This window comes from Amphibalanus amphitrite, unplaced genomic scaffold, assembly GCF_019059575.1.
Source record: "Amphibalanus amphitrite isolate SeventyFive unplaced genomic scaffold, NRLGWU_Aamphi_draft 000145F_arrow, whole genome shotgun sequence".
NCBI classification, from domain to species: domain Eukaryota; kingdom Metazoa; phylum Arthropoda; class Thecostraca; order Balanomorpha; family Balanidae; genus Amphibalanus; species Amphibalanus amphitrite.
Window position 1 is genome coordinate 272764 of NW_024881640.1, and position 134374 is coordinate 407137.

Below are 134374 nucleotides of genomic sequence, written 5' to 3' on the forward strand. Positions count from 1 at the left end.
AATTGGGCTTATTTAATACTCGAAATTCAACAATTCATATTTTGAAGTATTTTTATCCTGCCCTTCAATTCCCTCTTTAAGCGACAAATAGGGGAGGATTTGGTAGCGTAGCGCCTTTCCAAAAGCTGCTACGCTACCATATCCAGTGGTTCTCAAACTACCAAATCACAAAAGCGGCGTGCTGATTGGCCGGCAGTTCCGAATCGTCCGACTGGTGGTCCCCGACTCGACAAGCGCACGTGCGCCGACTGAGGATTTTTAAGTGGCATTAACAGCAGAACAGCAGAATAGGGCCTTGAACAGCAGAAAGTCAAGGCAGAAATTCGACAGGTGCGGTGGTCTGATATTGCCGTGGATGTGATTACACCTACTTGAATAATAGCTCAGCCGTTTAAAGTATGTTATATGCCAGATAGTTTTCTGATTTTTCTTGCTTTGAGCTTTCATGTGCTATCACTTTTACCTCAGTGTCTAGTCTGGAAGCTATTTGGGAGAGCCCTAAAGGTAAGTAAAAATTGCAAACTGCTTCTAGAATGACTTAGTTGCGCCATATTTGTAGTGAAGCGAGGTAAAGGAGACAGAGGTTTCCTTTATAAGGGACATTTAAGAGACAAATAGGGGAAGATTAAGGGAACCCTATGTAAACACGGTTTATGTAGCCTGCAGCTGCTTATATGCGGCTCCGGCTATATTGTATCTCGACATTCGATCTCCCACGCTTACACCAGCTGTGAATGTTTTAAACACTTCTCTCATTGACTTCGTGTACCCACACCTCGCTTGTCAGGTGTCTTTAATGCAAAAAGACACTTCAGCTAGTGCCTGAACTACTCGAGCTCAGCTTCTTTACTACCGGCTAGTGTGGTGCTCTGCCCTATGATCACGGAATCGACTAGCTATATGACATTGTTTGGTGTTTATTTAGGCGTACGGCTCTCGCGAGATTAAGCGTTAGGTTTTGCACTTTTATATTTCCGGTTATGTCCCAGAAACTAATAGATCTACGATGAAGCCATTTTACACGATCATGGCCAGCTTGTGAACCAACAAGGCGATCGCATCTTCAACACTTAAAAGTTTAAGACGACGAAGATATAGCCTGAAGTACACTAAGTTTTCTAGGTGCAAAACCTACCGCTAAAACCCGCAAGACCCGCACGTAATGGACAATGTTCTGTTCATTCTGATTCGTCCGTGTTCCTACCTACACTGAAAACTTTTTTACTCTCCCCTGGAGAGTAAATCCGCTGGGAGGGAGTACGAGGCACGCAGACGTTTTTTACCACGTACCGCGGGGTAAACTCTTCTAATTTATTCTCTTCCAGAGGATAAATCCGTTATTTTACTCTTGACTTAAGGGTAACACATTGGTATTACCCACCACCACGGAGTAAATATATTCCTTCCCGGGGAGTTTACCCCCCAGGAAAGAGCAAGGTGTCCAGAGACGTTTTTTACCACTCTCCAGAGGGTAAAAACTTTGTATTTACTCCTTCCCAGGTGGTAAATCCGTTGTTTTACTCTTGGCTGAAGGGTAACACTTTGATTTTACCCACCACCATGGAGTAAATATACTCATTCCTGGGGAGTTTACCCTCCAGGAAAGAGTAAGACGTCCACAGACGTTTTTTACCACTCTCGAGAGGGTAAAAACTTTGTATTTACTCCTTCCCAGGTGGTAACTTCTTCAATATACTCTCGTCCCGAGAATAACACGTCCCCTAAAATATCGTCAGTAGGGTAAAATAATTGTACTCCTTGGGTGTTTACCCCGACGAGAATAGTAAAAAATCCAACTGACCCTTCACATCGGAGTAAATTTTACACTCTTGCAAGGAGTCATTGCAAGGGTAATGGTTTACGCTACCATACAGAGTAAACTCGTATCGTGTTCTCCGTGGAGGCACCTTATTTGACATGAAAATTTAAAAATTAGGCGGAAAAGTGGATTTGTATCCCCACTAATTTTTTAAATTATCAATGAAAAATATAAGGTGAGCGCAACATTACACATCAATGACACGGATACCAGACACTAACACCTATTCTCTACGCAGTCCTATAATACAACCAACCAACATTCACTGTCTTCATAAGTATGCTCTGTATTGTCGAAACAACAACGCAAGTACACTGCAACACTAATGTGATACCTCACAGCCGATCACTTGAAAGGTGAGACAACTCAGCCTAGCTCAGGCTAGCTCGAAACACTATAAAACTTTAAACGTCAAAAGTACGGTATGCGTCACAACGCGGTCTCGACGGATAGCTTGACACACAGACGTTTTTTACCACCTTCCAGATGGTAAATTTTACTCTTTCATGGAGAGTAAACTCGTCAGGGAGGGGTAACGTGACACACAGACGTTTTTTACCATCTTCTGTATGGTAAACTCTTTTGATTTACTCTCGTCTAGAGGGCAACATTTTCTAAGTTACACGCTGTGGAAGGGTAACTTTTTAACGTGACCCTCCTCTAAAGAGTAGCATGCCATCTACTCTGTGATTTACCACCTTACAGAGAGCATATTCTTCTGGCTTACCCTTAGTGACATGGTAATGTTTACGCTTTCCTTTAGTGTAAACCCCCCCCCCCCAGAGGATGGTAACGGACCCACAGACGCTCTTCAGAAGCTTCGCGAAGCTTCTGTTAACTGGAGCTCATCAACTAAAAACATGCTTCAAGAGCAACAATACATATTTGGCATTCCGTACAAACAATACGAGGGGTTCACTGCAGCCATGGACATTGTGAGACTCCACTTATTCATACGCGTTCAGCGATGCACACGCGGTAAACAAACATCACGATACAACTTGAATGCAACTTGAATACGAATATACTCAAAATGAATGCTGGAATATGAATAAGAATTCAGCTCCCTCAAATTGGATAAGGCACAGCCCACAACATTTGAAGTGAACGGCAGCGTTCCTGGGTGGTCGCCCGTCTACGTGGGATAATAAAACTGCATCACTACAGTATATATCTTTTTCTAAGTCACCAACAAAATGCATCACAACAAAGTTTATGTACCTACTCACAACACTCTGCCACGTGGCCGTGCGCGGGATCTGTAAGCCAGATCAAACTAGCACCACTCAACAGCACGTAATGCTCCATCACATCGGTACTTACAATAAAATGTCCGCAGAGGATCTATAGGCGATGAACAGCACACAAGCACAATCACCAACGGCCACCTCGCGCCACACCGACACTGCGCACACCCTCTCTCGGAGACTAACGGCGGAAAACTGACAGATGCGCGCGGCCTTCAACCTTCAAACGGCCGATCTCGTTTTTGATTGGCTGATTGATACTCTTTCAAATATTATATTCACGAGGGTAAACAAGATCCACGCATGGAACGACCACCTGCACACGAGTCACAATACCTAGGAGGAAAGAGTTTTCGTCCTGTTCAGGATTGCGAGAGTAATATTGATATTTACATGGTAATAATACTCTTTGCTGGCGAATAACTTCAATTTACCCACGTACCGTTACCATGCACATAATGGTAGCAGCGAGATACCCTTTAAATATACTCTTGTCTTGCGGGTTCGGTAAAAATGAATCCTCCAGGAGGTGGTAAAAAAGTTTTCAGTGTACCTATCTGAAATGTGCCTCTGCCTAACCGCTGATCTGTCTCCATCTTTTATCAATCAATCGCCTTTCCCCCTCTAGCTGCGATTCCTCTGTCTCATTCTATTCCACCCACTTTGTCCCCTTCTTTCTTTCTCTCTCTCTCTCTCTCTCTCTCTCTCTCTCTCTCTCTCTCTCTCTCTCTCTCTCTCTCTCTCTCTCTCTCTCTCTCTCTCTCTCTCTCTCTCTCTCTCTCTCTCTCTCTCTCTCTCTCTCTTTCTCTCTCTCTCTCTCTCTCTCTCTCTCTCTCTCTCTCTCTCTCTCTCTCTCTCTCTCTCTCTCTCTCCCGCTCGTTCGCTCTCTCTCTCTCTCTCTCTCTCTCTCTCTCTCTCTCTCTCTCTCTCTCTCTCTCACACTCTCTATCTCTCTATCTCCCTCTCTCCCCCTCTCTCTCTCCCACCATCTCCCTCTACTCTCCTCTCGGCTCTCTCCCTCCGCCTCATTAGCCTCACCGCAGCCCCGGATATTGCTCCGGGCGCCAAATGAGTGAGAAAGTGCCCAGTTCATTACGGCCGACAGTATCACTGGCCCAGCTCTAATTAGTGCTGGCTCTCGCTGAAACCATTGCGGCGATAACGGCGCGCAAACGAGCCGAGCGTGGCGCACTGCCGCCAAGCCGCGCCACAGCTACTGGGTCTGCTCATTATCTGTCCGCGCTCAGCGCTAACTTATGGCGTTAATTGCTGCTGAAACGGCCTCAAAATGGGCCGCTGTGATTCTGTGAAGTTATGGTGATGAAGCCAGGCGTATATTTTGCGGGCGAAGATGGCAGGGAGGTAAGTATTCAAGAGGCTGGATTGGAGATAGGATGGGTCTGAAATGACCGGAGAAAGCGAGGATCCGTTAGCAAATCCAGGAGTGCAAGCACGGCGTGTCTGGCAACGTCTTAGATCAGCGATGTTGGCCAGTATCATTCTGCACTTGAAACGTAAAATTGAACACATTTTTACTATAGAGAAAAATTTCAGACAGGCGTAGGAAATCAAAAACCATGTAGATTAGGACTTTCCCGCTTTTCATCAAAATATTTTTCGAAACTCATGAACTCTATTGATAAAAATAAGTTCGAAAATATTAAGTTAAAGAGGCGTACAAAACTGAAAAGATATTTGTTCAAAGACAGTTCTGCTCCTTACACAGTGACATAAATGCTTTGCCGGGTTTCTTACTTTGAAGATTATATTGGAGTAAGACAGCGTAAGTTACATTCTATCCTACTCACAGACAGCAGGATAGGTGAAAGTGACACATGCGAATGTCGGAAACTTTATCGAGAACATACATACTACAACACCTTTCTCAGTAAAGGAAGAACAACTCTTTCTTTCTTCTAAACTCTAAAGTTTGCTTTTTGTACATAGCTACCTACATTTTCATGTTGTAAAAAACTTACCTTTATCTTTACAAGAGAGTATATCAGGGATGCGCCCTCCGCACTTTGCGCGTACCACCAGCTCCGTTCCAGGGAGTTTTCCGCCAGCCCATGCGGCGGCCGCGATTTGCATCAATTACTTGTTATTGCATTCAGAGTATGATGATAAACTTGACGTTTTCGGAAGCTCATTTGCAAATGAATGGCTGTGCCTTCATGCCGAGGAGATGGACTACCGTGCAGGGGTATGGTGGCTGAGGGGAGCGCGCGCGGTCGCGTCTCTGTCTCTCCACCCTGCACCGCCACTAAGCCGGAGTAGGGAGGAATGCCATACCAAACGGGATACGTGTCATCCCTGGTGTAGTCGGTTTCTGGGATTATATTCTGGTCAGGGGACGCGCAGCGTTTCTGATTATTTGCGAATGTGCTAACATCTCTTCATTAGTGGTGGCGTGCTTTTAATTTACCCCAAAATTGTTTACCTCTAGTCATTTTCATGGCTAAAACCACATACCTACCTCGATGCACTTCCATGGCAGTTTTTCGTAGAATCTATGAGCTTGGTTGCCGTTTGAAATGCCGACAGTCGACACTGAAAATGGTCGATAAATAGACATTATTCAGCTGTTGCAATGCATCTGTGCTACACTCCATGCCACCAGTTCACGCTTCAGAAGCCCAGGTTTATGACGTGTGAGGTGATTCTCTTTGATGGACTGCAGTCCTCTACATACCTACTGTGCGACACTCCACCACAGCTATATAGTTTGGGGGATCAACTGCATTGGAACGCTGTCCAGAGACTATTATGGCTTTCGAATGAAACACCTCCGTGACAACATTGTTTTCTTTTTCATTGTTTCAACATTTTCTATCACAGCTCCTTTCATGTGACAAAGAAGTTCCATCGACGTCATTGGACTATACCCATTGACAGTGTGATAAGCGACGTCATTGACGCCGATGCACGTCAAAGAGGGGCGATCCTGCTACACCGCCGGCTCGAGTATGCTCTATTACACTGAAATCATGATACTTTGCCGGCCGAAATCGATTCCTGGGCTCGGCTGCAGCGTGGCCGTATAGGTCGTATGGGCGTCTGCCTCCCATTCCTGCCGGGTGATTACGCCAACCGGTCACACAGGCGGGTTCCGGACAAAAAGTCAAATGATAAAAGGTAAAAGGATGATAAGTCAACAGACATTACGTCAAAAGCAAGAAGTCAAAAATCTTAAAAGTCAACAGGTAAAAGGTCAACAAAGAGGAAAGTCAAAAGGCAAAAAGTCAAAAAGGATAAAACGTCAAAAGATAAAAAGTGAAATTGCCAAAAAGTCAGTGAACAAAAAGTCAACTAGCATAGAAGTCAACAGACAAAAAGTCAAATGGACATAAGGTCAAAAGACAAAAAGTAAAAACGGCAAAAAGTCAAATTGCCAAAAAGTAAAAAGGACAAAAGTCGAAAGACAAAAGGTAAACAGGACATAAAGTCAAAATCCAAAAAACCAAAAGGACAAAAAGTCAAAAAACAACAAGTCAATCGGGCATGAAGTCAAAATAAAAAGTCAAAAGGTCAAAAAGTCAAAAAGACATATAGTCAAAGTCCAAAAAGTCAAAAGGACAAAAAATCAAAGGGACAAAAAGTCAAAAGGACAAAAAGTGAAGAGGACAAAAGGTCAAAAGACGAAAAGTCAACAGGACATAAAGTCAAATTACGAAAAATCCAAAGGAAAAAATCCAAAATCCAAAAACTGAAAAGGACAAGTCAAAGAGACAAAGTCAATGACCCCTGGATCATCAGTCATTACATACATGAGATAACATTTACAAACAGCTGTACACAATTAAGCAGGATGCTGCACAATGTATAACCTGCATCATTGGACATTGAAGCGAGACTGCCCCCATTGCGCGACTGATGGGGATTCCCATGGCCCGCAACCGCGACTCAGCTGGTCACACGGGCATGCTTGGCTGAAATCTGACACACAACCGTTGACACTTACGTGCTAGGTGGGAGCTCGCTCGCATGGTAAGGTTGTCATGAGGCGGCGTTACATGATCCTTCGAGACAACTGGCTGTCCCAGGCGCAGTTTACTGGAATTATTTCAACAAATATAGTAACCCGGAATGTAATCGATACGAAAAGTTCGCTTGTTCAAATTTCCTATATTGTGTAGGGGGACGTTTCTCATCAATTGATTTCGTCACGGGCTCTATAAGCGATTTCACACTTTTATTATAGTTCAAGCGTATTGTATGGTACAATTGGTACAATAGTAAAGCGCGTCGTTTCTTTAAGATAGGTGGAAGTTGGAACGAGAGGCAATTGTGTGATTGTTGGATTGTTCTGCCTTGAAAGGAACGCTCATATCAGTATCAACATACAACAACCTGTTAATATTCACGGACTGCATACAATTAAGGTGACCAATTTTCATCGAAAGTTACTGACTTTCGAGGTGGGAGCCCAATTTTCATCGAAATGTATAGGTCAATTAAGTTATCGAGATGCGATTGCTAAAAACACAATTTTTTTAGGACCTCGGAGCTGTGACGTCCAAAGAGAGGTGACAAGTATAGCGCATTGTGGCCACCAGTTACTGTCCCTCTCCTTCATCTTCGCCTCCGCCCTACGTCTCCTTATCGGAACTGCCCCCCCCCCCCCCGCCACCAGCAGGCACAGTACGCTAACTTTATATAGATAAGTTCACATTCCCAATATACTTTTTAAAGCAAAGTAAAAATAGGTAGGAGCGTTCTTATCGGTAGTGTCGGGGCACGCACGGGGACGCGCCGAGACGCGCTATGCGGTGCAGCCGGCGCCCAGCGGGCGGCGGCCGGGGATCAGGTGGCCCGGCGCGGGTCAGTCGCCGACCGGAGACGCGGGCTGCGGCGTACTTGTACCGACTTAGTTAACGACTGCTGTTAAAGACTACTTTTTGCTGTTGACTACATTTTGCGCATCAACTTTTCGCCCACCTATGAACTATTTGCTTGAACTTGACTTTTTGTGTGTTAACTTTTAGCGTGTTGACTTTTAAGCATGTTGACTTTTAGCCTGTTGACTTTTAGCATGTTGACCTTTCGCGTGTTGACTTTTAGCGTCTTGACTTTTTGCGTGTTGACTTTTTGCGCGTTGACATTTTGCGTGTTGACTTTATGCGTGTTGACTTTTAGCGTGTTGACTTTTAGCGCGTTGACTTTTTGACATGTCGGCTTTTTGTCTCTTCGACATTATGTCTTTTGACTTCTTGCGTGTTGACTTTTAGCTTGTTGACTTCTGGCGTGTTGACTTTTTGGCAGGTTGACTTTTTGTTCATTTGACATTTTGTCCTTTGACTTCTTGCGATGTTGACTTTCTGTCTGTTGACTTTATGTCCTTTGACTTTTTATCCGTTTACTTTTAACGTTTTGACTTTTCATCCGGGAATCCACACAGGCAGCGGTAGTGACGACCTCGCTCGGCACATCAGCTTCACCAGTTGATCGGGCATACCAGCACGATCGGTCATTCGCTGGAGACAGTGAGAAAGCTGTAAATGTAATGGCATTTTCCAACAGCGCTTAAACTCTCATTTTTTAATATCCTGTAGTGTGAGAGTTGGGTTTTGGAGGCTGTCGCCTCGGCGCCGCGGGGAGCGTCGGCCGGCCGCCGTCTGCCCCGTCCCCTCTGGTGTGGACGGAGGGGCACATCTGGCGTCGGAGCGGTCCCGGCGGCCGTTCGTCCTAGTTTCGGGGCCATGCCGGCGCGTCGGACGGGACAGAGGGAGAGTCGTGTCCGAGCCATGGGACCGCACGGTGGTGTGTGAGGGTGAGCGAGAAATACAAAGAAATTTGGCAAAGACTACCTTTTACATATCCACAAAAATGTAGACTGGGACCTGATATTTATCTTTTTTACATCAGCCATCGCTAAATGCAAACTACTTTTTATTGATGCTCACGCGGTAAATTTCTTCTGGATGCATTGCATTCATGCTTCCTTGCCGATTTATTTACCTACTGCTCTGCCGCTGTTAAAATATTCACTGAGTAGGTTCTTTTACAGGACACGGTGATATTGCTCGTTTTTGAAACCACCTGGCCGTATATAAAGGAGCTGTTTGTGTGACCCACTGCCTTCCTCGGCTGATGCAGGTGCTGAGGGCTTCTCGGCAGGTGGTCTGTGCACATCGATCAGTTCGGCCCAGAGTCCTCGTTAGACTAGCTGGGTCACACGCGGGGCGGGACGCACTGGGTAATAGCGACACTGTCCTGTGCGCCTTCTCACGGCATGTTTTGTTAGAAAGCGAATTAAGTTCGCTTAGATTTTCTTAAAGGCAGCTAACAACATTGAACATATCCAGTATTTATCCACTATTGAATGTTGACTGTGTTCCCTAGACTGTGTTTTAGCGCCATTCAGCAATGCTGTTTCTCCATCGCTGTCGTAATCGAAAAATTGACTCTCAGCAACGACTGATTTAATTCTTAATAGCTACATTTACTCTTGGTTTTCAACATTTGTTGTGCGTTTCTACACAATCGAAAGATCTAAATGGCTATTTGATATGAGGGACGCTCGTTTTGAGGGCGAAACAAACCGGTGTAAGATATGTCACACCAATAAATGTTTCAGCAAGCTTTTATCGTCGCAGCACGCTCACAGTCACCAACTTGAAGCCCGGCCTAGTTATCATGTAGCATGAACTCCCGACCATTTCGCGGAACGTCGGTCCGGGTGCCAGTTCAGCCATTCGATACCGTGTCCAACACCTATAACTCGCGGCCGCCGCGGTACTACAAGTGGATCGGTGCCGGCGGGGGCGGGGGCGGGGGCGGGGGCGGATGGTCACGGTTCGCCGGTTCAGTGTCGCCGCCGGCGCGTCCGGGTCTGGTTCTGTTCTGTTCTGTTCTGTCCGGGTCTGGTTCTGTTCTGTCCTGTTCTGTCGGGGTCTGGTTCTGTTCTGTGTTGTTTTGAGACGGTCAGAGATGTTCTGTGGCAGCCTGGCCGGACCGGCGTATTTCAGCGCGGCGCTGGTGAGTGGACGGTCGGCTTCGGGCGCCGCGGCGGTACGAATCTCGCCCGTGTGTGAGTCGGTGTGTGCGTGACTCGAGTCATTTACAGGGGCGGTGTGAGGGTGGAGAGGGGAGACGGGGGAACAGTTGAACGACAAGAGATGGGTGAAACTGGTGGCTGGAAAATCCGAATATGCATGGCCTCTATGAAGAAATGCGAGCTTCTTCTTTCGGCAAAGGGTTGAACAACAAACGAGTAAAATGTCAAAGCTCAGTATTTCTTTTGCATCCTATTTGTTTGAAACCCCAATGTGGTTTGATAATCTAGCTGGGTAGCGAATGCTCATTTGTCAACTGTGTGTTGTGACTTGTGCATTATCCTAACGCTTGCATTCAACTCCATTGATTTTGCAACATTTTGTTTAATATTTATACCTGCGTGCAACAGGCTTACTTCCCCTTAGCACACTGCACATTGGTAGTAAATCTTTTATTTGGCGATGAAAAGAAATGGATAAGCGGGTTGCATGCCACTGCAACTGGTCCCTGTAAGACGCCGATGGTACCGAGTATAGAGTATCTCTTGACCGGTCAGGACTAGTGCTTTAGTTCATCTTTCTGCCTTGTTAGAGTTCGAACAAGTGTAGCCGACCTTACTCAGGCTCGGGTCGGCTGACACTGCTACGTTCCTACCCTTCCTTGGTCACATGTGGAACTCATAGGAACCTCCCTGTCTGGGTGTGTCGTCCCTCTCCCTTGCCGAAATGGTCATCCCTATGTTGTCCCCCAGTCTTCGGGATCTCCCTGCCCTCCCGCCGTCCCCCTCGGGACCGAGAGACAAGATGACCCTCCCCAGCCACCCCTGCCGTCTCTCTTCGCCCCTGCCCTCTCGCCGTCCCTCTCGGAGCCGAACTGACCCTCCCTCTGCCCTCTCTATCCTCCCGCCGTCCCTCTCCGAGCCGAGATGGCCATCCCCCTGCCACCCCTGCCGTCCCTCTCCGAGCCGAGATGGCCATCCCTCTGGCGGCAATGATCCGTGCCTCTGGCCGCCGGCCGCCGGCGCGTCAATATGGCCCGGCGCAGGCGGCCGGCCGACGTCGCCCATTGGCTGGCGCGCGCGTCGGGGGCCGCCCCCGGCCTAATTACGGCCTCATTAGCCGGCGATTGGTGGAGCGGCGCGCCGAAGCCACGCCCCCCGGCTCGGCCTGGGTTTGCGCCGGCTATCTCCCACTTCCGCGACCATTTCCTCCGCGTAATGAAAGAAGTGGACTTAAGCACACAAGTTGGACGTCAGGAATTTATGTTATTCAATTATTGGTTTCGGACCTCGGCCGGCGGCTATTTGGTTTGAAATACGATCGGCCATTGCGTCGGTGGCAGTGCCGCGTAACGGCGGGGAGCGTCCAGAAACGACCGGAGACCCGACCTGCCCGCAGCCTCAGCGACGGAGGTGAGTCGCGCGCGGCCGCCGCCCTGCCACTGCAGGTGCGGCGAGCCACCCCGCACCGCACCTTCCCCTCACGGGGCCACCCTTCCGGCTCCGGACCGGGCCGGACTCCATGGAAAAACTCATTTCCGCGCCTGTATCCTGGCCGGGGGGCGGCGGCGGCGGCTGTAAACCCTCCGGCTCCGGGCCGGGGCGGCGACCTTCCGGACCGGTCGGCCGCTTCCGGGCCGCTTCCTCGACTGCGGAAGCTAGCAAAGAAGCGCACGTGACGGCCTGTGACAGTCGTCTGCCCCTCGGCCGCCACCCTCCGCCAGTCCGGCCGTGCGTGTGGTCACCTGCCGATAATGTGCGTGAGTCGGTGTGGTTACCTGACCATTACCGGGAGGAAGGTCACTGCCCCGAGGTCACGCAGTCATGTGTGATGTTATGGTTAGGTGAGGGAGAGGCAAAGGTCATCTTATTGTACCTATACGCTGAAGCTGCTCCCTTGCACAGCCTCAGTATGGTTTGAACAAAGATCACCCGTAGATTGGTTAGTGTAGTTGCCATTTCAAGTATCAAAATGTGGTATGATAAAATGATAACTTGATGCTGAAATACTTCATTTATACTTAACACAAGCAATAATAATGCATATCGTTCAATGATTATTAACTTCCATATTTTGACTTTAACTTGCTTTTTCAATAAAAATTTTTTGCCCTTCCCAAAAATCGTCATTTATATCACTGTACTTGATAAATATTATTTGGAAAGCCCTCTATTACCCATATGTTTAGAAGACGCAAATTGGTTTATATCTGCCCAGGCTGCTCAACGTGATAAGCATGCGTGGAGACCTAACCGCCTAACCTTGTGGGTAAGAGTGAGGCTACCGGCATTCCCGTGCTATCTTGAGAATGGCATGCCTGGATAAAATAATATACTTGTGTGGTAAATGTTATTTTTAAGTGTTTCATCACGCCAACATCAAATTATTTCTTCTGATGAACGATGGTAAAGTTGTTCTTGCTTATTATTTTTTTAGAAGCACGGTTACATATTCAGAATATAATATAATTGGTAATTCCTAGTCCCCAGAACAGAACAGGGCCACCGAGCTAACTGTTTTTGGTAACACCGATTCCGACGTGGTAAAGATCGACTGTAAGTTCCTCAAAGTCCGATTCCGGGCACTCTTCTGAAAATATGCGTCATGGCTAAATAGCTTATGTGTGCTTACGACTTCAGAGTCTTGAGCCTTGTTCAGGATTCTGCGACTCTAACTCCGAATGACTCCGAAGAGAACATACATGACTCCGCACTCACAGACATTCAACAGGAGGCCTTTTCCAGTCTACATATGTCGGCTGCCTAATACGCATGTAGGAGTATATAATGTAGGAAGTAGCTATAGGAATATTATTTTTTATTTACCACAGCCTGGCCTCATGAGCAGGGGCATTTAACAATGATAATTATCTCAACCCATGGCATGCTGGTGGTCAGAATTTTCCGTATCGTACGTTACACGACCCCCCCCCCCCCACACACACACACGCCTGTCAAACTCGGCTCCTGGGCCACGTAGTGGCACGAGGTAAGCGGTTTTCGAAAGAACGTCAAAAATAATGAAGAAAACATTGGTCAGTTTTTTAGGTTAGGTCAAAGGTCAGGTCACCGAAGGCCATCAAAGTTCAAAGTTTTCCAATTTTAACCCACGAGCCGCTGGGGGGGGCATAAAGTTGCCCCCCTTGCGTTTTTGAAATATATCCGAAATCTGATGAGCTACGAACGTGAAACTTGGCATAGCTTCAAATGAATACCTAGGCAATGTTTGAGGAAAGTTTGGTGGTTGTAGCACCTAAGATGACGTCACAGTGACGTCATAAAGTTTTGTCGTTTTCCGATATGGGCCGTTTCTGATGACACTGAGCATGAAACTCAACTGTAAATGAACTAGACAGCACCTGCTGTCATCCTAAAACATCTAACTACACTTCCATCTAGTTTCTGACCAATAATCGACTCTTTATATTCGGTCCCATAAATCTGGTGTATCGTGAGGAATATGAGAGTCGCAAATCTATAATTTCACTTATGACGGCACTGTGACGTCATTTCAAATGGGATCGACACCAAATTTGGACACAACCTCGGCTAGGTATTCAGGAAGATGTGCGCAAAGTTTCGCTTCTCTATCTCTTCGCGTTGCGACGATATCGTTGCAGAAGTAAAGGGGGGCAACTATATGCCCCCCCCCCCCCCCAGCGGCCGGCGGGTGGCGCGGAGGCCCAGCGGCCGCCGGGTTAACAATTCTTGATAAATCAGCGCATAACTCGGGAGTCAATAAAGCTATGCTATGCGTCGGGGAGAGGCGCATTCGATAGCTCTTCTACCGCTCTTTCTGAAATGTTACCTCAAATTTGACCTAAGGTCAACTCCAGAGGGCAGTAACTGTAAAAATATACATTTTTACTAGAAATGATTTTTTTCTGCAATAACCTTTGACATAAGAGAGTCGCGACATTACTTAACATCGTGTTCCTCTCGTCGAGGCGCGTTGAGTGAACTATAGTTTGACCTTAAAAGGTTATTTTGAAAATTTGACGTCAGGTCAGGGTCGTGACCTGACCGGACAAGCTCATGTTGCTTATATCAGTCGATTCGCATCCTAGAGCTTAATACAGCTGAGTTGTTTTCATCGCTCTAGTATTTCTCTATCAAAAGTTATTGTAAAAAAATGCTGGGACCTGAGGTGACCTTAGGGACACAAAGAGGGGTCACGGGTGGGTGCAAGTTTCCGATTCAGTACGTCATGCTTACCTGTAAACCAATGTTTGAGAATGTTTAGAACGACGTTCGTCCGAAAGAGGTGCATTTCAATTTTCTCCCAATGGAGAGGTCACAACATTGACCTTACCTTAGGTCACAGATATCGAATTTCCGAGACATTCACATTACGCATACTGGTACTCTTATCAATCGCAGTTTCAGTTTCATGGAGGGATCGTTCAATCGGTGTAGCTATAGCGAGCATTGGAACCTTTTCTGAGGTAAGGTTAGTTGACGTGACCTTATGACCTGACCTTCAAGGACCCGAGTCTGAAATGTTCACAACATGTGGAGAAACGATGCATTATAAGGTGTGTCAAACATGGTGGCACTGCACGCCGCGTTTTTTTTTTTTTTAGATATTTGCGAAAACCTGAAGGGGGCTCAAAAACGCCCCCCCCCCCCCAGCACGGTGCATGTTAATAACTTCAATGTTCAGTACATCACTTCGCCAAATCTAGCTTGGTCACAAACTTGGCCGAACGTCAACAGCCTTCATGGAACAATAGTTTTGTATATTTTGTAAAGATCGATTAAATATACAAGCATGTAGAAATCTAAGGTTCACCCAAGCATGCACAAGCGGTACACGCTCTTCAATAAAGTATAATCTCGAACGTATTGACTTGCTCTATTTGATGCCAAGGGTGCCCTAACCGATAAGGGCTGGAATGAATGTAAATTTATTAGAAAAACGAGACCCCATGTGTAGCTGGCATGTTTATGATGAACGTCTGACATATTATTTTGAACGTCTGGTAAATTTTTCAAGTGCACCATAAGATCTAGTTTACCCTGCATTTTGTCTAAACCACCACAGTGTTGCCTATTCCAGTTCCTTCGGATACAAATTCGAGCATAAATCGTCTCTTGCTCTATTGTTTACAAGACAATTTACATTACATACCCAAAGCGTCGCGTTAGGTGCTCCTATTACAAGTGTATACAGGTTGTCCTAGAGCATAACGATAGGCGTTATCACAAGTGTATTCGCGGCCATTGGGGCGACGTAAGAAAAGAAGAAAACAACTGGCCCCAAGAACCTTAAATTATCAGTTAGCATGCACCTTTTCCTTGATGTGTAGAGAAATTACCATCAATTGTTAGAGAAAAGTGCATTTAAAATCTTCCATTTATGCTTTTTTCTTCGTTTGCACAATATGTTCTTTTACTAAGCAAGAAACACTTATTAGAAATAGTTCCCGCATCATCGTCAAGAACAATAAGGAAGGCTTGAAGTAAATACAATAATCTAAACAGTTTTGTAATCTATGTGAAGACACTTCTAAAATTGCCTGTAGAAATATTGAAGGCAAAAGTTCAACTTTTTCACAAGACGGATGTCTAAAAACCTATTTAACGTGTTACAACTCAGCCGGTATTTCGTCGCCTACAGCCCAGCTTTCCCTAGTGACCGATAGAGGCGCTGCTATCGATGTCCGCCCGTGCCGCCTAACGATGCATGGTCTAATGTGGTTTCTGTATACACTAATGATGGTTTATTGTTCCTCCGCTAAGTTTATGCAAAGGTTACAAGTTCTGGAACATTTTAATCACCCATTATGTAAACACGAGGGTTGGTTGTCACGCAGCGAGACACAAAAGTGAACCGCAGGATTTTCAGAAACATAGGTATATGCACATTGTGCATTGAGAAGAGTATTGTTAAGGTACTTGTTAAACGCATATGCTTTTTTCGACGGACGGATTGATTATTATCTCTGCCTTTGCAGCGGTAGAGAAAACGTGATGTCTCTCACTCAACGGACATCACAAGTCTGTAGATGAATATTTGCTTCATTTTGGCTTGCAATTTATATTTTTGCTATCAGTCTGCGTTTCTATCTATTTTTGAATGTGTAGTTGTATCAACAATTTTGGGACATGGATCTTCAATGTTCAGGGATTGTGAGTTTGGTTTAGCATATTTGTTGGATCTTATCTCCAAATTGCAACACTATAAATGCATTATATGTGCCCATATCAAACACAATGTTGCTGAAACAAGTTGCTCACACGTGCATCACACATGACATATGACTTGCTATGTTTAGGTATCATGCTTATGAACGGACCAGCAACCTCAGACCTCTGTTCTCCTCCCGCCAGGCAATGTACGAGGGTGGCAGCTGCTCGGACCTGGGGACGGCCGGCCCGCTGGACCTGAAGCGCGGCCAGCTCATGTCCGGCCGGCTCAGCTCCTCCTCCTCCCACAACATCAAGGAGGAGCTGACCTCCTCCGGCGCCGTAGAGTGGCCGGCCGGCTGCGGCTACCGGCTGCCCAGCTGGGGCGCCGCCGCCGCGCCCTTCGACCCCATCAAGGGCGGCGTGGAGAGGGTCAAGGTGCCGGCGGCGGAGCTGGGCCGGGACAGGGCGGCGGCCTACTTCAGTCCGGGACTGTACCTGAGCCGGGACCCCCTCCAGCCGAGCGGCCCGCCGCAGAGGGACGCCGCCGACCAGGACAAGCGGATCTCAGGTGAGTACCGGCCGCCCCCACCTCGGCCCCGGGCGCACAAAGGACTTCGAGGGAGCATAAAGTGGGCTTTCAGCCAAGGCCTTTGAGACGAGCTGATTGCCGTCTTAATGGCTAGACGCCATTTGGATCGGCCGCCGCTAATTGCACTCATCGGGTCCTAGAACCTGTGAAAGTGGCGGAATTCAGTCGAACCGGCGGCGTGTTAATGCCGGCTCCGCGCCCGGCGCCTGAGTCTATTGAAAAGTGCAGTAATTTATAGTTCACGCTAATAGTACAGCGGTGACCTTATGCAAATCCGGTCTGTACATGCCCCAATTAGCAATCATAGATCACTACCGTTATGTGCCTGGGGTATATTTGTTGGCACCGTACATCATCCAGGGAGAACCATTTCCTGCGGGTGCGCCGAGCCGCCCTGCGTGAGTCGAGAGAGTTGGGTCAATGTGGCCACATAAAGGAGCAGAAATGTCTGCCAGTCCGGTTAGCGCGGTTGTGCACACTTCCTGAGTGCTGGCTTAAAATCGCGAGTGGAGTGAAACGTTATTCCAGCGAGGCTAAGGCCTTGTCGTTTTCTTTGGTCCCCGTTTGTTTTAAGAAGTATTTGGAAATGGCGACTTTAATTTCTGGTATGAGAACATGATTGACAAGCTTTGTCTCTCCTGAAAATTCAATTTAAGTATGCATTTTAAGTTTCGACAGCTATTCATAGAAACGATATATTTTCAAAAATTAAATATGTAGATTTCTTCTACATATTTACATACCTACATATTACATCTTCTACACATTTCTCTGGAAAAAATAGCTATTTTCAAAAATAGCGTAATGAGAAAGCATAAAATCAATAGTCCATATCACCAGAGTACTCATACCGTCTTTCCACGCTGGCGATTAGTCTCTTCCACGTGATCAGGTCATTACCGGCGCCAATAGATTAAAAACGGCCGCCGTTTTACGATGACCGACGACCGGAACCCGTCGTCGTTAGCGCAGCTGATTTACACCGATTGTAGCGCATCGAAGACGTGCTGCGCCGCAGCGCCGGAACTCGCGGCAAAGTCGGCGTAGTGTTGATTTGAGGTTTGCCGATCACTTGGCTGACCTCAACGATCGGATCGGCTCGTTAAAAGGAATGGTGGCCCTTTCTTGAATGATGGACAGCCATGTAGATTGTAGAGGCGATAAGGAACGTCTCGTGTCACATTTTCTTTTATTTTATTTGTTCACGATCCATGATATTTTGCACCACTCAGCTTATCCTTGAATTTTTCTTGTGCGCTTTATTTACGTCACATCATCAGGCAGTAATTCCAATTGCTGAAACAAAAACAATGTGAAGGTAATGCCTTTCGTCGCTGATCATGTACATTATTTTATTTGGATTTCAGAAGAGTCCTTAACCCGCGCACCGACGGGGGGGCGGATATCCGCCCCCCCTGAGGTTTTTCGCGAATAGCGGGAAAACCGCGGCGCTACGCGCCGCGAAATTTGGTACGACTATTCCCTCATCAATTTTACACATGGTGTGCAAGTTTGAACCTCCTACATTTTAATGTCGGGTCACAGGTCACTTTGAATGACCCAACCTCAAGTCACTTTTTTGCAACTTTGTCACCGTGCCAGAGCTACAGTAGATGTCGGAGACCTTTGAAAGTCGCAGGATGTTATTAGGTCATTAGTAGCTACAATTTGTATATCTCGGAATTTTGGTATCGGTGACCTAAGGTCAGGTCAATTTCGCGACCTCCCCATTATCAGTCAATGGGGAAAAAATCAACTCCCTATTTTTACCACTAAAACGGGTCGGAATGGCCCCATATACCATACATGACTTTATATACGATCAACCTTCACTACCTTGAGGTCTGTTTTGCTGTTGGGCAGCTGTGAGGTCATGTGACGTCATCAAAGGTCACCAAAGGTTTTTGACCAATAACTCCGTACAGGAACAAGATACAGCCGCGTGGATGGTCTCATTGTGTTCAGCTCGTCAAGACGCATCGAATGATATATATGATGACCTCGAGGTCACGTGACCTGAGGTCAACCTTTGACCTTGACCTTTCGAGGTCAACATATATATCATTCGATGCGGATTGACGAGAGGATCACGATGATGCCCTTAGTTTGTTCCTATCTTGATTAATTCGAAAGTTATTCGAGAAAAACTATCTTAATATCTAGCGCCGCCATTTTGACTTTTTCGACCCCTGTGACGTCATCTTTGACCTGACCTGAAAATGACCTTCGTAAAAATTGTAGATCTTGACCGTGCGTATCCGATGCCGTTTACCGCTTGTCGCTATCTTGCTTCGTTCTCGAGATCTCAGGGGGGGGCGGTCATCCGCCCCCCCCCGTCGGTGCGAAGTTGGCGCAGACCCCCGTCGGTGCGCGGGTTAACTCGCCCATATATGTAGCATACGCGTGACCGCAATAGGATGATTGCCGCAAATTGCACCAACTGGCTGCAACACGCCTACATCAGCATATCGTTTTTCTTCCTTCAATACGAAAAATGTCATCGTGTCTTCCAATCCCAGTGTGCATTCAGTTCCTCCCTGCGTCGCGCTGCCGATTTTCCCGATAGCATTCTCCCTTCCCCCGTTCCCCGACCCGGCCCCACTGAGCGGTCGGCGGGTCGGCGGGCTCGGGCGGCCATTTGGCACCGCTCTGTCCCGTATATTAGCGCCCAGTGGCGGGCTGACAGTCGCCCACGTCCGCCCTCGGCCGCCACGACGCGCCGCTTTGTCTCAATCCGACAAGTTGGCGCGCCATGTTCGCGCCATAATTCACACCCGGCGGCAACAGTTTGGCGGGAGGCGTGACGGCGCCGACAGCGATACCGGCCGTTACGAGTCGACGCGGCGACTCGGGCAGAGTGGGGAGTCTGCTGCAGAGGCAGAGAGGAAAGAGAGAGAGAGAGAGAGAGAGAGAGAGAGAGAGAGAGAGAGAGAGAGAGAGAGAGAGAGAGAGAGAGAGAGAGAGAGAGAGGGAGGGAGAAGGACAAACAAGGGCTTAGCGTGTTCAGTGTTTATGCAATTGGGGGTACTGGGTAGAATGTCATAAAACACGTGAACGTTGATTTGTTGCAGAAGAAGCGTGAACGTGCCAATTGTTGGTAGCAGCCAATGCGACGTTTTATATGCGGTGCTTTTGTTGCACAGCATGGTGCTTACACTTGCTGGTTTTGAACAGCATGAGTGCGATTATGGCCTGTGAATACGTCCATTGCACGATATCCGAGGCCAATGTGTCAAAGGTAATGGCTTTTGTACTTATTTTATGGCAGTGATCTTTCTTTTACTTCATGGTATGGCTGCTGTAAAAATTGAACGGTTTCCTCGCCTTCACATTTCAAGGCTGGATGCAGAACGCAATCGCTGGCAGTGGGGGTAGACTTTGGCTGCAAGACAACCTGCTATTCAGAGGCATTAATTTCGAAGAACGGAATGCGTTTCGCGATCGCGATGAAACTAATTTACTCATCCTCTCCGATCATCGGTGCACAGTGTCTCCTTTTACTTCCGGCATCCCCATTTATGCAGTTATCTAGTTGGTGCCGTAAAGCAGGCTTCGTGCTTGTGCACACCACTGCAGTATATTGTATTGTTTTTTTTCTGTCCAGTTCTCCTCCCGACCGCTCAATGCACATAAAAACCTCAGTCGTTAACAGTCAGGTTTACATGATGAGTTGAGTACCGTATTGAGTCAACATAGACACATGCGTATATATCGATAGATATTCTACACATCGCCATCGATAAACTCGCATGAAGCATATATCTAGATGCGAAAAACGGGTGAATCATACATTTTGGCATGTATAACAGGTTTGTTTCAGAAGCACGTTTTACCTGGCATTTTCTGGTGATTCGGATGCCTGCTGTGACGCCCATAACTGGCAGCAATTACGCGATCAATGTCGGGCACTTGAGCTCGGTAAATACCACCGTTTGTCCCCTCTCGGCCTGCTGTCAGTCCAGCCCGCCCCGCTGAGTGACGGTCTACGGCGCCGCGCCGTCCTCGTGCACCGCCGCCGCTCCTCCGACCCCCTAATAGCGGCGGCACGTGCCCAGAGCGGCCCCTCCGGTCCTCCGCTCCCCTCCCCGCCGAGCTGACTGCGCTTTTACCCCCGGGTGATGCGGCGGGCAGGTGGGCCGGGCGGGTGGCGTGCCGTCGCCTGTGCGGCTGCCACTGGAGTCGCACGCGCCACACGCGGCGCCCCGGGCCGCCGAGACACGCATGGCTGCTCAGCTGATTCAGTGAGCAGTGACGGTGCCGTCCCATTGACCCGATAGGCACGCCGACCTGTCAGAAGCGGTGGGCTCGTGGCAGCTCGAGCAGTCAGGCGCTGGATTGTTGGGCTCTTGGGGTGACCCGTGCGGTTTGGGGATGCCCTGGTAGTGGTGCTTGTTGGTTTACTGCGGGCCACATTCCGATGTTACTCCTATTGCAATGTGAGGAATCGCGAAAGGCTCCGTTTTGTTTTGGTTTTTACATCTGAGGTCCCAGGAGTCAGCATTCAGCAAGTTTGTGACTTGCATCAGAGCCAGCAGTCATATCTTGCACACAAATTATCTCATTGTTATCTTTCTGGCTTTACACATTAACCCTCGCCCGTATTGGTGTTTTTCCAGCCGCGAACGTATAAGGGGGGGGGGTCCGTTGGACCCCCCCCCTTGCCGTTTCGCCCCTGATCGAGCTAGAGCTTCGCGGAAAAAACGAGCGTGTTGCCCGTGACGAGAGGAAGCCGATGATACCCAATTTTAAGGTCCTAGGTCATTGGTTGACCTTGCAGGTCAGGTCAATGACCCCAAAGGCGGGAAAATCGGGACCTGTTAGAACGTCGTGAAGTGTGGCTGCTAAGGGTTTTTTCGGGGTGCTGATCACTAATATCATGTTAGTTTTGATCACAGATGATGTCTTTATGTATTTAGGCCAGGTCGGATCAGGTCAGGTCAGGTCAACCAGTAAGGGTATTCGTAGTAGGTGGCAACTGCCTCTGACAGCTTCGTAACATGTTACGAAGGCACCAAAACTACTTCGTAAATGTTCATATGGTTGCTAAATTCGAATTCAGCTCCAAAAACTGGCCTAGAAACATGTAAAACTCGAAAAAGTGAACCGAGGTCATCAAAGGTCAATGACCTGACCTGACCTTCAGGTGACCTTGACACCCGCCCTAATGCATGGGGCAACATCGTATCACATGTTTGAACGCTTGAAACCACGAAAAGACTGCAAACGCGCGGCTAATGCGAGCCGACATACGCCGAATCGCGATTCCAGCCAAACATGGTCTCGAAAAGTAGGTCACACATCAAAGGTCATTTGGGTCAGGGTCATGAAATTTTCAGGGTAGGTGTGAAATTGATGAATGCGAGGGTACTGAAAGTTTCGTCGCGATCGGCCGCTTTTTACGCGAGTTATTTGCGAAAAACCATGGGGGGGGGTCCGTTCGACCCCCCCCCCCCTATACGGGCGAGGGTTAACTATGCATGAGCAAAGCATGTTGCTCCTCTCATCCAACACTCCAACGGTGGCATTCAGGACCTCTGCCGTCACAAAGTCCGCTCTCGAACCAGCCATAGACCCCACAACAATGCCACTCAGGGGGCGCCGGGCCGGACCGCATACCACAGTCCCGACGCTACCGTCCCGTGGGACCCCCGCAGAGCTCCATCCACCGCGTCCCGCTCCCTGCGTGACCGATGGCATCACACGCGTGACGTCATGATGAACTCACCAGTCACGTGACGGTCGCGTCATTACCGTGCACGTGCAAAGGGAGTCGCCAGCCGGCTCGAATCGAGAATAAAACAAACGACGACGCAGCGACGGCCGGTGGCGGAGGGCGGCACTCCCGGCCCGACTGGCTTTTGTTGTAGCCGCGGCGGCGGGACGCTCTAGGGCACGTGTCGGGTCGGACGACAGACGCGCAACAATCACGCACGCACGCGGCGGAGGCGCTCACTTCGGGCCGGAAACAGCTCCATTCCGGCGCGGCTAGACCGCTAGGGGCTGCCTGGGGTCGGCTGGTGGCTGCCTGGGGGTCGACTGGTGGCTGTTTTGGGGTCGGCTTGGGGGCTGCCTGGGTCGGCTGGGTACTGCTGGGGGGCTGCCGACGGGTCTGACGGGGTGTGTCGGGGCTGCGTATCTTACTGTCGTCAAATTAGGAGAACACTGCGCTGAATTACCATGATCGCTAAGGCCACATTTCTTCAAAAGAAAAGAAAAGATAAAGCTCTATATTCATGGTTGTAGTTGGATAATCAATATAGCCGAATCGAAATAACTGGCAACTTCTCCGGTCGTATCTCATTTTCACGTTAATCGCCAAATATGTCATTACTGCATGCATCTTTCATGACGCATTCCATAAATTGTGTGCACTGTCGAAAGTAACCATCGTCCAAAAATGGGAAACCCCTTAGTGTCCTCTAGGAACACACTGAACACAGCGAAAAGCGACCAGCATTGGTGTTGAGCACGACATCCTCTCCGCCGCCTAACGTGCTGCCGCCTGGAAGGCAGACTGTACCGGCGGCGAGCGTGCTAGGCGGCACAGCATACCCAGCCAGGCGCTCCCGCCGTGGCTGCTCTCGCCTTTCGGAACGCCGCGGCCCGCGCTGGTTGTGCGGCGTGCGCAGCTGCATAATGCAAAAGCGTGTCGTCAAAGTATTTAGGATTTAGTATATAGAAATACGAGAAGTTCATGAATTTATCATGGAGTATGACTTTATAATATAGATCTTGTTTAGTAACTCTATGGCTCGCAACTCTGGTAAAGTTCAGCAAAAAAAAAAAAAAAATGTTGTTCTGTTATAAGCCGATTCTCCTTCGAGCAGCTCTGCGAGTGACTTTTTTTTTTTGCTCTGGTGTATTTGACATGATCCAGTCAAATTTCTGAAGGAATTAGTTTCAACGAGTCATTCTTCGTTATCGATTGTGATCTTCGTATGAAGCGTCTATGAGCGGATGGCGTTTACCGCAAACTCGCAGTGTTTTCTTATAAGCAAAACTCTTTTTTTGCATTTTCCTAGTACCATTTGTGATCAGTCATCTATGAATTAATTATATTTCGAAACTCATGTATCCAAATCTCCACTACCCCAGTATTTCTGCCACGTCCGAGACATTCACGCTCTGGAAACATCCCCGCCGTATCCGACCATTGTCTCTGCGTCCCGCCCCGGCCGTCTTGGCACCCTCCCCCCTGCCCAGCGGGGTGGGGCGTGGGCGGCGGAGCGGGACTACCCAGGACAATGGCTGCCGACGCCTGGGGCGCTGCATCACCCCCCCCCCCTCTCCTCCCCCTCGAGCCTTCGCACCGTCTCCAGGCTGTGTATCGCCCCGAAGCGTTCCCCGCACCGCCGCCGGGCAGGCCGCCCGGCACAATGGCGGCCCACAGCGGGTGTCCAGGGGCCGTCAGACCAGCGCCGCCGCCTGATTTATGCCCCCGGGCGCTCATTGTGTCGGCGAGAATTCAATTTTTTGCGCGATATGATATGGTGGGGATGAGTGAACATTTATCATCGGGAAGGGAGAGCGCCGGAGCAACAGGACGGTCGCCGGCGGGCACTGGAATGCCCCGAGGGCACTGGTGGGGTCGAGAGGGAATGAGGAATGTATGACGCCAGATGTGCAGTAGGGAATGCGCAAATGGGTCCCGTGGGTTTGGGAGCATGTGTCTAAACGGAAACATGGAATGCAGAGAATGCAGTTCGTTAGGGTAATTGTTATCGAAATGCTTATTGATATTTGTAAGTTAGCATTTTTGTCAAACGAGCTGTTTAAAAGCAAATGATTTGGGATGCAAATTTTATTCTGACGCAATATATTCCTGTCTGTTCCAGAGAAAACTCCATTGCAGAATTTGACACAAGCGGCAACACAGTTAGCAGGTACGTGACTTTTTACTTTACTGTATGACAAAGCGACGACATTACAACACGATTTGGCGCTGCTTACTTCCAAGGTACACTATTCCAATACCATACACTGAGAAAACAGTTTCTCCATTTTCGGTCTCAGAGACCAGTTTTCGGGCTAATGTCCCCTATTCAAAACAGACCACACATTTTGAGAATACTTTTTGAGCAACGCCATTGATCGCAGAAACAGATCTCAGTCAGTACCCATTATCGGTGTCAAGCTTTTAACATTAGTCTCACTATGAAACCAGTTTTCAGCCCGATCCCCAATTTCGGTCTCACTTGAATCCAGTATTCGGGCTAGAAGTACTCGGGACACCGTTCCGTGCTTCTATCCTCAGGATACGGAAATCCTTCTCCTCCACGCCGCAACCCCCCTCCGGGCCGGACAGGCAACTTTATCTCATGCGGGCTGCTCCCTTGGAGCGGCACCGCTGCTCCCGAGGGAGCGCACCCCGTAGCCGGGTGCAGTGAGTACCTTGGGGCTGGTCGGCCTGTCCTTCGGGATGGGCTCAGCCCCGGTGACACACTAGGGTGCCTGCCCAGACCAATGTTTCCCCCTAATTCCTATCATCCTTCCGGCTCTGAAATGGTCTAATCGGACCGAAAGGGCCTAACCCAACAAAACAAGCTAAAAGTACATGAGCCCTAAAAGGAAGCCTTACTGAAACCGTTTTTAAAATCAGGCACATTTGAGGCTTGTTTCAGTACTCAATTGAGTCCTTATTCAAAAATGTTCTCAACGTGTTTTCTGAGTGTAAATTGACTGCGGTATTATGAATCCAATTTTATGAATTGACTCTTTGACTGCGTTTTGGATTGCCTTTCGGCTTTTTTCTGTCTATCTTTTTCCCGACATCCCATCCCTCCCTCTCATTTGCCTGCCCTAATAAGCCGCTCCCGTGCCGGCCAAAATACCGATAATGCCGCGATGCCGTTTTAATTGCTGCGCCGCGCACCCCTCCTCGCCGTTCAATGATTGTCGCTGGCGACGCAGTCGACGCACCGTTATCGCGTCGGCTCCGATGGACGTCGGCAGGTGGGCGGCTGATGCCCCCCCCCCCCCCCCGAGGGCCGTGCGTGACACTGGTGGCGCTGGCGCTACATTAGTGGCGAGCTGAGGTCACCCTAACGCGGAAAGCAGGCGCCTTCCGCCGGCGTCGCGGTTGGCACGGATGCGAGAAGGAGTGAACATCTTCCGGGCGCAGTAATGGTCGGGATGCGCGCGGAAGGACGGTATGGGACGGATTGCTTTTAGCTGAGGTGTGGTATGTACTTCGTAGGGCTGAGAGGAAGAGGGGTAACGATTGAAGCTCATGTTTTTCGCAGTCGAATTTTATTCGTGAAGATGTAATATTGCGAAATCGGGAATACACTGGTGTGCCTTACGCTCCAATGCTGGTGGACAAATTCCTTCTAAAAAAAATAGATTGCAGCGCTAATGTCTAAGAGTACCATGAAATGCTGTACTATTTTCTTGTGGCATACCAACCTAGATATTGTCATGACTAATGCTTTTTGATTATTAACCTTCCAGGTGGTGGGGGGGGGGGCATTTTTTGCCCCCCCCCTTTAGTTTTTTCGATATATCTCGAGAACCGCTGCGCCGATCGTCACCAAACTTTCAGTACCCTCCCGTGAATAGCTATTGCGCATTGCGACCAAAAAATTTCAAAAGGCTATGATAGGTTGGACGCTAATGACGTCAGAGTGACGTCATTTCTGCCATTTTCGACCCAAAAAAGGTTTCGCGAGAAGAGCTGTCAGGCCTACAGCTTTAGAGATAAAAAAAAAATGTTTCAGACATTAAAGGTGTAGAATTTAAAGGGCTACAAAACTGCTATCTCGGATTTTTGAAATTTTTGGATTTTGACCCCCAAAAATGTGAAAATAGATTTTTTTGAATATAATAGCCGAAAAATCCAAAAAGTTTTTTGAATTAAAAAAAAAAACGGAATATATGTGATAGACCCTACCGCCTTCTATCTACATGCCAAATTTAAGATCGATATGTTTTTTTGGCCAAGCTATAGCGAAAGAACTGTTCAAAATTGATGTCAAATTTTCAAACTCAATTTTTAGCAATTCTAGACCTCGTAGCGCAAAACAAAGACCACCATTAGACTCCCCGTGACGAGCTGCATCGAATCATCACCCATTTTATGCAAAAATATCAACTTTGAAATTTGACCTTTTTTGACATGACCTTGACCTGACCTCCACCAGAAAGTGACCTCAACCGTACCTGATGGTCTTATAACCAACATCATTGAGTTGGAAATGAAAAACTGACCATAAAACATGCATCGCACAACCTTAGTAAAGTTGGGTTCATGTGGTGACCCTTGGTGACCTTTGGTGACCTGACCTGTGACCTGACCTGGTATGACCAGTGACCTATAATAGCAGCATATGTACTAGACAACTGACGCCCTATCGCTGATTTTCATCAAAATTCGTTTTACTCGGTGTTATAGCGCTTTCCCTAGAAGCCCCGTGAACGGTGAAGCATTTTATCTTTGACCTGACTTGTGACGTCATCGGTGACCCCGAGGTCAATGAAATTTGGTTTCCCTCGACAAATTTGACAGGGCTATCGAACGCCTTTTGAATTGTCCGGATCCGTCCAGAGTAGTTTCGGAGATACGGGGGGGATGCCCCCCCCCCAACCGCGCGGAAGGTGGCCGGGAGGCCCACCACCTGCAGAGTTATCGAACGATGTTCTTCCTATATTAGGAATGATTTTCATTCCATTTTCCGATATTCCAACCAGACAGTATTAAAATTCATAGCATGTTTGTAGCATACATGTATGTATATGTTGATACATCGCTCGATTAAAATACATCGTGGCCCGTGCCAATTTATCGGACAAATGCTGAGATGTCATGCTATGAGACTGAAAAAGAAACATTGTTTGACATTATAAACAAGTTCTCTAAAAGCACGTTTTGCTTAAGCTTCCAATTTTCACCGTTTTAGTATGCATTATTCATGTTGTATGTTTATATAACGCGTTCCGGTAATGTCAGGACATTTACATGCGACGTTGAAATTAGCACATTGGCAGAAACAACACTATGTTAGTTCCTGCCGTGCCTACTCCGTAATTAAAGGAAATGAGAATGCCTCGTTTTATACTCTGAAATTGGTCAATTTGCATACAACTTTTGGTTGCACGATACTAAGACCACTTTTGTTTGGCAGAGCCTCTGGGAGTCAAATGCTACTCAAATTTTACATCAGATATTGCATGTGGAAACGCATCATCTCGAATGTCGAAAAGCTCTGGTAAGTACTATGATGTTGCAAAATAAAGACATGGTACAAGCATGCAGTTAGCCAGGGAATAGGCATGGTAAGTGGCTCACTTTTAGTGGTCAACTTATCCATTCGATCAAAAGATGCATTGAATGAAATGTAGATTTTATTCCATAGGTATATCCTCCAGTAAAAAAACAAAGTTTACGATATTTACCTAGTTAACCCGCGCCCCACTGGGGGGGGGCTATTTATAGCCCCCCTCCCGTTTTTCTGCAATAACTTCCAAACCGCTTGACGGATCGACGCCAAACTTTCAGTACCTTCGGCTGCATCAATTTGACACCTTGTGTCAAAATTTGAACTTCGTGGCTACCATAGGTCGGCCGGAAATGACGTCAGAGTGACGTCATGTTCGTCCGATTTCGACGCAAAACATTGAACCACGGCAATCGCTCCCAAGAGCTCAGTTTTTAAGCTAGATCCAATTTATTTGCATGAAAGGACTCAGAATTGACCGCGCTATCAAACTGCTATCTCGGATTTTCAAAATTTTGAAAATTTTGAAAATTTTATATAATAATATTCAAAATTTATATTTTTATATTTTTTTCAAAAAGTTTTTGACTTTTCGAAAAAACCGGAATATATGTGACAGGACGCATGATTATGACTAACTCTAGCAACTTTTAGCTAAATCTTCAAAAATGGCCAAGGTATACGCATTATTGCAAATAATTCACAATTTTTACTTTTTAAAATCAATTTTTCAGTACGTATTTGACATCGTACACCAATATAAATGGCATCATCGTGTTCCTGAGCTCAAACTGCATCCAATAGACACCTTTTTTGTTGAAAAATCCTAACTTCAAAATTTGACCTTTTTTGACCTGAAAGTGACCTGACCTAAGCTAAATTCGACTCAAAATGACCTCGAATGACACAGACGACATCAAATTCGAAATATGTGACCTAAATGGACCATAAAACATGTGTCACGTGACCGACGCATGATATAATATTTTCGTGACCTGTGATGACCTGACCTTGACCTGAAAATCAAAGTACAAGTTTGGTACCCTCAAGGTATCTAGAGCATCTGTTCACGAGTGTGGAAACCAAAAATGAACCTGATCTGACTTGTAAGACGGCGGCCAGAGCCCAAAATGTGAACAAGCCAAAATGCTAATAATTTTTACTTTGACCTGACCTGTGACGTCATCGGTGACCTCGAGGTCAATGAAATTAGGTTTCGCTCGACAGTTTTTCCGGGGCTATCAGACGCCGTTTGAATTTTGATGATCGGCCCAGTAGTTTCGGAGTTAGGAGGGGGGGCTATGAATAGCCCCCCCCCCGTCCCCCAGTAGGGCGTGTTATACACAGACCCCAGTGGGGCGCGGGTTAATTGGAGAGGTGACATGATTTTTGGCATAATATGCATCATATCTTTTTAATCTATTCATTTAGTAATACGAATTAAGTTTGCTTGCGCTGCTTGATTAGAAAAAAGTCCTTTATCAAACAAATAGTGTCGGCTATACCCGCTTAGTTTTCAAACAAGGGTGTTTCTTAACTCATATGCAATCGATGAGTTCTCTTTAGAAGGAACGCACTTCTATGTTCTGCAGAGTGGCAACGGAGCAATGTGATAACCTGTCGAAACTTTAACCCTAGAACGCCTAGGGGGGGGGGTTGTATCAACCCCCCCCCCTGAGGTTTTTTCGAAGTGCACGCTAAACGGCTTGTCGTAGCGGGCTGAAATTTTCCATACCCTCTGGGGCAACCTTTGCGCATCTTTTGCCGAAAAAAATTGATCGGGTCATGTCAGGTCACGGAGTTATGACGTCATAAGAGGTACAGCCTCCGGCCGGATTTTCACAAACTGAGTGCCAACGCCCGAGGTTTCCTGCCGGTGGTACGGACATCGGTTGATGGATCGTGATGAAACTTCCCATGCATGTTGGGGCAAGTATTGGCTATCATATGGTATAAGAAATTTGGCCGGGTCAGGTCAGGTCACGGAGCTATGACGTCACAAGAGGAACAGCGTCCGGTACTATTTTTGAAAAGCGCCCGAACCACTATTTTGCTAATTCTTGTCACCTCAATGGGAATATGCAGCAATATTAGCTTCTATAGGGAGCAAATGGACCTCCCAAATCCAAAAATACAATCAGATTTCAAAAATTTAAATTTTGATTTTTCGAATTTCTGCCGCCGACTGTGACCTTGCCGACTTCCGGCGCTCCCAACGCGCCATTTTTAGAGCTAGGGAAACGAAATACATACCAAACGATAGAGAATTGATCAAGGAACACGATAGTGAAGGTTTCAAGTCGATATTTCCCACCGTTTTGCCGCAATCGTCGCTGAAAGTTGAAAAAAGTCTATTTTTCCGAAAATTTGACCTTTGACCGGTCAAAAGTAGGTCAAATGTTGACCTAGGACCAAAAAATATACCACCAATCGCGAGATCTCGTTGAGAGCAATCCGTTGGTTTTTTCCGCTAAGCTCTACGACCTTCCGTTTCGAAACGCCAAGGGGGGGGTCGTAACAACCCCCCCCCCCCTGGTCGTTCGTGTTATGAGAAATGGCCTGGTCGTGCGAGGGTTAAGAGGAATGCAAATTATGAGCAATAATATTTTTTCTGAGCCCTTTTACCTCGCATAGTTATTCGACAGGATTGATGATCCCACTGCTGTTGATTAGGCTTGGTTGATTCGTGTTCATTTTATCTTATCATACCTAATTAATTGGCCTGACCTAGCTCCAAAAAATAGGTAGGTACGTTTGTTGTCGAAAATCGGCAAGTTATTTGCGAACATTGGTAGGTAGGTACATTGGCACCCTTTTGGGCTTGAGTAGCAGTTTCCAACTTCAGTTATTGCCCAAACTTGAGAGTTGTCTGATTTTTATCAACGTGTCCATATTCGATACCATTTACCAGCTAAGAGAAGTTAGAGAACTGAGAACTGAGAAGCCAGCTCATGGGCAGATGATGCCTGCACTGCCACGAGCGGTCTTTAAGAAAGCAGTAGTTACCCGCCTGGTTCATAGATGGCGGGGCCATCTCGTTTGGCGCACTCGGGATATCGATATCTCTCCCCGCCGACGGACTGCTCCCCGTTCCGCCTTTGTTGTCCGCATCGCGCCGCCATTCTGACGCGCGGGATGCTCGCCCGCGCGGCGGTGGAGGCAATCTGTAGGGTGAAGAGTGCCCGAACAAATACCAGTAGTAAAAGACAATGTCTAATTTTAACCCGCGCACCGACGGGGGTCTGCGCCAACTTCGCACCGACGGGGGGGGGGGGCGGATGACCGCCCCCCCCCCTGAGATCTCGAGAACGAAGCAAGATAGCGACAAGCGGTAAACGGCATCGGATACGCACGGCCAGGATCTACAATTTTTACTAAGGTCATTTTCAGGTCAGGGCAAAGATGACGTCACAGGGGTCGAAAAAGTCAAAATGGCGGCGCTAGATATGGAGAGAGTTTTTCTCGAATAACTTTCGAATTAGTCAAGATAGGAACAAACTAAGGGCATCATCGTGATCCTCTCGTCAATCCGCATCGAATGATGTATATGTTGACCTCGAAAGGTCAAGGTCAAAGGTTGACCTCAGGTCACGCGACCTCGAGGTCATCATGTATATCATTCGATGCGTCTTGACGAGCTGAACACAATGAGACCATCCACGCGTCTGTATCTTGTTCCTGTACGGAGTTATTGGCCAAAAACCTTTGGTGACCTTTGATGACGTCACATGACCTCACAGCTGCCCAACAGCAAAACAGACCTCAAGGTAGTGAAGGTTGATCGTATATGAAGTCATGTTTGGTATATGGGGCCATTCCGACCCGTTTTAGTGGTAAAAACAGGGAGTTGATTTTTCCCCCATTGACTTATAATGGGGAGGTCGCGAAATTGACCTGACCTTAGGTCACCGATATCAAAATTCCGAGATATACAAATTATAGCTACTAATGACCTAATAATATCCTGCGACTTTCAAAGGCCTCCGACATCTACTGTAGCTCTGGCACGGTGACAAAGTTGCAAAAAAGTGACTTGAGGTTGGGTCATTCAAAGTGACCTGGTGACCTGACCTTAAAAGGTAGGAGGTTCAAACTTGCACACCATGTGTAAAATTGATGAGGTTATAGTCATACCAAATTTCGCGGCGCTACGCGCCGCGGTTTTCCCGCTATTTGCGAAAAACCTCAGGGGGGCGGATATCCGCCCCCCCGTCGGTGCGCGGGTTAAAATAAGGTGAACTGACGATGGAACAAAATTGTAGGCATAAGAAACAACTATTACATGTCTTGGAAATGTGCAAGCATCTATCTACATGTTTTGTGCACGATTCTACATGCGTAACTAATCCAGTCGAATAATACGCCTCCCAGCGAAAGCCTGTTTTTTACAGTGTGAAGTGTGTAGGGAGTAGAGATGTCAATCGGATACCAACTTTTTGGTATACCGATACCAAACCGATACCAACTTGGTATTTGGTATTTCAATCGTAATGTGTTTGGTATTTTGTTGGTATCATAAATCCTCACTAATGTATAAGAGGCTAAGAAATCGGTAAAAAGTTGGCATTTCCCTCATTTTCCCAAGTTGGTTTGGTTTCGGTATTTTCCCGTGGTTTTGGTTGGTATTTGGTTTGGTATCGGTATTCTGGAGTTTTCCGTAATTGACATCACTAGTAGGGAATAATATTGCAACCTTTAAGTCTAAAATATTTCAATTCAGGCTCCTTAACCAGCATATTTTATTATTACAGTTAATTCTCGCTCCTCAACTTTTGACTAAACGCCGCACTCCCTCGTTCCCAGTTCTTTATTGCTATGCGGCACAGCATCATATCAGGCGTCTACTACTGGCGACATCTGTGGACAGTGCGACAAGCTCTCCTCCACATCGCTCATAGATGTCGCTAGGGATAAGCGCCTGATGTGATGCTGTACCGCATAGCGCGTGCGAAGCCGGTAGCAAGTAAAGTTCAATAGATTGAGGCATTTGCATTAAGTTGAAGTGTATTTGGACTTTTAATGTAATGAATGTGCTGGAGGGAGACTGAACTAAAGAAATATTTGAATTTCGATTTGCAGATACCAGATAGGTACTTGACAATGTCAGTTGCTATACTCCGCGAGGTGAAAAAGAAAATGAGAACCGACACCTGAAAACCATCGCACCAACCTTGTCAGGCTATTGGCTACTTGTTGCAATAGTTGGAGCTTTTTCTGCTGGTTAAGATTATCGGTTTGTTTCACATAAGAACATAAACCTATTGGCCATGGTCTGTGTATTTTGCGAAGCTATGGCTGCTGTTAAATTAATTCAATCGCAAATAGCGTTGCTAAATAACTAAAAATGTATTTTCAATCACTTTGTGTTAAAAGGAAGAGTGTGTTTAAGTGTTTCCTCAACTTGCAATTTTTCCAATATGTTTTGGACACGCTTCAGTGCATGGATTATGAGGTCCACATTTTACAAGATACCAATTGCTCGATTTGTGAAGCTCGATTTGTGAAACTCGAAAAGTGAAGCTCGATTTGTGCGTAGGTAAAGCCTTCACAGCTCTTTGCCGTCAATGGGAATCGTCGATCACTTCTCGTCTTTCTTTTCCCACTGTATTGAGTCAATTCCCCTCAAAGAACACGATGTCACACCGCCTCTAAGCCTGCTCCCCGCCGGCTCATCCCGTGCCCCGATCCTCGGTCACGGTTTCAGTGAACAGCGCTCCGGTCTGCGCGCGGCGGTCTTTGATCAGTGGCGCCCTTTGGCGCCCCCCGGGCGTGTCCAAGCGGCCCTCGTCGGCGCCCTCTCGCGGTATGCTGCGTTCACGCCGATTCTCCACCCCGCCGCCCGATATTAAAAGCCAATAGTGTCGGCGGGCGCTGGCTGCCGGGCGTCCCCTCTCCCCGCCCCGCCCCTCCACTCCCCCCCTCCCTCGTCACGCTCCATAAACGGACGGGGCGGCGGGATGAGTTACATGGCGCCCGCTTCCAAATGAATTGATGGCACGCCGTTCGCTGCGGGGAACGTCAATTGCTCGTTAACGGTTAATGATAGCGTGTTTGCATTCGTTGTGTGCCTGCCCAACCAGGAATGCCGAGCGGCAGAAAGCAGATGCTGGCGGACGCCAATTGCGTCATTGATCTGCGCTCTGGGGACGGAGGAGGGGCGGCGAGCGGAGACCGAATCGCCGCCGGAGGAGCCCCTGGGGAGGGAGGGAGGAGGGAAGGAGGGTCGGGATGAGACCCGAGGGAGTGACCTGTCGTCAGTCATGTCCACACCCACAGACGGTATTACAGGAGGGGAGAGCGGTGCTATTGGCGCTACCACAATTTAGATGTCATTTCTTGTGTTCAAGTGCATATTTCTTGTAGCAGAAGATGAGTCTTACTTTCATATAGTTTGGATCATTTTTTCTGTCTAATTTAGATAGTTCAGACCTGCTTTTATAATAAGACAGACGCATAAGACAGACGCAGCATGTCTGCTTTTATAATTCTATGGCTGCAGACAGCAGAACACCTTTCACCGCGCATCCAATAGCCTCCAAATGTCACAACCCCCTTTCATCGTTATAATGCTTCGCAGGGTATCACTGATCGCCCCTGTCGCGTTCCGCGAACGTCAAAATCAATATACACGATTATAACGCTGCTCCAATAGTCACTTTACTTTCCCACGGCTGACTCCCCCCAATTGATGACTGACAAAACATAGCGATGTTCCGGCGCCGGCGCGTGCCTTTTAAACCACGTGACGTCAAGTGGAGGGCGTCCGCCACCTCTCATCCGCGCATGACTGCTCCCACTGTCCTCTGCGACCCCCTACTGTTCTGTCCAGTGTCCCCCCGTGCGCGTTCCACGTGTCGTGAACTGCCCCCCGCCGCCCCACACGCGTCGGGGTGCCTCCTACTGAGCATCGCCGCATTCCAGGCGCATCTGCCGGGCGGCAGAGCGGCACGGCAGCTGCCCCCGGCTCCCTCCCCTCTCTCCCCTGGGCGGGCGGCCGCAGGTGCGCGCTGTGACGTCACTGGGAGGCACGTGCCGGCACAGGCCGGGGCACCCCTGACCAGGGGACGCTGCCGCTCCTCCCCACAGGGTAATCACTAACGCAAACACAGATCATCCGCCAATAACCGGCGAACAAATATAATACCCGAACGCGTCAATAACGGGTCACTGGGGAGCGGCCCGGGCGGAAGGGGCGAGAAAGATGCAGGGGTCATGAGACTTCTGCCGCAGACGGGAACCTGCTACTGAAGTTCGGCTGCTGCCTAGAAACGACTAACCATTTTCAGTCCGGTGCCGTGAAAGAATGAAGGTGCTGCTCAGGTGTCTTTCCGCTTTAGTTCAGAAAATCTTACTAGAAATTAAGCATTTTTTATCCATGCGATGATCCTGTTCGCTGCGTAAGGTTCCATGTTGCGATCACTGCGTATAGCGGGAGAGACTACCTTCCAGGCGTATGCTGTTCCGCACGGCTTCGGTGTACGGCGGGCTAGCCTACCCTTGCAGACGCCAGCTGCAACGCCTGACGCAGCTGCAGCACAGAACACCTGACAAGAACCAGTGTTTATCGCGCATGCGAGAGGTCTAATCTTCATCATAGCTCTACTGTGCTGTGCTTACGAATTACTTAATTCTAAAAATTATTTTTTCCTTTTCGTTATGTTTTCAATCGTCTCCCTCCTGTTTGATCCAAGTTGATGATATCCTGCCAAATGGTTTCCCAAATAATGGCTTGCTTTTTGCGCCTATTCGTCTTTATGGATCCGATATGTCATTCGTTTTGCACATGACTTTAGCAAATGGCTGATGGTCTCTGTTTGATGCGACTTCCGTACAATGCGACGAGCGCAATTTGAAAACCTGAAATCGCTCGTCAATAGAAGACTTACGAGATAAAAAGCTTCCACTCCGGGCCGCATCAAGTTTTATTTCCAGCATTCGAACATCCTACGCTTCTGTTACTTCAAGTTCTGTAGCGCCCTTCAGCGAAGCGTAAAACAGTTGTGTCGCCGGTCTCCAACAAAGCCCACTCACAGCGCTCGGGTTAGACCCGGGGTAATCGCTCAATCCCATCGACTCTCATTGAGCGGATCAGAGAGCGAGAGACGCCGTGCCGGCCCGTGTGTCTCTCGCTCGGCTCAGCGCGCTCGTCACTGTCAATTGTTCGGCCCCAGATCGGCGGCATTGTGTTGCGTTCGTGTCTGGCCAATTATCCAGATCATTATCCACTGGAGCATCTGTGTCGATCGTCGTCTCACGGCCGACAGACGGTCGAGCGGCGCGGGATCATCGCTGTCGATGGAAGCCGTCGTTTTCGACGTGCCGTTGTCGTTGTCGACGCAGAATCTGTCTGTTCGTAGGCTGAGCTGACTGGCGGAGAGAGAATGAGATGGTTGACGGGCGAATGACATCGACAAACGGCTGGACAGCTTGGTTTGGACAGAGCTGCGACAGCTTTGATGGATGAGATGAGCTGCTGTTTCACGCAGGCAGATGTTTGTACCCGAGGAAGGGATGGAGAACAGAGCTTCATCCAGATGAGTTCGTAGAGTCCACGGAAGTCGAAGGCCAGCTAAAACATTGGCTGGAATGTTTTGGCGACAGGAGTTCAATGGGTCCAATAAGATGCTGAACGAAAATGGGTTTGTATTTTTCTCTTAGCACTCTCGAAGTACTGCTACTTTGTTTGAGTGATGCAGCATTTGTAACTGTTACTGTCTAACTCATACTTCTTTTTTAATATGTAAAGCTTTAGAGCATGTTGAACTCGCATAGAGCATGTCCTAATATGCAAAAAGGCAAAGGATCTTCAAGCATTTCAGTAGCACGCCACGAACTGTCTCAGTGCATCCACCGTCATCGATTTACGCCTGTCCATGTTCAGACTTGGTTCAGACCACCTCTCCAACAGACACCCCCCCCCCTCCCCCGGCAGCGGCTGTTGGCGTACCGCGACCACCGACAACCCTCGTCCCTACTCGTCTGATTGCTCAAAGGACGCGCCGGCCAAGAGAGGATGACAACACAGATTCGGATGTTGTTGCGGCGCCACAATCGATCTTGGTTGCCATGGCGACCGCTGCGTCACCGGGGGCGGAGACGTAGAGCAAGGGGTAGCGTGCTGGGCGTGCTACGTGGCGACACCTCGCTTAGAACTCGCATGGTTAATGGTTGGCGTGAGTTATTTTTAACGCCATCGCTTGATAGCCGATGCTTAGCATGTGCTTCGCATACTTTGTCGATTCGATCAGGCATGTCATCGCCTATATTTATGTTCCCCAGAAACATCAGTGCAGCGACCATTTGCCGCCTCCGCTATATTTTTTAGCCGTCCCCTTCCCCGTCTCCGCCCCGCCTTTGACGCACTATGCCTGCTCACCTAAGCCTGTGGCAAGGACCTCAGCCAGCATTATTTGTGGGAGCGAATTAATCGGGAAATATTCCTCCCATTTCCGATGCCGAGCTGCTCTCTGAGACGGTCAAATCACCGGGTCCAGTTTCGGAGGCTGTTCCGCCGCTAATAGCTGCAATTATGGCCCTGAAGGAGCGCCAACCACGGTGGCCGGAAGGGCCGACCCGTCTCCATGTAATGTGGCGTGGCGCTAGTGGTGACAGAGAGGATGTTAGCTGGCCGGGAGATGACGGTAATTACCACAAATTACGTAGAAGTGTGAGGAAGATGTAGAAGACGACACACGAATTTCACGATGGCGGTAGAGATTCCGTGAAATGTGAATGCTTTTGAGTTGGCTTAAGTAATTCTTTTGTTTACAACATGTTTTGCTTTTAACCTTCCTTATCTTCTGTTACAAAATGTTTCACTATTAGATTTATTTTTCTTGTCGCAAGCATCCATCTGCATTACCTGTATTGGGAAATAACGGGGGGGGGGTGTAAGCGACACTTAAATATTGATTAGGAGCATTCACGATCCAGATTTATTTTCAGTCTTAGCCCATAAAACTATAAACGGGCCTGTGTATTCACCAGCCGTGAAATGCAGTGCCTGCCTCACCCACCACTTTCCAATGCAAACAGGCACGCCTGACTGCAGGCGAGTGGCAGTCAGACTGTCGGATAACACCCGATAAAAACACGCATCCACTGAGCCAATAGCGGCGGCGCACAAAGAACTTCATTAAATCGGCTTTGAAAGGTGGTGTCACTCTCACTGGTCGGTTTTAATTGGCCGAACGTTGTCCCACGTGTCGGCACGTGCCGATGCCACGTGCCCGCTGGCTGGCTCAATGGCACGCGCGATGATAAACACGGGGTGGCGACGGGTGAGCCTCGTCGATGACGGCGCGGCGGCTTTAAAAAGGCGCGCGGCGGACCGGGCGACGTGGCTCTCCCCGGGAGGTGACGCCGCGCCGCCGGCGACGCGCACAGATAATGGCGACGAATTGTCGGGGCGCTGTCGGCGAATTGTTGTCAAAGTGAACGGACCTGGCGGCGCGCCGGTTCCGACACACCGGTTCTGACGACTCGACGGCTCGCGGAAAGGCTGCTGGGAGAGGGTGCGACACCGGCAGGGGTGAAATCTTGAAAGCGGATGACTGGGTGGGAAGTTCTAGCACGGAAAAAACTGATAACTGGTTTCACTGCCAATGGGTTTATATTTCAATTTGTATTGCGTTGGATAACGTTCCTCCACTGCCTTCTTCAAATATTCTTCTTCTATACCTACTTAGTTTAGTTGATATGAAACATTTTGCCTTCAACAATTGCATCCTATTTTACAGCTATTTGCTGTGGTCGATGGCGTGGCCAGCTGAACTTTCTAGCACTTTCTCGCCTTACGGCGAATGCTCGACCCTTTACGCCGACCTGGCTGGCTCCGGACGTGATTTACCACCTGACCATCGACACGCACCTCGGCCCGACGGGTGACCTGCGCGGATCGGTCGGCCGTCGGCGCGCCCCCACGCTCCGTTTCGGGTCCGGCTGGGTCGTGACACGGCTGAGTGCCCCACTGCCGAACAATTGCCGGGCGGACGCCCGGGGCCGTTTTAGACCATTCGACACCGCCGGCCGCGACGCCCGGCTCGGATGACGACCTCGTTTGGATTCCTTCCGTCCGACGGGTATCGTGACCTCAGCGGAATGTCAATGCGTTTCAGACACGTCTGGTGGTGTTGGACCGACACGACCTGACCCGAGTCGGGTGGCCGTTAAATGGAGGGCGGGACGGACGAGTAGTTTTGACGGAGCGGCAGTCGGCGCCGACCGGGGTTACTTGAACTGGCAGTGGGGTAATAAGTGTCACAGCTGAGCTGATCTACTCGAATAAGTCACGAATGGTGTGCGGACTCGGTGTGAAATTTCAGCTGATGTTGGTAATTTATTCCGTTTTTATTTTCCACCTACCTTCAGACTAAGCGGCATGCAATCAAAATTATACCAATGTTTCACTTGAATCTGGAGTTTTAGAGGTTTATGTGCGTACTTTGTAGTTTAACTATGTTCCAAGACCTGTAAAGTCAATCCTTTTCCTGGAACACTACAAATATCCGCACCTACAAGCAAAGCATGCCCGCGGTTCACGATTGCCACCTCCCTCACTATCGAAGCAACACATACCACACAACTGCTGAATTTTATTTCACCATTTCGTCCTATACATTTTATCAATATCATTGTTGCATATATCGACACCATAATAAAACAATCGAATGAAAAGCTGGTCGGTCTGGCAGCAACAGTTGCAGCGGCGCCGGCGAGTGCGGACGCTGGTCGTTGCCGCGCTCCCGCCGGAAGTCGAGCGCCGGCCGCGCGCTTCCTGCGGCCATTTCCCGCGCTTTCCAGGGGCTATAGCGCGCCGCGGCCGGCCGGAAAGACGTTCACGATTATATCGATTGTTGGCCTAACGGGCCGCCATGGGGCGACGCCGACAGACATTGGCTATTGATTCAGACGTGGGTTGGCACGTTTACAGCACGGGTTAATACTGTTATAAACGGTGCTTGGATTGGCTGGTGGAATATATAGTTCATCGTAAAGGCTGTGCAGAAAGTTTTAATCAATATTTGAAATAGCACCGCCGTTTATTACAGTTTTTAAGGGGTAATACTTTTGCCATATTTTGTTATGGAGGAGGCTTATTTCGTCATACAAAAAAGGCGTTATCTGTAGTGAATAACATCTATGTATTGTCTATGTCTATGTTTTTTAACACATGTTTTTATGTTATGTTTTTTAACACATATGTTTTTTTTTAACTGTCGACATGGACATGAAGCTGTTTTCCATCAATTTTGAAGAAGATTTCTTCTCGGCTGGTGAAGGCGGTTATTTAGATTGATCGGTTCTACATATATGCATCCTCGCATTTCTCGTAGCCTGCAGGCTTCTTGACCGTGACCGATTCTGGTGTAGCCGAAAATCGCACGCCGTATCCATCAAACCAACTGCTTCGAGGTGCATTCATCCACGGCCGTAGAGCCATCATTCGTCCTCGGTTTGGCGGTGGATGAGGCGACTGGTAAACGGCAGTGAGGCGGAGGTCCGGACAACTGCTGTTCAGACTCACTCCCAGCCTTCCATCACATAAACAACCGAGTTCGCCGAGCGGCGGCGCTGCTGAACCACCGCAAACGAGGAAAAACTCGGCGGCGTCGCTGGCGAGATTCATCATCGGCAAATTGTGTGTCATATTTTCCACCGCCATTACTTAAAGAAAAGTCGTTCTTGTCGGTATCCGGTCGGCTTTCCGGAGTGCTGTCAGCCAACCGGAATTCGTGATTTCCTCTCTGGCGGCGGTGCCGGCCGCTGATTGGCCGGCGCGACCAGGCCCCGCCCCGCTGATCGATGCCGACGATGAGTGATGCGGCCGACGCGTCGGTGCCGACGGCCGCGGCGGCGGCGGCTCGCCAGTGGCACCCTAGGCGAGCGGACGGGTTTGAGCCAGCGCGCCGTTCCGGATCAGGGTTGGAGCAGGCGAGAATAGCCGCTGAGGCGCTGGGGACTGGCGAGCGAGGACTGCGGAACGTGAAGAGCTCAAGAGGAAGCCGAGTCACTGTGACGAGCAGCCATGCTGGATCTGAAGAGCCCGCCGACTCCGCTGGCCGGAGATTACCTGCCGCGCGGCACTCCGCTCACCAACCTGTCCATGCTGTTCTCAGGTCAGTGGTGTGTGCCGGGGTAACCAGAGGTCATCACACAATGGTCCGTCAGGGTGTCGACCGTCGGAAGGGGTTGTGCTTAGCCAGTGGTGTCGCAGAGTTGGTTGAATTTTAATTTTGTCTAGTTGATAGGCTAACAGGCAATTGCTTTGCTGGTTCGCTGGTTCGCTGTTGATGTTCGTAACACGGCACTTCGCATTTTCTGGTTGTACAGACGACTGGAGGACTGAGCAGATATTTTCTTCTCTCTCTCTGCATCAGTTACAAGCGTTATAGCCTCGATGCATAATTTTCAGTGTCTTGTGATATTTCAGTGCAAATTAATCCACCCTCAAAGGGCTCTAAGCTCTGTGTTTGTTCTCTAACACATTCACAAATATACAGCTACAGAATGATAATTCTTATCCATCTGGAATGTCCCTTTTGACTGAGGTTATTCGCTTAGCCTTAAGACCGTCGTGTGTAAAGCAACAAGCCAACGTATCAACATTCATCGCCATTTCTAGCTACGTGCAAAACTCACTGTTTTATTAACATTTCGTCCAACATCTGTTTACCGGGGCAGAGATCACAAACCTAGTTTTTTTTATTTGAGGTTTTGCAATGCAGCCTGAGCCGACGTCCGACGGGCGTCTTACGAAAATTTATGGCGTGTGTTCTAGAGCCATAAGGCGTCACTGCGAATGACACGCAATGTTTGAACTCGCTCAATCGTTTCACTGCAAATGTCCAGCGAGCATTGATATGCATACGTGCAAAGAATAATTGTGGGTGCTACTGTTTCTGTCATGCTCTGCTTGTGATGCTAGCGAACGCCATACGAGCTGCTTAGCTCATACACTACTAACACTACTGATTGTGGGATGCCTTACCTCACCTTCTTGATTGATTAAATTCATGTCACCTGTTGTATGTGTGTGTGTAATTCCTAAACTTGTCTCAACTCTCATTGAATCAAAGTAAATCACCTTTGTTCAAAGGAAACCTATATTAATACATAGTAGGTCATGATGTTGCATGCACATTGCAGACCCATTGTGAGGCTGCCTGATGCATGGCATTTCTTCGTAGTTGCCAAATTTTATTAACTATGGTCCATTGTAGACTTTTACTGCTTTAAATAGCCTTGTGCTCTCAATTCTTTTTTACCATTTTTTATGGTCATCATCAGTAATCTTCAGCTGGTGAGTTCAGCAGGAACAAGACTCGTTTTCAACATCATGCTTGTCAACCTTATCAACTTATAGCTCCCGTCCTTATGAAGGCAGACGAAACGTGCGCAATGTGCAGTGTAGACCATGCAGGATCTGCAGTTGTTTATGGTTAGCTTTGGTATGACATGACACTCAGATGCCGTATTTCATGTTAACTCAAACATGCTGCGTATTATAAGTTGATAATTGAAATTACAATCGTGTTTGAAACAGAATATAAAGCGAGCTGCTAAGACCCCCGAGCTTATAACGCTGCCGCTAGAGGTCTCTAGTAGGAACGCCTGCGATGATGCTGTGCCGCATGGCTTTAAGCCCGACTGCAGGCGTCCTATACCGAATCAAGGCGCAAGACATGACCATTTGTCATCCGGAGCGAATTTACAAATGCTGTTGCCAAGTCTTGAGGCTTACTTATGAAGTTAACATTAATTGTTTTTCCTTTATTTTAGTTTTCCATTTATCAATGCGGTGAAATACCTAAAATAAGTGACTTGCTATAAGTATCTATAGTAAGGACGACAATTATATGTAACGTAGCGTCATATCGATTCGCGCTCGAAGCTAAGCTTAAAAAAGGATGCATTTCTGAGATTTATAGGTTTTGTTTACTTATAACTTTTCGACAAGAACAAATGAATTACAGTCACTCGTCGTTATTGTAATTCGAAAATTAACCTTCCTCCACCCGTCCTTCTTGCGTTAAAATTTTCGTGAACCATCCTAAATATATGAAATATATCATACCATCATGTTTCTAGCTTCTAAAAGCCCGACTGCTACAGTCAAAGCTCATAAATGTAGGACTTGTTTTACAACCACATACTGCCTGGCCCTAGCCTCTGGAACTCCCAACATTTGACAAACTGCCATCGGCTCCGGCCATTCGACAGTCCAGCGGTCGCGCTAGGCCGGCGGTGGCATAAAATCACAGCCAGTGATGTGTAGCGCCCTTCCTCCCCTGGCTCAACGAGGTCCAACGGAGCGAACCCTGTCAGAGTCGAGAGTCACGCTCATTTGTTGCTGGACCACTGTTTTTTCAAGGATGGTCGACGCTAAAACCCGAACACAAACCCTTCTGAAATTTACATATGAAAACGTTCGTTATGGTTTAATGCTTGAATGTCATTAGTCTAAGATGTCGAAGAGAGGAGTAAAAACTACGATGAACACATGAATACGAGTTACGACTGTGATATTTAAACTGCACTCTGGTAATAATAATTACTGTTTGCATTCAATGTCATAACGTTTTTCGTACCTATGCTTCGTAAAAAGTTTCCAGTTCTTCTTTAGTAAGTCTTTTCATACTCTTTATAAACCCTTTACAATCAATGCCCTCCGTATAGTTAACTATTCTGCGAGTCAAAAGATGTTGTCATGCAAGTACTTGTGCATCGTGCACCGCATATTTCCGAATCGAGGAATATGGACGTTGGTATGGTGATACGTTTAGTGCAAATTTCACTCACATCACTACCAATTTTGTGTTTCTTTCATTTCAGATCCTGCTTACAAGGCGGCATGGGGAGCTCACACTTCTCAAGCACAAGGTGAGTGGCTCCCTTCTCAGTTCGCTTCGCGCGACCATCACGCATGCACTCGTCTTGTTTCTCACGCGGAAAACTTTATTGAACTTCCGCCTATGTTGTTCGATGAATTTAAGCACCGTCATTAATAGGTATTTCATCGGATTGACGTCCGATCGAGTGTTACACCTCACCAACTGACAAAGTTGTGAAGCACCCTCGGCCGGCCCTCGGCGAGTCTCCGTCTGGAGGCGGTGCAATCACGCCGTGTCCGAGTTAACCTCATCTCCCCAACACCGTTCGGCAATCAGCGACCGCTCTGCCGCCGCGCGCCGGAACCGGCCGCAAAAATCAATAGCGCCGCCGCCGGCTCTCTGACCAAACACGGCTCTGCGGCTCTGCCGGGAGGCGCCACTCCGCGACCCGTCACCTCCCCGGGTGTCTCTGCGAGCCCGCTGCCGCTACTGTCCCTCTAGTGTCCCCGCTACTGCCGTGACAGCTCTGACTCCGCTCACCATCGAACCGACTCGAGTGCCGTTGAATTTCATCAATGGATGTATCGGGAGCGTCGATTTCAATATCTCTCCATCGGCCGACAGCCGGTTGGCGTCGCGACGCGCTGGGCCGTGCGCGACTCCTGTTTGCCCGAGCAGCGGGCCGCGAAATCCGACAAGAAAAGTCTTTCGCGGTGCGCCGGCGCGAACGGTGAACAAACGTCGGCCGCCGATGCCGGCAGAGCGATTGACTGGTGACGGGCAGAGCGAGGAGGAGGTAGAGGGGCGGAGGAGCCGCCGGCGTGACACTGTTGAGCTGTCAAAGCGGCGAGAAGGGTGAGGGCGTGTTGAAAACGACGCCAAGACGAGAAGAAACATAAAGTTTTTTTTTCTGTGTCAGCTAAACCTTTTGCGTTAGTTTTTACAGTAATAATTACGACTAAATATAAAAACACATTTGATGAAAATTGTTAAAAGTATTGAAGCTGAATAAAACGTAATCATAAATGACTAGGTGATGAGTATCAATGCCGTTTTCTTGTGCAGGGTTGTGACAAAGCAGTGCCTCTCCGCCATTTTCTTCTGTTCATTTTCAAGCCATGGCGACATTACGACAAAAAATCTCCGCTCCCCGCATCTATCAGCCTACCGCAACATCTCCGCAACACGCCCGCGACTGTTACAGCCCTGGCGCGGGGATGATGCTCCCGGGTCGACATTCATTAGCATCAGACGGGCCATTTGTAGCCGAGGAACCGCTGACGACCTGGGCGGGACCGCTGTCTGTGGGGGGCGGCTGCCTGACATGGGCACAGACGGGGGTGAGGGACTGATGGGGACTGACCGAGTGGGGGATCCACTGCCACTGCCGTTATTCAGGGCTGGGGGTATAAAGTCAAACTCATTGTCCATGAAAGAGATGGGTGCTGAATTTATGGGTTTTCTTTTTATGATGATACGTTTTATTTGAGCTTTCAGCAGACGTATCTGTTGAATAAGAGAATAGCGACGTAAAATCCTAAGCTGGGCTGCTGAGTACTGTGAAAATTCTAACATCTGGCAATAACTTCCACAATCCAAACCTTTCTGCGCGTTTTAGCTGTTGAAGTTAAATGGTGTAACTCATATTTTGAGCCCGATGTCGCTCCGACATAAACTTTGCGTACATCTTTGACTCGAAGCAGTTAACCACTGAAACCTCCACCGAAACTACCACTCGACTGTCGAAAGATGGACTCGACTGCCAAAAGACTCCGTCATTCCTCTTGCTCTCTGTTTCTATGCCTCCCTGAGAGCTGCGGCCGGCGGCTGTCCTGATTGCCTAGATGCCGGTAATGCTGTTGATGTTGCTCGTTACCAATCCTACCACCACTGCCGTCATGGCTCTCCGCCGCCGCCGCCGCCGCCGCCGCCACTCTGACGCGCCTCGGTAGCATCGTTAGCGCACATTATCGGCGCTGAATGGGATCGCCGCCAGTTACTTTCAATTCTTCCTCTCTGCTCGCCTCCCCCGGCGGCTCTTGTTAGTCGTAATTCATGTGTGAATCGCTTTGATGGCTACATATACCCAATTTACGGTGGATGAGCATTGTTGGCGGACGGGAAGGGTCCGCCGCCGCCGCCGCCGCCGCCGCCGCCCCCGGCCAGATTAAACAAATTGAATCTGGGCATAACGAGTCGATTCATTTGGCCACTGTCAGCGTTCAAAGGCTCGCCGACAGAGACTGACCCGGATAGTATTGTGTGGCCTGATCCAGTTATCTTGCAAACAGCCAACTACAGACGTTTGGTCCCCCAGCTTGCGACAAGTGATATGAAGAAGGCTATTCATGCGATGAAAATGGTCAAAGTGGATGTGTGCTGGCGTTTTCACGGTTCGTTATGATATTAGGTCTTTTGGCGTTGCTAAAAAGATGTTTGAAATTCACCAAACGACAAGCTAAGGCGATTGTTTTTTTTTTTTACAAAAAAAAATGTCGGTAAAAAGCAAAAATTGAAGAGATTTTTTTCAGTCATTTCAAAGCTCTATAAGACACAAAAATGGCAATTGATAGCACTTCATCGTGTTCCAGACAGTGTGTCGAGACGATTTCAGCAACAGCTGACGTGCTTTATCTACTCTTGTCCATTTATCTCGCTAATTCCCTCCAGTATAGACTAACCGACAGGAGACCACCCCCTCAGTTCAGAGGTGGAATGCAGCTCTGGCCAGCTATCATTTCCCGGGTCACGCTGAGCTTTCTGCTGTCGGCAGCTCACTCTGACGCCGCCACCCCGCTCAGACAGAATGGATGACGGTGAATCACGACAGCATACAGACCAACAAAGACGGAACGCCCCGCCAAACGAGGCCCCAACACGGGACATGGTGTCTGGTTCACCATACGACCTCACCGTCCATACGGGAAATTCTTGTGAAAACGGTTACCTAAAATCCGACCCTGTAATTGGGGAGACTGAAACATATTTGTCATCATTTTCTTCTGCAAAAAAGTCTGCTCAGCAACTTAAATTGGATGTTCTATAGCCTTTCTGCAGCACATCTATCAAACTTACCTCTACCTTTAGTTGCGTGCAATGCAAAAGTTTGCTGAGGATTGCGGATGACAACGTTTGTTTTGCAACCAGCTATTGAGAGTGAGGAAAAGTCAATGTTTATTTTTTTATATGTTCAATTTTTAGTTTGTTTTTTTTGAAACAATAACATGTAGTATGTGCACCTTTATCTAATTTGTTAAACACCTGTGATTTAAAAATGAAGAACAGTGCTTCACTATATTTTTTTATACCTGAAAGTCTAAAAACTTTCTACGTCAAATTGTTTGAGATATACCTAGCTTGCCCGTTCGTTTGGCGATTCCTTCAAAGTGGTTTCTGCTGCGAATGCAGTGCTCGCCTGGCCATCGTGGCCCCTGATTCGTCGATCGATTTGGCGCGAAGCCCCGGCCATGAACACCCCGTGCAAGCTGCATGACTGATTTATAAACCGGTGTGGTTACCTTGCTTAAAGCGACGAAAGCCCAATACCGGACTGCCCATTGGATCCGTGCAGCGTACGTCGCTGTAAAATGGCCGATAAGGACAGACGTTTGGCTTTGTATATCTACCCTAATGGCTGACCTAGGGCTATGTTGGAACGTTCCTGGCAGCGATATGAACCCGCATGGCGATTTGTGCTGAAATGGCACGGTTACGGCTGGATTTATTTCGGGTTATAGCGGATACTTTCTGTCGTTATTATTCGTAAACCGCACAATTTCGATGGTCAGCATGGACTACATGCAGATATTTACGTTGAGGGTAAACGTTGTCAATGGTGTATGTACGCTGTACTTTCGACGTCATTTGAGATCGCTTTCTTGGCGTACTACGGCGGTAATGAGGCGCTCATTTCGCTGTTATCGCATGAAATCGTAGCATCAATGTGACGATTTTCAGCAACAGCGTGCGTTAGAGTCCGTACCCGATGGGGCACTGAACATACAATTACACACCTTTGGAATGGTCAGTGTTTGATAACGTGTTGCATACCACATTAAGGACAAAGGGAAGAATGTTGTGCCGCATTCCGCATAGAAATACTTTTAGTTTTGGTCTGATATGGGTCATGGGATTTCTTGACGCCGTGCTTTCAAAATCTGAAAAGCAATAGTGGGGATTGCTTGACCTACCAGCCTCCTAACGAAATAAATTCAAGCCCAAATACCACCGTATTTTTGCCCTCCAACTTCGTTTGATGTTCCGCCCTCACATTAATTGATTTGTTGTTCTGTTTCAGCGTATTCACACAACAGTCTCTCGAGCGTGGCCAAGTCGTCATTGGAGGCGGGCCATGCACATCTCAGGCAACCAGGTGAGGAAACAATAAAACTGACGGGAGCTCGCGATGAGAAAGGAGGGAGGGGGGATAAAATGCAGTTCTTGCAGTGTTATTAACGTTCTTAGTGTGTCGATCCGAACCAGACTCCTGTAACCTTCGCTATTTTAGGCATGGGGAGGATGCAGAGAACAACATTATCTTACTTGATAACCGTTCTTCGTGTAACCTTACCAATCACATGACTGAGCCTTCTGGCCAGTCTCCAACACCGACCAGCCTCCCTAACCAGCCCCCCCCCCTTCATCCCCCCGCACCTCTCTTTCCGCCGCGCTGCGCTGCGATCTCGGCTCGGCTCCTGATTGGTGTCCAGTGCCGCCCTCCATCCACCCCCGTAATCAGCGGTGGCCGATCGGTCCCACCGCCACAGAGTAGGAGGTAATGGACGCCCACTATGGCGCTCCGCTCGGCTGAAAGGCCGACATGCCACGCCGGAGGAGCGGCTCACTCCCGTTAGACGATCGGCACTCCCTGCCTTAGTTGGAAAGGGAATATGTCATCAGCTTGTTGGATACTTTGAGTGGGAGATTGAAAAGGCAAAATTGTTAAAATGTATGAAATAAGAAACCGATACCAATCACTAAAAGCAGGATGTGCGCTCTGGTGGAATCTGGATCAATGCTGGATACTTAAGTCTCAAAGAAATAGAGGCTCCGTCAACTAACTATGGAAGACGCCGTTAATTAGGTAACCAGCTGACCTGACCGTCAGTCGTCCCAGCAGGGGCTCGCGGTCGGCTGGCGGGCCCAATCGATGGTTCGTGCCGCCGTCCTCTCCGTGACTGGGTCGGTCCCCATAACGATCCCGGGCAGTCCGGCCGGTCACTCGATAGGCCGCTAACAGTCGCCAAAAATGGCCACCCGGCGCCACGTATATGAGCTAGGGGCGTGGGGTGGACTGGGAAAAGGCTGGGTTATCGCGAGCGGTTATGTGCGTAGGGGTGTGGTATGAAAGGCAAGGCAGCAAAAGGTATTGGCGAAGATGTAAGAGGTGATTCATTCATGATTTATTTGCGCACGACTGAAAATACTTTGTTGCATTTTTAATCGTCTCGTAGGCATTTCTTATTTGGAAAGGAAGTAACGGTGCGATCAAAATGTGACAATTTTAATAGTGACAGACGGGGTAGTCAAATCTTCTAAGCTGTTCAAAATTAAAAGTAGGTACCTATCGCATGTTGTTCCTGTCATATACGCTGATGCAACATCAAAGTCGAGGACTCGAGGCGTCGCTCGGAGCCGGACCCCGTCCGTCGCCAGCCCCTCTCCCTCACTCTCTCCCCTCTCTCTGTGGCTCTCCTCTCTCCCGGCTAATGGAGCCAAACAGAGACCGACTGCCTTTCAGGCCGGCGGTGGCGGCGGAATGGTGTTGAGCGGGGTATTAGCCACGCGTCAGCGCGCCGCCCTTACTGCCGCCCCCGCCCCCGCCCCCGCCCTCGCTGCCGTCTGTGGCCATTACTGGGCTAGACGAGTGACGAATAGAGTAGACGGTAGTCGACGGCAGACGGAGACGACTGGAGAGGGATAGACGGTTAACGATGGATGGGGATATACGGTTGACTATCGGCCTGCTGAGATAGGGAATGGTGGCTAATGAACTAAGTCCACGCCAGCGTATGGGCACAGTGATTAGCAACGTAAGATTAATTCGGGGAATATTTGTTTCTGGTCCCTAAAAAGCTGTTTCTGGCACCTAATTGCTGATCAGCCCCAAAATGCTTATTCGACCCTAATATCTGAATCTGGCACCTACTTGCTTCCACACAGCCTTAAGTTGCCAGATCGTCTAGTTGAACTCCGTATTTGCTGTTTGCTGATTCAGCACCAAAACCAAAACATCCAGCACCTATTTTATTCCACGTTTGCCTACCTAATTCGCGTAATCTTCCTGATTTTATGTATCCTAACAACATGAACGTTGCATTCGGTGATGTCAAGTGCCATTTTCGCCAGTGGAGATAATGATTAATGCCATTTCTAGCCAAAAGAGAATCACTAGCCAGCTATGGTGCAGCATAGCAAGACGCTCCTATACCAGCCCGCTATGTAGAGACTAGAGATTACTGCACCCTCAGCCATTTTAACGTGAAAAGTTTGGATCCGTCACTTCCAGCCAGGCTCTCAGGTCATAAACTGGAGTAAAGCAAAATGTCAACTCTGAACAGACATGCCACGCAACCGGCCCTCTTTTCAATATTATTAGCTTTCTGCAATCATCGTCTGACTCCAGCTCGATCAAACGCAGCATCCGGTTTCTACAGTGGCGTTTGACTGACCGGCCAAACAATAACCAAAAACAAAATCAAAGCTTCATGCACACATATGACATAAGTAAGAAACGGATGAAAAAGGGACAACCACTGCACAACTCTGCGCGGCCAACAACGGACAATGTCCCACGCAAGATCCCGCGTTTCTTCAGCGGCCTTGAACGGAATGAAAACATTACATTTCTTATTTGGAGCTATTTGATGACGTCAAAAAATACAATACCCGTTTTAATGGTCAAAATCGAGACAATTACTCACAAAAATGTTTCCCTTTAAGCATTACAAATAAATACTTTTAAATATTTAAATGACATTGTTTTTTTCAAACAAATCAATATTATTTGCTTACTTAAACGCCATATACAATGCTGAGATCACTACGGGGCTGTCTTAGAGTGTAGCTGCACTGGCAACCTTTAGGCTAGACTCCAGGAGTCATTATACCAGAACAACATGATTCTACCAGCCAGTAGTTCATTTTTCTACTAGATTGGTGCTACGCTCAGCATTTAGGTGCCAGATTCAGAAAAAAGAGTAAGGCGTACCGATGAATAGGTGCCAGAAACAGCTAATTAAGGTCATTTTCCATGATTGGTGCTGGTATCCACCAAATAGGTGCTGAGGACCAATTTTGGGGCGAGTCAGCTTTTAGGTGCCAGTAATAGCTTTTCTGGGACGCAATTAAATGGCGTCCGATTAATTCTTATAGGTACGAACGAACTGACGGCTAACGATCAGCAGAGGAATTGACGTTAGCAGACTTTCAGAATTTAGAACTAAATGGGGCAAGACAAACGCTAACGACATATTTGAAAGGAAAAACACTATTGGTTCTTTCCATGCCGCTCGTTTCGTCTATTCATCAGATCTGAGCGTGATGCACTAACCTCGCTGGCGTCCATCTGGAAAAAAAAACGTACAACGCTAACCCCGCTCGCTCCGTCCACCCCTCAGACCCGTACCAGATGTTCGGGGCGACCAGCAGTCGGCTGGCCAGCTCGGGTACCGGTCAGATCCAGCTGTGGCAGTTCCTGCTGGAGCTGCTGTCAGACAGCGCCAACGCCGGTATCATCACCTGGGAAGGCACCAACGGCGAGTTCAAGCTCTCCGATCCTGACGAAGTGGCCAGGAAGTGGGGAGAGCGGAAGAGCAAGCCGAATATGAACTACGACAAGCTCAGCCGCGCGCTCAGGTGAGGAATGGATGTGGATCGTGGAATGTACCTATGAATGTATGCTTACCGAGGTGGGCCAAGGGACCAAGGGACTGACACGATGTTCTGCTAATGGGGTTCGGTAGGAATCTTTGAAGGATGATCTCTGGAAAATGTAGTCTGTTTTGTATTGAGAAAATGCGCCTTGGAATGTAACCAAATTTACTGAAATGTGTATCGCCAGTCAGTCATTGAATCACCGTCGTCCTATGACGGTAATATTTTCCAAGATACCTATAAGAAACAGGTAGGTCCGATGTTTTGAGTAAAGCCCAGTAAAGCCCTGGTGACGTCACTGACATTTCTTATATGGAGAATTTCGCCCATAAGGAAAATATTTTACATACGGAAATTTGTATTTCATTAGGAAAAAATACATTCTTTCAATTTCATCATGAAACTTATATAATTTAATTAAAAAACTTGAAATCCTTTGAGTGCTTGTCCCAACCCCTGCTATACCTTTGGTCACGTGACTTCCATGATAAACTTTGCGTTTTGCAATGTTATGACTTAAACAGAAGCAATAAATGTTACAAGCGTATTATTTATGATGTTTTAGGCAGCAATTGTGTAATAACATCCTTGAATTATATACATTCTGCTTAAAAGAGGTCACGTGATATTACCAGATTGTGCTCGGACAGCATCTTCTTGAACTTCGATTTTGAGTACTTTTTACCTTCATTGAGTCCTAACAACGGATGTTTTTAGTTATAAAATGAAGCAATGAATCTATTGAGGGCAAAATTTAATCATTTTTGCACTTTCAAGCCGGGCTATCCTGGCATGAACTTCGGCCGGTTTGTGTGTGAAGCCTATGGTGAAGGGAAAACTTCACGCCCGGCTGACGTCACAGACCTCGGCTACCAAATCGTGTCCGGTGGGGGTCGATATTTTCTATGCAAAATCGTCAAGGACGTAGAAACACTCGTTCGATTTTAGCTCAGTTCACGCCGTTTTCACCGTTTATAATATTCGCTAAAGCTACAGCGATAAATCTATACGCTCAATCAAAAACGAAGCACAGCTCTGACCAAAATATCCCTCCTCGAACGTCACAGGTACTACTACGACAAGAACATCATGACCAAGGTGCATGGCAAGCGGTACGCCTACAAGTTCGACTTCCACGGACTGGCGGCAGCCACCCAGCCGGCCGCCGATCCTGCCGCCTACAAGTACCAGGGCGACTTCTTCATGGGCTACCACAGCTCCTCAAAGCTGAACTTCATGACTCCCCACACGCCGATGCCGAGCAGCACGGGTAAGGACGGCTTGGGAGCTTAGTTTGGGGCATTGTGAATTTGGTTTGATAGTTAAGTTTTTGTGCCGGTTGTTGGGTCAAACGGGCAGTGTATAAAAATTGGAATAACGACATTATTGCGTAGCATAACTTGAGCGTCGTTTTGATTCGCTTTGCAATAAATAGTGCAGGATCTATGTAAAAGCAACACTGATTCGTTTTGTTGCAAACCTGAATTTATTTCGAAGTCGCTATGCAGTCAGACAAAGACATTGTAAAAGCTCGACACTGACAATTTCTGCCTCTCATTTCCAGGGAGCATATTCCCGTCGCCGTCGTCTTACTGGCCCAACCCGAGCGCCAACCTGTACTCCAACATCGCCGCCGCCTCGGGCCACATGACGTCACACCACCCCAGCCACATGACGTCACACATCTCGTCGTACCCGCACTATGCGTGACAGACCCCCACCAAGTGGTGGATATGGAGCCCGCCTGACGAGCATGGCGCGAGCGAGAATTTCTGACGAGGGTGCTCCGACTGTTCCGAACAGCCAGAAATGGCAGTGGTTTGATTATGTTTAGTTTAGTCAATGTGTTATTTATTCTTTGTGTTCATATGTGAGTGTTGCAATGCTTTGTTGCTATTTAATCATTCAAGACTGTGCTGATTTTACATCATTTTACATAATGCTCGAATACTCCCGTTGGGAATCATTGTTTGATCTCAAGATATCCGTCAGTTTATTCCAGCAACCATGTACAAGTGTATAGTCGATATATTTAAACAGGTCAGAAATGGTACTGTGATAATGCCTGAATACTCGTAATATGCATAGCTAGTTTGGCGCTAGGGCCGAGCGAATGTTCACATCTGTAGCAAATGTCGTTGAGCTCCGTGGTTTTGACAAATTTCCGACTCGTGAACTTGTCGAAGTTGATGTCAGTGAACAGGATGGTTTAGTTGCAGCGTTGATCCTTCGAAACCTATGTGTAGGCGTTTATTTTCATCCCTCCTCATGTTTAACCCGCGCACCGACGGGGGTCTGCGCCAACTTAGTACCGACGGGGGGGGGGGGGGGGGGGCGGATGACCGCCCCCCCCTGAGATCTCGAGAACGAAGCAAGATAGCGACAAGCGGTAAACGGCATCGGATACGCACGGACAAGGTCTACAATTTTTACTAAGGTCATTTTCAGGTCAGGTCAAAGATGACGTCACAGGGGTCGAAAAAGTCAAAATGGCGGCGCTAGATATGGAGAGGGTTTTTTCTCGAATAACTTTCGAATTAGTCAAGATAGGAACAAACTAAGGGCATCATCGTGATCCTCTCGTCAATCCGCATCGAATAATATATATGTTGACCTCGAAAGGTCAAGGTCAAAGGTTGACCTCAGGTCACGTGACCTCGAGGTCATCATGTATATCATTCGATGCGTCTTGACGAGCTGAACACAATGAGACCATCCGCGCGGCTGTATCTTGTTCCTGTAAGGAGTTATTGGCAAAAAACCTTTGGTGACCTTTGATGACGTCACATGACCTTACAGCTGCCCAACAGCAAAACAGACCTCAAGGTAGTGAAGGTTGATCGTATGTGAAGTCATGTATGGTATATGGGGCCATTCCGACCCGTTTTAGTGGTAAAAACAGGGAGTTGATTTTTCCCCCATTGACTTATAATGGGGAGGTCGCGAAATTGACCTGACCTTAGGTCACCGACATCAAAATTCCGAGATATACAAATTGTAGCTACTAATGACCTTATAACATCCTGCGACTTTCAAAGGCCTCCGACATCTACTGTAGCTCTGGCACGGTGACAAAGTTGCAAAAAAGTGACTTGAGGTTGGGTCATTCAAAGTGACCTGGTGACCTGACCTTAAAAGTTAGGAGGTTCAAACTTGCACACCATGTGTAAAATTGATGAGAGAATAGTCATACCAAATTTCGCGGCGCTACGCGCCGCGGTTTTCCCGCTATCCGCGAAAAACCTCAGGGGGGGGCGGATATCCGCCCCCCCCGTCGGTGCGCGGGTTAATGTGCGTTTAATTAACAGTTCCTTGTCATTCTAGTCAGTCTTGTGATTGTGCAATATTGTGGCTGATGCTCCATGCCAGAGTTTATTATTTTGATAAGTATTTAAGGTACATTCTGGAGGATATTATGCATGCATGTTATTATATTTATTTACGAGTATGTTTCATAATCATATCGTCATTTATTATTTATTAATGTGTGCTGTAACATATTTGTTAGTCATCTCTTGGGCATCGTTTGGCGTATGTGTCCTTCTTAGAACGTTCTTTTGATGCCATCAAGGTGACGTTTATGCCAACTGGTGTTGTCCACGTATTGGTATTATTTTTGGGCACTTTATCTACATAGAGGTGATAATTTCAGTGTTTGACAGAATATTCAATACGACCCAATGGGCTTGTAATTGAGTACCGAAACCGACCCGATCGGGCAACAAGCATACATCTCGATTTTGTAAATATAGAGAGAGCGCATTGTTAAGTCATGTGTACAAAGATGTCATGGGTGCCGCCGTCTAAATTGAGAGAAATAAAACTGGTTTGAGATGAAGTGATTGTCTCGTATTTCTACCTGCATGTTACCGATATTATTTGAGTATGCCATGCATAGCAAGCGAAGGCGAATTTCAAAGTCAACGAAACTGAAAACTTTGTATCTGGAAATATTCATTTCTTAGGCTCGAGAGCCTGCGCTCGCACGTGCTATCCTCTGGAGTCCCCCTCCCCCATCGCCCCCCCCCCCGTCCCCGTGCTGTCGGCTGGAGGCGGACAATCTGCCGCGACGGGCCGCCTCTGGCTGTCACCGCTGTCAGGACCGAAAGTTCCGCTCAGCAGAGCGAGGAATCACACACTTTTCTGAAGTGACGCGCTGAACGCAATCCGTCTCAGTCTGTCGCCGAGCGACATATCTGCGCTAATCATTTCACAGATGTGCTGGAGTTCAGTTGGTTAGAGCGATGACCCGTGACTGATGCCAGTGATTATTTATTTGATGAAATGAACCGGACTGATGGGACCGTCGCTAAGGTGTTAGGAGCCGGCGGGATATTTATTTATTTATTGTTTATGTCTGATATTCCAAAGACGACTTGAAGTCCAGCAAGCCCACCTGCCGTTTATTTTCAACTGCATGTTTCGACATCCTTACACCACAGTCCACAAATCACCGCAAATGGGACGATTACCCTCAATTCCCTCTCCTCTCCGGCTGATTCAGCCCGCCCTCTACCTACATATGTGGCTGAGTGGCTTGGCCGTGTCCTCACCAGTCTGTTCTGACGAGGACTGGTCGAGTCTATAGTCTGGTCTGGTGAGGAATGATCGGGTCTGTACTTGTATAGCCTGGTCTGGGTTAGGATCAGTCGGGTCTATGTAAGTACATATAGTCGGGTTTTGGGTGAGTACCGATCGAGCCTGTAGACGGGTTTGGCTAGCACTGTTAGGGTCTGGCCGGATCGATCGAGTCTGTTGTCTGGTCGGGTGAGGAGTGATCGGGTCTGTAGCCAGGTCTGGGTGGAGATCAGCCGGGTCTGGACTGATTCAGGGTCTCTACGTGGGTCTGGCTCGCATCAGCAGGATCTTTATTCGGGTTTAGCCAGGACGGGTCGTTCTGAATAAGTCCCGTCTAGCCAGGACCGGTCGCTGTCCCAGTAGCGCCTGGCACCGAACTTCAATGGACCGGTCAGGTCGTCAACTGACCCAGAATCGAGCCACTCCCATATCGATTCCGACACTGACTCCAACTCCAACGAGCAGTATTATTCTGTGACTATCACGTAATCTTACCAAGACTCTGGCACTGAGTCAAACTCCAGCTCAGGCTCTGCCTTGATATCCGCTGATTCATTGGTCGCAGCGTCTTGACTCGCATTGCCGTTCAACGGCAGTGTCTGGGCCTTGTCTGACAGACTGGGGACGGTAAAAACCGTACGTTGACTTGTGACAGGTCACAGCCGGTTGGCTGAGCCAGACACGTAATTGCTCACTGCTGCTGTACTACCGGATTGTCGTGCAAGAGTTGACAACCGGACTAATTATAATAGACTGGGACTGGATGGAAGCATTTCATCGAACGCTGCCGGAGTTGAAATAAAGGCCGGCACAACTTCTGAGATCTATTTGTGCGACAAAATAGCGTCATTCTGTTACTTGCTACACATGGGCTGGTTATAAATAGCAGCAAAGCTATAAACGATCTGCAAGAAAAATACTGCAGATAATTATCTGGCATAATGAGGCGCCACTCTTCTTTTCAATGCGCATTCTGAGACTACCAAAAGTTGAATATTTTGCTCCCAACACGTCCCTGCACCCAGTTTACCCAAAACCTGCTGCCGATGCAGAGGATACCCGCATCCTCCGCGTCACCGCCCGAGCATTAGAAAGCGGCCGTTAACGGTATCTCAGCCCACTGGTTTCTTGAGCCGGTTATCTGCGATTTGAGCTGACCTCTGCGGCACCTCACTGACCTCTGATCCCGACTGACCGCGGCCGACCGCCCCAAGAACCGGCCCAGCTCCCGGGCGGTGGGCAGGGTCCGGTTTAGCGCGTCATCAGCCGCTGTGTGTCCGCAAATTGGGTCGGAAGGTCGGCGCGGATGTATCCGCAAATGCGAAGCTCCGAGCTTCCGCCTGGTGGCTGTCGAGGTCGAACTGAATCTAAGTGTGTCATTGTTCTCCTGAGTAAATGCGCAGGTAAGTTTGCAGAGTTTCATCGGGACAACCGACCCGCGTTATATACCTGTCTGCATTTTAATGCCACCTAGTCATTTGGCGACCGAAAAAAACCGTTTAGGATATTATTTCTTTTATTGGTAGAAAAATGTTAATCGCACTTTCAATAAATAGACATGCATATGTTACGGGCCATATGCTAACTCGGGCAGTATGCAAACTACCCGGGCAGTATGCAAACTACCCAACAGCCCGGGCAGTATGCATACCGCCCGGGAAGTATGCATACTACCCGACCCCTTGGGCAGTATGCATACCGCCCGGGTAGTTGGCATACTGCCCGGGTAGTATGCATACTACCCACCTTTTATCTCACGGGCAGGATGTTTACTCGGGCAGTATGCTGACCGTGGCTCGTGAGGCTAGTTAATGCAATAGCTCGCACGCTATGTCAATGAAAAACACTTTAACCCGCGCGGGGCCGCGCTCGGCCCGTGCCAGTTTTCTTTTTTTTTGGGGGGGGGGGGGGCGGTTGAACACCATTAACTCGACTCCTGTGCCACTTGGCGGCACAGGAGTAAGCTGCATGTAAGATGCGGTAAGCGGCATTCAAAATAACATAAAAAATCATGAAAAACTCCAGTCATGTTTTAAGTCAGGCCAAAGATCAGGTCACCAAAGGTCATCAAAGGTCAATTTTCACCTTTTTAACTTCTTTACAAATCGGCCCACAAGCTCGGAAGCTAATAGAGCTAAAGCGCCGCAGAAATACGCATTCAGTAGCTCTTTTAACGCTTTCTGGAATAAGCCCTCAAAGTTGACCTAAGTTTAACGGTGTAGCCTCTAAATGGCAACAACGCTTATATTAGCTGTTCTGACGATTTATTTTACGGCAAAATTAATTTACCTTAGATAGTCAGACATTGCACCTTTGCCGGCATCGTGTTCCTCTCGTCGAGACGCGTTGAGTTAACTATAATTTGGCTTTTGAGACCACTTTAAAATTTGACCTAAGGTCAAGGTCATGACCTGACATGAAAAGGTCATGTTGGTTATCAGGCGATCCTTGTCATCGACGTAAGCACATCTTAGGTTGTTTCCATCGCTCGAATACCTCTCCATAAAAAATAATCGTCAAAAAAAAACTTCTGCAGAATTGTTATGACCTGACATGACCTCATGGTCATAAAGAAGGGTCACCACAACTCACAAGTGCAATTTTCCGATTCGGTGTGTTGTGTTTACATGGAACCCGATGTTTGAGAGCGTTTAGAAGGATTTTTATCCAAAAAGGAGTCTTTCAACTCTCTCCTGTCAACTTCTAAGAGACTGTGTAAAATTGGCCTGACCTTAGGTCATCAGCTGGACATTAAAGTTCCAATGCATTTAATTTATACATACTTTTATTGTTATTGATCGCTGAAAGTTTCAAAGCGATCGTTCAGTCGGGGTAGCTTGTTCGCCATATATGGCGAACAAGTTCTAACTTTTCTGAGGTAAGGTCACTTGATCTGCACTGCAGTTATCTGACCTTGTTACGCCTTACATGTAAATGGTCTCATGCAGCATTAGCTATTGAAACTGTTCTTACGCCCTCTACAGGTCCAGATGCCAAACCAAAGCCAGCGAGTGATGGAACTATAAACTGTCTTCATTTCAGATGAAAATGACTTGTTGGCCGCTGGCTAATAAACAATTAACCTCTGGGGAAAAATTATATCTTTATATTCCAATTCTTATTCCATCCTAAGATCCTTCAATCGGTAAATCGCGTTTGACGGCAAAACAAACTAAGCTACGTTACTCAGAGAGCCATTTTTATTTTTAAAATGGACATGGAATGCACAACTTCAAGACGAGAAGCGGGCAGTATGCAAACTGCCCAAGCTTTTGGGCGGTATGCATACTGCCCAAGGGGTCGGGTAGTATGCATACTACCCGGGCGGTATGCATACTGCCCGGGCTGACGGGTAGTTTGCATACTGCCCGGGCAGTCTGCTTACTGCCCAAGTTAGCATATGACCCGTAACACATATACACAATGAATAAATAACAACTGTACAAAACAGCACATCAGTAGGAATCGCCCGTGTTACAAAAGCGACACATTTGGCACACGTAAAACCACATTATACCTGCTCATAAAATATGCCCATTATACCTCAGGTTGACACTACTAACGCACAAATGCCAAATGCCAGATTGCAAATGCCTCCACGTACCCACATTGGACCCATTTAGCCCTGTTCATCAAAACTAGCAACGACGTTCGAATAGCGCCGAACGCGCAACAATAAAGCCCCGAAGAGTTTGAGCGCTAGTTTTACACTGGCGGTGATAGCGTTGAGCGTGACAGCGTCATAACGTCTGTCTTCACACGGACGGATTATAGTCTACCCCTGGCGCCTCAGTAAACAGTGACTGCCGAGGGAATTGTCTTTGTCACCTGCTGCTGCCTTCTGTAGTACCGCAGCAACTGAGGTTTCACTACACTGTCATATGAACACCACTTTAGCGAGTGGAGTCACCCGTTAGATAAGCGCTCCCGCCGTCAAGCTAGCCAGCAGAAGCATCACCGGGAACCCGAGCACCGCCTTGGCCGGCATGCCCTGTAGCGTCTTCAGCTTCTGCGCCAGTAGGCTGGAGATGCTGGTGCCGCCGCCGTCCTCCTGCTGTTGCTGTTGTTGGAGTGTCAGCAGCGTAGCCACCTGCTGCGGGGTGTACTGCTGCACGTGGACGGCTTCGACCGTGGCGTATGGAGCGCTATGCTCTGTTGAGGCTAGCACGTGTGGCACCACTTCAACATACTCCTCTGCTTGGACTGGCTGAACATGATGTACCTGCTGGACGTGCTGAGCCTCCTGCGGGACGGCCACCACCGTCTGCACCTTCTCCGGGGCGTAATGCTGCTGGTAACCTGCCAGAGCAGCCTGCTGTAGGGCGGCCGTCTCCGCGTGGTGCGGACGCGCAACACTGACATGGACCTCCGACGCCGGCTGTGCCTCGTCCAGGGTGACCTGGAGAGCCTGAGCCACCCCCTGGGCGTGCACGGGCTTCACGACGTGCTGAACTGTGGGAACGACTTGCGCCTGGACTTGGTGAACTGGGACCTCGTGTTGAACTACCTGTACTTGCTGCACAGGGACTTCCTGTTGTACAACCTGCGCGTACTGGGGCTGCTCGTGTTCAACAACCTGAACGTACTGAGGTTCCACCTCCTGTTGTACAACCTGAACGTGCTCTACGGGCACCTCTTGCTGCACAACCTGAGCATACTGAGGCTGTACTTCTTGCTGCACAAGCTGTGCATACTGAGGCTTGTGCGGTACAACCTGATCATAGTACGGCTGTGCTTCATGTTCCACCTGCTTTTCAACCAGCCGTACAACTTGTACATCACCCGACTGCTCGGGCGCCACTGCATGCTGATAAGCCGTCAGCGCGTGCTCCTGATACTCGGCCAACTCTGACGGCTCCGCACTTCCCACAGCCAGATGAACTTGCTGATGTCCCGGAGAGTACGCCACCGATTGGTGAGGCGCGCCCAGTTGTACGTACTGGGCGGCAGGTGCGTAGGCGGGCTGGACGTACTCTACTCCCGGAGCTGCGGAGGAGAGCTGCGCGTGAGCTTGCTGATATTGGGGTACTGAAACGTATGGCACAGAAGTCTGCTGTACTGATGGGTGAGGCACTGATGCTTGCTGCACTGTAGCATACGGTACTGATGTCTGCTGTACTGAACCGTACGGTACTGATGCCTGCTGTACTGAACCATACGGTACTGAAGGGCGAGGTAGTGATGTTTGCTGTACTGAAGCGTGTGGCACTGAAGGACGGGGTACCGACGGACGGGGTACCGAAGGGCGAGGTACAGACGTCTGAGGTACTGACGGCCGAGACACAGAAGGATGTGGTACAGAAGTCTGCGGTACCACCTCAGCACCCGGCGCAGCCGATCCAAAGTGTACCGAGTTTACCTGGGAGGCGGAGGCCGGATCGGGCGCTGTTCCAGTAGCTCCGTACTGCTGCTGAAGGGCGAACAGCTCCTGTAGCTTGGTCAGCTCGTCGGCCGGAGGTTCGGCCGGGTCTGCCGGACGGACCACCGGCCGGCGCTGGACGGTCACCGCCGGTCGAGAGGGCACAGTCTGGGCTCCACTGTTGACCGGAGCAGTGGCTGCTGTAGAGCCTGCCCTCACGGGAGCTACACTCTCGTCAGCCTGGGCGTACTGCTGCTGCAGCAGGGCCAGCCTCTCGATGTCCGTAAGCTCCGCCGCCGGGGTTTGACTCTGGGTAGCAGTCGACTGTGCCACGCCGACCGGGCGGGTCTGAGCTATCTCCGCCGCGGGCGCCAGCGAACCGGCCCTAACCGGGGCGACACTAGCCACCCCACCCGCCGGAGCGTACTCCTGCTGAAGCAGCGCCAGTTGATCCAGATCACTCGGCGTCGCAGCCGCCACAACCGCCGGCGCGGCCTGCTGGTACTGCTGCTGCAGCTCCGTCAGCTGCTGTAGCAACTCCTGAGGATCGGTAGGACCCTCGGCGGCATCCGCATCCTCGGCCACTGCCAGGATGTCGCTCAGGTATTGCTGTTTGAGCGCCTCTAGACGATCCTCCTCAGTAAGAAGCTGAGCAGGCCGCTGGGCCGGGGCTGCTCCCTGCGGCGCGTCGGCCGATGTGTCCACTCGAGTTGGAGCCGGTGTGCCGGCGAAAATGATACGGTCGTCGGTCGGCGGGGAGACGAACCGGTTCGCCTCGACGTACGGCACCAGGACGTCGTCGGTGAGGCTCAGAGCTGTGGAGGGAGAGGTTAGATACGACAAGGGGGAAGGAAACCATGCCTATGACGATCATAGAATAAATAATTTGGGATCAATGCGGTACAAGAACACAGCTTGAATGGCAATGATAAAGATATAAAAAGAACACAGCTTGAATGGCAATGATAAAGATATAAAAGTTTCCGTAGCATTTTACAGCTATTCCTACTCGAAATAACGTCGAACAATACGTCATTCGTGTTTCGTAGTTACTCGACTGAAACAAACAAGCAAATAAAATAACTCTGGCATAAGTGTTAAACACAGTGCTATCATCAAATACTCCATCCTACTCGCTACCATACCACTCCCACGTGCGTTCACAATCACAACCCTCCCTTTTCTACTACCATCTACATTCTACATACAGTCTATACCCTCATCCCGTCTACTTACTCAGCGGCCGGACATCGGCGAAGACGGTCGACTCAAACAGCCGGTTATCGGCACCGGTCAGGAAGGCCAACACGTACGGCTTGGCTGTGTTGATGGGCTGGTAGGGCGTGGGGCCGCAGCCCTCGCACAGCACAGAGACGCTGATGTCCATCTGCGGGCTGACCGTGAGACGGACACCTGCAGGGGGAGGGAGGGGTAGGTTAGAAATGGGGTACGGAGAGGGATGACGTGTGTGAGTGTCCTTATAGTTCGGGGTTATTATCTGGATCGAATTGGCTCGCTCAGACAATGCAAGACGATATTCTTTGCGTAATATATTCCATTTACACTTCACAGATACGATCAAACGTTACGATTACGACCAGCAAGGCACTGCTCTCTGTAATGCCGACAAAATTTACTATAAATTAAAATACAAACATTTGTCTAAATTAAAATCAAGCACATGACACCATGCGCGGGACTTTACATGTGTGTACAGTGTACACTTACCCGACATATGGAAGAACAACGGGCTTCCCTCCAGGACACGAATGAAGTCCTCAAAGCGCGATCCCTCGATAGTCACAATCGAGATCCTGGGATTGTTCCTCACGACGGCGATTATGTCCGACCTCCGGATTTCACCTGGAAAGAGGCGATAGGTTAGATGCATGTCCAGACGATAGCTCTCACATCGAATAAAAAAAAAAAAACATCAAAGAAAAGACGGTATAAAAACTAATTTTCATTGAGTGGAGTCATTCAGTATGTCGTGGAAATAGCCATTACATGCACAATACTGGCTAAATGCATTTCATTAATTTGTACCTTGCCAGGAGCCTCGGAAGACATCGCTGGCCACAAACGTTCCTTCGACTTCGGCTCTCAGCTGTGAAAGAGCGAACATCAGTCAGACAGCGATAGGGGACGAGTTAAAATAAGTTCATCAAATAAGACGGGCTACGAGCTATTCAGAGCCATTTATATATCGTAACATACGCAGAGCGAAAGCATGAAAAATGATTCGTAAGCATCGTATCTCACCTAATAACATCTCGAAAAACAGCTATCCCCCAAAAGGGAAACACTCTCCAAAACTTTTTTGCCCTACCACACTCGACCCCACCTGGTCACGGTCCCAACTCACCCTCCAGCGAAGGGCGTCTGCGATGATCTTTCCCATGGCGCACTCTGTTCCGAGGCAGTCGGTCAGCTCCCCGGCGATCTGCCCTGCCGTAACCCCAAGCACGGGATCATCCCGTGTCGGAGTCTGCACTCCCTGTGTGGCGGGCACGGACTGGATGGGTGGAGACGGCGCACCGCTTGCCGGGACAGGGGAAGGAACGGACTGTGGAGATGGGGCGATGGGGGTAGCGACGGCGCTGGGTGATGGAGAAGATGGGGTGAGGTCTTCCCTGACCGGCGGAGTTCCAGGAGCGGCGACGGGGACGGGAGCAGGGGCGGAGACAGGGATGATGACAGGGGCGGAGACAGAAACTGAGGCGGGAGAAAGAGGAGAGGTGGGGATCACGGGGACTGAGCCGGTCGACACTCCCTGCCCAGTCGGCAGCTGCGGGTAGGCAGAGGGCGGCACGACTCCCGCGTCCACCGCTCCCGGGCTGCGGACGGGTACGAACGCCTCCTGTCCGGACACCGGCACCAGACCGGCGGGGAGAGACCCGGTCAGCAGCGCCAGCAGCTGACTCTGCGACAAGCCGAGGGAGGAGAGGTCCTCCTGACTGATAATCGCCATCAGCTCGTCCTCGGTAACGTGGGATGGTATAGACGGGAGGAACGGCCGCTGGCCCGGCGTCGGACCCGAGACAGGGACGGCCGGCTGGGCAGGGACGGCCGGTTGAGCAGGAACGCTGCCCGGCTGGATAGGAACGCTGCCTGTCTGAGGAGCGACAGCCGGCTGCACAGGAACGCCAGCCGGCTGCCTCAGCGGTGTCTCCGAGTCCACCGGCTGAGGCAGATACTGAGGACCATCTGCAGGCTGCTCTAGAGGAGCCTCAGGCTCGGCTATCTCGTTAGGCGACAGTTCTTCAGGTTCGGCTAGTTCAGGCTCTAGCATATCCTCAGGCTCAGCAAGCTCTAGGGGGTCTTCAGGCTGGGCAATCTCATTTTGCGATAGATCTTCGGGTGCGACAAACTCAGTGCCTAGTACGCCTTCAGCTTCTCCAGACCCAGCCTCAGTCGGTATTCCAGCCTCTCCATTCTGAACTTCAGTTGGTATTCCAGCCTCTTCATTCTGATCCTCAGTTGGTAGTTCAGCCTCTCCATTCTGAACTTCAATTGGTACACCTGTCTCTCCAGTCTGAGCTTCAGTTGGTATTCCAGCCTCTCCATTCTGAATTTCAGTTGGTATTCCAGCCTCTCCATTCTGAGCTTCAGACGGTACTTCAGCCTCTCCAGTCTGAGCTTCAGTCGGTACGTCATTCTCTCCAGTCTCCATCTTAGTCGGTACCTCAGTCTCCACATCAGTCGGTACTTCAGTCTCAACTCCAGTCGGTACTTCAGTCTCCTCAGTCTTAACATTCATCGGATCTTCAGGCTCAGCAGTCTGAGGCTCATCAGCCACCACCGGCGCGTCTCCGCCGGCCTCCTCGTGGGCAGCACTCTCATCCTTCACTATACCGTGAATGGCACTGATAACCCCCGACACATCACCCGCTCCTCCAGGCAGACTGGCCGCATCGCTCGCCGGCAGCGCAGGACTGTCAGAGCTGGGGAGCTGCTCTTGCTGTTCGGTGACGATACCTTGGATGGTGTTGATCACGTCCGTAGCACTTTGTGCTGGAGCACCAGACTGGCCATACAGGGGTTGAGAGGGGAAGTTCTGAGGTGATGTGATCTGACTGAGGGGCGGAATCTGGGGCTGGGATGGAACTGGTTCGATAGGTTGCACTGGAGAGGGTTCTTGTTGCGGGACTTGTACAGGTTCTTGAGGCTGGAGTGGAGAGGGCTCTTCAGTCTGCACTGGTGACTGTACTTCAGTCTGCATGGGCGATGGCTCCTCAGTCTGAGCTGGTGAGGGTGATTGCGGCTGAACTGGAGACGAGTTGTCAGACTGAACTGAGGATTGTCCTTCAGTCTGAACTGGAGAAGTCTCCTTTGGCTGATCCATGGATTGTTCTTCAGACTGAACTGAAGCCGGTTCTACTGGCTGAGTTTGAGAAGAATCTTCGGACTGAGCTGGCATAGGTTCTTTAGACTGAACTGGAGAAGGCTCTCCAGCCTGAACTGAAGAAGCCTCTTCGGTCTCTGAGACAGGGACTTCGGTCTGAACTGGGGAGACAGTGTCCACTTTTTCTTCTGCTAGAGGGGTCTCCGCTCCCGGAGGAATGACCTCAGCATCTTCAGCGTCCGGTACAGGAGCCACAGAGTCAGAGGTAATTTCAGCCTCTGGGTTCACGGCAGTCGCTGAGCTATCCGCGGTAACTGAGCTTACTCCATCATCTGGGCTCGCCGCTGCATCAGCGGTTACTCCGGCCTCTGGGCTAGGGTCAGTCTCGGAACCCTCAGCGGTCACAGGTCCCTCTGCAGTTGCTGAGCTTGCGTCGGCTTCTGAGCTCATATCCATCGCCGAGCTCATAGCGCTCTCTGAGCTAGCATCAGCGGTCTGACCCTCCGGTGCCTGCTCAGGACTCTCGGCCGGTTCCCCGATCATCACTCCCTCCGGCATGTTATCCTTGATCGTCTGTAGGATGCTCTCCTTATCGACCTCCACCGCTTCAGCCTCTGCTGAGGGAAGGTACCCCTGCTGCTCGGGAGTGTCGGGTCTCCTCGATGGAACGAAACCTGACTGAGATATGGCCGTCAGAGGGACGAGAGAGTCTAGTGGTGCGGTCTCCTGGGGGTTCTGTTTGTTCGGATACCAGAAGAGTCCGTTCGCAGGGAGGACGGCATTGGTAAGGGAAGTTTCGATGTCCTCAGCGACAAGGTCGGTTTCATCATTGTCAGAAGTGGGCACAGGCTCAGCGGTATTAGCATCAGAACTAACCGCGGCTGAATCAGAGCTCAGTTCAGTGGGCTCAGGATCGGAACTCACTATAGGAGTCTGAGAATCGGAGCTCACTTCGGCAGTATCAGAACTAACCTCCGCAGAAACAGGGCTCACTTCAGCAGTCTGAGAATCAGTGTCAGCGTCTGCACTTACGGTTTCAGTATCAGCATTCACTTCGGGAGTATCAGAATCAGAACTCAATTCAGTGGGCTCAGCATCGGCACTCACTTGAGCAGTATCAGCGCCTGATCTCATGGGCTCAGAATCAGAGTTCACCTGAGCAGGCTCGGCATCAGAAGAGCTTACTTCAGCAGTTTCAGAGACTTTGCTCATCTCGTCAGACTCAGCATCTGAGTTCACTTCAGGAGCCTCAGAGTCTGAGCTCACTTCAGCAGTTTCAGAGACTGGGCTCACGTCGGCAATCTCAGCAGCAGAGCTCACGTCAGCAGGCTCATCGCCAGCGCTCACGTCAGCAGGTACAGAATCAGAGCTTACTTCGGCGGACTCAACATCCGGGCTAACTTCGACAGCATCGGAATCTGAACTCATGTCAGCAGTCTCAGATCCTGGGCTCACTTCAGCAGTCTCAGAACCAGAGCTAACTTCATCAGCATCAGTGTCGGAGCTCACTTCAGCAGTCGCAGTATCTGAGTTCGCTTCAGGAGTCTTAGTGTCTGGGTTTACTGCCTCAGGCTCAGCATTGGAACTCATTTCAGCATTCTGGACATCAGAGATCACCTCAGGAGTCTCAGGGTCGGACATCGTTTCCGTAGCTCCCGAGTCTGAGTTTATCTCAGCAGCTCCAGAATCAGAACTTACCTCAGCAGGCGACATATCAGAACTATCTTCCGCAGCCTGGTTATCAGAGATTAATCCAGTCATGTCAGAGGCTGGGCTCATTCCAGCAGTCTCAGCATCAGAGCTCATTTCAGCGGGCTCAGAATCAGAGCTGACCTCAGCTTTCTCGGTGTCAGAGCTTACTTCAGCGGGATTAGTATCTGAGCTCGCCTCAGACGTATCAGCATCGGAGTTCACTTCAGCAGTTTCAGAATCCGAGCTCATCCCAGCATCGGAGCTTACTTCAGCAGGCTCAGAGTCTGGGCTGGAGTCAGGAGTCTCAGAGGTGGAGCTTGCATCAGCTGTGACTGGAATTGGGCTATCTGTATTCACCTCCGAACCGGGAATAACTGCGGCGCCATCAGAATCGGAGATGGGATTGGCAGCGTCAGCATCCGAGTTCACCTCAGAAGTATCTGAAGCCGAGTTTATTTCATCCTCGGAGTTAGGGCTCACTTCCCCGGCATCAGCAGCAGCAGGGGCTACAGCAGCCCCGGAACCTGGGGTAGCTTCAACAGGCTCAGATCCTGGGATCACTTCAGTAGTCTCAGTAACCGAGCTCGCCTCAGCAGGCTGAGCATCAGAACTCATCTCAGCAGTCTCGGAGTCTGAGATCACCGCAGCAGTCTCAGATCCTGGGATCACTTCAACAGTTTCAGAATCAGAACTCATCTCAGTGGTTTTAGAGTCAGAGCTCATCTCAGTAGTTTTAGAGTCAGAGCTCATTGCGGCTGTCTCGGTATCTGAGCTCACCTGAACAGTCTCCGTATTCGGGCTTACTGCCGCGGACTCGAAATCAGAGCTATCGTTCGCAGGCTCAGCATCGGAGCTAATTTCAGCAGGCTCTGAGTTTGAGCTCACTTCAGCAGTCTCGGTATCGGGTCTGACCTCAGGAGTATCAGTATCAGAGCTCACTTCCGCTGACTGAGCATCCGAGCTCACTCCGGCGGTCTCGATGTCAGAATTCGTTTCAACAGACTCTGGAACAAAGCCTTCGGTAGTATCGAAGCTATCGTCAGTAGACTCGGAATCAGAGCTGACTTCAGCGGGCTGAGTATCGGAGCTGATTTCAGCGGGCTCTGTGTCAGAGCTCATTGGCACAGACTCATCAGCAGAGCTCATATCAGCTGGTTCAGCATCGGAGCTTACTGCCACAGGCTCAGCATCGGAGTTAACTTCAACAGTCTCAGAAGCTGGGCTGAGGCCAGCAGTGGCAGAGGTAGAGCTGACTTCAGCGGCTTCAGCATCAGAGATCACTTCAGCAGCCTGAGAGTCTGGGTTCACTGCAACAGTCTCTGCGTCGGTGTTTCCGACAGCGGGCTGAACATCGGAGATTACTTCAGCAGACTCAGTGTCTGAGGTCATTCCAGCATCGGAGATCACTTCAGCAAGCTCAGTATCCGAGTTCACTTCGACTGTCTCTGCATCAAAACTCACTCCAGAAGTCTCTGCATCGGGGCTCGCTTCAACAGGCATAGTATCTGGGCTATCCTCAGCAGCTTCGGAAACTGGGTTCACTTCAGCAGGTTCAGACTCTGAGCCTGCATCAGCGGTCTCAGCGTTGTTGGTCGCAACAGCAGGACCAGAATCAGGGCTCACCTCGATGCCTGGACTAGTTCCGACGGGTCCAGGTTCCTTGCTGTCCTGAGATTCCTGGAGGCTGGTTACTGATTCGTCATCCTCAGGCAGTTGCTCAGCTTCTGCAGTGTTGCTGACCAAGCCTTCCTCGCCCTCATCCGCAGCTGACGATTCCTTGTTATCGTCTGCCTGGCTTCCTGATGTGCTGTCGAGAGTTTCACCATTAGTGTACTGAGCTTGGAGCTGTGCCAGTTTTTCTTCATCAGACATTACCGGAGCTGGCTCTCCCATATCTTCAGTCTCCTTCTCCGCTAGTCCTGAAAGATACTCTTCCTTCAACTCGGACAACTTGTCGGCATTCAGTTGCTGAGACCCGGTACCGGTTGTTTCAGGGACCTGCTCTTCGGTACTGGAAATTGCAGTGGCGGGTTCGCCTTCCACACCGGCCTGAAGGTTCAAGTCTCCCACAGCAGCACCAGTATCTTGGGTTGACGCAACAGGCTCACTAGCATCGTCCATTTGAGGTTCCTTCTGCGCCTCTTCGACGGTGGAGACGTCAGTTGGCTCGCTATCTGTGTTCGCAGCGTCGGCGGTGACATCAAAGACATTAGGAATAGCTGGCTGAGCGTCATCGGGTGAGGTCTCTTCGTCAATCTTCGACTCCGAAATCGCATTGGTCGGGCCACTGTCCATCGTCTCTCCAACAATCGCTTGAATGGCATCCAGGACGCCAGCCACAGATCCGATACGAGATGGCTCTGGTGCATTGAAAAGCGATGCATCGATGAACTGGAGGTTCTGTCCAGCGTCTTCCTCGTCATAAGCCTGAACCGGGTACTCAATGCCGACTTCTGTGCCAGGGGTGAGATCCGTGGATTGCTGAAGTTCGTTTTCACCATCGGTTGCTGATGTCTGATCCTGCACGGGGCTTGCAATCGACTCCTGAGAAGTATTCTGGATTTCGGGCGACGTTACTGGCGCTTGGTCTTGGACAACGGCCTGAGATTCTTCGTTGATAAGTTGTTCCTGAGGAACATCGACAGGGGTGGTCGCTTCACCAGGAGGAACAGGAGAAGGGTCTTGTTCAGCGTCTGACGGAGCAACAATAGTGTTGGGAGACTCGTTGACGGTCTGCTCAATCGCATCCTGAGCATTCGGAGTGTCACTAGAAATTCCATCCTCTTGGGAAGTGATTCCGATACCAGCAGCTTCCTCAGACGTGCCAAGGATCTGATCATCATCAACAGCAGCAGCCACATCGGCAGCTTCACTCGGAGAAACGTTGGCATCACTCGGCATCTTATCAGAAGTCTCGCCCTGAACCTCGACCATACTGCCTTCGATACTTGGAGCCTGGATAATAGGATCCTGGGCAATATCTGCGGTCTGCACAGCTTCGCTAGCCTCCGAGTTCTGGGCAGAATCGTCAGAAATCTCCGAAGAGACACTGGCAGCGTCAGAGTCCGAAACAGTGTCCACAGCTTCGACGCTTGCTTCATCCTGGACGCTGTCAGCAGTCTCGGAAGTTGCCATGGTCTCAGACACTGGCGGAACGGGCTCGGCCGTATTACTGCTAGAAGCGACGTCGTTCATCGGAAGGGCGCCCTCGGTGTCTGCAACTTCCGGGATGCCGTCGGCCGATACGTTGTCTTCGGATTGGATAGGAGCCGGTTCTTCAGATGCAATAACTGTTTCTGATGGCGTTTCAACTGCCTCAGGCTGAATATTGTTGGGGTCATTGACCTCGCTTCCTGTCACCGAGACCTCCTCACTGTTTGCTTCAACCTCGTCCTGGTTACCAGAGCCTTCGACTTCTGCATCACTTTCTTCAATGGTTGTCTCATCAAGCGCAGGAGTGGAAGAGTCGCTAGCCATGCCCGAGTCAGGCGTATCCTTCTCCATCAATTCCATAGCTTGATCTGCATCCGACTCACCAGTCTCATTGGTTTCCTTCTCGGAATCAGCCGTTTGCGGAGCATCGCCAAGCTGGACACTCACAGCAACCGTTTGCGCCGGCGGCATTCCAGATTCGGCATTCTTGTCCTTCATGACGAGCATGGTTGTTGCATCATTGTTCTCGCTCACTTCCGGCGCAAGAGGAGTTGAAACGTCATCCGATGCATTGGACGTCTCAGCGCTCTCACCAACTACAGGAGCTTCCGCTTCCTTTTCACTAGTCTCGTCACTTGTCTCTTGTCCAGTTGCCGTTCCGCTCGAGCTCTGCGTCATGCCCATGCTGTTTTTATCGACAAGCACGGCTGAGCCTGGCTGGTTCTCTTCCTCGTTTACAACAACAAACCTATCCTTGAGGGCTTCCACCTGAGCGGCTGTAAGGGGACCAAGGTTGCTCTTGAGGTCTTGAATTTCGTCGGCAGTCAACGACTCGGTATTCTGATCAGGAGAGACTTCAGTCGCGGCAGGAGCAGCTGCCGCTTGGTTCTCATTAGCTGTCGCGTCTTTCACATCATCATTAGCATCAACAGTCGCTTCAGTGTCACTGGTCGAAGCCTCTTCTTTCACCTGTTCTTCTGACTTCTCTCCCTCTCCCGCCTGCTCAACGAGTTGTTCCTTCAGCACCAACGCTTCTTGCGCTGACAGGGGCCCCTTCTCCGTTCCCCTCACAACATCGTCACCTTCAGTCGCTGCCGCGGTGAACGGTGGAACAAACGGCTGGTTCTCCGGAATGAACACCTCATCTGCACCGTTTCCTTCGTCGGCGGACTCGACATTGGTGGCAGTCACGACGTCAGCCACAGAGGGCGGCGGGACGTCACCGGCGGCCGCCTGTTCCTCAGAGTACTGACTGGCTGCCACACCAAGGGCTTCAAGTGCCTCGGCGGGTCCCTGACCGGAGCCTTCCACAGTGTCCATCTCAAGGAGGGCCAGCTGCTTCTGCTCCACGGCATCTGCGGAAGACGAGGGTACCGCCACATCAGATAAACTGACACTTAACGGTTGTGGGTCGCATTGTACGCAGACGAGGCTGGATTAAGTGTTAACAGGTTTGTTATTTATATACACTATGGGCAAGAGGCCGAAACAAGCACATCTTCCCAAGATGACTTCGTAGCCTGACTCACTCAACGATCATGATAATATAAGGTCATTCATACCAAACTTCGCACAAGTATTTTGATCCCCGTAATAGCCCAACAGCCACCTCACCTCTGTTGGTGCCGTCGGCGACGGTGAACATGCCGACTCCCTTGGTGACCTGGTTGGTATCGTCGAACAGCAGGCGAGTGATGCCGATCAGGTGGTCGGTGGCCAGGGGGATCTCCAGCAGGGGCACCACAGTGCCCCACGGCTGCTCAATCTGCGTATGGAATAATAAGGGAACGTCAGGACGCGTTTAACACTCGTTTGCGGGTAATGTGGGAACTGGGAAGACGGTTCAGCTTAAGTAACGACAATCAAAACAATGCTTCACGGATAACAAATGAATGATACAAAGCAAGCATGTCGATGGTGACACCAAATTATCTCATAATAGCTGCATCTCGGTAGAAAAGGTAGAGAATCGTGTTCCTCCCGCTTCAAGTCATGTCTCCAAAGTGTCGTTGCATAAATCAATACCAACACATTTCCACCCTGCCATCACGTACCGCCTGCGGGAAGGACTCTGTCGCGGCGGCGCGGGTCTCCACCGGTCCGGTCACCACGGCGTCCAGACCGCGAACTTCGCGGGCGATCTCGGCGTTCCTGCGGTGTCCTGCGCTGCCCAGCGCGATGACGATGTCAACTCCCCGCTCCTTCAACCGCCGCACCTCGCGCTGTACGGCGGGCACCTCGGCCACGATCGGCATACTGCCGGCGTCCAGCAGCTTTTGCTGCGGGGACAGAAAGGATGGTGAGGTAGGGCTGATTGGACGTGATACTGCTGAGAAAAACTTAATTTCATAATATAATACATATATTGCATAATATCATAATGCCTTGCATAAGAATATATTACTGCATTATGCGATTTATTCCTACTTGAGGTTTGATTTCGGACAGATTTAGTAACCAAGAACTTTTTGTTCTGCAAATGCGACGGTAAAATTCGAACGATAAAGGTCTTTTTACTCGGAATAACTATTGCTGGGCAACGCACAGTTCCTAAACAGGGGTAAAGGCTATGCTACCCGAATGAACCAACGTGACAAGCAGCAAGGCGTATCACCCGGTATGCCCGACCCTGAATCCAACTCACGTTCAAATAGCGCGACACAAATCCGACGACTCCGACAGTCTTTCCGCCGATGTCGACGACCGTCGAGTCGGCGACGAAGCGGCGCAGCAGCGAGGACCTGATGTTGGACACGACGAACATCTCCGGGGAGCCCACAACGCGCGCCATCAGCGAGCTGATGCCGCCGTTAAAGTCCTCCTTCGAGAAGGCCTGTAAGGCGATGGGGAGGGATGTGAAGGTAATGCGCGGGGTAAGCACGGCCGGATGCCTGGTATTAGGTACCGATTACGTGAACGTCATTAGCACTCGAAACACAATATGAATTGCTAGGAACATTGCTAGATAAAAGGCAAATCTTGATAAAAATTGTCAATACTTAACACAATACCAACAGCATTGTTGTAACATTCATAAAGTGCAGGTGCAGCAACAAAATAGAAACATAGCGAAGGTTGATTCAACTGTCTCACAAAATTCACCAGCGTATCCATTTCTCCTCTCACTTTTCCATCGTTCCACCATCCCAACACAGTCCCATTCTCCCACCACCCTCCTCGAATCCCACCTTCCCACACAGTCCCATCACCCCACCGTCCTCCCGTTTCTCACCGTGGCCGCCGGGCTGACATCGGGCACCCGCAACTGTCTCCGCATTGCCCGTCTCGTTCCGCCGGTGTTTAGTACCAGCACATTACCCTGACCGTGACTGCGGGCTAGTCGAATGGCATCGGCTACCTGTTGTGTGTATACGTCCTGTGAATAAACGCGGGGAGGTTAGATGAATAGTGATTGAGATGGCCTGATAGGGAAGGGTGCGTTCGACCTGTTTGTGAAACTAATAAGTGATAACAATTGATATCTTCTGATGCTGTTATGCATTGCGCATTTTGTTGGTATGTTGGCATTTGTATCGTAACGGGATGATTCGGAAACTGATTATGATTCACGGAGCTATTTATACGGCAGTCTCATCTGACATCTCACCGTAACAAAGAAATGCAACGTATTGTTCCAAGCAATTTTATGAGCAAATGTCATCCGTATCATCTCCAAGACCTGAATCCTAGCGATAGCTCCAAAACATCGGCGTCCACGTTTAGCGGCGGACAGCGCACCGTTCCGCAGCACGATATAGGTCACGTCACGCCGCGGTCACCGGGTTGACATCGGCCGTCGCTGGCCGCAGTAAGCCCCTGTTCACCTACATCACTGCAAACCGGGTGGAACAGAGAACCGGTCCGACTTGTGGCTATGACAAGCCGCCAGACAACGGCACGTTAGGAAAAATTGGAGGACGGCACGGAACCGCTGCATCTTTTACATTGTTGATGAGGTAAAAAGTGATTGATGTCGCATGCACTTTTAGCATATTTTGGCTATGACAAGTTTGGGTATTTGGCTTTGCATTCTTTGGACGTTTGACGTAAATTGCAATCATCGAGCATATTTGCAGCTCCTTTATCGCAATGGGTTCAAGGGTGACCCATTTCAGCCATCATAGGCCACAGCAAAAAGGGTGTCTGGCACCGATAATGTAAAAATAAAGGAATTGTTTTACGCATCCTAACCTACAACAGCTACGTAGCTACAGGGGTTTTCTAGGACCCTTTTCTCCAATGTATCAGAGTGCCCCAATGCACCCCTCCCTTGTCATCCTGTCCACCTCACTGACCTGTTTATCGGTGACCGGGTGCTGGTACTGAATGACAGTCAGTTCAAACTGACCGCCCTGGCCGCGTGTCGCAGCAGGCAGCAGAGCCGCCAGCGCTGTCCACCACAGCAGCCGACACATGGCTGGGACGCGTCCGACCCGGCCGGGCCGCGCCGCCTCGGCTGCTCTGAGAGCTCCTCTGGACAGGGGAGAGAGGTGCTGGGGCTGGTGCTGAAGTGCTGGTGCTGGGCGGCAGATTCGCACCACGCAGCTCGAGGGTTGTTGAGCTGCTCCTCTTCCTCTGTGGAGAAAAAATCGGGATGTGATAACTGAGAGAGATGCCGTAAATCAACCGTAATGCATTGCTTATGTAGTGAATCTGGTCGGTGCTACATGAGGTTACTTTGGTAATGTGCCATATTGTCTGGTGGCTAAGATATGACTTGACGAAAATATGGGGCTTCACCTACATCGATCAAAGACAAATGACATACTGTCTCATTTCAGCAGGCACTTCTACGATGCAAAAGAATGAATTAGCACACAGATATATCACGGACGAATTATAATCATATACACAAGACTCTAGCAGAGTGCAGACCAAGATTCTGAGTGCAGACAAGGCTCACATCAGTTGTAACACTTGCAGAGTGGCCTTGGGTGCGGATAATACCTCCTAATACGGTACTGTAATGTTATGCGATAGATGGGACAGCGCATGTCATTCGCTACAGTATGCAAGACGGTGTGAATTGACCCTGACATTCCGGTGGCGTATGGTCTTTGATGTATGTCCATGCATGAACAGAGGCGGATTCAGAAGTGCCAGGACGGTTACGTTGCTCTTTACGTTGCTCTTTTACTGGGATTATGGCTTTGCGAATAGCGGAAACCCAACACCGTCTCAGGTGTTGGTTTGCTGATCGTTTAGGACAACGGTATGAATTGCAGCTACGATTACATAACTGTCAATGTCGCTCTTTATTTGCATGGTTTGATGCTCCCAGAAGTGTTATTCACCGAAGTTATCGGTGCGATGGGAAGTGGGTAAACCACTTAGCACATCAGGATAATAAAAAACCATTCGATGAACATTCAGCACCGTATAGATGGCCAACAGCAACAACAACTGCACCTTACTCTGGACCAACACTGGGCCAGCCACCAGCCAACGCTAAGGAGGACCACCCATGTCTCCCCGTCTCACCCCACATGCCTCATATGTCTCACCTTCGAGTATCTCCAGCCAGCGGAGCGCCGACGCTCCGAGATGCACCGCCAGTGACAGACTGACCCCCGCTCTCAGGAGGTGCACCTGGTGCATTCTGCCAGAGCAGTTTCCGGCCGACTCCGGGTCGGGCGGCGTCTCCGGAGCACAGAGCTGGGGGCAGTGACCCAGCCCGGATGGACCGGCTGGACGGGCGGCGGCGCGCGCGCTCGGCTGGTTCCGGCCGGTTCCGGAGCTCACTGACGGGTCACTGGGACGGGCCGGTGTGGGACGAGCCGCCGCCGCCGCCGCCGCCGCCGCTGCTGCTGCCGCTGCTGGGGTCCAAACTGGTCCCGGCAGACCCGTCAGCGGTCGGGCAGCACACCTGAGCTCCGCGCTGACGCGTGCCGGGACCGTGCAGCCTTGGTCAGCGTCTGGTGTGCGTACTGATCCGGCGCGGCGGCTGCCCAGTGCCTGTTCGGCGGTGGTGGTGGTGGCGTAACCCGCCGGTCTAAGAAGGTGCGATAGCTGATAGGAAAGATGACGTCAACGGGGTGCGCTAGCGTCTGAGGGTCACTAGAAGGTCAGGGTCGGCGCACGTGACGAGAAAAATGCGCGTGCGGCAGACACACGTGAACGGCAAAGGTGACTCCGGCTCAGATTTATAATCTGATAACAGCCGCTACAAAGGAACACAGTGAAGAATACGACTAGGAAGTACAGGGTGGAAAATTATTACGCGAACATACTTTTTCGTCTTATAGCAATGGAAAAAGCGGCGGTGACATGAAAATTTTATCCTTTCATATATTCCTATTTATGTGCGATACACTGACAAAGGCGTTCAGGCATAATTGACATGAGCATGTCAAGCACTGTTGGCCAAAGCTTAGTCCACGCCTCCTGGAGCTGTCTGGTGAGGCAATCGATGTTGATGGCTAATAGCAGCTCTTAGACGCTCTCCTGAAGAGTCGCCTGGATATTTTTGATCAAATTGAGGTCTGGGCTATTCCGAGATTGACCATTATATGCCCAGAAGAAGAACAGGTTCTCAAAGCACCAGTCTTGCGTCTTTTTGGCCGTGAGAGGAAGGACTTTATCAATCATGAAGAAGAGTTTCTTTGCGTCGGGCACAAAAGTGCGCTCAATCATTTTGCCCCTTTTGGTGCATTGGTGGATTAGATAAAGAGACTCGTCGGAAGGATGTTCCACTAGTTGTATACTTTATTTTTGGTTGCCTTTTTGGTCACTACATGCAATTCTGACACCATCCGGGCGCTCATAACACGCTGATGTGTGTTCCTTTGCCGGATGTTTGAAGGTTGGGACGGGCGGGACGTCGGACGCATCAGCAGCCCCCAACGCGTTGTTCTGCAGGTTTGACGGATGAAATAGCTTCGAAGATGTCTCACCCAACCACAAAGCCAGCTGCCTGTCCTCCTCTGTTCAGGTTTGCCGGTCTTTAGAAAACTTAAATTGACAATCCTGCTGTTAATTCATGAATTTTGGCCATCTCGATTGTTTGTACGGCTTGATTTTCGAATTTTCACGGATTTATGTATGAATCGTAATATCTTAGATCGGGTACCCGGTCATAGTAAACCATTTCGCCTGTTTTCGGATCGACTGTTGTCGTTTGGTCGCGGAAATGGTGACCACCCATTCGGCGCTTGAATTCGCCGAGGTGTTACTGCCGCCAACGGCTTTGCTTTTTAAGTCCTCTTAAGTTTTATTATGCTTCAACCAAACGTGTAATTGAGTAATGCTGGTGCCGAGACCGTTCCGAGTCCCTTCCGCACCAATCCAGTCAAAATAATCACAAACGCTTTCCCTGGCAACACCAAATTGCGATCTTTGCACATTGTGGTCTTGTGCAGCGTATGGCGTCTGCACCATTCGAAGTCGAGACGTGTTGTAGACCTTCCAAGTCATTTTTTCAAAGTAAGGTCACTTTTGGTAGATGATGCGACAACACACATGACCAATCATGTTCCATGACAGACCGCGCTCATACAAAATCTCCACTGACGGGCGAAATTGTAAGAAAATACATGTTCGCGTAATTACTTTCCACCCTGTACCTACAGACTGGTCATCCAAACCTTGGAATAAGTTAAAAGTAGCGTGAGCAGGCTCTCAACTTATTGACGAGGCCAAAATTGAGACTTCACTGTATCATTTAGTGCCTACCGTGTATAAGGTTAGAAACAAGCGAAAGGGTATCAAACGGAGGCTCGGCATCGACTCTCCACATGAGACGAGACCAACGAGCCACGACTCACTTGTTGCTTTATGTTATAGAAAAGTCATAAATAAAATAGGTAGAAGGCTCATATGACCAAAGCATGCATAATTGCATAGGAGATCGATCACTAATCGCGAGTGACGTAATGAAGTATGCAGCATCATCTGCATCAAATCCCTTCATAACACAGTGTTCTTTTACACGAATGGCAATGTTTTGTTGAATGGAACACGCAAAATATGTTTGTCAGCGTATGTCCAGAAACACGTCATCACCCGTACATACACCTTTTCCGTTAATGAATGGTAGGTAAATAGGTCGTTCTCTTACTGTGCCGCTGGTTTTCCCATGTTCAGCGGGAGATAAGAAGCTCAGAGTCTAATCTCCGGTCCAAGCCTCTTGCGGCCGTAATTCTAAGTGGAGCAAGAATAGGCGCATTAGCCACTCCGAGCACCAGTGACGCGATTATCTTTCTAGTTAGTTCAGCACAGACGGGGAAGATCATGGACTGATTTATATAACGTTCCCGTCTTTACGGTCCCAATTTACCGGGGCGTTACAGGAGGAGGGACTTGATTCTTTGGCCTCTTGTTGAGGTGCAACTGAGCGGCTTCGTGGGGATCTGAAGGCGGGGTCCATGGCAACCGCGAGGTCAACACTCTGCACCTCCTCCAGGGCAGGGTAGCGCAAGCACTGGGAGTGTCAGCTTCCTCTCGGCAAACGGGCAGAGTACGGACTCTATACTGCCGGTCGCCTCACTGCCCAACTCCATCGGCCGGGAGAGCGCCAGCCTGACCCCATGGCGACACCGAGTGAAGTTGTGCCCTACTCGTTATCCCCGTTATCCAGCAGTCGAGAATGATCCAGCCACCCCTTCCCCATCCTCCTATGACATGTGGGGACGGAAGATGAGCACAACCACCACTTCGGTCATCTCAACCCATCAACACCGTTCACCTCCTCACCACAAAACGGCGCCCCACCGCAAACCCTACCGCACACCATGTTATTCAGCCAGTTCCTGGAAAAAGTTTCACTTGTCATGACGTTCGCCCGTATCAGTCGTGGCAGAGGACGCTCCGTTTCGCTGAAGCGCGGTCACCGCCTTCCCACGGCATTCCTAGGTCGGAAACCGGCTGCCCCCAGCCTCCCCTCCCCCGTCTGACCGCCCATGGCATCCGCCCGGGCCGGCGCGGTGCTCCGCTCACCCAGTTTCGCGGTCCGGGCGGTGACGGCTCCGTCTGGGATGGAAGGCTCGGCGCTCGGCAGATGTGATGAGTGACAGGAGGTTGGAAGACCGGTGGAGAGTCGGACATCGGCCTCTGGGGAACGGTGGGATGGATGGTGAGTCATGGGACAGATGAGAGTAGGGCACACGGAACTGGAAGACATGATTGAGTCATTGAAAATGCACATGTTTCGTTGCATGGCTTTTGGGGTCGGTTTGGGATCGGATTACAGCTTCAGTGATTATAGATCCGGATGACCTCATTCATTGAATGGAAATAACCTATGGAAATTGCGACAGGCACAATTAGTTCAATTGCAGTCATTGCTGAGACAACACTAGAACTAAAGCGTTTCTACAGAGTATTGAGTATCTATCCCGCGAAAATCAGGCGTTTTATTTCCAAACTATTTATTCATGCAAGCGTCCCGCTGACATACATGGTTTGGTCTCAGTTTGATCAATATCATCCAACCATGAGTGAACGATATACATACACGGAACACATTTGTCCCGTTTATCTATCGATAAACAAAACGCCACAAAGCGATCAGCTACTACAACTTTAAACAGCTCACTCGCTTTCATCCGACACCCATCGAAACTACATCAATCAGTAGCAGTTTCGACCACAATCGCGAAACCGGTCTTTCACAGCTCCTCGTTCCCAAACATCCAATCGGTGCGCGTTACATAACACACAAAACATGCACGAATAACTGTGATATTCGAACACATAAAACGAACACATGCAGCACCACACGGAGCAACCGCTCTGTTGGCCACATAAAACTATCACATATGCCCGGTGGAAACAATATCATACTATACGTGAGACTAATCCTCGTGACGTGGCACGGAAAACTACTGCGAACTGACAGTAAGTTATCGCTAGCGTAGCCATCCCATCAAGCTCTCAGAGCTAGCCACACCGTCGCTACAGATCTGAATGCTAGCCAGCCTAGTTTGTGATCATCCAAAATACGCTAACGGCGATACGCCAGTTTATCGGAGCGTTGATATATCGTTCCCCAAGTCGGGGGATATATGGGGGGAGGGGTGCACAGCAAGCGCAACGCGACAGGTACTGAATGCTTTATCACCGGGGTGTACTGAGAGTAGACAAAGCACGGGATACCACAGCAGTGTGTACCATAAACGGTGAGCATGCTACTGTAGTCAGCTGCTTGATGCGATAGTTACCACAAAAGCTGTAGCGGCACCATGGTGGTACCTTGCAGTTACCGATACACTAGCGGTACAGTTGTAATCAACAGCGATAAAATAGCACCACAGCGGTGCAATTTTATCCCAGCAAGGCGGTAGTGTAGTGTTCCAACGGTAAAGCGACGCGATCTACATACGCGTGAATAGCGGCACAACCGCTCGGGTTTGTGAACACACCTGAAAGGGGCTGGCGAGATAACATCCCTGGGATGGAAGGCTGTCACATCAGACTTCGTAACAGCTTAGAAGCGAAAAACAGGAACGGGTGATCTATAAGAAAGATGAGAATACGAAATGCGTGGATGGGATTGGTTAAATATATCTTTGGATAACTAACTGGCAGCGTGAAAAGAGAACTGGCAGAAGTGGTGGATATAATACCCTGTTCAAATACCCTACCGGGACGAATCTTGATGGTAAGAGTTTGCATAAATTAAACATGTGGGATGGTGCAATGTAAGCAATATACAAATGGCCCAGGCATGTTTTGATTGAGTCTGAATGCACAGCCGGAAGACGAGAACTTGAAGCAAGCCAGACAACTTCGCCGATAATAACTTATGAATTTCCGCAAAAGCAGAATCGAAAGCACCAATAGCTTCGATGAATATCTGTGAGCCCCAGGTACTGTGCAGCTTTTAAACGTTAGCCTATTTACCTAAATCCTGACAACCGGCCCGGGGGAACAGCGATGAACCAAATACGACGACATCGGCAAAAGTATGCGATCTGCGATCTGAATTTACATCTGTGAATTCATGACAGGCTGACGACTGGGATCGTCCGGACCGCCGCACCGGCCCCCGCCTCGGGCCAGGACGGACTCTTACGTACTTCACAGTGAGGTATGTGTAACGCGCCGCGTTAAAGCCCTTCAGTGACTCCGCAGCCACCGCCGGTACCGCTGCGTCCCGTCACGACGGAGTCCAGAGTTCTACCACCCACCGTAGCAGCGCGCTTGCCGACGGAGTTCGCCAGCGACATCTGCTGACAACTTCTGCACCGAAACTAGCGCCAGCTACGGATGGCCGTCGCACTGCCGAGCCAGCGACCGACTTGTCCATTCGTTGTGATCGCACGTCCTATCACTTCACAATACGTACCGCGTGACGGCCGCCCCGCAGTCACATTACGTTACGCATCGCAACCGTCACGTCACGTCGCATCATCCTCAGAGCCTCAGAGCCCTAGAGCGTCGGCGTGCGCCCGGGTCATAGTGTGTTTCCGTTCTGGTGAATCGGCACACCGGCCACCACAACAGCCGGCGGCGGGGACTGTCTCTGCGCCGCTCCGTCCTCCGCTTCGGAACGCTCCTCGCCCTCCGCCGGCTGCTGGATACTACACGTGGGCGTCTCCCCGCGACTGCGGTTACCGGCCCACTCTTCTAATCTCGCTCCGTACTTTTGGGCGAGAGTAGCATCACGGCACACCTGTCCAGTGACACAGATGCCCGAGGGTTCCTCTCGGCCGCGGCTCGGGTGAAGCCGACAGTAGTAGGCCAGCATACACGACACGGCTAGAGCAAAGAGTATCACCTGAGCCGCCAATCCGGGGTGATACCACCAGAGTGTACGGTTTGCGTTCAGATACCACAGAGTGATCATCGCCGTGTTCTCGGCAAAACACAGCAGGTAGTAGAGCGTATACTTGAGCCGCGTCGTCTGGTCCTTGACGTTGAAGAAGGTGAAGATGTAGACGGCGCCCAGGACGAGAACAAACAGCATCTCCTCGCACTTAGTGTAGCACGCCTGGGTCTTTTGGCAGATGAGCCAGATGGTCATGAGCACCCAGTGGGTGACCAGTCCGATGGCCACGTACACGGGGAAGAGCGAGGCGCACAGACTGATGGCCAAAACTCGTGAGCCTGGAACGAAGGCAGGGAGGTGTCAAACAGGGGCGTGAGTGGAGGTGGGGTAGCATAGAATCGCTGACAAGGTTATGTACAGCGTATACTGAATTTTTTTATGAACCACTGGTAGTTTGCCGTGGATATATTATGCATAATCGCCGGCACTATATTTTGCATAACACCACGATACTTATAACAAGAAGTAGGACAACAGATTTAACTACATACATAGCGATTCCAGATCCTGTAATTCCATGTATTTCCACATACAAGCAAAGATACGAGCAACTGCGGAGTGCATCTGTTATCGCAAAATGTAAGCGCCGGCTGACAAAGAATCCAGCTCATCTGCCTATCAAGGCGACCTCTATATCTTTTACTAGTCACTCGGCGGCGGGGTACCCATTCATAAAGAGCAGCCCTATTCGCAATAACTCGGGGGACTCCCACACTGAGCCCTGCCGGGGACGGGGGGGGGGGGGGGGGGCAGGACGCGCCTTCCAAACTGAGCGACAACAGGGCTGTGCAGGGGGAGGGCGGCCGGTTCCGCTCACCGATGCTGCAGAAGTGCCAGAAGAAGAGCACCACGGTGGCCGGCGTGGAGAGGTTGTTCTTGGCCGGAAGGCTGTAGCGCAGCGAGCGCTGGTAGCTGCACAGAGACCAGGCCAGGGAGAACAGGCTGGTACCCACCGCCGCTACCTGTAGGGTGACTGGGGAGACGGGGTAATTAGTGAGGATTAACGAGGGTTCACGGGGTAATTACGGGGGATATACGGGCAACCAGGGTACAAAGGTGTAACGAAGGGACACAGAAGAAACATAAGGACACAGGGTAATGAGTAAACGGGTAACGAGGGGCAGAGTAACGAGGGGCAGAGTAACGAGGAGGAGCAGGGTAACGAGAGGGCGGGGTAACGAGAGGATACAATGATGAAGTTTGTCGATACAAAGCTGAAAGCGTTTAGTGGCCTCCTGTCAATCATCCTTCGGCCTTCCTCAATGTCCATTGTCTGTATTACCTGTCTTATCAAGTGTCGATAGATAAGAAACAATACCTCTCCAAGAGCTTGAGCAAACAATTGACACTTGAGATACAGATTGGTTTGAATGACAGCGATAAGAACGAACAAACAAGTCAGAGCCTAGGTAGTAAGCTCGTCTTTGAATGGCTCGAATGGATAGTTTATCGTAAAGGAACAATAATTTTCCCATCCACCAGTTTTTGAAGACAGGCTAAGCATCAACCTATTTCAATAAAAAACTTGCCAGAATTTAAATACAACCCTTCAGTATCAGTCAAGGCACACCATCGCAACTTACGCATCAACCGCACACATCTGTTCCGTCTTTCTATGAGCATGCGCCTACATTGAGACAAACATGCGACATAGCATAGGCCAGACTATATCGGACAAACAGCACACCAGACGCAAAATGCACATCAAATACGATAATCCGGACTAAAACCGTATCGTACCTCAAGGACGTATCACATGACTTCATTCGGCATTCGAGAAACTCCATCCCGGCAATGGTGCTCCTGCAGAGTTCAGTGCGTGCGTTCTGTCATCTGTCCCATGAGCCTTCGCAGCTGCCGAAGTTCTATCACGGTTTCTATGAACTCACAACCTAATGTGCCGCTAACAACCAGCTCTCCTTCATGCACCATGCAGCCCGTGTCCATCCCACCGCCAACCAACTCAATAAACACCTATTCCGAACTGAAGAAAAAGTTGTGTGTCCCAATCAACCGAACCAAATCGCGGACCCAATGTCCTTTTGGAGTTGCCGCCACGGCTCTATAACACCGATAAAAGCAGTCTAGTCACTAAGCAGGTACCGCGAGCGTGGAATGAAGAAGTGAATCCCGACACGTGCCAAGAAGGAGTCTTCTCGGGCACATCAGCTGCAATGGGGAGCTCAGGATGCCCTGGAACCGCGAGATTAGTAAGATGGGGGTCGGGAGGTAAGATTCCAACTGCCTACACAGCACATATTCAGCTGGTACTTCTGTAGGGCAGCAAGATAGAGCGAACAGGTAAGTACCAACCGTCTTAGCAGGTAGGTAATTCAGGAAAAGCATGCGCTCGTAACCAGTACTAAGCAAGGACTTCTCTGGCGATAGAAACCACTGCAGGGTTAGCAGGGTACACAAAAGCCAGCCCCAGGGCAGCCTAGGATACCTCAGACATTCACGATAAGAATACGACAGTGCCCAAAAAGGAATCACACCAGCCGGCTGGGACACCTGACAGATACGATCAGAATACGACGGCGGTCACCATCAAACCAAATACCAGTCTACATATACACACTTCAATATCAGACATGACACACAAATACCGGACGAACTTCCAGCTATCCATCGCTCCATTCCCCTCACTCACTGTTCAGCGGCTCCGACGGCTTGAAGCGATTGTGCTCACTGGCCAAAATGTACAGCTGAAGTACCAACTGCGGGGCCGATTCCATGAATGACTCGAACAGTCGCAACAGTGTGGCGTCCGCGTCCTTGTAGATCATGTAGATGTAGTTTTTGATGTGGCCCGCACGGTCGCCCGCCCGCTTGGCGCGCATGCTCTTGATGCCGTAGACCATGGCCTCGATATACCTGAAAAGGGAGCGGGGTAGGGAGCAAGGTCAAATTAGGTTGAAAAAAAAAATTGGAGATAAGACATGGAGGAGCGCTGCTGGTTACACTCATTGAATTGATGCATAGCGAAATACACTTTTAGGAGATACCTACATATCTTACAGCTTACAGGGCAAGCCAAACTTCAAAGAGCCTAATGAAACGAAAATATGGCCCGTCATTTCTAAAACATCATTAACAAACGACAGCTTGTGTTGAAAGTAGCTGAAATGACATGAGCTGAAAAATAAGGCCGCCTGAAGAAACGTCTCACGGAGATGTTGCCAACATTAGAGTGCCTCAAGGTCGGCCACGGTCACAGTTTCAGACGTCACCGCCGCTGCGCCTCGCAGTGACTCTCCCGGTTACCGACCTGAGCAGCGGCCCGAGCTGCAGCGTCAGGCAGATGATGCGCAGGATCCACTTCCACATCGGTACTCGGGGCCGGGTGGGTGACGGCGAGCCGGGACAATCGGTCTGTTCAGCGCCGCCGCCGCCCTGGTCCGCGTCGTTCAGATACCTGGGGGCAGGCGCACGGGAACGGGTAATGAATGCTGATATAGTCACAGGCCGATACATTGAACAGTAAAGATGCAAGACATCCACGAGCCAAAAAAGGATGGCTGCAAGAAAACTGAATGCTCAACACTAGTCAGATATTATACACAGAAGCGGCAAAGCGATTGGCGAGGTTCCATTAGACTTATCCCAAACGATATCGACGCTGATAACGTGAACACAATTAAGCATAGACCCAAATTCAAGTACGTCCTACGGTACGATACGGTACGAAATTGTTTTCGAAACGAAAACAATAAACGACTAGGAGCCGAAAAAACGTACATCGAATTACAATGTCTAGTCGTAAAAGCTTGAAATCATACACGTCATACGGTAGTTCATATAAGCCAGCTTGCCGCCGCCTGCGCCACTCACCATCGCAAGCTGAAGCCGGTCATGGTCAGTGCCGGTACCAGGATAAACACGAGCGTCAGCGCGAACTCATACATCCTCTCCGTCCTGTAGAAGTGTACCGCCACCCACACATCCGTCCCCGTGTCCACCAGGAAACTGACGATGGACAGCAACACCACTGCCAGGTCCTTGTAGGTGTACTGCATCTTCTCCGGCAGGGCATCCACCTCGTCAGCCGGCACGACCACGGGCACGACGCCGCCGTTGGCGGAGTCGGCCAGCACCGCCTGCAGGGGACGCAGCTCTCCATTGCTGTTCCTCCCGCCGCTGCCGGTGGTGCCGTTAGTGCCGGGCGGAGGAGAGGGAGGCAGCATGGCTGGAGTAGCTCAGCAGACAGCTGTGGTGGGATCTGGAGACTAGCTGGCTGGCTTCAACTTCTAATGTAGTACAACTGATTTTTTCAGGTGTGTAGAGGCTTCATGATGCAGGATGCTCAGATCTGTGGACAAAGAATGCTTATATGCTTACTCTGAAAAGAAAAAAGCAAGACAAATTCCTCAGCCCTTACCAGTAGTTGGGCTTTTATTATGTATATTTGAGCTGAGACCAAGCCACTAAATCAGCCCACAGAGACAGTCAGCCACACACCACTTCCACTGAGAAAATGGGTCACCAAAATTAAAATGCAGTAATAGTATCTAATACACCCAAAGCACAGCCTGGTCCTGTTTTGATTGATTTTGTTGAATAAACTACAGCCTCGGTCCCACTCCAGAGTCCAGCTGGCATAATAGCGACCAGCTGCGAGAGGCAAGCTGGGCTGGGCCGGGTGTTGTGTTGAAAGGCCTGCAGACTGGGACGAGACGAGTGACATCCGTGACAGCGTGCCCCATGACACTGGCTTGCTGAGACAAGGGACGGGTGACTTGCACTTGACAAAGGACTGGCATTTGGGATAAGAGATGACCAGGTGGGCTGGAACAACCCTTAAATGCCAGTGCCCTGCGGGAGTGTGTGGATTTGTGGAAGTTTGGACAGGTGGAACTGACCTTAATCTTAGTAAGAAAAGCATTTGTTTTCCTCTCCCACAACAAACCCTGAAGATTGTTAAGCCAACCTGCTTTATGATCAAGCAAAGGCCATCATTTTCAGAAATCAGAACCACACGCCACATTATACAGTAGACAATCTTCCTGCCCATTTCAATTTGGCCTTTTTTGGCACCTGGCCTCCCAAAATTACGACAATATCAAATTTGAATTGGTCATCTTCTTCAGTCTATCAAGTCGACACTCAAGTTGTCAACCTGAATTACTGGGATTACCTAGTACCTACCTACCTCAACCTTCTTTCATTCAATTCAAATTCAATTCAAGCCGTATAAGATTCAATTCAAATTCATTAATCCATAACGTCAACAACACACTAAGAACAGGTGGGACAGATAATGCGCAGCAGTTACAAACAACGATAGCTATCGGCTACTAATTCAAAGTTAGCCATTTCGGTACACATAAGCAAGTGCATTACACAATGTCTAGACAGATATGCTCAGAGCACAGGCATAATATGCTTTCTTATAATACAAAAAAAAAACGAAATTCAAGTTCAGCTTGGGATCATGGTGGATGCTTGGGCGAGAGAGTATATCAGAGCCGTCCGGTCTCCGGTCTGATCGCGGGCGTTCGGGCACCGTGCATACCGGCCGCCGGGTTCTTTTGTTGTATTTATACCTGTTCACAGGCTGGGCTGGCAGGCAAGCTCCTACTGGTTATCCAAGCCAGCTGCTCCTACTGGTCATCCATCTTACCAGCTGTTTCAAATTCCAATCGGCAGCCCATACGAACAACTATGCACTATGCAGGCTACATTCCATGCAAGCACCGATCAGCTCTAGCTTCGGCTTATTCGCTTCCGTATCCCACTCCCTAGTAACTCGCCCCAGTCTGCCTGTGTCCTGCGCATCGCATCTCCCGGCCGGTGTCACTCAGCGGCCAGCGGCCATCGCAGGGATCGGCACGCAGATCAGATCCCTGCGGGGTTATCTGCCAGCCCTCCTGCCCTCCGAGACCTCCCAGTTGGTCCTCCACCTCCGGCCTCCAGTCGGGGTGAACCCCAATCATCCATCATCGGTCAGCCGCTCAGCCGCCGCGATGGACCGATTAGCGGCGCCGGTCTACTGCTGCGGGTTGGGGCTCAGGGATTGCCGAATCCGCCTCGGCCTGTGGGCTGTGCGTGCTCTGTATACTTTCTCCTGCCTGCGGCAACGCCAGCTGAACGCCGGTGCGACGTGGCAGTGTGCGGGTGAAACGGCTCGGTGATTGGTCCATCGGCGGCCCACCCGTGTGGCGCCACCCCCACGGAACTATCCCGGCCCGTGGGTCGGGACGCAAGAAGGAGGTTGCGCCGCACCGAGAGGGCATTGACCACATGTTTACGACTTACGACGGCAGTGGAAAGGCGGCCCAGCCCGTGACGTGGCAGTCGTGGAGAAGGGACCGGCCAGGTAGGAGCGTCTGCAGAGAGGGGAGACGTCGGCCGTCGGGGGGGGGGGGGGGGGGGGGGTTCTGCCGAAGACCTGGCTGATCGGCCTGAAGGTTACGGTCCATTTATCGAGACGGACAGAAGTGACCACTGACCAGTGACGACCATAGACGTACGATATAGTGAATTGTGCGTGAAGGGACCTCGGAGCCCTTCTCAGCGGCATGTGTGAGCCAGAGCCTAACGGCCTGAAGAACGACTGCTACTGGCGAACATTATGTGAGTACGAACGGGTTATGAATTTACAGTTCGGGTTAGTGCATGTATGGCGAAATGAAACTAAATGCGGTGCATCAAATTTCCCATGTAATCCAAACACTTTAAAGCTTTATAATTGTATACATCGCATCTGCAATTGTTTCCGCTTATACAAAATATATTGCACGGTGACTGGACACAAACAGTAAACGTCAGTACCCCACTCCTTCAAACCTCCATTTCTACATATTTGAGGTCGAGCGTCAGTTGAGGACAAACCTATCGAAATGCTCAAAATGTACTGAGCCATTGCACGGATGCAAAAGTATCTCGGTTTTACAGCACCTTTGATTTGACACTAGTAGTAACGGGAGTCTGCGATTACGCTCCATTTCTTACGACTTCTAAACTTATCGACAAAAACGCACCCATCGGGCACAATAAATTACGATATACAAGCGTACGAGCTTCAACGCTTTGCATAACACTGGACATAAACAAATATGCGTGCAAATGAGCCTCATCACAGCGGACAGCGCCTAAGTGTAACATTCCCGCACTTGTGATGCGGTACGATCTCATAGCACTAACAGAGCAACAGCCCCAGCCCTTCCCAGTCCTTCCAACCAGCACTGGCCAGGAAAGTTTCGCATATTGCTTACCTCACAGTAACTGCATTCATATTCCTCACCGTAACTGCAGGCCCTCAGACGACTCGCAGCTAGCTGGAGCAGCTGACCCTGAGCGTACAGGCCCAGTCGGGCGGCGGTTTGGCGTACCCCGCCTCCTCGGCTACTGGCTGTTCAGTGAACGGTCTGCTGAGGACCGTGTGTAGCTGACGGAGAGGCTCGAACTCGCCCCGCTCCGCCGCCTCGGCCGCCTCGTGTGCCAGCCAGTTGCGGAGGATGTACCGCGGGTTGGCGCCGGCAGCGGTGGCCCTTCGCTGGGTGTCGGACAGCCCCTGACGGTCCATCTCTGTCCGTAGGTCTGTCAGCCAGTCCGACCAGCCGTTGGCAGCGGTCAGAGACGGGAGCGCCCAGAGGCCCTCCACCCGGCCGGCCTCGAGCGCCTCCAGAGACACGTCACCCAGCTGACGGAACGTCATCGTGAAGTCAGCCCGAGCCGCCAACATCAGCTCCAGGAGGCGATCGGCCAACTTCACCGCAGACGTGCTCCGGTTGAGGCCGAGCTTCCGAGACAGCAGTTCAGCACGGTGAGTCTCATATTCTTGCACGTAAACCTGCAGAACGCGCTCTATGTGGCCATGCTCCTCCTCTGGTATGACGGGCATGAGCGCCTCCCAGAGTCGGCACAGGTTCCACTGACCGACGCGCGCCTGGTGGGCGAACCGGTACACTCCGTACGAGTCAGACGAGTTGGATATAAAGTTGGGGTCGTACCGGTCGAGGAACCCGAACGGCCCGTAGTCGATCGTCAGTCCCAGCAGGCTCATGTTGTCCGTATTCATCACGCCGTGGGTGAAGCCGACGCTCTCCCAGGCGGCGATGAGACGCGCGGTGCGTCGGCCCACGTCCTCCACGAGCCGGCTGTAGCGGCGACCACCCTCTCTAGCCGCCGCCTCCGTGTAGTACCGCTCACAAACAAAATCAGCCAGTAGGCGCAGACTCCCTTCATCGCCGTCAGCGGCCAGCATCTGCAGAGAGCCGAAACGGAACCAGCAGGGTGCGAGGCGGAGCAGTACGGCGGCGCGCTCCCGCCGCGGGCGACCATCGTAGAACGGGTCCCGCAGTAGGGTGTCGTCTGAGACCACCAGAGCTCCGGCGCGAGACGTCGGAACGCCTGTCGAGCGGAGGGTCACGCAGGTCGGGGAAGTGGTGGTCAAAGGGTGGCTATTTTATACAGACTTCACTGTGAGTTGAATATTAATGTAAGGTTTGTTACAGAAATTGAGCAACAAGTTTGATAAAAAAATGAGCTTCAAAACATTGAACCGACTACAATTCTTAGATAAGTTAGTTGTAATAGTAGTCATTTTAAATAACTTCATCATTTCATATTTAAGGGTTACAAAGCTGGTGCAAGAGATATTAAGTCCAAGATCATTGGCATAAAGCAACCCACTTGTATCCTCACCTAGATGATGCATGGCCTCTGAGCAAAGAAACTCCCTCACTGAGGATCGCACAACAGCCCTGCCATCGGCGAACCGCGAGTAGGGTGTCTTCCCAGACCCCTTCAGCTGCAACTCCCATCTCTCTCCAGCCCTGAAACATTGCAAAATGTGATGTCCATTGGAGAATCATTCATGGTAAAACAACAGGCAACGCCTCTGCCAGCATATATTTTCATTAACACTGTCCAAACATCATTATAAATTCAGCATAAAAGTGTGAATAGTAACACAAACAACCATGTGCATTGTGCAATCACTCCACAAAAAATAAAGTAAACTAAAAAACAAAAACAAAAACAAAAAGAGAATTAAGATGGAATTTAAGCTGTGGTAAAGCACTGACCTGTCTGTGCATTCTCCAATGAGATGAGCTCTGCCATCACCTAGCTGACCAGCCCAGTTGCCAAACTGATGTCCACCATATCTGTGGGCCAAAGACATAGATCCTGGCACCTCTCTGTTCCCTGACAGAACGTCTATCAATGTTTTATCGCTGGACATTGCTGGATCCAGCTGCAGTATCTTCTTGAAAACATCAGAGGAGAAACAAGCAAGGCTGGTCTCCTTCAGTGGTGTAGGAGATGCAGCAGAGAATATGGCTCCCTTGACATTAGGTCTCACAAAGTTTTCCTTCACTGGATCTATTGGGAACTTCAGGTATGTCTTCTGGGCCCACTTCAAAGCTTTCATTTTGTTTTTATTCAGCCTGTTCTGCAGCCTTCAGTCTCCTGAAAATAGACATAAAAGCTGGTATTAATTATTGCAAGTTTGCAATTTATCCTTAACACCATAAAAAACATAGTTAAATCAAATTCATATATTTTTGGAAATATTAATCCCTTGACTTGCCCTCAACCCATTCAAAATCAACCATCATTCATAATCAGCCAAGAGAAGGTAGTTGAGACAAAGTGAGTGCAAAACAGGCATTGGTATCATGATATACTCATAAGTAAGAAGTGTGGGCACACTTGATAGAGGGTTTAATTGTTGTTGTATTCAGAAAGCTAAAATAAACAAGTGGACACTGCGAAAACTAAGGGTTGGTCTGAGTGCCGAGAGCTCTGCACATTTTGTTTCCATATCTCGACCAGTATAAACTATGAACTACTGTAAAACATGTTAAGCAAACTTTTACACATGAATGATGTTTAATTTCCTATCAATGTGATGAATATGATCTATCAGATTCAAGTGCTGCTGTGACATACCCATGGCACATGCCACATATCAATACACAGTCATTGGGGAGGATATACTGCATATCAAATTCAATTTTCACAAACAATACATTCACAATGCACAATATCATCCCACTTGTCACATATAATAAATCAATCATACAAATAACGTCCCTATTTGATAATTGAATCAAGGCCGTATAAGAGAATTGAATATCAATATTGAATTCAAGACCATTTATAGATTGAGTTGAGATATTGAATTGGCCAGAGGGGTGTTCACGGGCACCGCACACTGCTGCGTGCGGTGTGTGCGGTGCGTCCAGCAGGCGTGGGGGTAGGGGATGGGTAGGCGGCTCTGACGTCACGGCTGCGTGCGGTGGACGGTCCGCTGTGGCCAGTCCCGACCGGCCACAGCGATCGCTGTGTGCGGTGACGGAAGGCTGACGTAGGGCCGCAGTGGGCGGAGCTTCGAGGCTGTGTGCGGTCCGACCGCACACAGGGTCCGTGAACAGCCCTCCGAATTGGCCTATTGCTATACGGCCTATACCAAAAAACTTAAAGTAAGCGTCACATGTAGTGATCTGTAAAATGATTATCCAAACGACCAATTTTTCAGGAGCATTATATTTTGCTCGAATTTCAAGCCTACTTAAAAAAATGATTTATCAAGCTGATGAAGCTTGATTGAGTTTTGATACAGCACTCTCAGATGATCTGTCTTTCGGTTTTTGTGTTTTAGTGTATGTACATCTTTCCTGCAGAGGGTTCTTCAATCTTCGTAATTTTGATGCCGTGTTAAGCTGCTCTAGCTTTCAAACGAAACAGCTGCGGGTTATTTGTATATCTTTTGAGCTACCATATGCTTCCACTTTTACCTGTAATTGCCTAGCTATAAAGTGATTTCCTTTTCCAAGGGATTTTACATCCCGTGCCTGAAGAAACTGGGAATTTGTAATATTTCAATTTTGCTATTTTCTTGTTAGAGGCTGAGGAATAAAGATGAGAAATTGATCCAAAGGAATTTACACTCTGACTCCCTATAGGTAAGCAAGATATTATCTTGTCGCTTGGCTGCAAACGGAGCCGAACACGAGTACTGTAAAGGGAGCATGGGAAAATTCAATTATTATGATTTCATTTATCAAATATTAAAACATACCTTAATAATAGACGCGTTTACATAGGGTTTGTTGCAAGCTTATATCTCCGTCCGTGATACCGTGCATCCGTGATGGTGCAAAAGATGCCAATGGTGCTTAACAAAATGATCCCCTCTAAATATTTGAAGACCACTGCATCAAAATTATCGCCAAATTAACCAGCTAGAGCCTCGGCAAATATGCTATGTAAACCGGGTTACTGTCTTGTGGATGCCTGGAAAATTGGTATGTAGGTATGCTCTCTTTCTGATATAAGCTGTGATCAAGTCATCTTAATGGAATGATAAAATTTTATCATTCATTATCATCAAATCATAAAATCACCTTTTGCAGTTTTGTCATTGCCCAAAAACTTAAATCACTTAAATTAGTGTACAAATATTAAGCTCTTAAATAGCAATAAAACTACCCACTCTTAATCTTAGATGACAAAGTTGCGTGGGGCTTCAAAACACCCTGATAAAATGCTACGAAGTTAATAAATTTGGTCTCTCAAAAAAATCACACCAGTTATTCTCACACACCATATATTAACCAAGGAAATTGTCAATATGCTCACCTACCCTTAAAAGACCAGGTTGGTAAAATATAAGCAGAAATGCTAAACCTTACCGAACCTAACTTAACCTCACCTAACCTAATTGGCGCCTGGCTCAGGGGGTGGTTGAGTGTTACCTACTTATAAATGGTTTGGTGGAAATATTGTGTATCAATTTGTTGTGTCACTTTTGAGCTTGTAAGGATTTCTTCTTTCCTTTTATGACCTTATTTGGATAATTCCTGCAGTTCTTACTTCTTGCAGGGTGTTATAAGCTTGTATAAATGTATAGCCTTATGCCTTGCTTATGACCAACCCCTTTCCTTGTTTTTCCAGTAGGTCAAAATATCTATCTAGATTCTAGACTACATGTCTGATTACTCACCTGTTCAACTCACCTGATGTGATTAGATGTGATTGACCCTTGGATTGACCCTCAGTTTCCTTTTTGTTTCAGTATTTCACCATGCTGTGTGGCCAGTGTGAAGTTGCTAAAACTGCTGATGATGAGCCCATTTCCCCATCAACTGGTGAGTGTTAACTAGTAAAAAGCAAGTGTTTTTCAAACACGCTTTGAAGTCATTTACTCGTTGTTGTTGTTGAAGAGTTAGGGCGCACAGCAGCTAAGTCATTTACTCATCATATAAATATTTTTCATTGTGTATGTATAGGCTTATTTTTGATTGCATGGTAAACATAGAATGATAAGCATAACAAATTAATGGATAGAGGCTAGGATAAATGGATCAATAAATGAAGAACTGAATGTACTTTTAACTGAATTGAGTCGGCTAATTTAATATTGATTAAATGAATGCATATTGGTTGGTCTGAATGAATGAATGAATGAATGAATGAATGAATGAATGAATGAATGAATGAATGAATGAATGAATGAATGAATGAATGAATGAATGAATGAATAATTGAAGCTGAATCTGAGAAAAAGAACCTGGATGTCTTCAAAGTTGGGCTCATGTCACGCCTGAAAGATCCAGCCAGTAACCGAGGCAAGGCACCAAGTTTCGGAAGTGCTGGAAAAGGGGGCCAAGCGTTTATGTCGAGTCAGTAAAACACATCAAGGTGTGCTCCAACCTTTTCTGCTAAATGGCCGACCGCTGAGCCGAGGTCGGCTCTGATATCGCCAGCTGCCTGATCGAAATGGCCGCACCCAGTCCCAGTCCCAGCCCTTTTTCATAATCTCGTCTGGCCGACTGGATGCAGTAGGTTGAAGGGCTACTGAATCCTCAGACTGGCAGGTCATATTTCTCAGGACAGTTGTAAGCTGGCTCCGTGGCCGCCTGTGGGCCTCATTAAGGCTCGCAGGCGGTGCGCAAATCTATTCCTGCGGTGCCCGCACCCGCTGAGACGCGACGCTACAGGAGGGTGGGGTGGGCGTCCAATAACCGCTCGCCCCTCCCAGACAACCGGCCGACTCCAGTGAGAAAGTCCTGGCCGAACTCAGCAAAACAACATTCCGACTCTCGCAAATTCGTTACGCTCACCGGCCCAGTACCCACTTATCATATCGATTATCGGCTGCCATTTTCCCATTCGACGACGGACGAAATTACGGAGTCGGCGGGACCGGACTCATCAAAACAGGGGAGGGAATGCCGACCTGAGCCAGGGGAACCGGCACCGGTGGGGTGCCGGGGCTGGTACTACCTGGGCAAAACCAGACCCGTCCACACGCTGATAAATCGCAACTTTTTTGCTGGAAATCGGACATAGCGTGCAAGAAAGGAAAAAGATCTACTTTTATTTTTGTAATGCTATTATTGGCCAGGCCGGCACCTTGCCTGTCCTGGCGTTGTCTGTTTCGTGATTACCTTATCCAGCTATATCGATATCACTGACTTACTATTCATCCCTCGTCTCCGCCGTACAGTGGTGCTCCCGGAGCGTCCCGGCGGCCACCTGCCTCTGCACGACCTCAGCCACGCCTCCATCACCATGGACATGCTGCACCGGCTGTGGCAGGACGAGCTGCTCTGTGACGTCACTGTGCGCGTGCAGGAGCGCCGATGGCGCGCACACCGCGCACTGCTGGCCGCCAGCTCACCGTACTTTAGGTGAGGGGTGGTGTGCGGAATATAGTGGTATTTCAGCGCTGTGATTCAATGTTCAACTCATAGGAGATGGGGGAAACAGGTGGTCAGTGAGCTGCAATAGGGGTTGTTAGCTGCGGTAGATGAGATAAAAGAGTGGCGGCTGAGAGGCGTAGCTTCGATCTCCATTTCGAGATTCTTTTTGCAGGCTTCATTTCGGCGAAGATGATGTCTTTCGTCAGTATTTGATCGGTATTTTTTCTTTCAGAACTATGTTCACAAGTGACTACATAGAGAAGGAAGAAGCAGAGATACAGCTGAATGGCTTCGAGAGTGATATATTTGACTCCGTTCTCAAATACATGTACACAGGGTATATTGAGGTGAGTTAAGTGATTGTTTAGAGAAGATCCGGCTTGTCTTCGCGTGCATACTATGACCTGGGATAGGCGCGTATGCGTATCTAATGAGCAATGCGCCGTTAAAGCGACTCGAGTGAACCTTGTTGATGCTCGGTCGTAGGTCATCTTTATTCGGCAGCGCTCCAATAAAAATAGCAGCTGTCTACAAATACCTCCCCTCCTCCCTGACCCCCCCCCCCCTCCCCCCCCTCCCCGGGCAGCTCTCCGGCGACTCTGTGGCCGCCGTGCTGGACGCCACTGAGCACCTGCAGCTCTCCGCTCTGCGCCACCATTGTCTGCAGTACCTCGGGGACGCCGCCGCCGCCGACACTGCCACTGCAGTGACCGTGTGGCGGCTGGCGCGTCTCCATCGAGCCGCCGACCTGGAGCGGCGCGCGCTGAGGCTCATCTGTGACTGTTTCTCGGTGGCGGCGAGGGATCCCGACTTCCTGGTGCTCTCGGAGCGGGAGATGGCGGACCTGCTGACCGCCAGCTATGTAAACGCCAAGGAAGATCAGATTCTATATGTACGTTCACTTTGGGAGAGGAGCGTGAATGCTGTGGACTGGAGCCATTTTTTTACAGGAAGTGCAGGCATACCTCAAAAGCCCTGTAATGGCCTGGAATTTGCAGTTATGCTTATTTTTATTGCAATTCCGTTCCTGATTTAATGCCAAAACATTGACCCAATTCTCAAGCTATTCCCACTCATAGGTAATTTGTACCTCGATGATAATACATAATAGCAAGTCAGAAATCCACCCCTGAAACAGCCATTATAAAACTGCCAGTTCATTTGGCAGCGTAGTTTGGCCTCATGCCCAACTGTCGGATCAACGTTCTCAAAATACCCCGGTCATTGTTATTGTTGATGTCCGTGTTTCCGGCCAGGCGCTGTGTCGCTGGACGGAGGCGGACTCCGCCGGCCGGCAGCCCGCCTTCCGCCGGCTGCTGCGGTGCCTCAGCGTTACACAGCTGGATCCCTTCAAACTGAGGACGGCTACCGAGATACACGAGTGTTTACAGGACCCAGGTAAGGGCCGGGTCAGTTGGGAAGGCTTAGCCGAGATAAGTGTGTTTTGACCTGTGCTTCAGTGCTTTACAAATATAGTACGGACATTTTGTGTTCTAGGTCTACTGCAGAAGTTAGATGGAAATATTTCTCTTCAACCTTCCTGTTTTGGCTGTCTTTTCGTCATGCTGATTAGCTACACCACACTGCATACCCATGTCCCTTCTTTCTCCCGACATTTAATGCTGGCGTTCCCGCTATCTCCCTGACAGAGGTTCGCAGCTTCCTCGAGTCGCGGCAGCCGGAGCCGCCCAGTGTACGGGACGACTCACCTACGGAGGGAGGGGGCGACGTTCTGCCCTCGCCACCCGTACAACGGTGTACAGACAGTCTAGAGGTGAGCACTCCGCTTTGCTGACAGTCGAAGGAAGGATATGTGTCTGTCAGAACTCAGAACGGATTTGCAGTTATAATGGTAGTTAAAGTTACAACCACCTAAAGCTCATGTCTTTAAGTGCAAAGTTTTTTTTTTCGCTGATTAGGGTCGCTTATCGGTAAAACCAGATCATCGTGACAGTTTTAACTCTGCTGTCTTTTGTGATCCGCTTATCTATTTTGATATTGCAATAATAAAACTGCAACATGCAAAGAATGTACTATTTACTCTCCGTAGTGCAACTGTTTCTTAATTCCAACTCGCTCCGCTCCTGTCCCCCCCCCCCCCCCCGCAGGTGGTGCTGGCTATCGGCGGCGCCACGTGCGCCGGGTTCTCGTCGGGCGTCGAGTGTCTGGCGCGCGGCTACGACTCGTGGAAGTACTCCGTGCCGCGGGCGGTGAGCGCCGTCTCCGGGGATGTGACCGACACGGAGCCCATGGCGCGGCTCGAGGAGATGCGCTCGTTCGCCGCCGCCGCCGCCGATGATGATTCTGTCTATGTGATCGGTGAGGACAGAAGGGAGGAAGAAATGGCGAGGACGGGGCGAAGTGTGACCCTCTCTTCGGGAGATAAGAGGAGGGGCGGCAAAGGTGGAAAGATCTTGGAAGGAGTTTGATGCTCGTGTGGGAGGGCTTAGGGGGGGGGGGGGTAAAAAGTGGAAGAAGCCAGAAGGGGAAGGGGACTGTTCAGGAAACGTGCCTGATGGTAGATCTACTTTGTGTTTGGGACAGGACGTACGGGAGGAGAAGGTACGACCCTCTCTCCCATGTCAGCCCCGCTAACCTGACCTCCGTCCCACAGGTGGTCTCCGTGACCTGACCTCGCTCACCTCCTGTGAGCGATACTCGGTCCGTGACAACCAGTTCTCGCGTCTGCCGGATCTGCCCGGCCGTCTGCACGGCGCCGCTGCCTGCGTGGCCGGCGGTCAACTCCTGCTCCTCGGCGGCAGCCTGGACGGCACAGTCACCTCGCGCGTCTGGACGTACTGCTCTGAGCAGCGCGCCTGGCGAGAGCGCGCGTCCATGCCGGTGGCTCGCAGCCACCACTGCGCGGCAGTACTGAGAGGCCATGTGTACGCCGTCGGAGGGATTGACGCGGGCGGCGCCTACCTGAGCGCCGTTTGTCGGTATGATCCCGACAATGATCGGTGGACCGTGGCGCCGCCGTGCGGGTCGCCCCGCGCCTACGCGGCCTGCGCTGTGGTCGGTGATCAGCTGTACCTCATCGGAGGACACAGCGGCAGGCAGTGGCTGAAGACGGTCAGGAGGTGAGGAAATGAAGCGGGAGGGAGGATAGTCTTGCGGAGGAGGATGCTTGGAGAATTCGTTTGTTATAGGTTGAAATGCCTTTTTATTCTTGTTGGTCAGTGCTTGTGTAATGTCTATATTTGTTTTGTTTTCAGTTTTCCTTTGCCTTCAGTTTTCCTTTGCATTATTTTTGAAAGCAGTGTAACTAGCACGTCGTGTGCAACTGTGCATCTTTTTTCTTATCTGCCCCGTCGTCGGTCGCGATAACACCCCTCTCTCTCCGTTTATCTCCAGGTTCAGTCCTTTGGAGAACCAATGGCACGGGCTCGGCGCCATGCCGGAGACCCTGGGCCAGCTGGCGGCCACCGTGTGCGACAACCGCATCTACTGCGTGGGCGGGTTCAGCGGCTGCGACTACCGGCGCACCGTGCACAAGTACAACCCGCGCACGGACCGCTGGCACTCGGAGCTGAGCCTGCACATCGCGCGCTGGGCACTGGCCGCCGCCACCGTCCGCGTGCCCGTCACCCGCGGCAGCGACGTCTGACGTCACACGCCGAGGGAGAGGTGACGTCACACACCGATTGAAAGGTGATGTGGGTGGGGATCATGACCAACGGGTGCTGGGAGACAGATGTTTCTAAGGAGAGAGTTTTGGGTGGCTTTCACCCCAGTATGTGAGATGGGGCCTTTTTTATTGATAACCCTTCCCCAGGCCGTTTGTAGCTTAAAAGTCTTTTTTTCCTTAAAATGGGATAACACCATGGATCATAGACTTCTATAGTTTTTTTTTCCTCCTCCGTCATGTGTCATGCGCTTTTCACCTCATTCTGATCCGGCTCCGCCTTCCTCGCTCTGTGAAGCCGGTCTGAAGAAATAAGCACCAATACGGGCAGTTATTAAAAAGGAAAGATTAAAGGAGACGAAAAAGTATTAGTATACTCCACGGTATACTCACAGACGATGAATATCGAAATGTCATGATGGAAACGGACACATGCATACAAGTATGAGAAAGTTTTCTCTCTTTCTCCTCCATTTGTGTGCCTTGTGCTTTCGGCCTTCGGATACCGCTCCGCTCTCTCCTCGCTCACTTTGTCCGGTCCAAAGAAGATGTTACCAAGGATGGCATTTATTATAAAAGGAGGGAACTCAGAACACGGATAAGTAATATGAAAGGGGAAGGTACGAAGAGACGAATAAGTATTGAATTAATAAACATGGTCGAACAGTTAAATCAGAACGGAGAGAAACACATCTCGCTACCATATCCACCCACACATGACGTACGCGCTCTCAGACATTTATCACCACTCACCGCTCTGCAACATCCCTCACCTCACCTCACCTCACCTCACCTCACCTCACCTCATCTCACCTCACCTCACCTCACCTTACCTCACACTCTCCACGACTTTCTCCTAACTGAAGTGTACGTATGCCGTGTGCACCCGTGTCCGTCTCCCACGCACGGGGACGTTACTGATAATGCCTAGTGGTGTTGATAGTGGTCGGCCGGATGGGTTGCGCCCGCTCCTCGATCGCCTGAGTCTCTCTTGGGCTGAGTCTCTTTCGTGCCGTATTTGCTGAGTACATCATAATATTCCTCCTCTCCTCCGTCGACGGCAGGGTTCCCCGGAGTGGTGCCTGCGCGGCCCTCCGCCTTCGTGCCGGAGGTCCTCTGTGTGGATTTCCCATGAGTCTGTGTAGCGGGGCTCGGCTGCAAGATATTTTATTTGTTGAGATTTGCGAGGCTGGTCAGTCACTGGGGCACATAGGCTGCTACACTGTACGGTGATGGGTCATTGGGTTATGGGCATTCAAAGAGGATAATTTACTCAGGTTGACTGCCCGAGGCTCTCTCTCAACTCGGTTGGGACCCCCATTAAACATATTTTAACCCTCGCCCATGTAGGGGGGGGGGGGGTTGGTGCAACCCCCCCCCCCTGAGGTTTTTCGGAAATAGTGCAAAAACGGCGGCGCGCAGCGCCGCCAAATTTTGGGTACCTTATGGGGCAAACCTTGCGCATCTTTTGATAAAAAAAAATTTGACCGGGTCATGTCAGGTCACGGAGTTATGACGTCACAAAGGGAACAGCCTCCGGCCGGATTTTCACAAACTGAGTGCCAACGCCCGAGGTTTCCTGCCGGTGGTACGGACATCGGTTGATGGATCGTGATGAAACTTCCCATGCATGTTGGGGCAAGTATTGGCTATCATATGGTATAAGAAACTTGACCGGGTCAGGTCAGGTCACGGAGCTATGACGTCACAAGAGGAACAGCGTCCGGTACTATTTTTGAAAAGCGCCCGAACCACTATTTTGCTAATTCTTGTCACCTCGATGGGAATATGCAGCAATATTAGCTTCTATAGGGAGCAAATGGACCTCCCAAATCCAAAAATACAATCAGATTTCAAAAATTTAAATTTTGATTTTTCGAATTTCTGCCGCCGACTGTGACCTTGCCGACTTCCGGCGCTCCCAACGCGCCATGTTTAGAGCTAGGGAAACGAAATACATACCAAACGATAGAGAATTGATCAAGGAACACGATAGTGAAGGTTTTAAGTCGATATCTCCCACCGTTTTGCCGCAATCGCCACGGAAAGTTGAAAAAGTCTATTTTCCCGAAAAATTTGACCTTTGACCGGTCAAAAGTAGGTCAACTGTTGACCTAGGACCAAAAAATATACCACCAATCGCGAGATCTCGGCGAGAGCAATCCGTTGGTCTTTTCCGCTAAGCTCTACGACGCTCCGTTTTCAAACGCCAAGGGGGGGGGTCGCACCAACCCCCCCCCCTGCATGGGCGAAGGTGGCAGATCGCCGTTTACGGGCGAGGGTTAAGGTGTGATATCCGAAAACACTTGACATCACGGCAACTGCACGGAGGCGGATAACTCCCACTGTATATAACACATTCATGCTTCCACACGATCATCCTTCACCCATGCGCTCATTCACGTCCCTTGCATACAGATAAAATGTCAGATTTCCAGTCTGATCCCTCCCTATTTTCCTAACTTCCCCAGTGGTGTACAGAAGCTCGTTAAATGTAAGCATACTAAATGTTTAAGTTTAAAGCCATGACATTGTCGAACAAGATCCTACTTGAAATGACTAATGCGCGCCGATGGCTACGTGGCTGCCAACGACATGGCCAGTGTCGGTTGGCAGCACTCACGTGTTCCGCACGCGTGGTATTTAATGTTACCTGGTCGGCCCCGGAACTCAAGCCGGTTCCCCGCGCCCTCATGGCGTTCCCCGCGCCCTCATGGCGTTCCCCGCGCCCTCATGGCGTCCCCCGCGCCCTCATGGCGTTCCCCGCGCCCTCATGGCGTTCCCCGCGCCCTCATGGCGTTCCCCGCGCCCTCATGGCGTTCCCCGCGCCCTCATGGCGTTCCCCGCGCCCTCATGGCGTCCCCAGCGCCCTCATGGCGTTCCCCGCGCCCTCATGGCGTCCCCAGCGCCCTCATGGCGTTCCCCCGCGCCCTCATGGCGTCCCCAGCGCCCTCATGGCGTTCCCCGCGCCCTCATGGCGTTCCCCCTCGCCCTCATGGCGTTCCCCGCGCCCTCATGGCGTTCCCTGCGCCCTCATGGCGTTCCCCGCGCCCTCATGGCGTTCCCCGCGCCCTCATGGCGTTCCCCGCGCCCTCATGGCGTCCCCAGCGCCCTCATGGCGTTCCCCGCGCCCTCATGGCGTTCCCCCGCGCCCTCATGGACGGCGCCCTCATGGCGTTCCCCGCGCCCTCATGGCGTTCCCCGCGCCCTCATGGCGTCAACCGCCTCGGCCCCGGCGGGCGTGGAGGTGGACATCTCGACCCCGCTCCCCATCTTGGAGGTCAGGGCCGCAACCTCTCTGTCTTCGGCGAGGTCCTCCTCCTCGCCTTTGGACTCGCTGTCCTCGACTGGGGCCTCATCGGCGGGAAGGCTGTCGTCGTCGCTGTCTATGTCCTCTGCTTTGAGGCTGGCATCTGCGCCACCAGCTCCATAACCTAGATCTTGATCTCCTCCTTGGCCATCTTCATCATCTAGACCTCCTAGGGGCCCACGGCGAGGGTGAGGTCCTGGGCCCTCGCCGTCTACACTTCCCCCGAGTCCTGCAGCCAGGTGGTGATCTGAGCCTTGCTGTAGGGCCCCTCCTGCTCTGGCAAGTACTTCGTCATGTCCCAGTTCAGGAGCGGGTACCTGTCCTTCGACTTGTTCTCCCAGAAGCCCACGTGGAACCCCGGGTTGTAGTTCCTACCGCCCTTGGTCACCTGGGTTTCCCAGAAGGGGGTCTCGTAGGCCTTCTGGTCCGCCATCACGGCCTCGTCGACATGGAGCTGGGCCACCCAGAGGTTGCTGACGAAGTTGTCATAGGTCCTGTCGGGGACGGGCTTGATGCTCTTCGAGGCCAGAGCGGTGATCGGCGGCACGCAGCCCGGGATGTTTACCACGGGCAGGAGCCTGATCGGGCCCACGTTGTCGCTCAGCTTGGTCACCGTGCTGTTCATATAGAAGTTGAGGACCGCTGTCCTCCAGGGCTTGTCCAGGAACCTCGTGTTAAGTTCCATGACGATGCGCTCCTTGTTCTTCACTGCCGTCGCCAGTATCACGATCCACGTTCTGGCCTCGGCGCTGAGGGTCTTTGTGGCCTCCATGAACATTTGCCTGTACACATGCGAGTCCTTCATGCCGAACCCTATCATCTCAGCGGGGTCCACGTCCTTGAAGGACTCCACCCTGAACTGGGCCACCATCCTCTCCAGCTCCGCCATCTCCCTGAATGCCATCCTCTCCGACTTCTTCTTTACTGTCGTGTAGAACACCCTATTGAGCTCCTTCGACAACCTGCTTATCAGCGAGATCACCTTCTAATTAGCTCAAACGTTGTGTGTTCCGCCAAAACGGTCCATTTTCCATAAGTTTGATCCCAGTTTTGAACCTTGATTTGTCTAGCTTCCGCAGCGTACCCTCCGGCAGGCCGTAGTCATGGTGATACTCTATCTCCGTGGATGCTCCTCCTATTTCGAATTACCCCTCTTCTGATAGGTGGAAACTCATAAGCTGCCACCCCTTCCCACGAAAATGTAGCCTCAGGGCCAGCTGTCACGGCATCGTTGGCTCCGCCCACATTTCCATCCTCCATTCGAGTAGAGTCCTTCTGGCTGCGCGGATTGCTCTGTTGGTCCGCCCAATGTGCCTTACAGACTGGTTGGGGACTGCTTCTTGGATATATTCGGTGATCCTGTGAATTTGGATGAGAAACGGTGCAGATGTACCGCGCCGAGCGCCCTTTACTGTGGCACCGGGCTTACGGCGTTGGTGACCTCGATCGGCTGCTCTACATTTCACCGGAGTTTGGCTGAGAAAAGCGATATGTATCTTTTTTTCTTGTTACCCTTGTAATCAAAATTGGTGGTAGCGCGTGTCCTTGGATTGTTATCTTTCTTTGAGTAATGATGTGATTCTGTCGATCAGACGCTGCCCCCGAGAGGTTATAGGTTTTTTTTCGGTTACTGCGTCGGTTGCACGCTTCCCAGACCCTTCTGGAATTTGGTGACCTTTTTTGCCGGGCTGGCGGTACTTCAGAACATCTTCTATGGTCCTTAAACAGGATTTTTTTTTTCTCTCTCTTTGTACTTCCTCTGTTTGCGCCTTAGCCGCATTCCTGACGTCGGTCGCTGGGGAAGGGGAGAGGCGGAGCGGCGGTCCAGCTGCATATGGGTCACCGTATAATGGTGCTCCATGTCCCGGAATTCGGCGAAGTCCTTGATCAATTCCGAGCTGCCTGAAATAGCAATACTTTTCTTCTTTTAGCTCCCCCTCTCCCCCGATGCCCGCCCTGCCAGACGTGCCCTCCGTGCCGATGGTGATCGCAGGCCGACGCCGGCCGTCTGGTGGGGGGGGGGGGGGAAGGGTGTGGGAGTCGAGAGATGACCCATTTCGCACGGCGGCCGGTGCCGAAAACAGCTGCGCCCTGCTTGCCCGGTGACGGTTCCTGGTGTTATGCTCCTGCCACTGCGTGCCTTCCAGGTGATCGCGTGTTTTTGAATGGCACGCGTGTCCGGGTCAACTGAAGCCGACGCCGGCCGTCTGGTGGGGTGCGGGTAGGGGCCGAAAGATGACCTCTGTCCCATGGCGAGCGTCGCCAAAGCAGGTGCGCTCTGGTGTTATGTTCCTGTCACTGCGTGCTTTCCAGGTGGCCCCGTGTTTTTGATGGCGCACATGTCCGGGTCGGTCCCTGCTTTCCTTTCAGAATGTTGTTCTGTTGAGTCCGGTCGGAATTTTCTCATGGTCGTCGGACGGTCATCGGTGGAATTGCCAGTTATTTTTGGATGTCAGCTGCCGTGAGAGAGCCGGGCCTGGACAGATGCTGATCCTCTGTGCACTGTGTGCGCGTCGTGCGGCGCACGCAGGTGGCTGGGGTCGGCCGCCGGACGACTGATGATCCTGTTTATGAAAAGGGTCAGGCGCCAGACGGCATGGCCGGCCGCTCACGCTTCGGGGATTAGAGTGGGAGCAGTGGCCCGCTCCCCTTCCATGGCGTAAATAGTTGTGTCTTTGCAGCTGCCCTCCTTTGCGCCTGGCCCCGTCCCCGGCTGAAATTGTTGGTCGGAGAGGAGCCGTCCTCGCTGCTAGTGTATATCTTGGTTTGGCCATCTTTGGGTTGATGTGCCGCGGCCGGAAGCCGGTGCCCGCTTGGAAAATGAACGCTTCAGCGTTACATCTGGAACATGGGAAAAGGAGGATCTGACGCAGATAATTGCCTGCAGCTTGTAACTTTCCCAGTTGGAGCCGCACCGGTCAAATGTCGCCGGTTGCTGGTTGGCTGCCCAACATATTACTTAGTACCCTGTAACGTCTCAGCTTGCATTTGATGCCGGTTTTGGCCAGACTGCCGACTCGACGGGCTCGCGCCCAACGACACCCGAGCACACATTTCACATCACGCACGGGTGCGCCGCCCGCGCAGCCCGGCCCGCCGCTGTGCGGGGTCAGTACAGGTACCCACACACTTCTAATAATTACACTCACGCTGCGTCATCATTTGCTGGCGTCGAGCTTTGCTTGACTAGTTGCAGCGACTGAACGTGGGCGTTACATGGCTGCGGCACTTGCTCCAGCAGCCGGAACTCATCCTCGTTGAGACCTTCTAAAAGGCCAGTCAGCGCCGCCAGCCGGTTGTTCAGGAAGTAGATTTGCATGAATTTTGCCTGTGCTCCGTCGGCCGGGAGGAGGCTGCCGATCAAGTGGCAGACGTTGCCCTGGATGGTGAAGTTGGGATTCCATCCCGGCTGACGCATTTCCGCTCAGCCCGTGCATCAGCGGACAATTCTGAGCGAGGTCGATTGAGCAAACCTTGGTTTTGCCTACCGCAACTGGTGAGCTCCATTTCGGGCACAGGCTGGCGTGTGACACACCTGAAGCTATTGGTATGTGTTTGGTAAGCTATTTCAATTTGGTAATTTGGTAAAGCTATTGGTAGGCTATTGGCGTGACGTGTCGAGTATACTGCCGAGTCAACGTTTGCCGAGTTCGTTGCTACCCAGGACGTCGGTCCTTCTCTCCCCTACCATTCAGTCCCAAAACAGACTGTACAAGTTTTTGAAGTAATTATTTACACACACGTACATGGCGGTTAACACTGGCCAATACCTACTGGCCATAGGCGATTTACAAGGTCCAAATAAGGGCTGCACCCTTGAACTTACATGTTTGATGTTTGTGAGGACGATGCACTCAACCACAAGTCACACGCTCGCAGGGCAGATCGCACAAAACGTGACAGAACAGAAGGGAACAGAACTCAGAACGAGGTAGTAGACGGTCCCGCCGACTCGACTTGAAAAGGGTCTTTCGGCTCATCGACCTGCCACTATTGATATGTGGGGGAGAGGATGATTGGTTTTCTCGATTGGATCCTTTCTACTGTTTATTCGTTTGCACCGTTTTGTTTTTACGATTTTGGTCTGCTTTTTACTGTACATTAGTTTGTTTCTCACCATTTTATGCGTGGTTATGAACCCGTTGCCATTTTTTGTTTGCTTTCATTTTGATATTGTGTGCTTTGTCTTTTCCACCGATCGTCAAGCATCTTTTGGCGTTTTGCTTTGTCGCCAGTTGTTTCGTCTGTCTCGTTCTCACGCCCGCGCCGAGTCCCCCTTTGCTTGTTTTTGTGCGGCCTCCTCCTCATTCCACCCCTGGCCGCTGGCAGGTGGATGACGGCCAGTGACTCTCTAGTGACGTCCAGACCACGGTAAGGGTGTATTGTAGGGGTGGAGACTTGGTCGATATCTCCCCCTTCATCATCTACTTTACTCTACTTCACTGGTGGTAGACTGGGACGTCTCCCTTGTGCCTTAACCCGTCTGCCACCCGGGCCACTGTCATTCTACATGTGCATCTACGGTGGGGCCGTTTACTCGAGTGGTTCAGTGGTGATTGCTCGCCATTTGGTAGCCACGCGGTGGGTAGCGTGCCGATGGGTATACTAATCTAATGAGCACCAAACCCCCAACTAAAGTTTACTGGCAGAACTAAAGTACCGACATAAAAATGCTTCCGCTCTTTCATTCCTCCTTCTCGTATACCTCCATGAAAAGTTGATATCGATTTTGCCCCTATGTATTCACACCAAAATAGTAATGGACTGCGATCAATAAGTACACATCAATAAAGCCGCCAAAATACGTGCAATGCTACCCTACCGTAACCTAACGCATTCGCAATGTAAGTTATCGGTCTGTCCTGCTCCAAACCTACTATATCTATCATAATAAATCAAACCTGCTCCAAATCTATAGGAAGGCCACCTTTGAGCCCGCATCTTCCCAGTGCCCACCGACCGTACTTTGAGACCAAGCTAGCAGCGGTGATTCGTCGGAGGGGCCTCGGAGCCAGCGCACTCAGCAGCGACCTGGCACCGAACACGAGACACCGGTTAGCGGCTCGTGATGTTGACGGAGCAAGGTAGCTCGCTTCGATGACGTGATCGGTCGTCACCTCCTCCTCTGGGTGGATTGAAGGGGCGTTTCGTCCATTCGTCGCCGGCTGGTCCCCTAATACAGCCGGCGGTACCCGTTTCCCTGCTGGCGTTGGCTGGCAGGGCATTCGAAGGCTCGTTGTCCCGGGCGGTGGCAGTTGAAGCACAGGTTTAGGGTCTGGTTTCTCTCCCGCCTGGCCTGGTTGTCGTAGCCGCCGAACCTCCTGCCGTTTTGGAGCTCGGCGCGCCGCCATTCCCGTGCGGTGGTTGGACCGTACTCGAACCGGGCTTGTCTCGGAAGCGGAAGCTGCTTGTTCCGGGTACTGAGGTCTGGCGTCGGAGGAATTACCGTTCGGACGCGCATCGCGCGGTTAGGGTAGTAGCTTCTGCACGTTTCTCCTTGCTCTAATTTCGTCTCCTTCATATTCGTCTTCTGGCCTTTCAGTAGCGCCGGCGGACATGGACCTTGGTTTCCTTGCCCTGGATACTTAAACTCCCTGTTCCTTTTGTTACGCTCCGCCGTCCACCGACACAACACCGTTCACCGAACCACTCCTTGTATTTGCCGCGGCAGCCGACGCACGTCCCGCGAACTCTCCTCCCGGTCAGGGCGGACGCCTGACTGCCCGGCGCCGCCGGCCGCTCCGCTGACCCGAGCTGGGTCTAGTCCCGCGGTCGGCCGCCAGGCGGCGGCTCCTTGCGGCGGCGGCGCCGGACCCCTACACTTCTTCTCCGCCCGAAGCTTCTCTTTTTGTTCTTCCTCTCGCATCTCTAGTGCGGCTACAATTTTCCCGACCAGTCCGGTTGTAAGCTCGGGAGATCCTCTCATGTAACAGCTCAGGACTTCCTCTTCCCGGTGACTAGCTTCCACTACTTCTTCAGCTGCTGTTTTGACGGCATCATCGAATGTCTTGCATTTTCTTCTCCATACCACCTGACGAAGGCTGTTCCTTAATCCCCTGACAAACTTTGTTCTTCTCATGAAGTCTAGGAGATTTTTCCTTGTCTCCTGGGCGGTTTCGGCTGCCAGCCCCTGTTCCGGGGTCCTAGATCCCACTCCATCTTTTATTCCCAATGGTTCAGAGCCAAGAGCTCTCAGCGACAGCATACGCACCGATTGTGCCCATTCTTGGACAGTTTTTGATCCTTGGGTACTCGTGTTGATCAGGAATTGATGCCACTGCTCCTTCCCTGCTGTCTCGAAACGATCCTTTAGCGCTTCCTGAAGCCCCTGCCAGAGGTGATTGTTTCCGACACAACCGCGCTATGTCAGTAACAATGTTCGTGACAGAGTTTTTAGAGAAGCTTTTATTGTAAAGGACCGAAATCAAACCACTTTCCAATAAATATAGAAATAGATTGAAAGGAAAAACGAATATCGAGTCAATACCGGTGCGTCGGGGCGGCAGGACACCTTCGTCGTGGTGGGTGCACCGCAGACGCACCTCTTCGCAGTACGGCCACGAGCACAGGGCCTGAGGCACTACAAGGTGCCTCTTTCGGGCCCCGTCGATGTACTGCCACGAGCACAGGGACTTAGGCACTACAAGGTGCGCCTCTTTCGGGTCCCGTCAATGTACTGTCACGAGCACAGGGACTGAAGCGGCATGATGCCGGCCTCCTTCTTGGCGGTTATGACTTCTTGGTTGTTGGAGTGGTGTGCTTCCTGCCTGGCTCCGAATACGTGATATGCTGGCCGCGAATACGTGAGTTGAGCAAATGCGTCATGAACCTTTATGTTGAGCGGATAATATAATCCACTCTTGATACGCATTTATTCGTCCACGTGTTCGGGGCCATCGTCTCCAGATGCGCACCCACTCTGTCACCCCAGTGAATAGGCGACTTATGCGTCCACTCCCTCGTCACGTCTCGTTCCCACCGCGTCGTCCGTCGTCTGCTCTCCTTAGTAAATTCCCAATCCCCGGTCATCGTCCCTAACCCTAGTCCCAACACACACATTCCCTCCCCCCCCCCCCCCCCCAGTCCTCCTCCACAGGTGGGCATTCTGATCTGGCCGGAGACCCAAACAATTAAAACCAAGAAAGACCTATAAAAAGTTTCAAAATAACTACTAAGATCAAGGCTTGAGGTTACAATTACCGAGGATAATCCAAATATTTACATATTTCATTATGCCTCTGCTAGAGGACCTTGCCTCTGCTTTGATGTGAAACCCAAGATATCTATAAGTGAAACCCACAGGGTATATGTGAAACCTGTGCACTGTATTGCCTAGGTCCACAAACAAGAGAAGAAAATAAACAACATATTCTACGAAGCATACCCGATTTAACAGCGGAATCTCGACCAATCAAAACGCTCTGTTGTTTTGCTGACGCTGCTTGCTTAGCAAACATTTGCAAGAGATGCCGAAATAATTCCAGGAGCATGGTGAAACTGGATTCTACCGCCTTGATTCTACGCCATGGGGTAGAATGGAAATCTACACCATGCCCAAATTACCCCACTTGGTGAAACTGGGCCCGGGTGGGGTGGGAGGCGAGGCCCGCCTCCGGCGAACTCCCGCCGCAGGGCGTCGGCCCTCCTGCGTTGCACCAGGCGCTGTTTCTGATTTTTTGGTGGTGCGGCATCCAGCTCCGCTTGGGCCACCTTCCAGAAGGCGTGGCTCTCTGGCCGCAGCCCTCGCCTGATCGCCACCAGCAGGCTCTGAAAACAACACAATAGCACAATATTGGGATGATGTCGATGCTGATTGGTGTCGTGGTTTTCTTCCTGTTTGTCTGATTCCGGTTGTGATGCTTTCAACTAGTCTTCATGTAGCTTTCGTTCAAGTTCATTGCCGCCGCGTAACGACTCTCACGCTCGCCCGTCAGTTTGTCGGCAGATCAATAAGCAGCTCAGATCGCAATTCTCTCCTCCCTACGGTATAAGGGAGGAGAGATGACAGTGGGAGCACGACACAATCGGTCGATACGATCATCAAACACATGGGTATACGAGACACACACACATACACACACAGAAATCATCTTCGCAAAAGGGAACAAGACGCTAGTGGCTACGAAATGAATTGTTTTAACCACATGAAGAGCACGCAAAATGATGCTGCCGGCGGAAATTTTACAAGCAGGTGAACATTTACTGAGATACTTAGATCAATTGACAAGATTCAGACTTTTATGTTAATTTGCAAAATACAAGAAGATCAAAGCATTTGATAGGCCGGAAAATATAAGGCCGCCGAATGACCGGCGACGCCCTGCCGGACTTACATGGTTGTTCGTCGGGTGCCGGGGGAGTTGGCGATTAGCCGGAGGCCGAGCGGCGGCGCACCGGGCTAGCGAACGTCCTCACCGAGTGTCACTCACTGACAGAGTCCCACAGAGACCAGAGTGTAAGCGTCCGCGCTCGCGTCGTCGCTGCTTTTATATGGTGTAGCGAAGTGCATCGATTGGAATCGATCGGCGATCGGCCAACACGGCTCGGAGATAAAGCGCGAGACAGAGCGACGTGTTACATTAGAAACAAACTTGACTCAATCCACCCACACCGTCGTCCGCTCATGGCACGGCTGGGTGTACCCAGCCGCCCGTCTGCCGTCTCCGCCGTCCCGTCTTCTCTGCTCCTCCAGCAGCGAGGCTGGCTGGGCGCCGACCGTCCTGGCGGCAAGGAAAGGGGAGGGGGGGGGGGGGGTGAACACTTACATGATTGGGCATCCTCCACTAACAGCACAAACAGTCGAAGCAAGGCTCAGACAAGACCAGAGTGGAAACAACTATGGGAAAATTGTGTGTGCTCTGAATGATTGTTGCTTCGTTGTCTAGCAATTAGGCAGTGCCCTACGTTTACCTTTTTTGGTTATATGCTTCAGTGCTCTGATCCCAGTTCAGCCCAACTCCGGTCAACCACGTACTCGCTCCGCTCAGAAAGATAATCTCCAACACCCAGTTATTATTTACAAGTAGACATGATGATTCAGACTGACCATAGCTATATACAATGCCCCAATAAGGGCCGCACCCTTCTACTTACATGATTGGGTATGGGTATGATGGACGCACACGTCGCGCACGGGCAGTCCAAGACTCCAACGTAGCTCCCGAGTGGAGAGCGAAGAGAGAGCCGAGATCACTGCGGGACTCAGCTTATATACCGCGCCTCCGGCGGTTGTTACGCTCGCTTCCGGAGGAGTCCGGGAATCTGCCCCTATTAACGCCCGTGCTACTTCCCTGAACGTTGTCCTCGGAAGAGATGGGAGCCAGGGTGTACCCAGGGTGATTCCCTGAGAGGAACTGGTCCTCTTTGAATGGAAGATTAGCAAGTTCTTCACCATGAATTGCACGAATGGTGCTCCTACGCATGAACCTGGCATTTATCTCCTCGTGGTGGGCTGCGAGATCAACCGCTTCCTGAAAGTCAGTTACTCGATTTTCAAAGATGGGCCGGCTTAGCAACGGCGGAAGCCCAGCAGTGAACTGCTATAGTGCTATACGATTGAACAGAGAATGTTGCAGATTTTTCTGCTCTGGGGTACCAACGTCACTCGACAACTCGGGGTAAGCAAGTCGAGCCAGCCGACCTACTTGAAGAGCGAACTCCCTGACTGGGGTATTTCTCCCCATTCTGGCTTGCTGCAACTGGTTTAGCAGCTGTGTTGGTTCAACCTTCCCCCCAAATTGGGTCAGCATGGCTCGTTTTAGATTTGCCCAGGTTTGTTCAGTAGGACCCCTAGTTGACATGAAACTGCGGAGGAATTCTGTTTCACGCGAGGTCATACGTAATGGGAGAACTCGCAAGATTTCTCTGTCGGAAGCTCCGATTATCTCCTTGAGTAGATCTACCCTTTCAACCCATTCTGTTATAGCGTCGCCGTTGTAATCTCCCTTGAATGTACCCAATTGTCGCAGAAGAAAGTTCTCAATGTTTGCAAAACGACCTTCACCTAGCTGGAGTGCACGTATCTCATCGCCAACCATGTCCACTTCCTCTCGCATACGGGACTGACCTGAAAGCACCGGTGGCGCTGGTGGCAGTGGTCGGCCGGATGGCTTTCCTTTGGTGCTCCCCCCTGGGGCGTCCGTGTTGTTGGGTTCCTCGTAGTATTCATATTTATCGTCGTCCACGAGGGTGTTGTCGCTGGACCTATGAACACACGCATCTCGGGTAATATCGATAAATGTGCGTTAGGTTTCCTCGCCCGTCCTGGCCCAGGTTTAGACGGGAAGGTCAATGGTGGTATCTGTCACAGTTTTCCCAAAACGGCCTGCAGTGCCGTTTTGGGTGGAGAGCGCACCCCCTTAGAACCGCTCCGGCAGACTCCCCTGGGCACTTTTTCCCTTACGCGATCGCTTCACCGGAGTCTGCCGGCCCTGTGACAAATACCCAGACTCACGGAGAAAACCACCCTCACACACACAATTTTCCCATACAACAGTGGGCTTTTCTCTTCCTTTTTATGGCGCTGCCGAGGGCGCCAGCGTCGCTACCTTGGCTTTGCTGTAGCCGCCGTTAGGTGGTGTGCGTGGCGCGTCTCGTGCGTGGCGTGTGTGGGGTCCTCTCCCCCAGCTCCTCCGTATGGTCGGTACCCGGTTCTTTGTACCCGGTACGGCTTTGGCTTCCGTACCTGGTACCACCGACCCGATGTGGAACCGGCACAGATGACCCATATGCCTCCTCCCCTCCGTTGATGCGCAGACTGGCCGCAGATAGTGGGAGCCGGCGGCGATCCATCCATCAGCGAGACAACTGGGCCGAGGAACGAACCGCGGGAGTCGACACGTGACCTGTTCCAGGCGACTGGCTGCCTTCGCGCTAGCAGCTGACACGCGGAACTGTGCGTTTTCTCGTGGCACCGTCGTTCCGCATGAGGCGTCTCCCGCGGCGCTCTCGCTATTTGTGGCTGATACGTACCGCTTTCCCCGTCGCCCGACCGGTCGGGAGTTCTCCCTGGCCGGCCGGCCGGCCCCGGGGCAGCTCCGTCTCGGTGTGCGTGTCGGCTCCCTGGCTGGCGTGGTACGACGCGATGGATGTGAAGGTGTTCCATACATATTCCCGAACGGGAACGTCTCTCTCCTTCTTGATGGATTGTAATTTGCTTAGCAGCTTGGTCGGATCTGCTGTGCCGCCACACTGCCTTAGCAGAGCTGACTTTACATATTTCCAAGTGAATTCGGGCGCCCTCAAATTTTGCAGAAGTTCCATTAGCATTGTTGCATACCCGCCGGTAGGTGGCGTGCGTGGGGTGCCTCTGTCCGGGCTCCTCTGTGTTATGTCACAAGCCGTTTCCTTGTTGCCTTGTATTAGCACAGCACGACGACTACCGCTCGGCTCGGCGCCCGTTCTCCGTCTGCCTCGCTTCTCGGCCCGTCCGCCGCGCTGCGCCGCGTGACCCCCTGGCGGCCGCCCGCAGAGGCGCGTCCAGTGGGAGACGGGCAGAGGCGTCCCCAGGAAGGGGCACCCCACATCTGTATTGGCGGTACTCGGTACTCGGCACTCGGCACGGCTTTGGTTTACGTACTTGGTACTTGGACACCTTGGTACATACTTCTTGCTCTTGGAAGAAGTATGTAAGTAAGACAGGAAGATCTCTTGCCAGAAGCCGCTAGGTCGTGCCACACTTGGCCAATGGCGAGGGATCACCACAACAGTATCACATTCACATCCCACACCTTTTCTCGAGCCGGGATTACGAACATCGTAAGTGAGTCCGTTGTGATGGTATCCCACCACGACGTAGCCCGGTTCCCATTTGCTGGGTGGCTTTGAGGCAATGCTGGGCTCGTTGACTGGGTTCGCTGGTTTTAGCTCCGCCGGTAGGTGGCGTGCGTGGCGTGCCTCGTGCGTGGGGTCCTCTGCCCCGGCTCCTCCGTATTGTCGGTACTCGGTACTTGGTACCCGTAACGGCTTTGGTTTCCGTACTTGGAACCGGACCCGATGTGGAGCCGGCGCAGGGGACCCACATGCCGCCCCTCCGGTGATGCAGAGACACGTGATCTACTTTAGTCGGTCCGCATGGCACGCGCGCACAGTTCCGCGTCTCAAGGCGGAACTAACGTCTCAACTTGCATTCGAGCCCCGGTTCCGGCCAGGCTGCCGCCGGCGCCGGGTTCGCTCCCGACGGCACCTGACTACACATTTCACATCACATACGGGTGCGGCCGCTCGTGCGGCCAGGGCCCATTAATCAGTACATGCATCCACACACGGTTATGAATCATTACACTCGCACTGTGCGTGCCATTGATAGCAAAAGTAACAATGTTCTTCACCAGAGTCTGCTTACATTCTTTAGACATTTCACCCCACGGGGATCTTTTGCTGGCGTCGAGCTCAGCTTCGCTGGCAGCAGCGACTGAACGAAGGCGTTGCAGGGCACTTGTTCCATCAGCCGGAACTCATGCCCGTTCAGGCCTTCAAAAAGGCCACTCCGCGCCGCCAGCCGGTCGTCCAGGAAGTATATCTGCATGAATTTTGCCTGTGCTCCGTCGGCCAGGAGGAGGCTGCCTATAAAGTGGCAGACGTTGCCCTGGATGGTGAAGTTGTGATTCCATTCCGGCTGACGCATCTGCGTAATGTACACTGTACAGTCCACGCACCCAAATCAAACGCTCGTCTCCATTCGGTTTGTCGCGCGCGCTCAGGGCATTGATACAGAACCCGTTTAAGGGTGGGACCCGAAACGGGCCCCTTGTGAAACCGCTTGCCACCTCACGCTGGATAGCCGCCGACACCCCTTCCACTCGCAGCGCGGCCGAACGATTATTGTCTGTAAATCGTCCAGCCTCCGGACCGCTGTAGCCTATGTCGGCGCCCTCGCGGAAACGTCCGACCACAATGTCACCAGTATGTGGGTGAATCTCTAGGTATATTCAAAAGGCTTCTGTAACGTGGCCTCGAGCTACTCGGTGGGGCGAAGCTGACTCGGCACTGAAAAGCCTCCCGGGGCTTTCTCCCTAGCTGGCGCAAAAAGAACGACTCAATGTTATGACCATGGCTCTCTCCTAAAGGCAGTGCAGGGACGCCTTCAACCACATTGCCTATTCCAGCAGTTCCCCGTATACCGGACTGACCTGGGGCTCCAGACGAATCCACTGGAACTTCCGGCAGTGGGTGTTCTGGTGGCACGGTGTGATAATATTCAGGCTCCGAGTACATGTTTGTCCCGGTGATGCCTCCCGCTTGCAGTTCCTGGGTTTTCGGTTCGGACATCATGCTGAAAACCATGTCCGAACAGAATAGAGCACATCAGAACAGCGCGCTACAGATGATGGCGTACAGGTACGGCCGTTTCTCGCCAACCTGGCGAGTTACAGAGCCAGTTGCGTCCAGGTGGAGGGGTGCGGGGTCCTGACTGTACCGCAGAAGGAAGTACCCACGGTACATGTGTACCGTCAGAGGAACTTTCCCGATCAGATGGATCCCTCCTCTCGGGTCTGGCTCGTCATATCTTCAGATCGAGAAGTCTCCCTGGCGGATGATAGGTCTTCAGTCCAGTCTGCCGGATATCGATCCGCAACGCGACGCTCGTATGCTGCTTGTCGAAGGACATGTGCAGGAGGTGCCTGGGTGATGTTACCGTCCACCAGCTCGCACTCAGGCGCCTCTTGCAGCATCTCTTGCCTGGTGAGATAACTACGTGCCACGCAGCTCCACACGGGCGACTGTGCATTAACGCACTTGTGCTCTAATCACGACACCCATCTCGTGCGTTAAAACCATTTATGAACGGGAAACCGTGTATTAAGTATAAATAGCATAGCCATTTATGAAAATTGCTTCAACGCAATTGATCACGTACAATTACTTTAATTTCAGCATCTAATGCAGTGCACCCTTACATCTGACCACTTGATTGGTCAATGTTGCAACATGTGCATGTTTGATAGTAAGCATTGCAATATTAAACCATCAAGCGGACCACATATCCTGGCGCACACATATGCGTTCTTATAACAATATACCACTTAAATGCACTTAAATGAGAGAATCAATGTCTGTATACGGTCCAGACCTTCCACCTGATCATATATCCGTCCTCATGCATATATACATTTGGAAGCTGTCTATATCATGGCTCCGGTGTGCGGATTGACTTGAACTTAAGCTATCCTTACTTTAACCCTCCCAACTCAGTTTCATCAGGGACTGTAACGATCAGGGGGTCTCCTCTCCCGCTGGGACCTCCTGGGCCACACAGCTCTGGCCCGGGTTGGCCGTGCCGACGCCTCCCCTCCTGAGGAACCTGTGGAGTCAGTGTCCACCTGGGACTCGGCGTCCGAGGAAGACGAAAAGTCCTCCCGGAGCTGCGGCTCCTCCACCGCCTCCAGCACCGTGGTGATGCCGCTGCTGGCGTCTCCAGGAGCGGTCCCTGACCCCGACAGACGCCTGGTCTGGCGTCGACCTGGAAAAAAGCTGTCCTCATCCGAGATCGATCCGTCAGTTTTCCCTTCATCTCCCTGCTTTCCTAATTCCCTACGGAGGGTCTCTGAGGCCTGAACGGCTCGGTTTGTCCCGAGAACTTGTCCGGCCTTCCCAGCAGCCCAATATACGTGAGACTGCGAACAGCCTTCAGTACCTATACGAGACAGCGTTTAAAGGTAGCGTTTGTTTGAATATCCGAGTAATGTGCGTTTGCCGAGTTGGGTGCCGTCCAATTCGCCGTTTCCTCTCTTCACCTCCATTCAGTCCCACGACAGGCTGTACAAGCTTTCGAAGTAATATTTATACACATAGGTACGCGTATAATATTTACACGGGCCAGCAATCGGCTGTTTACAACGAGGCTTCATCGGGCCTCACCAACGTACTTACATCCAGTCAGTGGCTGACGGCTGTGTCGCGCTCAAAGACCAGTACGTCTCGCCAACGCCTTGTCTCCCCAGAGTAGTGTGAATACTGATCGGTGCGACGAGAGTAAGTGGTTCACCACAGCGGGACTGAGCTTATGTTCCGCGCCTCCGGCTGATAGCATTGCCTCGGGCGTGGCACACGAACTCTAACCCGCAGGACACTCTGACACTCAGAACTCAGAACTGACACTCAGAACTCTCTGTCCCGCAGGACAGATTACCCATAACATGACAAAACAGCATAGAGTAGATAAGAACAGCGTGGTACAGATGATGGCGTACAGGTACGGCCGTTTCTCGCCAACCTGGCGAGTTACGGAACCGGTTGCGTCTAGAGGTGGAAATGACTAACGTTTTCCGAAATCTTGACTAATGACTGACTAATGACTAATGACAATTTTGGTTGACTGACTTTTGACTGACTAATCTTTCGTCTCAAAAAGTTTGACTGACTAATGAATGACTAACGCCATTTTTCTTGAGCTTGACTAATAGTTGACTAAATTCCGGAATTTGTTAGCACTGCGTTAATAATTCCGATCGACACCGGAAAAACTCCAATCGATCCCAAATTTTCTCCCTAATCATTTTATGGCCATTGCGATGCAAAGCGAGCGCAAGATATCTTGTCGGCCGCTACGACGCCTAGTTAGGAAGATAACGGGGGAGGGGGGGATAAAATTTATCCACCCTCCCAGTCGGGCGCGTTCGGCCGGCGACCCCAGTAGGGTGCGCGTTCACCCTCATCCTGGCATATAATTTTTCGTAACGCGGCCTGCCAGGGGGGGGGGGTCGATGCGACCCCCCTTGGCGTTTCGAAACTAAGCGTCGTAGTGCTTCGCAACAAAGCCCAGTCGATTGCTCTCAACGAGTACTCGCGATTGTTGTATATTTTTGGACCCTAGGTCAATATTTGACCCAGTTGTGGCAGGTCAAAGGTGAAATTTCGGGGGAAAGTTATAATTTTCCAAATTACTAAGCCAATATTGGCGAATCTATGAAAGATAGCGACATGAAATTATCACGACCGCGTTTCTCAACGAATTAGCAACAAAATGATGTATAATTGACTGCATTTCAGTCATTACTGGCGTGACGTATTCCCCGGAAACACGGGAGGTCACACCCGCCGCCGGCGAGGACGGTTGCGAATATCGAAAGCTTTCCAACTAACCGAGTCAACATTGGCGCATCTAAGAAAGATTGACTTGCAACTTGGAAGAGCGTATTCTTCAGTCAATTAGCGGCAAAATGACACATTGTTGGCTTTTTATGACTTTTTATGGTCATAGAAAATTTTTTTATGACGTCACGTACCACGATACCTCCCAAAAAGCCGCCAAGGCTATGCTCGCTGACCGGCAGCAGCAGCAGCCGCCCGTCAACCGGAGACATGGGGAGTTCACTGCCACTTATAGGAACAGTTTTGAAGGTGTTTAGGGTGAAAATTGAACCACATATTCGGATTCAGGACCTCAAGAAACCCCTGTAAACACAGCTCGTATCACGGAGGTCAGCGCGTGAACATGCGAGGTCATTGACCTTGGTTGACCTTAGAAAGGTCAATGTACAATGTAAAGACTCATGTCCGGTCAAATTCTGACATTAATCAAACGGAATAATTTCGATCTTGTCGATGAACTCACGTCCAGTTACAGTATGTACGATTTTGTCAAAAATGGTCGGAGGTTGTACCTATTATAACGTCATAGCTCGGTGACCTGACATGACTCGAAAAAAAATCTACCAAAAGTTGCGCAAAGGATTGCGGACTGGAATAGCATAATTGAACAAGATTTAGACATAGCTACCTCACAATTCATTACAACACTTCACGACGCGGCAACTGCTACCATACCAAAAAAACTCATTAATCAGAAGCGGAATGACAAGTCATGGATGACAAGTACATTAAAACGTAACATAAGAAAAAGAAATCGACTCTTCAAGCTTGCTAAACAAACACAAACCGACTTAAACTGGGCAAGGTGGCGACATCAGCGCAATTTAGTCACTGCAATGACCCGACAACTTAAACATGAATATATAAGTAAACAAGTTGAAAAATTGACCGAACAAAGACAAAACCCGTACAAGTATCACAAAACATTACGAACCGTTATAGGAAAAACTACTGACAAAGACATACCACCACTGCTGACACAAACGGGAAACGTGATAAGTGACGACATAGAAAAGGCGACACTCTTTAACGATTACTTCGCCTCGCAATCAACACAAGACATATCCGACACCCATCCACTGCCAGACATCAGGACAACTCAAAACATTCCTCAACTCCAGCAAATAACTACCACTGAACGAGAAATCCTTGGAATACTAAATTCGCTAGAAGTCAATAAATCAACCGGCCCAGACGATTTACCTACACGATTCTTAAAACTTACAGCACTCCTCATCGCCAAACCCCTATCACAACTATCTAATAAATCACTTTCTCTGGGAATTTATCCAAGTGAGTTCAAAACTGCGCATGTTAAACCAATATTTAAAAATAAAGGATCACCATCAGACATCTCCAACTATCGACCAATCAGCATTCTTTCGGTTTTGTCTAAAATCTTCGAAAAAGTAGTACACAAAAATATTTACAAGCATGTTAGTGATCACAATCTTTTGACTGATAAACAAAGTGGATATAGAGAGAGTCACAGCACTGAATTACAACTCCAGTATCTGACACACAATCTTTACAATTCTCTCGACAATGGCGGTGATTTTACAGCAATATTTTTGGACATCAGCAAATATTTTGACAAAATCTGGCACAAAGGATTAATATACAAATGTGAAAATGAATTCGGAATTTCAGGAACACTTATCAAATGGCTAGAATCATATCTATCAGACAGGACTCAAATAGTTAAAATTCGAAATTCGCTCTCAGCTCCCCGTAAGATAAATGCCGGCTGCCCACAGGGATCAGTCCTCGGTCCTTTACTTGCACTCATATACCTAAACGATCTCTCAACTCGCACTAAAAACGACATTTTATTCTTCGCCGATGATACGTCACTCTATGCTTCTCACACAAACAGAACGCTGACATCCACCCAAAACTCGCTACAACTGGACCTCGACGAAATTAAAAAATACGGACACGAATGGGCCATAAAATTCAACGATGCAAAAACCGTACAACAAACATTTTCCCATAAGCCTAACAACATACCACCCAAACTCACTTTCGGTGGGCTTCAGATACCATCAACAAACACACATAATCACCTTGGTTTGACCTTTTCAAAAGACCTTAGGTTCCACGAACATATAAACGTTATTCTTAAAAAAGCTAATAAATCCCTCAGTCCATTATATCCTATAGCACGCTATCTCCCCCGGAACACTCTAGACGCAATATACAAGACATACATTCGACCATATCTGGACTACTGCGACACCATTTACGACGGACACATCACCATTCACGACACAATGAGACTCGAGACATTCCAAAACAGAGTAGCGAGACTGACGACAGGAGCCCTTTTTCGAACATCATCAGACAAACTACGTACTGAACTTGGATGGGACACACTGACAACCAGACGAAAGTTACGCAGACTCTTGCTTTACCATAAACTAACAAAATCTGACTTTCAAACCGGGCCCTCTTACATTACTTCCCTTATGCCACACTCACGACTACGAGACACCAATAGGTCACTAAGAAACGCAAACCACCATTCCCAACCACGAGCACGTACGACTAAACACCAACGAACATTTTTTTCTCTCACAGGAAAACAGTGGAACAGTCTGCCAAACTCAATTAAGGAACTATCATACAAAGATTTCAAAAGCAACATTACAGAACGCATGTGCACCAACAAACCTCCTCTGTACTACTCTTACGGCACCAGGACCTTAAACACACTACATACGAGGATAAGGCTGAACATGACTACACTTAACGAACACAAGTACAAAATACAAAAAATTGAAACTCCTAAATGTGAATGCGGGCATCCTCAGGAAAACGTAACACACTACTTATTTACATGCCCCAAGTACAACCAACCAAGAGACTCACTCTACTATAACTTGCAACGCATCCTTAACTATGACCTCAAACAAAAACCCAAACCATTCCAACTTGAAGTCCTCCTGCACGGCCGCGGACTCGGTGGCGGGGGCGGTCGGCTGGTGGCTTGGCACTTCCAAAAATTCTTGCAACAATCAGGTAGATTTACTGGATTATAATCAAGTACAGCGTTTGCTGACCCGGGCGGACCTGGGCCTGCGGAGGGGCGCGCGTGGGGGTGGCTGGCTGCGCGATACTCCCGTAGACACGGCGGCGGCGGCAGTGTTATTGCGACATGTGAATGTTGAATGTTGCTATGTAGAGCAATTGAGATTTGGCGCCAAGAAATAAGCCTATGGCTTTTGCGCCAACTCTCCGTGATGCAAATCTGATGTACCTGATGTACTAGAACAATAAACTTCGTGTGTGTGTGTGTGTGTGGATGTCCCAGAGGCTATTGAAAATTTCAGCACGATCCGACTAATAGTTCGGCGCGCATCGCAAAAAAAACCTCAGGGGGTCGCATCGACCTCCCTCCCCTGCTAGGGTGAGGGTTAAGTCACCTCACGAACCACTACAAATTAGTCGACTAATATGCAACAAAATCATCGACTAATGACTGACTAATGACTATCAAACATTTTGGTTGACTGACTTTTGATTGACTAAAAAAGCGCTTGACTAACGTTAGTCGACTAATTTTTGACTAATGACTAATATTCATTTCCACCTCTAGTTGCGTCCAGGTGGAGGGGTGCGGGGTCCTGATTGTACCGCAGAAGGAAGTGCCCACGGTACATGTGTACCGTCAGAGGAACTTTCCCGATCAGATGGATCCCTCCTCTCGGGTCTGGCTCGTCATATCTTCAGATCGAGAAGTCTCCCTGGCGGATGATAGGTCTTCAGCCCAGTCTGCCGGATATCGTTCCGCAACACGACGCTCGTAGGCTGCTTGTCGAAGGACATGTGCAGGAGGTGCCTGGGTGGTGTTACCGTCCACCAGCTCGCTCTCAGGCGCCTCTTGCAGCATCTCTTGCCTGGTGAGATGCGTGCCACGCAGCTCCACACGGGCGACTGTGCATTAACGCACTTGTGCTCTAATCACGACACCCATCTCGTACTGGCACACACAACATCTCGAGAACAATACGTAGTCGTACATTGGGGCAAATACATTGTCATCATTTTACAAATACATCGTTATGATATATTATAATTGTGATATAATAAATTGTGATATGTAATTGATATATTATATAGCCACTGGGCGACAGCGGCGGCCGGCGCTAACAACCACGAACACTGCAAGATCAAATGCATTGTAACACTATCCCCTCCTACAAAAAACTTTCGTCCCGAAAGGAAAGTACAGCATAGTGAACACACGAAGATCAGCCTATTCCGCCACAGCCGCCCTCAGTACCAACCATGTAGGAAACTTGTTGACAGCTGTGACCTTCCTGTATCCCTCCGGGCTGAGGTGAATGCCGTCTTTGGCGAACCAAGGTCGGCAGTCCTCCGTCACCAGATGCCGCGACTTTTTCCCCATCTTCTTGGTGAGGGCTTTGCCAAGACTTACGAATTCCTCATCGGTCGTAGCCTCTTTCACCTTCCTGTCCAGTTTATAAGACGCGGTGTGCTCCCACGGCAGGGTCGCGTCGTAAGCGATCCTCGGTAAAGGCCCAAGAACCACAACGGCGGGAGATGTCGCCCTTACCATCTGTCATACATCGGGGCAAATATGTTGTCATACATAGTAGTACAGTAATACATAGTCAAACATATGGGTAAATACTGTTCACGGTGATTGTACGCGCGCCTCCACGGTGATGTGCGCACCTCCACCACGGCGATGTGCGCGGCGTACCATCCTCCACAGCATTTGCGGGTGTACGCGCCTCCACGGCGACTTGCGCGGCGCTCGCCTCCACGGCGATGCGTGCGCCTCCGCGCGTTGACGACCCCTCCTCCTTGTGGAGTGCAGCAGCTGCGTTGAGTTTCATCTGCCTCGGTGGCCGAATTACTCTGCCAACAGACTAACCACAGGTCTAAACAAGATGCACACACATGATTCATACACGTACATTTTCATCCATTTACCGTTGCTCGGAATTAGAGTTAAGTGTAGGGTATGCGCCCGCTGTTAAAATGAAAAAGGATCGAGGGTTATTGGTGCCTAGATCGTCACGGGTCGTGATGGTGTGGGCATAAGCCTCGGGGATTAACTGCGGCAATTTTTTATGCTTTTGTAATGTTCCTCGTCTTTCTATTGCTCAAGCCGCCATTCCTCAACGCAACGGGACCACAGACCCATTTTCAGAACCGCGCACACAGACTCCTTTGGGGCATCTAAGTTAAATGTCCGCCACCAATCTCGTCTCCTGTTTCAAGGCATGTCTATAGGAGACGCGATTGGACCTGGCATAGAAGTTTACGGCCCGGCACTTGACAAATGGCAAATTTGAACTACAGACAGTAGAGGACGTCTCGAACAAAGCTTGTTGATGATCTGATAAACGTTTTGGTTTATTCGCCAATTTAATAGAGCTCTCTAGTTGCCGGCTTTCACGGGCCCACAGCCGGCCCACATCCTTCTCATATATCGGGGCTCGGGCTCTGTTCCAGCAAGGAACCGGTTCTGGTGGTGTGTACTGGCGCCATGTACCGGTACCGGGGCTCATAGGTCCCCGGCATGGGAGGATGGCCTTCAGGAGAAGGGGCCATTTCCTCGTGGATGGCATGTATAGTGGATCTCCTCATGAATCTGTCATTGATTTCTTCGTGATGTGCAGCCAGATCCACTGCCTCCTGGAATTCCGTCACTCGACGTTCATAAATCGGTCGACTGAGCAGGGGTGGTAGACCGGCAGTGAATTGCTCCAGGGCAATGCGGTTGAACAACGCTCGTTGAGTTTGTTTTTGTTCGGCGTCCCGGTGTCATCGGACAATTCCGGGTACGCCAGGCGAGCTAAGCGTCTTATATGTTCCCTGAAAATCCCCAAGGCTTATCGGGGTGCAACCGTCCAATCGAATCCCGTCACGATAGCCTCTCCTGCGGGGCGGAATATAACCCCGTGGTGGAGGCGTAGGTCCACGCCGGTGGGTGCTTCGGTGTTTCCTCCACCCTTTGGGGTCAGGTCGCCGACTCCCAAGCTGATCAGCAGCCCGAAGAGTAGTACTCCCAGCCTCCTAGAACAGAGGAAACAATACTATTTTTAAAATACATAAACAATTTACATCACTTATGTTACGCTCCGCCGTCCAACGACACAACACCGTTCACCGAACCACTCCTTGTATTTGCCGCGGCAGCCGACGCACGTCCCGCGAGCTCTCCTCCCGGTCAGGGCGGACGCCTGACTGCCCGGCGCCGCCGGCCGCTCCGCCGACCCGAGCTGGGTCTAGTCCCGCGGTCGGCCGCCAGGCGGCGGCTCCTTGCGGCGGCGGCGCCGGACCCCTACACCCTTCCCCCGTACATTGGGAAGCCACACAATAAACATTATGGTTCACATAATAAGCAACACAAAAGTAGCATTACACAACAGAACATCCGCACCGAGATCACTTACAAAATAACACTTCACGCCAGAACACCCGCGCCGAGATCACTCGCCTACTGCCACACCACGCCGCCAGCGCCACCTACCGCGACGGCTGGAGCCAGTTCAGCCAGCCTGTTCTTCCTGCCAACTTCTCATATCCCGCCGGCGAGAGGTGGACGCCGTCATCGTCGAAGTTGGCCAGAGCGGCGCGGGAGAGCATGTATGCTGATACCTTCCTGCTCTCCCGGCGCCGCTCCAGCACCCACTTGCCGACCGACAGGTGTCTCACGCGAAGTCGATCCTCGCCGCCCAGCCACCTGTGCACCGGCCGGTCCAGACACCGGAACGCCGCAGTCGCCTCCCACTTCGCCTCCACCACGGCGCCTCCGTCCTCAGCACGGCGAAGTCCAGGGGCGTCGCGTGAGGGCTTTGGCGTCGGCCCGATCATCGTCACTGGCGCGACCTCTTCACCGATTGTGGTGACGGCGTCGCGGACCGCGGCCCAGAGGGCCCCACTTAAAGGGCCCGAGAGAGCCCTTAGAGGGTATACGTCATTCACTTCAAGCCAGATGGCCACCGCCGTCACGGCTTGCCCCGGCACTTCCATTCCTTCTTCAGAAATGGGCCCAGGGCCCACAGACCTTCTCTAGACATGACTCGAGTGTCTTAGAGAGGCGTCCATCCCTGAGTCGCAACGAGGAGCTGGTGACGGTTGCACCGAGCTCCGCGGCTCAGTGCATGCCATTATAATCGAGTCAATTTCTGTAAGTTGTTAAAAATGGGGCTTCCGCCATAAACCGACACACTAACAGCGGGCGCAAAGGACGGGGCATGAAATGTTCTGTGGAAAGCGCTGCCGGCGGACTCAGTTTTTAATTTACGAAGGGTGGCTTCATATTGCTTTAATGGTAGCTTTAACTGAGACGATTTGGCGATGGTCGCCTTCAACGCCTTTTGGACAATCTCAGTTTGCTCTGCCGACCCCGCCGCTATCGATTGCCAGTGGTCCGCCTCGAGCCGAGGGAACGGTCGATGCTCTGGAACCGGCACCCTGTATCGGGATTGCAGGCCGAAGGTGGCGGGGAGCTCTACCTTTCCGTGCATTCCACTACATCTCTCCGGTAGCTGGAGCAACCCACCGTTCGTATCAAGAGGAACACTACTGTGCGTCTCTTCTCCGTCGGGCGGGCAGAAAACTCGCAATATATGGGTCGGCTCGGGACAACTGTAAAGCCATTGGTTCTCCTGCACGTGCTCAAACGTCGTGTAATTGGCGATCTCCGCAGTTTGGAGACACATATCCGATATATATATATATATATATATATATATATATATATATATATATATATATATATATATATATATATATATATATATATATATATATATATATATATATATTCTTGTAGACATGTTTGATTGAAAACGATAGCATACTTAGCTTTTACGTTCTTCTTAGAAAGCTTTTCTTTCCTCCGGATTGTCTTTTTGTGTAATTCTGGGAGATTATGTATAAGGTCCCCAAGACTCATAGATCTATAAAATTCATGTATGTTTGCACTTTCAATTATACGACGCGTTTCGGAGAAGCGTTCTCCGTCTTCAGGTAAGTACACAAAACACACACACCGTCTTGTCACTGTCTAACGATCGCACTGTCTACTTGAATAAAATAAATAAATCATGATTTGTTTCATATCTAATTGTTCTAATTACAGTTTCGCGACGTTCGATGGGCTATCAGGGTAAAAAGGACACACACGGCCTGTTACATTGGGCACACACGGAACACTCTCTCACGACGGCTCACCACTCACCTGCACACCAGCGGTATCGCCGAACACTCGAGGAACGTCCATGGAACGGAAATCACAAGGGCTGAGCTGGTGGAAAACACCAGCATCCTACAACGTGAGTCCAACCCCAGACGCCTAAAGATCCTCGAAGCAGCCTACATACAGGAATACTCACCGATCATGTGTGACCAGCTCGAGCATAGGGGCATCATCACTCTAAATGAATAAGTGCTTGTTCAAGTACAAGTAGGCACTTATTCCAGAGTTCCTGTGCTTCTCCCGCCGGAAGTCCAATGACTGTGACTTCACGATTTGGTTAGCTTTTGTTTTTTCAAGTGTGTCCTTTTTACCCTGATAGCCCATCGAACGTCGCGAAACTGTAATTAGAACAATTAGATATGAAACAAATCATGATTTATTACGAGCGAGCGAGCGCAGCGAGCGAAGTGAGTCTTTTCAGTATAACGGAAAAATCTCAGTATGAGCGGCCCGGCCCGGCCCGGCCCGGCCCGGCCTGTAACGCTTTTGAGAGGCTTATATCTCAGCAACCGCTGGACCGATTGGCCTGCGGTCTTTTTTGCTGGGTAGCCCGATCCCTTCTACCCCGTAATTGACTACTTCTGATACATCTCAGTGACCGTCGTGGCACGTGCCACGTGAAAAGTCAAGGGTGTTCAAGCAGTTTTGCAAAAGTAGTGATTTTGAGAGGCCCATATCTCAGCAGCGGCTTGAACGATTGTCTTGCGGTAATTTTTATAGGGTAGCTGCATCCCTTCTACCAAAGGCCGGATACTCTTCATCTATGTGAGTGACCCCCACTGCACGTGCAAAATACAAAAAGAAGAGGTGCCAAATTTGTTCCCATTTCAGTAACTCGATAATTACTGGGGCGATTTCGCTGAAATTTGGCATACAGGTAGGCATCCACCAGGCAATGCATTCCCATGTGTTGCGGTTAGGGTGCTACTGCACGTGCGCACGTGCAGGGGGCGTTTCCAGATCTCGAGAACGGCTGGGCCGATTGCGCTCAAATTTGGTACACGGTTGGGGACCGGTTAGTAGGGTGCCGTGCAAAAGTCATTTTGGACCCCGTTTGCACGTGCGCACGTGCAGAATGCCGTTTCCAGATCTCAGGAACCGCTTGGCCGATTGTGGTCAAATTTGGCACACCGCTAGCGACCGGTTAGAAGGGTGCTTTGCACAAGCCCGTTGGAAGTACCCTCCCGCCCTTCCGCACGTGCAGGGCTCACTATCTCGCTCGCTCGTTCTTCGCCCCAAAGGCGTTTTACTGGTTTATTTTATTCAAGTAGACAGTGCGATCGTTAGACAGTGACAAGACGGTGTGTGTGTTTTGTGTACTTACCATGGATGATATAACACTGGATTGGTGTCTCGTGGAAATTAACATTGGGATCCGCGACATTGGGATCAGGCCTGCCATCTAGCGAGAGAATTATCGTAAGTTAGGAGCAAGCCGAGTGAACGCCATCTCTCAGCATTATGACACACGTGGGTGTGGTGTGTTAGTTGGCTTGAAGTGCATATTCCGACGAGTTGGAGGTAATTTTACTGGACCTGAGACGACAAAAATGTATTAAATGCTTGAAGGCCATAAACGTCAAGCAGCTTTTAGGTAATAACGAAAATAAAATGCGTAAGACGGTGTGTATTGAAACGCCCAATCCCATCGGCTTGTACGACCTTTTAATATGGTCATTTACTCACAATGGTACAGCAGTTTGACAATGTGTCATACATATTTGGTAGGCTTATTCCTTCTTCTCCGAATTTCGCCCGATTTTCTTCATCTTAGTTAATGTTACGGCACGTGCCACGTGCCAACTTATGGGTGTCGAAATTTTTCCACATAAAGTAACTACGCAATGGCTGGGCCCATTACAGTATAACTTCGTCAATAGTTAGGCACCCAGTGGCCAATGCATTTCCATGTGTCACTATGGGGGTGTTACTGCACGTGCGCACGTGCGGGGTGCCGCTTCCATATCTCAAGAACGGCTGGGCGGATAACACTCAAACTTGGTACACAAATGTCACATCGATGCTCGCACTGCATTGATCAGTGCTTACATTGGTGCAGAGTCGTTAGGAAAACGATGAAATGAGATGCGTGGTGTGTATGTCTTTCTGTTCCAGCAGCTGATTGATCCGCAACAGGAGATCCTTGTTTGTGAAGGCTTCGTCTCCCTTTTCCACTCCTTGTTTAAAATAACATTAACAATGTACGAAGAAGATCACACACCAAAGTTGTTTTAGGCGGCTATCTTGGGCCAGGGCTGCGGATTTGTAGTCAGAGCCAGCGGTTCTGTTCCGACTCGGAGGCGGTTGATTTTTAAAAGCTGTAGTCGGAGTATGAGTCGAACGTCACCGAAAAGTCATCGACTCCACAGACTTACCAGGGCTGCAGAGTCGGTGTCAGAGTCGGATTCTGTGTGAATCGACAGTTCTGCCCGGAGGAATCGGAGTCGATATTTGGATACCGGAATCGGAGTTGGAGCCAAAGTCACTGAAATTTCATCGACTACGCAGCACTGGTTGGGTCCTTTTCATAGAGCGTCTTGAATGACATATTGAGCGGCAATGACGTTAGCAATTCCGTTTAACTTTTTCATTAGACTTATAGATAGTACTAACGTTCGTTTTGTTCTTTGATCGGAAATTTGTTTGATTTTGGCCAAGTAAAGACTCATGTGAAAAATAGCGAAAACGACACGTGCTGGCGAAGTCTCCAATAACTCCCTGTTTCACGATTTAATGAAGAAATAACATGGAACTGCTTATCTTATTACTGACCCTGCACATAAATCTATGAATTTCTTCGCTTTTACTGACGTATTATGATAAAACCTTTTGAAAAATTGCACAACAAGCCTGTTACTACACCACACTCCCGTGTGTCACAATGCTAATCAGCGGCGTTTACTCGGCTTGCTCCTAACTTACGATAATTCTCCCGCTAGATGGCAGGCCTGAGCTCAATGTCGCCAAAAACTGCGAAGACACCAATCCATTATTATATCATCCATGTACTTACCTGAAGACGGAGAACGCTTCTCCGAAACGCGTCGTATAATTGAAAGTGCAAACATACATGAATTTTATAGATCTATGAGTCTTGGGGACCTTATACATAATCTCCCAGAATTACACAAAAAGACAATCCGGAGGAAAGAAAAGCTTTCTAAGAAGAACGTAAAAGCTAAGTATGCTATCGTTTTCAATCAAACATGTCTACAAGAAAATATACTGCCTGCTTACACGAATATATATATATATATATATATATATATATATATATATATATATATATATATATATATATATATTTACTTTGAAAATATATGGCTGCAATGCAGCTGGCCGGAGGAACATTTGACGAGAATTTAAAAACACTGGTCACAGCATTACACTGTGATCAGACAAAGACATTTCTCTTCTTCGCTTGCGCTTGCAAAAACATGAACAGTGGTTCTGGGTCTATGTATTTACATGGTGTATTTACATCACCACTGCGTGTGCTTGGGTGAGGAAGAAACGCCTATACATAGCCGAAGCAACAAACATTCAACATGTATCGAGATATTTGCATGAGTCTATTATGATGCAAGAACACATAAAGTACCATTTCGGTTTGTAACTTCTTCCGCGCGAAAAATACCACATATATAGAGTTGCATGATACATGAAACAAGCATGAACCATGGTTGGCATGTGAATTCGATGACAAGAGGCGGTAAAATAATGTGGGTGTTAGATTACCTCCCCCCTCTTATAAATGAAGCTTTTGAAGGCACAAAAGCTGATACCGGCGCCTGAAGGGCGAAGGGCCGGGAAAAATTACATATGAACTATGAACAAGCACGAAATACAAATAACGTGTACTGTACGCGAGAAGTGTGACCAGTGACCCTTAAAACTAGGCGTAAACGAGACAGAAGGCATTTAAACTAAACAAAAACCACTTAAACTAAACGAGAGGCACGTAGGCCTCTAGCCTAAACAAGAGGCACCGAGGCCCTTAAACTAATTCTACTAATTCTAAGTAGACAGGAGGTACAACGCGGTGGCTTTCACACGCGTCGGCGGGACGGACCGCCGTTCATCGGGCGACGACTGGCCGCGACGTCGCCAGGGGTAAAGCGTGGCCTTGGCCATGGCCTCACACTTCAGGGGCTGATCCGGGGCTGAAGCGGACCGCTGCAGTCGGCCGGGCGCCGAGGGCGCCGGAGCCGAAGGCCAGAGAGACTGGAGCCGCACTCCGTGAAGACGCGGCATCCTCGGCGTCAGCAGCGGTCGAACATGATGGATCGCTAGTGGGCTAAGAGGCAACAGGGTGGCGTTCACCCGGGTCACGGCACCAGTGTAACGGCGGCCGTTTTAGCGTGCTGGGTCGGGCTCGGCCGACGTGAGGTTGACCGCAAAGAAAAGACGTTGAATATAGTCATATTTTCTTGTATTTGCTTGTAGACCGCGGAGCAGAGCGAAGATCAGGTTGAAGAGCAGATACAGTCACTGAGCCACTGGTCACAAGAGTCGAGTTTCACAGGTAGTGCACAGTTTGAGAGCCAGCCGGAGACTGCTCTGAACTGGTGGGAATGTTCCGAGCTAGCCTCGGGCATCCCACGTCCTACGATCCTAGTGGTTAGCGATTAGCGGAAACGAAACGTTAGTGGCTAGAAAAATGGGTCCCGGGCGGAGTTTACAGTGATGCACTGCCTGGGGCTCCTCCGGCACTAAGTGTGACTAAATTATGATAGACAAGTATGCGAACGGCAGATCTAAGACTTTGTTGAGAATCAATATAGTTGAATAGCGCGAGCGGCTAAACCCTCCGTAGATGGGCATGCGTGTCTCCGTGATCTCCGTGATGGACAGGCTTTGTGCGGCGGCGCGGCAGCGCGCGGGGTCTCGGCCGGAGCTCGGCGCAGTCGGCAAAGTCGGCGCTGAACGAGAGGCATAGCTATATGATATGAAAACGAAAAGAGGCGGTGAAATAAACATCGAGCAACACAGGCGGGTGGAGGCGGTAAAATAAAGTGGGTGTTACATCTTTACTCTAACTTACTATTTGATCAGATTTGATGTCTGTAAGTGTGTCCGTACGGTAGTGTAGTGGGTTCAGTTTAGGTCGCCTACAGTGCAGACGGTATGCGCTAGGGGGTTGAAATTTTGACAATTCACAAGTGTATTAGGTACAAGTTTTACAGACATGCATCGAAAAACATGATTTGAATACAGCATGAATAGCTAAGTATAGCTGGACAAGCGCAATGCTCCCCGCTATACGCGCAATGATGAGAACACTTTCGCGTCACTCGGGCACAACAGGTCCTGACTGACTCTCGGATGAGGTCCTTGCATTCCTTGCAAAGCAGGTCATCAGGCACCTGAGGACGCACGCGTGCTAGGAGGCGGCGTAGAGCCGAAAAACCAGAGTGAGGTACCTTGGGAAACGTACACACTCAGCTGATGTGCTGACGGGAAAGGCGCAACGAAATTGCTGCCTGCAGGCACTACACCAGCCTCCACGCCGATGTGAGCGCGCCCGCCTACACGGCGATAACGCGCAGCCTTCACGGCGATGCGCCTCACATAGTAATTCACAAAGATACGTACAAATACCACCTATGCACGCCTGACGTAATCACACCTCAGTCGATAACAAAATTTGTAAAATATATTTTCACAGAAGAGTTCATTCCGAAGGTCTGAAACCAGACGATTTGTAGTTATACTACCTCGACTCCTGGCCAATGAGTCAATCGGTGGCGTTCGTGAGAAAGGCATTCATATTCCCGATCTCGGCCTCATATCTGTAGGGACGCAGGTCAATTAGCACTCGGTAGGTGCTTCCCACCATGCTCACCGTACCGCGGCGGACGAAAATTGCCCCGGGAGGGTGCAGCACCTCACCTTCTTCCGTGGCTGCTCACCTTGTCCTTACCTGTAGCTCCAATCCGGATAGCTTGAAAATAGAGTTGCAAAGTTTTCCCAATGGGCTGCTACCGGCACCGCCCCGCCCCACAAACATTTTCTGGGATACCGGCATGCTACCACGCCCCAAGCAAAAAAAACCGCCAAATTACCGGCATACTAAAAAAACCTGCATTCTTGATTCTGGCTTACCCCTACATGAGATGCCACATTTTTGCAATTTCAGTAACCACCCCACCCAGCAGCCACCTATTGTCCAACTTACTACAATTCAATAGCCTCTTAGTGTCCAAAGTTTGAATCATATGCTGATATTTTTTTTGTGCAAAATCAAAAATACCGGCATGCTACCGGCAAGACATGCCAGATACCACGAAAAAACCTGCGGTAGTGAAAAATTACCGGCATGCCGGTAGTGCGGTAGGGAAATTTTGCAACTCTACTTGAAAAGGACTGGTAGAGTCAGTCCTAAAAGTCCAAGGCTCTGTAGTGTGACTTCTCCGAGCACGAGCATTTGGCAACAATTACACATTTTCATTTTGAGTGCAGACTGGAGGGGCGCAAAGCTGCGAATGATGCCTGGGCGCGGTCCCTAGTCGTTCGCACCCCAATTCGAACACATGCGCCGGAGCGCGTCCTCCCAATAAAATTTTCGTCCCGATCTTCCGAAGGCGCTATCGGGTCGTGGAATCGAAATATCCGTTCAGGGTCATGTGTCGCCGGATGGCTGGAGACGGGCCGCGCGGGGCGCGGCGGGCTCATCACCGCAGCCCGTCGTTTCCTTGTTGGTAAGTTCAATCATGGCGGTATCCGTATCACCTATGCTCTTCAGGTGGATTCGGTCGAGCTTGCTCGGTTTTAAACCATTGAGAAAGTGTTGATGAATAAGTTTTTCGTCCAGTTGGCGGATGGGCTCGTCCTGGGACTGGGTAAATGTGGCC

The 134374-nt window shown here is 50.1% G+C and overlaps 5 protein-coding genes across 10 annotated transcripts; 2 read left to right on the forward strand and 3 right to left on the reverse strand.

Moving 5' to 3' along the window:
* The first annotated feature begins 11270 nt into the window (after positions 1 to 11270).
* LOC122382702 (DNA-binding protein D-ETS-3-like) lies at positions 11271 to 54012 on the forward strand. The gene is made up of 8 exons (XM_043368382.1): positions 11271 to 11473; positions 16394 to 16760; positions 24617 to 24664; positions 43829 to 43876; positions 48125 to 48199; positions 51447 to 51684; positions 52770 to 52972; positions 53267 to 54012. Exons 2-8 carry the CDS (start codon positions 16397 to 16399, stop codon positions 53410 to 53412), a joined length of 1122 nt encoding a protein of 373 aa, XP_043224317.1. The 5' UTR covers positions 11271 to 11473; positions 16394 to 16396; the 3' UTR covers positions 53413 to 54012.
* LOC122382701 (mucin-19-like) lies at positions 51444 to 76643 on the reverse strand. 4 transcript variants are annotated; one of them, XM_043368379.1, is made up of 12 exons: positions 76334 to 76643; positions 75125 to 75404; positions 74062 to 74205; positions 73474 to 73662; positions 72884 to 73108; positions 72444 to 72594; positions 64005 to 72184; positions 63686 to 63746; positions 63368 to 63502; positions 62876 to 63052; positions 61640 to 62454; positions 61112 to 61266 (listed from the first exon to the last, which is right to left on the reverse strand). In XM_043368379.1, the coding sequence occupies exons 2-12, from the start codon at positions 75242 to 75244 to the stop codon at positions 61255 to 61257; spliced, it is 10209 nt and encodes a 3402-aa protein (XP_043224314.1). In that variant the 5' UTR covers positions 75245 to 75404; positions 76334 to 76643; the 3' UTR covers positions 61112 to 61254. The 4 variants fall into 4 exon arrangements, with proteins under 4 accessions (XP_043224315.1, XP_043224313.1, XP_043224312.1 ...); XM_043368380.1 differs by lacking the exons at positions 61112 to 61266; positions 61640 to 62454 and adding an exon at positions 51444 to 51567; XM_043368378.1 differs by lacking the exon at positions 61640 to 62454 and having other exon boundaries at positions 59736 to 61266; positions 76334 to 76640.
* Positions 76644 to 80177: 3534 nt separating this feature from the next.
* On the reverse strand, positions 80178 to 87839 carry LOC122382703 (XK-related protein 6-like). 3 transcript variants are annotated; one of them, XM_043368383.1, is made up of 6 exons: positions 87746 to 87839; positions 86428 to 86905; positions 85865 to 86011; positions 85247 to 85470; positions 83414 to 83569; positions 80178 to 82874 (listed from the first exon to the last, which is right to left on the reverse strand). In XM_043368383.1, exons 2-6 carry the CDS (start codon positions 86778 to 86780, stop codon positions 82222 to 82224), a joined length of 1533 nt encoding a protein of 510 aa, XP_043224318.1. In that variant the 5' UTR covers positions 86781 to 86905; positions 87746 to 87839; the 3' UTR covers positions 80178 to 82221. The 3 variants fall into 3 exon arrangements, with proteins under 3 accessions (XP_043224318.1, XP_043224319.1, XP_043224320.1); XM_043368384.1 differs by having other exon boundaries at positions 87742 to 87834; XM_043368385.1 differs by having other exon boundaries at positions 87456 to 87809.
* A 1400-nt stretch (positions 87840 to 89239) lies between these two features.
* LOC122382704 (protein adenylyltransferase SelO-like) lies at positions 89240 to 92765 on the reverse strand. Its single transcript, XM_043368386.1, has 4 exons — positions 92699 to 92765; positions 91626 to 92010; positions 91243 to 91373; positions 89240 to 90948 (listed from the first exon to the last, which is right to left on the reverse strand). The coding sequence occupies exons 2-4, from the start codon at positions 91970 to 91972 to the stop codon at positions 89870 to 89872; spliced, it is 1557 nt and encodes a 518-aa protein (XP_043224321.1). The 5' UTR covers positions 91973 to 92010; positions 92699 to 92765; the 3' UTR covers positions 89240 to 89869.
* Positions 92766 to 93418: 653 nt separating this feature from the next.
* Positions 93419 to 101358, forward strand: LOC122382705 (kelch-like protein 20). Its single transcript, XM_043368387.1, has 10 exons — positions 93419 to 93509; positions 94622 to 94694; positions 96056 to 96239; positions 96484 to 96598; positions 96838 to 97143; positions 97508 to 97649; positions 97901 to 98025; positions 98360 to 98570; positions 98866 to 99331; positions 99606 to 101358. Exons 2-10 carry the CDS (start codon positions 94631 to 94633, stop codon positions 99856 to 99858), a joined length of 1866 nt encoding a protein of 621 aa, XP_043224322.1. The 5' UTR covers positions 93419 to 93509; positions 94622 to 94630; the 3' UTR covers positions 99859 to 101358.
* Positions 101359 to 134374: the final 33016 nt, after the last annotated feature.

Excerpts from the sequence above, each read along its gene's own strand:
- LOC122382705 (XM_043368387.1), top strand. The coding sequence starts at position 94,631 with ATGCTGTGTGGCCAGTGTGAAGTTGCTAAAACTGCTGATGATGAGCCC. Across the intron at positions 97,650-97,900 it reads CGAGTGTTTACAGGACCCAG|AGGTTCGCAGCTTCCTCGAG; the intron begins GTAAGGGCCGGG and ends TCTCCCTGACAG. Across the intron at positions 98,571-98,865 it reads TGATTCTGTCTATGTGATCG|GTGGTCTCCGTGACCTGACC; the intron begins GTGAGGACAGAA and ends TCCGTCCCACAG.
- LOC122382703 (XM_043368383.1), bottom strand. The coding sequence starts at position 86,780 with ATGCTGCCTCCCTCTCCTCCGCCCGGCACTAACGGCACCACCGGCAGC. Across the intron at positions 85,471-85,864 it reads CAGCTCGGGCCGCTGCTCAG|GTATATCGAGGCCATGGTCT; the intron begins GTCGGTAACCGG and ends CTCCCTTTTCAG. Across the intron at positions 82,875-83,413 it reads CTGGCACTTCTGCAGCATCG|GCTCACGAGTTTTGGCCATC; the intron begins GTGAGCGGAACC and ends CCTTCGTTCCAG.
- LOC122382704 (XM_043368386.1), bottom strand. The coding sequence starts at position 91,972 with ATGAAAGCTTTGAAGTGGGCCCAGAAGACATACCTGAAGTTCCCAATA. Across the intron at positions 91,374-91,625 it reads ATTGGAGAATGCACAGACAG|GGCTGGAGAGAGATGGGAGT; the intron begins GTCAGTGCTTTA and ends GCAATGTTTCAG. Across the intron at positions 90,949-91,242 it reads AGAGGCCATGCATCATCTAG|GCGTTCCGACGTCTCGCGCC; the intron begins GTGAGGATACAA and ends TCCGCTCGACAG.
- LOC122382702 (XM_043368382.1), top strand. The coding sequence starts at position 16,397 with ATGTACGAGGGTGGCAGCTGCTCGGACCTGGGGACGGCCGGCCCGCTG. Across the intron at positions 16,761-24,616 it reads CCAGGACAAGCGGATCTCAG|AGAAAACTCCATTGCAGAAT; the intron begins GTGAGTACCGGC and ends TGTCTGTTCCAG. Across the intron at positions 48,200-51,446 it reads TGCACATCTCAGGCAACCAG|ACCCGTACCAGATGTTCGGG; the intron begins GTGAGGAAACAA and ends TCCACCCCTCAG.
- LOC122382701 (XM_043368377.1), bottom strand. The coding sequence starts at position 75,244 with ATGTGTCGGCTGCTGTGGTGGACAGCGCTGGCGGCTCTGCTGCCTGCT. Across the intron at positions 72,595-72,883 it reads CAGAGTCCTTCCCGCAGGCG|ATTGAGCAGCCGTGGGGCAC; the intron begins GTACGTGATGGC and ends TTCCATACGCAG. Across the intron at positions 63,053-63,367 it reads GTTGTTCTTCCATATGTCGG|GTGTCCGTCTCACGGTCAGC; the intron begins GTAAGTGTACAC and ends CTCCCCCTGCAG.